Below are 144,179 nucleotides of genomic sequence, written 5' to 3'. Positions count from 1 at the left end.
TAGCCATTGAATTCCATGGCGACATCTTGAATACACCTGTCGGTTGTTTGTATCTCCAAACCGGCTGTGAATCTATTGCACCACTAAGGCATATCAACCAAGTACTGGCTTTGAATCCCGTGTTGACACTAATCAAACCCTTGTAGCCACAAATATACCAAAGCTGCTGAACTACAGTGCCACCCAAGCAATTAATACTGTATGGGGACTCTCATCCCTCCTTGACTCCCTCCGTGAGGATCAGGCAGTTCTGAGTGTCTCTGTGAAGCCGAGATGGAGGGTTAACGCTGTACGCCCAGATGACTGGCCTCGCCTCCCCTCCCTTCCATCTCTCCCTCCTTCCTTTCAGAAGATGTTTCTCACTCTCCATTCCCCTGCCTTAATTTAGTGCTCCTGTCGTTTTGTGTTCCCTACGTGGAACTCACCCAGATAGGAAGGCAATCTGCTTCCATGTGCTTTTAGTCATCTGTCCATTCTCTCCTATCTTCCATCGTGTTGTTCATTCTGTCGCTCATTTCATCACTGCGTGCCTCAGTTTGTCATTTTCTTCCTTTCCTCCCTCCGTTTAATGCAGTCCCGCTCGTCTTCAACTAATTCGCCCATGTCATCTGAAGGTACAGCATGCCCGCTTTCATGTTTCGCTGCTCTTTACCATGCAATCAAGGCCCTGCTCCCTCTGTCCCATCGACGCACCCTATTACAGTATAATAATAGCGAAACCCGAAGGCCTTTGAGTCTCCGCAGCCTTTGAGTCTCCGCAGCCTTTGAGTCTCCGCAGCCTTTGAGTCTCCGCAGCCTTTGAGTCTCCGCAGCCTTTGAGTCTCCGCAGCCTTTGAGTCTCCGCAGCCTTTGAGTCTCCGCAGCCTTTGAGTCTCCGCAGCCTTTGAGTCTCCGCAGCCTTTGAGTCTCCGCAGCCTTTGAGTCTCCGCAGCCTTTGAGTCTCCGCAGCCTTTGAGTCTCCGCAGCCTTTGAGTCTCCGCAGCCTTTGAGTCTCCGCAGCCTTTGAGTCTCCGCAGCCTTTGAGTCTCCGCAGCCTTTGAGTCTCCGCAGCCTTTGAGTCTCCGCAGCCTTTGAGTCTCCGCAGCCTTTGAGTCTCCGCAGCCTTTGAGTCTCCGCAGCCTTTGAGTCTCCGCAGCCTTTGAGTCTCCGCAGCCTTTGAGTCTCCGCAGCCTTTGAGTCTCCGCAGCCTTTGAGTCTCCGCAGCCTTTGAGTCTCCGCAGCCTTTGAGTCTCCGCAGCCTTTGAGTCTCCGCAGCCTTTGAGTCTCCGCAGCCTTTGAGTCTCCGCAGCCTTTGTTTTGATCCTGCTAACAAATGGAAACAAATGGCCATTATTGGGCTGAGTCGCTGTGGGAGAGGCGTTTGTGTGGCCAGGCATGTACGGCCGGACCACTTCCGTAAGTTTGTCATTGTGAGTTAATCTATGTTGTCGGCTGTGTCCAAACCATGGCGAACCAATCAGAAGAACAGCAGAACAGCATGACGGATATTGGTGTAATTGACTGAATCGCAACAATGTCACAAAGCGGTCAGCTCCTCTGACGTTTCCTATCCCTTTTTTGTTTTGGACGCTGTGTACGTATGAATCTGTTCTATAGAAACGATATGCAAAGCATCGATTTTGCACAAATACAGTGCTGCCCTTGTTTCATTACACCTGGTTCTTAAGCAACTGTTTTGAATGTAGGCTACTGTAGCGCTTTGGAGCATGGGCTACAATTCATTGCACAAGCCTGTCAATGTAAACGCCTCACACCAGTCTGTACATGTAGATTGCACACACCAGTATCACACACGCGTATCCAAGCATAGCTCTGTAGATGTTACTATTCCCTGCTCCGCTGTTGCATAGCCTAAGGATAATCGGTCAAGTGTGCTCATGAATGCAAGGGCACTAGGGCATACAAACACGCACACTTGACATTCTGTCCACTCAGCAGTATGCAGGGGGATGGGCACTGCCTTGCTCTGGAAAAGGTCACGTCTGGATCCTGTGGCTTTTCCACAGCTGTCTGGCACCTGTTTTTAAAGTGAACGAATGGCAGATCTAGGATCAGTTTACCCTCTCCAAATCCATAACCTCAGCCAGGAGAGGGGTAATTTCGAAACTGGCCTCGAATCTGTTAGGGGCTGATTAAGCATATGGCTATACAGTCACCTGCCACAACAAGACCACTTGGCTCTTCAGGTCAGGAGGTCAAACAGTAGACTAGAGGGATAAAGGAAGAGGGCAAGAGATTAAGTATTGCCCAGGGTATGTTCATTACATGTTCGCAATGGAAAAGGTTTTGCAACAAAAGGAAAATGTGTTTTATTAGACAACTTACTATTAGACAAGTATATTGCCTACTGTTCAGTTTTGTACCTACTGAATACGACCCAGGAGTCTTGGGAAGGTTGAGTTCCACTGTTAAGAAGAGGGAGTGTTTAATGGATCAGGGGCTCATGTCCGCTGCCTCTAACCCCCTAACATTTGCCTGGGTGCTTAATAGCCCATCGATTAGTCTCCTCTCTGTCCTTGGAGTAGTACTACTCTCAACCCTCAGTGAGTGCGACCCTCACCCACATCCTGTTCGTTTTCCACAATCACGATTTCCAACTCCATCCTTTCCTCTTCCCCCACTTGGCTGGGATTAGAAAATGACTAAGCGATGCGTTACAGGCAGACAGAATGGTTTTCTGTTACCTCTTGAAATTGCTTTTATGTAGTGTAGGACGGCCCTTGACTCTTCGAGCATACTGTGTGGGGAGCACTGAGCAGGTGAATAACTACTACTGACTGTTTAGAGTTAATTTATCATAAAGTCCCAAGCCTATTACCCTACATTAGGCAGCTGATCAAATGGTACTGAACCAAAGTTATACACCAAACATTAGGAACACCTGCTCTTTCCAAAAAATAAAGGGAACACTTAAACAACACAATGTAACTCCAAGTCAATCACACTTCTGTGAAATCAAACTGTCCACTTAGGAAGCAACCCTGATTGACAATACATTTCACATGCTGTTGTGCAAATGGAATAGACAATAGGTGGAAATTATAGGCAATTAGCAAGACACTCCCAATAAAGGAGTGGTTCTGCAGGTGGTGACCACAGACCACTTCTCAGTTCCTATGCTTCCTGGCTGATGTTTTGGTCACTTTTGAATGCTGGCGGTGCTTTCACTCTAGTGGTAGCATGAGACGGAGTCTACAACCCACACACGTGGCTCAGGTAGTGCAGCTCATCCAGGATGGAACATCAATGCGAGCTGTGGAAAGAAGGTTTGCTGTGTCTGTCAGCGTAGTGTCCAGAGCACGGAGGCGCTACCAGGAGACAGGCCAGTACATCAGGAGACGTGGAGGAGGCCGTAGGAGGGCAACAACCCAGCAACAGGACCGCTACCTCCGCCTTTGTGCAAGGAGGAGCACTGCCAGAGCCCTGCAAAATGACCTCCAGCAGGCCACAAATGTGCATGTGTCTGCTCAAACGGTCAGAAACAGACTCCATGAGGGTGGTATGAGGGCCCGACGTCCACAGGTGAGGGTTGTGCTTACAGCCCAACACCGTGCAGGACGTTTGGCATTTGCCAGAGAACACCAAGATTGGGAAATTCGCCACTGGCACCCTGTGTTGGTCACAGATGAAAGCAGGTTCACACTGAGCACATGTGACAGTCTGGAGACGCCGTGGAGAACGTTCTGCTGCCTGCAACATCCTCCAGCATGACCGGTTTGGCGGTGGGTCAGTCATGGTGTGGGGTGGCATTTCTTTGGGGGACCGCACAGCCCTCCATGTGCTCGCCAGAGGTAGCCTGACTGCCATTAGGTTCCGAGATGAGATCCTTAGACCCCTTGTGAGAACATATGCTGGTGCGGTTGGCCCTGGATTCCTCCTAATGTAAGACAATGCTAGACCTCATGTGTCTGGAGTGTCAGCAGTTCCTGCAAGAGGAAGGTTTTCCACTTTAATTATGAGTGTGACTCCAAATCCAGACCTCCATGGGTTGATGAATTTGATTTCCATTGATATTTTTGGTGTGATTTAGTTGAATGTGCTGACAACAATGTAAAGAAAAGTATTTGATAATATTTCATTTGTTCAGATCTAGGATGTGTTATTTTAGTGTTCCCTTTATTTTTTTGAGCAGTGTACTATCCCCTATTGATGTCACTTGTTAAATCAACTACAGTCAGTCAGTTAATTCTGATGGCCTGGAGATGGAAGCTGTTATTAGTGTATTGTTAGTTTTTTAAACTAGGCTGTGGATCGTGTGGCTGAGGTCCTTCATGTTACCTTGGCCTCCATGTGACATCAGGTGCTGTAGATGTCCTGGAGGGTAGGCAGTGTGCCCCCGGTGATGCGTTGGGCGGATCCCACAACCCTCTGGAGAGCCCTGCAGTTGCGGACGGTGCAGTTGCCGTACCGGGCAATGATACAGCCCGACAGGATGCTCTCAATGGTGCATCAGATGTTCGTGAGGGTCTTAGGGGCCAAGCCAAATTTCTGTTGTGCCTTCTTCAGCACTATGTGTGGCTGGACCATTTCAGGTTGTCAGTGATGTTCACACAGAGGAACTTTAAGATTTTCACCATCCACTGCGGCCCCTTCATTTTGTTGAGAGGTTATTTTCCTGACACCACTCCGCCAGGGCCCTAATCTCACTGTAGACTCATCGCTGTTGGTAATCAGGCTTACCACTGTTTGCAAACTTGATGGTGTGTGTGTGGCCACAGTCATGGGTGAACAAGGGAGTACAGGAGGGGGCTGAGCACGCACACTTGTGGGGCCCCCGTTTGTGGAACAAGGTAGTGGAGGTGGTGTCACCACCTGGGGTCGACCTGTCACGATATCCAGGACCCAGTTGCACAGGGCTTGGTTCAGACCCAGGGCCACAAACTTAGTGATGAGCTTGGAGGGCACTATGGTGTTGAAGATTGAGCTGTAGTCAATGAATAGCATTCTTACATAGGTGTTCCTCTCGTCCAGATGGGATAGGGCAGTGCGAATGATTGCTTTATCCATGGATCTGTTGGGGCGGTATGCAAGTTAGAGTGGTTGTAGGGTAAGATGGAAATGATATGATTCTTGATTAGTCGAAGCACTTCATGATGACAAAGTGACCGCTACGAGGCGATAGTCATTTAGTTCAGTTACCTTGGGTACAAGGAACCATGGTGGCCATCTTGAAACTTGTGGGGACAGCAGATTGGGATAGAGAGCGATTGAATATGTCCGTAAACACACCAGCCAGCTGGTCTGCACATGCGCTGAGGACGCGGCTAGAGATACCGTCTGGGCCGGCAGCTTTGCGAGGGTTAACGCGCTTAAATGTCTTACTCGCGTCGACCACGGAGAAGGAGAGCCTGCAGTCCTTGGTAGTGGGCCTCGTCGGTGGCACTGTGTTCTCCTCAAAGCGAACGAAGGTGTTTAGCTTGTCCGGGAGCAAGACGTCGGGTGTCCGCGACGTGACAGGTTTTCCTTTTGTAGTCCGTGATTTGTCTGTAGACCCTGCCACATACGTCTCGCCATTGAATTGCGACTCCACTTTCTCTATACTGACATTTTGCCTGTTTGATTGCCTTGCGGCGGGAATAACTACACTGTTTGTATTCTTCCATATTTCAAGTCACCTTTCCATGGTTAAATGCAGCAGTTTGCACTTTCAGTTTTGTGCGAATGCTGCCATCTATTCACTGTTTCTGGTTAGGGTAGGTTTTAATAGTCACAGTGGGTACAACATCTCCTATACACTTCCTGATAAACCCAGTCACTGTATATTTGTCTATTATTCTCGGAAGCTACCTGGAACATATCCCAGTCTGCGTGATCGAAGCAATCTTGAAGCGTGGGTTCCGATTGGTCAGACCAGCGTTGAAGAATAGTCCTTAGCACCGATACTTCCTGTTTGAGTTTCTGCCTATAGGAAGGGAGGCGCAAAATGGAGTCGTGGTCAGATTTGCCAAAAGGAGGGCCTTGTAGACATCCTGGATGTTGGAGTAACTGTGGATGAGTTTTTTAGCAGCGTACTACAGTCTACATATTCATAGAACTTCTGCAGACTTTTTATAAAAAATGGGCGTTAATATCCCAGCTTCAATAAATGCAGCCTCAGGATATGTGGTTTCCAATTTGCATAAAGTTAATTTGAAGTTCTTTTGAGGGCCGTCCTGGTATCAGCTTGAGGGGGGATATACACGGCCGTGACTCAACCGAATAAATTTATCTTGGGAGATAATACAGTCGGCATTTGATTGATTGAGGTATTCTAGGTCGGGTGAACAAAAGAACTTGAGTTCCTGTATGTTATCACAATTACACCATGAGTCATTAATCATGACACACTCCCCTGACCTTGTTCCTGAAGAGATGTATTCCTGTCTGCGCGATGAACTGAGAACCCAACTGGCTGGACTGACTGTCAAGTGTCTGTCAAATTTAAGGAAGTGTCTGTGTTAATTGTGCAAACATCAGTGTAATAGGACATTCCATCATACAGTGTAGAGTCTGTCCAGCCAGTTGGGTTCTCAGTTCAAGAGAGCCATGTTAGTCCCTGATGTCTCTCTGGAAAGAAAGCCTCGCCCTGAGCTCGTCAACTTTATTATCCAGAGACTGAACATTAGCTAGTAATACACTCGGAAGAGGTGGGTGGTGTGCGTGCCTCCTAAGTCAGACTAGAAGACGGCTTCGAGTACACCTCCGCCAATGTCGTTTTGGGTCAGCCTCTGGAATCATTTCAATTGCCCTTGGGGGTGTGAACAAAGGTTCCGCTTCAGGGAAGTCGTATTCCTGGTCATAATGCTGGTGGTGTTGGTGAGTTACCACCTCTGATATCCAATAGTTCTTCCCGGCTGTATGTAAGACACATTTTTCTGGGCTAACAATGTAAAAATAATACATAAAATAAACTAAATACTGCAAAGTTTCCTAGGAGCTAGAAGCGAGCCAGCCCTCTGTCGGTGTTATTTTATCATTTTAATTAAAACATTTATTTGACCTTCATTTAACAAGGCAAGTTGGTTAAGAATAAATCTTACTTACAATGACGGCCTACCCTGACCAAACGCGACGCTGGGCCAATTGTGCGCTGACCTATGGTACTCCCAAACACGGCCGGTTGTGAAACAGCCTGGAATCGAATCAGGGTCTGTAGTGACTCCTCTAAGCACTGAGATGCAGTGCCTTAGACTGCTGCGCCACTCGGGAGCCCATCATTGTGCCCTCTTGGTCAGGTTATTGTGACATGAATGTGTTCCCCATAACTTACCTGGTTTAAATAAAATGTTTTCTTCCCCAGGCCTGCCACTGGTCACACTGGCCTGTTGATGGGCACATCCAAGCCAGCCGCTGCCGGCTCCAGCAGACCTGCAGCTTCCAGAGTCGGCACCACAGCCCCCTCTACTGGCAGGACTACCACAGTGCAGGCACCCAAACCTACAGGCCCTGCCAAGAAAGGTGCACATGCCTTACAAGTTGTTTTGTACCATGAATGTAACCCACTTGATTCTATTAGGATTGGTCTTGAGCATCACCTGTATGTATCTCAAAATCAACTTGCGAAGGTACCATTTTATATTTTTAGTTGAGAAGAGATGCGTGTTTAAATTATTCCTGTTCATTTACAGATGTCAGCAGACCAGCAACCACTGCCGCAGCCAGAAAGCCGGCAACATCCGCCACTACCAAAACGACCAAACCTGACCCCCCTAAAGCGACTGCAGCCTCCAGACCCGAGCCTGCCTCCAAAAGGGCCCATCCCACCAAGGCGACAGACACCAAGCCAGCCCGCCCTATATCACAGGACCCCAAGCCCCTGCCCACACGTAAAGCCCCTCCCACCACACGGCCCCCTGCCACCCGACAGCCCCAGGGCAAGACCCCCCCTGCCTCCCCCAGCAACAAGCCCGTGGGCAGCACCATCCCCCAGTCAGTCAAACAAGCCTCCAAACCAACCCAGTCTGTCCTGCCCTTCACTGCCAGACCTGGAGCTCCCAAGTCTGCAGCTGCAGCAGTGGCTGCTGCAGCTGCTGTGGCGACAGTTGCCGTGATAGCCGCAGCAGAGCCAGAAGTGGCCGCTTCAGAAGTCCCAGCACCAGTGTCGGCGTTTTCACCAGCAGTGGCCCTGGAGCCCAGAGAAGCGGTTTCAGCCCCATCTCCTCAGGATACTACTTCTCCATCTCCACCACAGAGCCCACTCAGGCTGGCTCCTGCTCCACCACAGGGCTCACTAGTCACTGTTGCCAGGGATGAGATGTCTGAACGACCAGAGACCGTCCCAGCAGCCCCGACACAGCCAGCACCAGACCAGACCTTACCCCAGGACATCCCCACAGCAGTTGCTAGGGCTACACCCAGCCCTCCAGATGCCTCAGAGAAAGCCCAGCTCAACATGGATGAAGAAGAGGATGAGGAGAGGGAGGGCAGCCAGCAGGTGTCCGTGTCAGAAATGAGTGGCACCCAGCCCACAGAAGAGTCCAGGCCTGGTTCAGCCGGCCCTGCGGGCTCGGGGTGGCGTGCAGGCGGTGCCCTGCTATCGGAGCTGGACTCTGAGGAGGTGAGCTGTAGCCAGCAGGGGGTGTCGGAGCTGAGCGCCCCGGGCGTCCTGGAGGGCACGGAGAGCATGGATGACTTAGGAGACGCCAGTCTGAAGGGTGCCATCGACATGGAGGGCATGTCTGCCTCGGCCGGCTCGCCTGACTTTGAGAAGGTGTCCGACATCCCGACCAATGATTTTGATGACTACGATGAAGACGGAGACCGGGTGTGCGACATGGAGGTGGGTTCGGAACGGGCGGATGACCCGAGAAGAGTGAGGCATGACGAGGATGAGGATGATGATGTGGAGATGGCTAGTGAGGGGGTGACTGAGAGCGGGCTGGAGAGCTACGGGAATGCAGATGAGGATGACTTTGCGGAGGATGAGAGACTGGACAACCTGAACCGAGCCCCGCCTGCCCCACTCCTGCCCTCTGCCCTGGCCGCCCAGTGGGACCAACCCAACCCCAGCTCCTTTTGTGACCCATGGGCCCAGCCGCACCCCCAGGCTGCCTCAGCTACCCCCCTGAAGACCCCTACCAGCCCCTCTTCAGACCCCTGGCAGGCTGATAAGGAGACACCCACCCTGTACTCCACTCAGCCCTGGCTGCAGCTGGCTGCCACACCATTTGTTCCAGCCCTGCATGAGCCCTCACACCAGCCTGCCCCTGCATCTCCACTTGAAAGAGAGACCCTAGCCCCGTTGCAGTCCCTGTCCCTCACAGCTGCCTCTGGACGCGGCATGTCACACTCCAGCACCCTAAGCCCTACGGAGCTGGCTGTCCACAGCAGCAGCGAGACCAGCACCGCAGAGGAGCTCTGTGACTACAACAGCAGCTCTGGGGTGGAGTCCCGCTCTGAGGGGGGGAAACTCCACACCCTGCCTGCCGCCGTGCTCTCCCTTCAGCCTGAATTGGAGAACCAGGACCTGGGAATCCACCTGGAGAGAGAGGACGGTGAGGGGGAGGAGGCAGAGACCCTGCCAGCCGACGAGGTCCCAGGGGACCCCGCCACAGCACCTACGTCCAACCCCTCGTCCTCCACCACAGAGGATGAGGCCAGTGACACGGAGGGCGAGGCCCAGCTGGGCCAGGACATCCACAACGACAGCAAGCCCGGCACCCAGCGCTGCCTGTCTGCCCTGGAGGAAGGGGAGGAGACCAGCGGCGGTGCAGAAGAGGGTGGAGACACCCCCCAGTCTGCCAACTCGGCGGCATCCTACGCCTACGACATGACAGCGTCCAACTCCAATACCCACTCCACGGCTGAGAGCTGCGCCAAGAGCCCCGGCATCTTCTCTCTGGAGGAGCTGCCTGAGGAGGCCAAGGACCCGTCACTCATCCAGGAGCTGACCCTGCCGCCGCCCCAGCAACAGGGTGCCTCGGCAGACTCCCTCCTCATCTCCAACCCAGAGGAGCAGCAGTATATGTTGTGTGGGACACTTGAGGCAGAGCTGGGGGACACGGGGGATCTGAAACCCCTGGACCCCACGCTGTTTGCGGCCCCCCAGCAGCTCGGGGAGGGCCCCCGTGTCACCCAACCGCCCTACTACTCCACTATCTGTGAAAACACTGAGAACTCTCTCACAGGTAACGTATAGTCCGTCCCCCCCCCCCACACTTCCCTACATACCCAGTAACGCAGTCCCCCCCCCCCCACACACACCTTTCACCCCACCCCAGAACCCTCTTTGCTGTGTTAGTCGTCATCATTGTATGTCCCAAACCTCTCCAACTGGGGTGGATGTGATCCAAATGTAAAAATAGGGAAGGGAAGAAATAAAGACTTTAAATACAGCAGTGCCACTTCCCTCGTATGATATTACCTTATGAGTATATGGCTTAACTCCTGTATGTGCAATAGCTACAACTATTAGAATGTTTTTTCTTCACTTTTTAATTAACATGAACTGGCATGGTGTGATTTGGATTGACTGGGCTGTTGTGAAGCAGCGCTTAAGAAAAAAACCAAGAAGAAACAAAAGAAAATGTGGAATGAAATGTTAAACTATGTATTTATCTGACCCTTTTTACTGAACATAAAATGCTGGTGAATATTGATTTGTATTGTCTTGCTGTTTCCCATCATTAAGAAACAGACATCTGTCCTCGTCCCCCGAGCACTCCCCCTTCCCTCCTGCACTTTAAGGTTAGACTGCCCCCCCCCCCCCCCCCCCCCCCCTTCTTACATTTGTCCTTTTTGAGTATTTACCATTACCAAGCTTTAAATAAAGATTAGATATTTAACATGACTACTCTCTCCAGGACAGTTTTATTCAAGTGGGGATTGGGGAGTTGGATGGCACACTGTACTTATCAGCGATTATTCAGTCCTATAACATGGGAGTCAAGGTTGTGTCTAAACCTTATGTGGGAGACATTATATACCTGTGGGTCATATGGATTGAAAACACATATGGTCTCCCAGCAAGGAAGCATTCATACCTACATCCTCACATGCACTACTCCCACCATCCAGAATAGGGCTCAACAGAGACATTATGGAGGATGTTAAACTCCCACCCCTCAGCTGCTCCTCCCACCCCTCAGCTGCTCCTCCCCCTCCTGTACTGTGAACCCCCCGGTGCCCCTCCCTGGTCCGCTGGAATCCTCCTCCTCCACCAGACAAACTGAGAAACAACATCAAGAAGGTTCCACATCATCCAAACAGTAGAGGACATCCACCAGTGTTTATTTTCTTCGAGTAATGTGTGTGTTGCCTTTTCGTTACCGTTCTGCCTGGCCTCTGCATTGTTTGAGATATCTCTGTTATATCTACAAGTGCATGTTCACTGTACACCATTTTTAACCGCACTGTTTAACTACTTTACCCTTGGGACGCCTTGTTTGCATGTCACTGACTGACACTCATTGGCTTTGGTTTGAGGGCTTGGTCCGAAATGGCACCCTATTCTCTAAATAATGCACGGGCCCTGGTCAAAAGTAGTGCAATATATGCGCAATATGGTGGCATTTCAGACTCAGTCCAGGTTGACGTGGCGCTGCTGTCTATGTACTGATGCATGGTTGAAAGGTCTTGTCTTGCATGTTTCACTTACTCACCAGCTCCCCACAGGGACTGAAGGAAATGGCTTTTCTTCGTTTTTATTTCACAAGACTATCGTTGGTAGTTACTGCATATACAGGAAGCCGCTTTTATTGCACAACTTTTGCACCCCCAAAAAAAATACTATCAGCATATTTTGTTTGGGAAGTCACATTTTGAAAAGGTTAACGAAATGGATTGCTATATTTTCTCTCTGCTTTAACCCCCCCCCCCCCCAGCCAATGCCCCGCCCCTCCCACCATCTCCCTGCTGTCACCATTTCTCCTGGGCACCATCACTTCACCCCTGTCCCCACCTCTTTTTAAACGCTTTGCTTTTCAGGCTGTCAATGTTGCACATCTTGCCGACCGATATCATGTGAATGAGGAGGTAGTTCCTGGGTTCAGTAGTCATATATATTGAGACACTTTGGCTATCCTAAACCATTAGGCCCAGCTACAATTGTCAATTTGGCATTCAAACAGCCACTATGCCAGAAATGTATGAAAATCTACAGGTAACTGCCAAAATAATGGAAACGCTTGAGTAAATGAGGGTTGCAAAGTATATTAAAGCAGGTGCTTACACACAAGTGTGGTTCCTGAGTTAATTAAACAATTAGTTAATTAAACAATCAACATCCCATCATGCTTAGGCCATGCTTAAATATGCTGGGTTGGCCAATTATTTTGGCTACCACGGCTATGCCCCCATAGGAGGGCACTGACCCCCACAGGACACGAGTGGTCACTGAATGGTTTGATGAGCATGAAAATGTCAACCGTATGCCATGTCTGTCACCAGATCTCAACCCAGTTGAACACTTACGGGAGGTTCTGGAGTGGCGCCTGAGATGTTCCACCGCCATCAACGAAACACCCAAAATGTTATTTATCGTTGAAGAATGATGTTGCATTCCTCCAATGGAGTTGCAGATGTTTGTAGAATCTATGACAAGTTGCATTGAAGCTGTTCTGGCTCGTGATGCCCCAACACCCTATTAAGACATTGTCGTTTCCTTTATTTTGGCAGTTACCTGTACAATTATATTAGTTGTAAGTTGCCTGTGATGAATTATGCATCCCTTTTCAAGCCACCAACCCACAAATTACAATCTCTCAAAGCTACATTTTTACTGGGTGTAGAATACCAGGACATTACATCACTGTCTTAAACTCCTCCCACTAACGTCTCCTTGGTAGACTACAATACCCACAGTCTCGGTTATCTGCTCTGACCTGCACTGCTACCTCTCACTTGTCTGTCTTTCTCTCTTTCTAACACACGCTTCCCACCGGGTGATCTCCACTTCTTCCTCGCAGGGATCAACGCGCTCCCCCAGCCACACTACCGCCGCGACCACCACCCCAACCCCCACTGTGACCTCTTGACCCCACCCAGGCTGACCTGTGCTGACCTACCCCCCCGGAGCCCTCGCCTGCAGGCCAGCCCCCAGCTCCACCGACTGGAACAGCACAAGCAACAACTACTAGAACTGCAGCAACGCAGAGAACAGCAGGGCAAACCCAAAGAAGAAAACGACAAAGAGGCGAGGAAGAAGAGCGAGCAGGAGAAGGAAATGAAGAAAAAGGAGGCAGAGGAGGAGACGCTGAGGAGGGAGGAGGTGGAGCAGAGACAGCAGATCATGCAGTGGCAGCAGGAGCTGGAGGAGCAGACACAGCAGATGTCACCGCAACAACAGCCTCAAAAAGGTCAGGCAACAGTGCTGCTTTCACCTTCCTCTGGTCTCCATACCATTTATGAAGCCCTGGAGAGTGATGAAGAGGAGGGGAAGGAAATTGAGGTTAATGTCCAGCTCAAACAACGCGAAGAAGCCCCGCTGGAGAAAGAGGTTGACAGTAACAGTGACCGCCGAGAGGTATTGGACGAAGCCAATAGCAACTCCACTTCCAGTCCCTCTCCAGACTCCCCCGAGCAGGAAGAGTCCCGGGACGCCTCCCCACCCCCCGTCTCCCAAGAATGCCCCCCTCCCCTGGACCTGGACTGGGGGAAGAAAGTTGACATTGTCCAGCAGCTGATCAACCAGACCCTGCTGCTGACGGGCGATGGCTGCTCCTCCCTGCTCTTGCTGCCCGGGGGCAGAGGAGGCACCTTAAGCCCCCTGGAGGCCAGCCTGTGGCCCAACCTGCTGCCCCCCCTCACCCCTCCCTCAGCCACGGTCACGGCGGTCAGCAGCTTCTCCCCGGAGGCCCCCGGCCAGTCCCCCCAGGGCGAGTGGACAGTGGTGGAGCTGGAGACACACCACTGAGGGGGGGGGGGTGTGTGTGTGTGTGTGTGTGTGCACACAGTGAAGACTCGCCACTAAGGGTCACACACAATGTTATTCAAGGTCTGTCAGTCACATCACTGCTGTACACACCACCTCTCTTACCTCTCCTTGCCATTCAACACCACTGCAAATACAACACTACTGTTTGATACACTGAACTTATACCACTGTATCCTCAAACATGATACCTTTTGAATGGGTGGCAAAGGACACTGACACCCCAGTCATATCAATCACAGACTGACTCACACTGGAATTTTACACCTCTCTCATGCCAAAACAATCATGTTAGGTTACACACCAACAGTCCCAGAAGGCTACTACCTTGATTAGGCTGGTTGACTGAAGCTTCTGGACCAGCTATTTGGGTAGAATAGTGGCCGCTTGTTAGCCATGGTCTATTTTACTGAAGCCGAAACGACTGGATTCATCACACACATGCAATATGTTCAGGTTGGGGTCCTTGGTGGTTTAGTTTCCACTGAAGATGTTGATTAGTATAGATGTTTAACTGACTATTGGTCTGAATTACTGATGACAAACTGCACTTGACTAGACCAGCATCCTATAATGATTACCCTGAACCTGTCACTCACTCAATGCCTGCTTTGCTTTGTGCTTCAAACCGTTTTGATTTACTCTAGAGCAACAAATCATAGAAATAGAATCCCTAGAACGGTCATGGGATCCTCATTCAAATTGCTGAGGGCCTTTATCCTGTCTAGGGGTTCTACTTCTATGGGCCAAGTAACTGTTTCTCTGACATCAAACCAGAGGCCTTCCACCAGCTCAGGTAAAACACTGGTTGGCCGTGTGTGTTAGAATAAGGTTATTTATCGACTCTGATGAATGCCACCATTTTTCAGGGTGGTATTTTGGGATCCAGCTTAGTGAAATACACCTGGGTGCTAATAAAATGGACTGTTTCTGTTGCATGCTACTGCTGACTCTGATGGTCACTGGAAATATCGTTTTATTTTTGTTTGTTTTCAGAACCACCGTCATGTCTTTGTTCTGAAGACTTGGCCCCGTATCCTGGGCGGTTTTCCTCACGTTTGGTCTTGTTTCTGTGGCTACAGATGATGTCATAATGGGGGTGGGAGTGGTCATGACATTGATATGAGGTAATGGAGGAATGAATAGGTGATTGAAGAGGGTCAGAGTGTAAGACGACACTCTTGAGTAGATTACTCTGGGGATATAACCGGTTCTTCTGTGAGGCTGCTGGGTCCTAGCCTGGTCCCAGATCTGTTTGTGCCGACCATCTGCCCAACTCCTATGGTCGTCTGGTGTGACGAAAACCATAGGAGTTGCCAAGACGACACAAACAGATTTGGGACCAGTCATGGGTTTTTTGGGGGTTTAGTCATTAACTATATTTGACTGATGGTGGTACAGAGTTAACGTTGTGGATGTGGACATGTATGTTATGTGTGTCTGGATGGAAAGGTACTGCATATGAAGAAAACAATTTGAATTACCTCAGTGGATTGTGAATATAGTAAATGAGTATGTCCGTTTAAGCCTATAATATGGAATATAGAGCCTTTGAAAATAGTTGTTCTTTGCTCCATGTCAGATCAGGTTTCAAACTGAAGGTACGTGAGTCAAACACCGTCTTTACTACTAGGCTACTTGTGTTCAAATATGAACTTGCATTGCGCCTCACTGAAGTTGACTTTTCCAACAGGAGTGTCATCTATTCAGCAGAAACAAATCCAACAGGATTTGTGGTTGAACTTCGAGCCCTAAGGACCGTCCACTGTGTGTGGGGACAATGACCATGGGTGGACAGAAACAGGTGGTTGTCCCAACAGGGTTTGAGATGATCTGTGAACGCTGAGACACACTCCTTCATGTACCATAGGGGATGGACTCGACAATTGATACAACCACACTCTGCTGTGAGGCCAGGGCTAGTAGATACTATATGTATCTGGAAATCAAACTCTTTTCCACCGTAGGCACAGCAAGCAAGGGCCCTTTTTTTATATAAATGGTAGCTAGGTTCTCCAGTCTTTTTCAAGCTGTTTCTATGTGTAGCCAAGTGGCTGCCATTTTCTAAGGCAGTTTGGTACATTCCAATTTGAGGGCTCTGCCACTTCTACTCCACAATCCCAAAGGGACGCGCAGAATGCATCGGTCAAAGCAGGACTTTATCTTGTGTATTTTAAATGTCTCCTCGCTGTAGTGTTTTGTATACCGTTAGTGTATATTATTACTGAAAGGGGAGACTCAGACCATTTATTACAATGAAGGGAACCCACTGGATTTTTATTTTGTACTGTAGAGAATATAAAGTATGGTAAATGAAAAATAGGTGACATTATTTATAGATTTAAAGCAGATATTGTTTTAGATAATGAAGGTTAATGGTTGTAGATGTAATGGTTTATTTAAATTCCCCCAAGATGTGACAGTTGAACTTCTGTGGGCACTATACTTGTAGACGTTTTGCCTGACGTTTTGCCTGCATTTCTTAAAGATCTTTTCAATAGTTATCAGGGGATATGAAGTGAATAGACTGTGTTCAGTGCCAGCGCTTCCATGAACACGCTTGGTACATTTACGTAACTGATCAAACATTCACATCGAGCTGGTGTAGAAATGACACTAGCAAATGACAATATCATGCAAAGTTACAGAACTCGCACCCAATGGAGCATGTCTGGGAATCACTAGTACTGAAAGATGTGGGATCTTACCCCTCTTTTGTAAAGTTCTGTCATTTATTTTAAAATGGACACCCCCTTGTAATGTCAACACTTTTGTTGAAATGGGGTTGGGCATTTTGACATTGTGGAGTTCAAATTACGGCAGCTTGTTTTAATACGTAATAATTCCTTGAGGTTCTGTGACTTTGTGAAGGACTAATGTGTTTGTCAATGTTTCAATGCATTTTATTTCGAGAAAATAAAAATGATTCTCTTAAGCAATAAATCGTTTTTTATTATTCCAACTTCCAACTCATTGCCTGCTGCCCTCCCATGGTAAGTGCTGCCCTCTCAGGATCAGTTTCAGGATCGGTTTACCCTCCACTGGCTCCACAAATCCTACTCATAACCATGAGGGGAACCACATTTGACCATAGATCAGGTTTATAGATTTGGAAAAAAATCTGACGAATGCAAGGACAATTTCTTGGGACTATTCGAGACATTCCAAAACAAACTACAAGGAATTCCTGTCTATAATGACGTGAATACATCAAGAGACTTTGAACAGCAGACCATGAATGTAATTACTCTATTGTTGGATCAAATCAAACCTTTACATATGTTGTGCAAAAGTAAATTCATGACATTGATTTATCTGAAACCCACAGAATGAAGTAGCCAGAGTTGCTTTGCTTTTCCAAAGAGTGTCGTCCATCTGACAAGATGTCTTTGTCCGAATTACTTTGTTTCTTTGGGAACTTTCTTTCCTGTGTAACTCAGTATGTGCAAGTCCGTATGTGTTCAGTTAGGTTTCCCTTCCGATTGAAACTTTTCCCACAGTCTTTACAGCTAAATGGTTTCTCTCCTGTGTGAGTAAGTATGTGTCTCATTAAGTCCCCCTTCTGAATGAAGCTTTTCCCACAGTCACCACAGCCAAATGGTTTCTCTCCTGTGTGAATCCTCATATGCCTGGAAAGATGTCCTTTGAGTTTGAAGGTCTTTCCACAAAAGGGGCAGGTGCAGGGTCTCTCCACATGACAGAATCTGACATGAGCCTTCAATTTACAGGTGGAGTTGTAGCGTTTTTTGCAGAGGTGGCATTCGCTGGGTCTCTTGGTGAGAGTCACATGCTCCTGCAGGTCAGCTGTCAGAGCAAACGTTTCACCACAGTCACAGCAGCGGAGAGTTTTTCTAGACGTGGTGCTGGGTTTGGGACAGTGTTCCCCCATTGATAGGTTGGGATCCAGTGGTGGGCTGTGATGGAATGGTGACAGCAGCCTAAATCCTACTAGGTCACTGCTTACAGATGAGCTGTGGCTATAGTTTTGATTATCTGGAGGGTCACAGGGAATGTCGAGACCCTCTAGATGGGTAACAGTGACAAAATGTGGGAGGTCCACTGGTTTAGAGTTACTGTCTCTGTTCTCCACTGTCTGGGTTTGGGGAAGAGAAAAGGACTGAGGGTTTTCCTGATCACATTTACTTTTCACACGAGGTAATTTGAACACACTGAAATCTTCCTCCTGACAGGTCCAGAGTTCCTCCTGTTCCTCTTTAATCTGTGTGGGTTCTAGGTCCTCCTGCTGCAGACTGGTTCTCCACTCCTGCTCAGAGTGCTGCTGCTTAGGGGGAACCTCGTCTTCAGTGACAGCAACAGATAACTGAAGGGACGCTGGAGGGAAGGTGAGGAGGAGCAGAGGTCATCTATACCATATAAATAAAAACCCTTCATCTCTGTAGAAGATCTACAGTACTAGTCAAATGTTTGGGGACCTACTCATTCATTGGTTTTTATTTTTACTATTTTCTACATTGTAGAATAATAGTGAAGACAAAACTATGAAATAACACATGGAATCATATAACCAAAAAAGTATTAAACAAATCAAAATATTTTATTTGAGATTCTTCAAAATAGCCACCCTTTGCCTTGACAGCTTTGCACACATGGCATTCTCTGAAACCAACTTCATGAGGTAGTCACCTGGAATGCATTTCAATTAACAGGTGTGCCTTGTTAAAAGTTCATTTGTGGAATTTCTTTCCTTAATGTGTTTGAGCCAATCAGTTGTGTTGTGACAAGGAAGGGGTGGTATACAGAAGATGTCCATATTATGGCAAGAACAGCTGGAATAAGCAAAGAGAAACGACAGTCCATAATTACTTTAAGACATGAAGGTCAGGTCCAATATGGAACATTTCAAGAACTTTTAAAGTTTCTTCAAGTGTCATGATGAAACTGTCTCTCATGAGGAACGCTACAGGAAAGGAAGACCCAGAGTTAGCTCTGCTGCAGAGGATAAATTCAGTAGTTATCATCCTCAGAAATTGCAGCCCAAATAAATGCTTCAGAGTTCAAGTAACAGAAATATCTCAATGTCAACTGTTCAGAGGAGACTGTGTGAATCAGGCCTTCATGATCGAATTGCTTCAAAGAAACCACCACTAAAGGCCACCAATAAGAAGAAAAGACTGGCTTGGGCCAAGAAACACGAGCAATGGACATTAGACCGGTGGAAATCTGTCCTTTGGTCTAGAGGTCGACTGATTATGATTTTTCAACGCCGATACCGATTATTGGAGGACCAAAAAAGCCGATACCGATTAATCGACTGATTAAAAAAGATTTGTTTTAAAGAATTTATAATAATGACAATTACAACAATACTGAATTAACACTTATTTTAACTTAATATAATACATCAAAGTCAATTTAGCCTCAAGTAGATAATGAAACATGTTCAATTTGGTTTAAATAATGCAAAAACAAAGTGTTGGAGAAGAACGTAAAAGTGCAATATGTGCTATGTAAGAAAGCTAACGTTTCAGTTCCTTGCTCAGAACATGAGAACATATGAAAGCTGGTGGTTCCTTTTAACATGAGTCTTCAATATTCCCAGGTAAGAAGTTTTAGGTTGAAGTTATTATAGGACTATTTCCCTCTAACGACAACAGTCACGGCATCGAAGCGTTACCCATGCAGAGCAAGGGAAACAACCACCCCAAGGCTCAGAGCGAGTGAAGTTTGATATGCTATTAGCGTGCGCTAACTAGCCAACCATTTCACTTTGGTCACACCAGCCTCATCTCGGGAGTTGATAGGTTTGAAGTCATAAACAGCGCAATGCTTGACGCACAACGAAGAGCTGCTGGCAAAACGCACGAAAGTGCTGTTTGAAAGAATGTTTACGCGCCTACCAGTCAGATTAAATGCAACACAGAACACGCTAGATAATATCTAGTAATATCATCAACCATGTGTAGTTAACTGGTGATTATGATTGTTTGTTATAAGATAAGTTTAATGCTAGCTAGCAACTTACCTTGGCTTACTGCATTTGCGTAACAGGCAGTCCTTGTGGAGTGCAACGAGAGAGAGGCCGGTCGTTATTGCGTTGGACTAGTTAACTGTAGGGTTGCAAGATTGGATCCCCCGAGCTGACAAGATAAATCTGTCTTTCTGCCCCTGAACGAGGCAGTTAACCCACCGTTCCTAGGCCGTCATTTAAAATAAGAATGTGTTCTTAACTGACTTGCCTAGTTAAATAAAGATGTAAAAATTTGGCAAATTGGTACCCAAAAATACCGATTTACGATTGTTATGAAAACTTGAAATCGGCCCCTAATTAATCGGCCATTCCGATTAATCGGTCGACCTCTACTTTGGTCTAATGAGTCCAAATGTTAGACTTTTGGTTCCAACAGCCATGTCTTCGTGAGTCACATATAATAGGTGGACGGATGATCTCTGCATGTGTGGTTCCCACCATGAAGCATGGAGGAGGAGGTGTGATGGTGCTTTGCTGGTGACACTGATTTATTTAGAATTCAAGGCACACTTAACCACCATGGCTACCACAGCATTCTGAAGAGATACACCATCCCATCTGCTTTGCACTTAGTGGAATTATAATTTGTTTTTCAACAGGACAATGACCCAACACCCCTTCAGGCCGTCTAAGGACAATATGACCAAGAAGGAGAGTGATGGAGTGCTGCATCAGATGACCTGGCCTCCACAATCCCCCGACCTCAGCCCAATTGAGATGGTTTGGGATGAGTTGGAGCGCAGATTTTTATTTTACCTTTATTTAACTATGCAAGTTAGTTAAAAACAAATTATTATTTTCAATGACATCCAATGAACAGTGGGTTAACTGCCTTGTTCAGGGGCAGAACGACAGCTTGTCAGCTCGGGGATTTGATCTTCCAACCTTCCGGTTACTAGTCCAACGCTCTCACCACTAGGCTATCTGCCACCCAGATTGAAGGAAAAGCAGCCAACAAGTGCCCAGCATATGTGTGAACTCCTTCAAGACTATTGGAAAAACATTCCAGGTGAAGCTGGTTGAGAGAATGCCAAGAGTGCAAAGCTGTCATCAAAGCAAAGGGTGGCTACTTTGAAGAATCTCAAATATATTTTTGGTTACTACATGATTCCATATGTGCTATTTCATAGTTTTGACGTCTTCACTATTATTCTACAATGTAGAAAATAGTAAACATACATTAAAACCCTTGAATGAGTAGGTGTGTTCAAACTTTTGACTGGTACTGTATATAGATAGATATACACAGCTTTTAGACATGCCTGAGTGATATTCTATTTCAAGAAAATGTTTGTGAAACTTCAACATGCACGGTAAGTTTAGGTGTGCGAAGTTGTTAATATAGGCTAACAGTGATCATATATATATATATATATATATATATATATATATATATATATATATGATCACTGTTAGCCTATATTAACAACTTCGCTGTTAATAAAACATTATTGTAGCTAGATATTTATAGACCTTTTCTACATTGGTTTATGTCCGGGGTTATCCGCAGCAGTCTCCGCAGATTATCATTCTCCTCCTGGTACTCGGTTACCGTTTTCTCAACTGCCCCGAAAATCTCCACAGCAGCCGCTGTTAAACGCTCATTTAAGAACACGCGCAACATCTGTAATGTAGACATTTTCAGGCGACTGAAAGGTGGGTATTAAGCTAGTATGGCCAAATATACTAATAACTAACCCCTTTTGCCTGTGGTATGGCTTCGTCCACGAGGAAAAATGGTAGCCACTAGCCACAAACAAAACAAACCCTCTCCCAGTTTTACGTCAGTATTGTCGTCTTCAGTTTGTGTCAGTCATTGGTGAGCCCGTAAATGCATCACAGCACCCCCATGTGGATGGATGATTACTAGAGAATATCATGTTTCTAAACCAGCCAGGTCATCTGTGATACAAGTCAATATCGGCGTCAACCCATGTCTGAGGACGTAGGGAGATGACGTGGAACCCGACCACGAGGGGCAACAGTGAGCTGTTACCTTCAAGTTGGTTTCGGTTCTGCTAGGGTGTTGTGAACGGGGATGGCAGATGGGTGTAAGCAACTGCCTCTGGTGCCAATTGTTCCATTAACTCTGAGCTCTTAAGGTTATGCATTAACTCTAAATGGTTAACGATTGGAATAGGCTTAAAACAAAAATCTCAAATAATTTAGCTGGATTCCAACATGCAACTTTTGGCACCAGTGGCAGACTCTTCGGTAAGGTTTTCTGCTTCTGGTGCCAAAGGTTTCTGGTTCAAATCCAGCAAAATTGTTTTTGAGATTTTCATTTTAAGTCTATCCCAAACCTTAACCCATATATACTATGATACCACCCCACAGTATCAGATATACTATGATACCACCCCATAGTATCAGATATACTATGGTACCACCCCATAGTATCAGATATACTATGATACCACCCCATAGTATCAGATATACTATGATACCACCCCACAGTATCAGACATACTGTAGTACCACCCCACAGTATCAGACATACTGTAGTACCACCCCACAGAAACAGATATACTGTAGTACCACCCCACAGAAACAGATATACGATGCATCCACCCCACAGTATCAGATATACTGTAGTACCACCCCACAGTATCAGATATACTGTAGTACCACCCCACAGTACCAGATATACTGTAGTACCACCCCACAGTAACTGATATACTATGCTACCACCCCACAGTATCAGACATACTGTAGTACCACCCCACAGAAACAGATATACGATGCATCCACCCCACAGTATCAGATATACTATGATACCACCCCACAGTACCAGATATACTGTAGTACCACCCCACAGTACCAGATATACTGTAGTACCACCCCACAGTAACTGGTATACTATGCTACCACCCCACAGTAACAGATATACTGTAGTACTACCCCACAGTATCAGATATACTGTAGTACTACCCACAGTATCAGATATACTGTAGTACCACCCCATAGTAACAGATATACTGTAGTACCACCCCACTGTATCAGATATACTGTAGTACCACCCCACAGTATCAGATATACTATGGTACCACCCCACAGTATCAGATATACTGTAGTACCACCCCACAGTACCAGGTATACTGTAGTACCACCCCACAGTATCAGATATACTGTAGTACCACCCCACAGTACCAGATATACTGTAGTACCACCCCACAGAAACAGATATACGATGCTACCACCCCACAGTTTCAGATATACTGTAGTACCACCCCACAGTATCAGATATACTGTAGTACCACCCCACAGTACCAGATATACTATGGTACCACCCCACAGTATCAGATATACTGTAGTACCACCCCACAGTATCAGATATACTATGGTACCACCCCACAGTATCAGATATACTGTAGTACCACCCCACAGTACCAGGTATACTGTAGTACCACCCCACAGTATCAGATATACTGTAGTACCACCCCACAGTACCAGATATACTGTAGTACCACCCCACAGAAACAGATATACGATGCTACCACCCCACAGTTTCAGATATACTGTAGTACCACCCCACAGTATCAGATATACTGTAGTACCACCCCACAGTACCAGATATACTGTAGTACCACCCCACAGAAACAGATATACGATGCTACCACCCCATAGTATCAGATATACTGTAGTACCACCCCACACTACCAGATATACTGTAGTACTACCCCACAGTATCAGATATACTGTAATACCACCCCACAGTATCAGATATACTGTAGTACCACCCCACAGTACCAGATATACTGTAGTACCACCCCACAGAAACAGATATACGATGCTACCACCCCATAGTATCAGATATACTGTAGTACCACCCCACAGTACCAGATATACTGTAGTACCACCCCACAGTAACTGGTATACTATGCTACCACCCCACAGTACCAGATATACTGTAGTACCACCCCACAGTAACAGATATACTGTAGTACTACCCCACAGTATCAGATATACTGTAGTACTACCCCACAGTATCAGATATACTGTAGTACCACCCCATAGTAACATATATATTCTGTAGTACCACCCCACTGTATCAGATATACTGTAGTACCACCCCATAGTAACAGATATACTGTAGTACCACCCCACAGTATCAGATATACTATGGTACCACCCCATAGTATCAGATATACTGTAGTACCACCCCACAGTACCAGATATACTGTAGTACCACCCCACAGTAACTGATATACTATGCTACCACCCCACAGTATCAGATATACTATGATACCACCCCACAGTATCAGATATACTATGCTACCACCCCACAGTATCATATATACTGTAGTACCACCCCACAGTACCAAATATACTGTAGTACCACCCCACAGTATCATATATACTGTAGTATCACCCCACAGTACCAGATATACTGTAGTACCACCCCACAGTATCAGATATACTGTTGTACCACCCCACAGTATCAGATATACTGTTGTACCACCCCACAGTACCAGATATACTGTAGTACCACCCCACAGAAACAGATATATGATGCTACCACCCCATAGTATCAGATATACTGTAGTACCACCCCACACTACCAGATATACTGTAGTACCACCCCACAGAAACAGATATACGATGCTACCACCCCACAGTATCAGATATACTGTAGTATCACCCCACAGTATCAGATATACTGTAGTACTACCCCACAGTATCAGATATACTGTAGTACCACCCCATAGTAACATATATACTATGGTACCACCCCATAGTATCAGATATACTATGGTACCACCCCATAGTATCAGATATACTATGATACCACCCCATAGTATCAGATATACTATGATACCACCCCATAATATCAGATATACTATGATACCACCCCATAGTATCAGATATACTATGATACCACCCCATAGTATCAGATATACTATGATACCACCCCACAGTATCAGACATACTGTAGTACCACCCCACAGAAACAGATATACTGTAGGACCACCCCACAGTAACTGATATACTATGCTACCACCCCACAGTATCAGATATACTGTAGTACCACCCCACAGTATCAGATATACTGTAGTACCACCCCACAGTACCATATATACTGTAGTACCACCCCACAGTATCAGATATACTGTAGTACCACCCCACAGTAACAGATATACTGTAGTACTACCCCACAGTATCAGATATACTGTAGTACCACCCCATAGTAACAGATATACTGTAGTACCACCCCACTGTATCAGATATACTGTAGTACCACCCCATAGTAACAGATATACTGTAGTACCACCCCACAGTATCAGATGTACATTCGGATTTAATGCCTAATCTTAAAGAATTGGAATAAATGTCTACGCTTAACCTTAAACACTATGACATTTGACGTTTGGAACCACTTCAAAATTTGACGTTTGAGAAACATGGATGAACATCTCATTCTAAAGTGAGACTGAGAACTTGTTGTTCTAAACACTTCTCCGTTCACGTGGATGCTACCATGATTAAGGATCATCCTGAATGAATCTGTGAATAATGTTACAGAAGTTACAGAAGCACAAATATCATACCCCCCAAATAAATGCTTACCTCCCCTGTTATTGTAATGGTGAGCGGTTAGTATGTCTTGGGGGTATGATATTTGTTCATCTAACTCACTCATCATTATTCAGGATTCATTCAGGACTATCCATAAGCATGGTAGCATCCACATTAATGTAGAAGTGTTTAGAAACGTATTATATTGTTATTTACAATATAAAGGTGACTCTAAAATGACACAATTCATTATTTACTATTCATTTCTATTGGGCATAAAATGTTCAGAAACACAACCAAAACAAACAGCAAATGCATCCAAATTCTTTGTAGAGTCTCAAGCTCAAATAATTTAGCTGGATTCCAACATGCAACTTTTGGCACCAGTGGCAGACTCTTCGGTAAGGTTTTCTGCTTCTGGTGCCAAAGGTTTCTGGTTCAAATCCAGCAAAATTGTTTTTGAGATTTTCATTTTAAGTCTATCCCAAACCTTAACCCATATACTTTTGAGGGGTGGTACTACAGTATATCTGATACTGTGGGGTGGTAGCATAGTATATCAGTTACTGTGGGGTGGTCCTACAGTATATCTGTTTCTGTGGGGTGGTACTACAGTATGTCTGATACTGTGGGGTGGTATCATAGTATATCTGATAAATTTTGAAGTGGTCCCAATACTTTTGGTCCCCTAAAATGGGGGGAACTGTGTACAACAAGTGCTGTAATTTCAAAACGGTTCACCTGATATGGATAAAAATACACTTAAATTAAAGCTGACAGTCTGCACGTTCTTCCCCTAGGCATAGTATCATTTCCAATCCAAAGTGCTGGAGTACAGATCCAAAACAATAAAGATTGTGTCACTGTCCCAATACTTTTGGAGCTCACTGTATGTCAGATCAGCCTTACAGCCTTATTCTAAAATTGATTAGATTGCTTTTCCCCCTCATCAATCAACATGCATTACCCCATAATGACAAAGCAAAACCAGATTTTTAGACATTTTTGATAATAAAAAAAATCAAATTTATGTAAGTATTCAGACCATTTACTCAGTACTTCGCTGATGCACCTTTGGCAGCGATTACAGAATCGAGTCTTCTAGGGAATTATGCTACAAGCTTGGCACAGCTGTATTTGGGGATTTTCTCCCATTCTTCTCTGCAGATCGTCTCAAGCTCTGTCAGGTTGGATGGGGAGCGTTGCTGACCATCTATTTTCAGGTCTCTCCAGAGATGTTCGATCGGGTTCAAGTCCGGGCTCTGGATAGGCCACTCAAGGACATTCAGACACTTGTCCCGAAGCCACTCCTGCGTTGTCCTGTTGGAAGGTGAACATTCGCCCCAGTCTGAGGACCTGCCGGCTCTGGATGAGGTTTTCTCTCCGTACTTTGCTCCGTTCATTTTTGCGTTGATCCTGACAAGTCTCCCAGTCCCTGCCGCTGAAAAATATCCCCACAGCATGATGCTGCCACCACCATGCTTCACCGTAGGGATGGTGCCAGGTTTCCTCCAGACGTGGCGCTTGGCATTCGAGGCCAAGGAGTTCAATCTTAGTTTCATCAGACCAGAGAATCTTGTTTCTCATGGTCTGAGAGTCTTTAGGTGCCTTTTGGCAAACTCCAAGCGGGCTGTTATGTGTCTTTTACTGAAGATGCACTTCCATCTGGCCACTATACCATAAAGGCATGATTGGTGGAGTGCTGCAGAGATGGTTGCCCTTCCCCAGATCTGTGCCTCGACACAATCCTGTCTCGGAACTCTAGGGACAATTCCTTCAACCTCATGGCTTGATTTTTACTCTGACATGCACTGTCAACTGTGGGACCTTATATAGACAGGTGTGTGCCTTTCCAAATCATGTCCAATCATTTGAAATTACCACAGGTGGACATGAATCAAGTTGTAGAAACATCTCAAGGATGGTCAATGGAAACAGGAGGCACCTAAGCTCAATTTCGAAACTGATAGCAAAGGGTCTGAATAATAATGTAAATAAGGTATTTCTGTATTGCAAAAATAAAATTAAAACTGTTTTCGCTTTGTCATTATGGGGTATTGTGCGTAGATTGCTGATTATAATTTTTTTTCAATCCATTTTAGAAAAAGACTAACGTAACAAAATGATGAAAAAGCCAAGGAGTTTGACATTGTATTGTATTGTAGGCATTGTACGTCAGTGCATTATGACTTATCTACCTACAACATATTTGGCTAGACAGTAACAACAAAAAACGTGAAAGACATTTTTCTCAGTTTCACTGTTTGCGTAGTTACTGCTCTTTGCCTTTGTAGGGCAGTATACATATCTAGCCAAAACTCGACTTGACGCTCAGTACCTTCTCAAGTTGAAACGCAGTTTGCCCATAATGTTTGCACCGCAGTGACGAACCAGGGAGTTAGCTTGAAAATATACCTCAATCCGGGGATGGTAGGTGATGCTGAGTGGAGGCTGCTGAGTGGAGAATGGCTCATAATAATGGCTGGAACAGAGCAAATGGAATGCATCAAACACACGGTTTCCAGACCATTGGATTCCACAACACTTACAGCAGCTACTCTCCCCAATGCTGGACGTTAATGGAATCCAATGTCCTGCTTTAGCATTAGCTAGCCTTTATAGAACAGTTTTTAATGTAACTTTTACTGTCATGAAAAGCTTATTGAAATAGCATATTGCTTGTAATGTGCACTCAGGCATGTCTAAAGGCTGTAGGTCTATATAACATAGATATCTATCATTCAGTTGTACCATTCAATTGTTCTATTTAATTCTGTGGTATACAGATAACCACTGCTCCTACTTGGCTTCTCTCCAGACTCCCTGTAGCTGTCTTTGAAGATAATGTTTCCCTTGAGCAGCAGCACCTTGCGCAGGAGTGGAGCCACAGTCTAGGGAAGGAGACCCCAGAGCCCACACAGATTCAACCGGAACTGGAGGAAGTCAGGACCAGTCAGGAGGAAGAGCAGAATCAAGGGCAGGAGGCTAGATGTCAGAGTTAATATTCCCTCATCCCTGGGTGAAAAATGAATATGATCAGGAGAACCCATTTCATAATTCCCAAACTCAGACTGTGGAGAACAAAGAGACCTCACGCCTTTTGTCACTGTTACCCACCCAAAGGGTCTTGACATTCCCTTGTGACCCGACAGATAATCAAAACAATGCCTCCAGCAACAGCTCGGCTGCAAGCAGCGACCCAGTAGGACTTGACAGCAGCCCACCATTGGATCCCAACCTATCAATGGGGGAATACTGTTCCAAACCCAGCATCACTTCTAGAAAAACTCACAGCTGCTGTTATTATCCTGAAACATTTGCTCTGAGAGCTGACTTGCAGGGGCTTTTTTTTATTTTACCTGGTAAGCTGACTGAGAACACATTCTCATTTACAGCAACAACCTGGGGAATAGTTACAGGGGAGAGGAGGGGGATGCATGAGCCAATTGTAAACTGGGGATGATTAGGTGGCCCAGATTGGGAATTTATCCAGGAAACCAGGGTTAACACTCCTACTCTTATGATAAGTGCCATGGGATCTTTAGTGACCACCGAGTCTCAGGACACCCATTTAACATCCCATCCAAAAGACTGCACCCTACACAGGGCAATGTCCCCAATCACTACCCTGGTGTATTGGTATATTATTTTAGACCAGAGTAAAGACTGCCTCCTACTGGCCCTCCACCACTTCCATTAGCATCTGGTCTCCCATCCAGGAAATGACCAGGACCCACCCGGCTTAGCTTCAGAAGTAAGCCAGCAGTGGGATGCAGGGTATGTTGAAATGGCATGTTACTCTCGCCAAGAAGAGACCCAGCGAATGCCGCCTCTGCAAAAAACACTACAACTCCACCTGTAAATTGAAGGCCCATGTCAGACTCTGTCACGTGGAGAAACCCTGCACCTGCGCCTTTTGTGGAAATACCTTCAAACACAAAGGAGATCTGTCCAGGCATATGAGGATTCACACAGGAGAAAAACCATTTGGCTGTGTTGACTGTGGGAAAGGCTTAAATCGGAAAGGGAACCTGAACTTACACATACTGACTCGTACAGGAGAGAAGAAAGAAACAAATGAAGAAAACACAATGGAAAAAACAAAGAAAAAACTAATTAGGACAAAGACATCTTGTTAGAAGATGTAAAACACTTTGGAAAAGCAAAGCAACTTTGGATCATTCATTGTCTGTGTTTCAGATAAATTGATGTCATGAATTTACTTTTGTAAAACGTTCTATGTAAATAAAGTTTCATTTGATCCAAGAGGACAGAGTAGTTAAACTCACAGGTCTGCTGTTCAGTCTCTTGATGTTTTCACGTCATTATAAACAGGAATTCCTGCTAGTTTGTCTCCAGAATAGTCTGACTGATGTTATTGATACATACAAATATATATTCTCTAAGAAAATGTGTCCTTGCATTTGTCCAATAATACTTTTTATACATTTTGTCTTAATGTTGCTCATTTATGATATTGACGTAATCTTGTATATTACATTTTACTGTTAATGTTCACATAATGTATTTGGTATGCAACTACAGACTGATCTATGGTCCATTTTGTGTTTCCCCTGCTCATGGTTTTGAGTAGGATTTGTGGAGCCAGTAAGCTGATCCTAGACCTGTATGTCTAAGGGCAATGTCTGGACCTCTATGGCCAAGGACTGTGGCCATAGCCCTCTTTGTTGTCTGTTCCCCCAGAACCACTACATCACCAAACATAGCACAATATGCAGCACTAACTGGAGATACTGTCCTCAGACATTGAAAATCGAGGGCTTGTTTCAATCCATATTGTAGAACGTCTACGGTAGAGCGCAATTGATATTTAAAGGTAATTTCCTATTTAGTCGACATACTGTACGCAATGTTTACTATGACTGCAATCGCCGCGAAGGCAGGAACAGTGCCTTTAAATTTCAATCTGACCATGCCACGAATCTCCCTCGATAAAGATGGAATCGAGACCCTAATTGCATAGGCCTATACCAAGATTCTGATAGTGCCTTTTTTAAACAGACCAAAATCCCACTAATTTACCTTGCCTGCTTATTTTTGCCTGCTTTTTCATATATCTGAAAGGGGTAGGTGGCAAAAAAACAAGGAAAAATAAAAACCCACCTAAAGACCTAGAGCTCTATTAAATCCGTATTACGGAAATCCAGCGTTACAACGTGATTGAACTTTAAAGGCAATGTCCCCGCGTTAGCAGAGACTCCATTCATGGTGAACGCTGCGTAAATGGGCTCAATCAGAAACAAGCTTCAAAGGTATACTTCGGGAATGTGGCAATGAGGCACTTTATCTATTTCCCCAGAGTTAGATTAACTATTAGATGATACCATTTTTATGTCTCTGTTAGAGGAAGTTTGAGGTAGTTTCGCGAACCAATGCTAACTAGCGTTAGCGCAATGACTGCAAGTCTATGGGTATCTGCTAGCATGCTAGTAACGCTTGAGCGATACACAGCACCTCCAAGTGGGTGGAGTTTTACTTCAAGCTCCAGAAATAGATAACCTCATGTGGGGAAACATGAACTGAATTGAAAGACAATACATTTTAACACAGGCGACTCCTGACAACTGCAACGGCTTGGGACTGCATTTAAAAACGAGAATGCGCTTATCAGAACAATTACAAAGAATGTCACTGAAATGGGACTGGACAAACATTGTTGTGCACATAGTTTTCACTTATACAAAGTGCACTTATCAGGAATTTACTTTAAATCATTACTTCCATAAAGACTCAAAGAATATCATGAATGAGCAGCATTAGGTCAAAATTTATGACAAAAATACATATGGAAGGAGATATTTTCGGGAAAGTGTAAAAATTTTTAATGCGTCACTAACATCAGCCAGACCATTGTCTCATCATCCGAAGAGACATTCCAAAACAAACAACCAGATATTCCTGTTGGTAATAATGTGAAAACATCAACAGACTTTCAACAGCAGACCTGTGAGATTCACATAATACTGCATACTACCGTTTGATCATTACCTCACATTTCAAATACAATGAAACCTTGTTTACATGGAATGTTCTGTAAAAGTACATTCATCACACATCCATTTATCTTAAGACAACGGCAGGAATGGTCCAGAGGTGCTTTGCTAAGACTTGTCCACATCCTGCTTTTTTATTCCCACCTGTTGATAGAATATATTTGTCCTAATTCACTTTCTTTCAGTTTTCATCCTGTTTTCTTTCTTCCTTTGTGGACCATATCCACATGCTTAGATAAGCCCTATGAGTGAATCTTTTACCACAGACTAAGCAACCATGTTGTTTCTCTCCTGTGCGAGTCTGTATGTGCACCTTCAGCTGCCCCCTCCGATTGAAGCTTTTCCCACAGTCACCACAGCTAAATTATTTCTCTCCTGTGTGAATCGTCATGTGCCTGAAAAGATGTCCTTTGAGTTTGAAGGAATTGCCACAAAAGGGAAGGTGCAGGGTTTCTCCATGTGACGGATTTGGACATGGACCTTCAATTTACAGGTGGAGTTGTAGCGTTTTTTGCAGAGGTGGCATTCGCTGGGTCTCTTGGTGAGAGTCATATGCTCCTGCAGGTCAGCTGTCAGAGCAAACGTTTTACCACAGTCACAGCAGTGGTGAGTTTTTCTAGACGTGGTGCTGGGTTTGGGACAGTGGTGGGCTACTATCAAGTCCTACTGGGTCGCTGCTTACAGCTGAGCTGTGGCTGAAGGTATTGTTTTGTTTATCTGGAGGGTCACAGGAAGTGTCTAGACTCTTCAGACGGGTCACAGTACCAAATGGTTCGGGTTCCATTGGTTTAGAATCACTCTCTGTTCTCCACTGTCTGGGTTTGGGGAAGAGTCCAGGACTGAAGTGGGTTCTCCTGATCGCATTCACTTTTCACACAGGGTCTTTGATAACAAAGAGCCCTTGAAGCTGATCTTCATCCTGACTGGTCTTAACTTCCTCCTCTTGCTCTTTAATCTGTGTGGGCTCTGTGTCCTCCTGCCCCAGACTGGGTCTCCACTTCTGCTCACAGTGCTGTTGCTCAGCAGAAACCTCCTTTTCAGAGACAGTGAGAGAGAGCTGCAGGGAGTCTGGAGGGAAGGAGCAGTCTTTAAACATCAGTGCCAATAAAAACTGAAGTCAGTGAATTGAAGAAGTAAGATGAAATTGTAATTCAAAAATGTTGAAATAGAATCTAAAAACTATTTTCAATAAACCAAACATAAAAAGCTATTTGTTTTCAAAGTTTTTCCATCATGAATTATACATTCAAATCACTTCCTGGTTTTCATGACGGGCAAGGTTTTTATTCATTCACAGTAAAAAAATGTAAAACAACTTCTTAAATTGGTTAGATGATGATCACTGTTAGCCTAAACAGTTTATTAATTGAGTATAACTGTATATAACTTTATATACAGTACCAGTCAAAGGTTTGGACACACCTACTAATTATTACTATCTTCTACATTGTAGAATAATAGTGAAGACATCAAACTATAAAATAACACATATGGAATCATTTAGTAACCAAAAGTGTTAAAGAAATACAAATATGCATATATTTTAGATTCTTAAAAGTAGCCATCCTTGATTACAGCTTTGCATACTCTTGGCACTCTCTCAATCAGCTTCATGAGGTAGTCACCTGGAATGCATTTCAATTAACAGGTGTGCCTGGTTAAAAGTTAATTTGTGAATTTTCTTTCCTTCTTAATGCATTTGAGCCAATCAGTTGTGTTGAGACAAGGTATGGGTGGTATACAGCAGATAACCCTATTTGGTAAATACCAAGTCCACAATATGGCAAGAACAGTTCAAATAAGCAAAGACAAATGACAGACCATCATTACTTTAAGACATGAAGGTCAGTCAATCTGGGAAATTTCAAGAACTTTGAAAGTTTCTTCAAGTGCCATGATGAAACTGTCTATGAGGAACGCTACAGGAAAGGAAGACCCAGAGTTACCTCTGCTTTCAGATGATAAGTTCATTAGAGTTACCAGCCTCAGAATTTGCTGCCCAAATAAATGCTTCACGGAGTTCAAGTAACAAACACATCTCAACATCAACAGTTCAGAGGAGACTGAGTGAATCAGGCCTTCATGGTCGAATTGCTGCAAAGAAACCACTACTAAAGAACACCAATAATAAGAAGAGACTTGCTTGTGCCAAGAAACACGAGCAATGGACATTAGACTGGGGGAAATCTGTCCTTTGGTCTGATGAGTCCAAATTTGAGATTATTGGTTCCAAACCATCGTGTCTTTGTGAGACACATAGTAGCTGAACGGATGATCTCTGCATGTGTGGTTCCCACCGTGAAGCATGGAGGAGATGTCGGGGTGCTTTGCTGGTGACCCTGTCTGTGTTTTTTATTTATTATGAGGCACACTTAACCAGCATGGCTACCACCGCATTCTGCAGCGATACGCCATCCCATCTGGTTTGCACTTAGTCCCACTGTCATTTGTTTGTCGACGACCATGACCCAACACCCCTCCAGGCTGTGTAAGGGCTATTTGACCAAGAAGGAGCACGACGGAATGCTGCATCAGATGACGTGGCCTCCACAATCCCCCGACCTCAGCCCAAATGAGATGGTTTGGGATGAATTGGACCGCAGAGTGAAGGAAAAGCAGTCAACAAGTGCTCAGCATATGTGGGAAATCCTTCAAGACTGTTGGAAAAGCATTCCAGGTGAAGCTGGTTGAGAGAATGCCAAGAGTGTGCAAAGCTGTCATCAAGGCAAAGGGTAGCTACTTTGAAGAATCTAAAATATATTTTGATTTATTTTAACACTTTTTTGGTTCCTACATGAATTCATATGTGTTATTTCATAGTTTTGATGTCTTCACTATTATTCTACAATGTGGAAAATAGTAAAATTGAAGAAAAACCCTTAAATGAGTAGGTGTGTCCAAACTTTTGACTGGTACTGTATCTGTGTATCAGTATATCTCATAGAGATAGTTAGAGGACTTAGCTTGGATATAGCCGTTTTTTTTATGGTAATTGCCATTTAGGGCTTCTCTCAGAGACATTACAGAAAGCGAGACATCTCATTGGCTCGTTTTTTTCTGGTCCGGGGAGTATGGGGGGGTATGGGGAGTATGGAGTATGGGGGGGGCTATGTAGACCAGAGCCAGCCATTACTGCATTGGTGCCTAAAGGAGAGCCAAAGGATTTGGCCATATATTACAGATTTCCCTCACACACAGTCACGGTAGTACATTTTTGCCTAAATTTGAAACAAACCAAACGTATTATGAGCACCAAACTGACATATTTTCAATTCGTAGATTAGGTGAAAAGCCATTGTTTGAGGTCTGTGCAATTTCTCAAATTTCTCACCTCTCTGGGAAGAAGAAGGGCTTTATGATTAATGACTCATGCTGTAATCATAACAACATACAGGAACATACAGGAACTCAAGTCCTGTTCACCTGACCTAAAATTCCTTACAATCAAATGCCGACCATATCTCCCAAGAGAATTCTTGTCAGTTATTGTCACAGCTGTGTATATCCCCCCTCAAGCAGATACCACAATGGCCTTTAAGAAACTTCACTGGACTCTTGAGTCCTGAGGCTGCATTTATTGTAGCTGGGGATTTTAACAAAGCAAATTTGAGAACAAGGCTACCTAAATTCTACCAGCATATTGATTGAAATGTCGATATAGGGACAAAGTGGAGTCGCAATTCAACGGCTCAGACACGAGACATATGTGGCAGGGTCTACAGGCAATCACAGACTACAAAAGGAAAACTAGCCACGTCACGGACGCCGATGTCTTGCTTCCAGACAAACTAAACACCTTCCCTTCCCGTTTTGAGGATAAAACAGTGCCACCGACGCGGCCCGCTACCAAGTACTGCGGACCCCCTCTGTTTTTTAAAAACGTGTTAACCCTTGCAAGGCTGCTGGGCCAGATGGCATTCCTAACCGCGTCCTCAGAGCATGCGCAAACCAGCTGGCTGGTGTGTTTACGGACATATTCAATCACTCCCTATCCCAGTCTGCTGTCCCCACGTGCTTCAAGATGGCCACCATTGTTCCTGTACCCAAGAAGGAAAAGATAACTGAACTAAATGACTACTACTAGTAGCACTCACTTCTGTCATCACGTAGTGCTTTGAGAGACTAGTCAAGGATCATATCACCTCCACCTCCACCTTACCTGCCACCCTCGTCCATACCACCCCAACAGGTCCACAGACGATGCAATCGCCATTACACTGCACACTGCCCTGGATAAGAGGAATACCTATGTAAGAATGCTGCTCATTGACTACAGCTCAGCATTCAACACCATAGTACCCTCCAAGCTCATCATTAAGCTTGAGGCCCTGGGTCTCAACTCCGCCCTGTGCAATTGGGCCCTGGACTTTCTGACAGGCCGCCCCCAGGTGGTGAAGGTAGGAAACACCATCTCCACTTCGCTGACACCTCAATCATCAAGTTTGCAGACGACACAACAGTAGTGGGCTTGATTACCAACAACGACGAGACAGCCTACAGGGAGGAGGTGAGGGGACTCAGCGTGTGGTGTCAGGAAAACAACCTCTCACTCAATGTCAACAAAACAAAGGAGATGATCGTGGACTTCAGAAAAAATCAGAGGGAGCACCCCCCTATCCACATCGACGGGACAGTCGTGGAGAAGGTGGAAAGTTTTAAGTTCCTCGGCTTACAAATCACAGACAAACTGAAATGGTCCACCCACACAGACAGTGTGGTGAAGAAGGCTCAACAGCGCCTCTTCAACCTCAGGAGGCTGAAGAAATTTGGCTTGTCACCTAAAACTCTGACAAACTTTTACAGATGCGCAGTTGAGAGCTTTCTGTCAGGCTGTGTCACCGCAAGGCACGGCAACTGCACCGCCCTCAACCGCAAGGCTCTCCAGAGGGTGGTGCGGTCTGCACAACACATCACCGGGGGAAAACTACCTGCCCTCCAGGACACTTACAGCCCCCGATGTCACAGGAAGGCCAAAAATATAATCAAAGACAACATCCACCTGAGCCACTGCCTGTTCACCCCGCTACCATCCAGAAGGTGAGGTCAGTACAGGTGCATCAACACTGGGACAGAGAGACTGAAGAACAGCTTCTATCTATCTCTGACTGTTAATTAAACAGCAATCACTAACTCAGAGAGGCTGCTGCCTACATACAGACTCAAACCATTGGCTACTTTAATAAATGGATCACTAGTCACTTTGAATAATGCCACTTTAATAATGTTTACATACAGTGCCTTGCGAAAGTATTCGGCCCCCTTGAACTTTGCGACCTTTTGCCACATTTCAGGCTTCAAACATAAAGATATAAAACTGTATTTTTTTGTGAAGAATCAACAACAAGTGGGACACAATCATGAAGTGGAACGACATTTATTGGATATTTCAAACTTTTTTAACAAATCAAAAACTGAAAAATTGGGCGTGCAAAATTATTCAGCCCCTTTACTTTCAGTGCAGCAAACTCTCTCCAGAAGTTCAGTGAGGATCTCTGAATGATCCAATGTTGACCTAAATGACTAATGATGATAAATACAATCCACCTGTGTGTAATCAAGTCTCCGTATAAATGCACCTGCACTGTGATAGTCTCAGAGGTCCGTTAAAAGCGCAGAGAGCATCACGAAGAACAAGGAACACACCAGGCAGGTCCGAGATACTGTTGTGAAGAAGTTTAAAGCCGGATTTGGATACAAAAAGTTTTCCCAAGCTTTAAACATCCCAATGAGCACTGTGCAAGCGATAATATTGAAATGGAAGGAGTATCAGACCACTGCAAATCTACCAATACCTGGCCGTCCCTCTAAACTTTCAGCTCATACAAGGAGAAGACTGATCAGAGATGCAGCCAAGAGGCCCATGATCACTCTGGATGAACTGCAGAGATCTACAGCTGAGGTGGGAGACTCTGTCCATAGGACAACAATCAGTTGTATATTGCACAAATCTGGCCTTTATGAAAGAGTGGCAAGAAGAAAGCCATTTCTTAAAGATATCCATAAAAAGTGTTGTTTAAAGTTTGCCACAAGCCACCTGGGAGACACACCAAACATGTGGAAGAAGGTGCTCTGGTCAGATGAAACCAAAATGTAACTTTTTGGCAACAATGCAAAACGTTATGTTTGGCGTAAAAGCAACACAGCTCACACCCTGAACACACCATCCCCACTGTCAAACATGGTGGTGGCAGCATCATGGTTTGGGCCTGCTTTTCTTCCGCAGGGACAGGGAAGATGGTTAAAATTGATGGGAAGATGGATGGAGCCAAATACAGGACCATTCTGGAAGAAAACGTGATGGAGTCTGCAAAAGACCTGAGACTGGGACGGAGATTTGTCTTCCAACAAGACAATGATCCAAAACATAAAGCAAAATCTACAATGGAATGGTTCAAAAATAAACATATCCAGGTGTTAGAATGGCCAAGTCAAAGTCCAGACCTGAATCCAATCGAGAATCTGTGGAAAGAACTGAAAACTGCTGTTCACAAATGCTCTCCATCCAACCTCACTGAGCTCGAGCTGTTTTGCAAGGAGGAATGGGAAAAAATGTCAGTCTCTCGATGTGCAAAACTGATAGACATACCCCAAGCAACTTACAGCTGTAATCGCAGCAAAAGGTGGCGCTACAAAGTATTAACTTAAGGGGGCTGAATAATTTTGCACGCCCAATTTTTCAGTTTTTGATTTGTTAAAAAAGTTTGAAATATCCAATAAATATCGTTCTACTTCATGATTGTGTCCCACTTGTTGTTGATTCTTCACAAAAAAATACAGTTGTATATCTTTATGTTTGAAGCCTGAAATGTGGCAAAAGGTCGCAAAGTTCAAGGGGGCCGAATACTTTCGCAAGGCACTGTATGTAAACTTCCGACTTAAACTGTGTGTGTGTGTGTGTGTGTGTGTATATATATATATATATATATATATATATATATATATATATATATATAAATACAAAATATATTAACAAAATGATATTGGACATGTGCAAGGACATATTTTCTGGAAGTATTCATTTTTTAAATTTTATGTATCAATAACATCCGTCAGACTATTCTGGAGACATTCCAAAACAAACTACCAGGAATTCCAGTTTATAATGACATGAAAACATAAAGAGACTGAACAGAAAGCCTGTATGTTTAACTACTGTACTCTGTACTGTTATATATAATTGAACTTTATTGTTCATAGAATGTTTTACAAAAGTAAATTCATGACATCTATTTATCTAAAATCCATAGAATGAATGATCCAGATTTGCTTTGCTTTTCCAAAGAGTTGTCCATCTCCTAACAATATGTCTTTGTCCTAATTCGCTTCCTCTGTGTTTTCATTCTGTTTTCTTTCTTTGTGGACGTTCACTCCTGTGTGAGTCAGTATGTGCAAGTTCAAGTTCCCTTTCCGATTGAAGCTTTTCCCACATTCACCACAGCTAAATGGTTTCTCTCCAGTGTGAGTCAGTGCATGCCTCCTTAGGTCCCCCTTCTGAATGAAGCTCTTCCCACAGTCACCACAGCCAAATGGTTTCTCTCCTGTGTGAATCCTCATATGTCTGGACAGATGTCCTTTGAGTTTGAAGGTCTTTCCACAAAAGGGGCAGGTGCAGGGTTTCTCCATGTGACAGAGTCTGACATGGGCCTTCAATTTACAGGTGGAGTTGTAGTGTATTTTGCAGAGGCGGCATTCGCTAGGTCTCTTCTTGGCGAGAGTCACATGCCCCTGTAGATCAACTGTCAAAGCAAATATTTCACCACAGTCACAGCAGTGGTGAGTTTTTCTAGACGTGGTGCTGGGTTTCCAACAGTGTTCCCTCATTGATGGGTTGGAATTCAATGGTGGGCTCCTGTCAAGTCCTACTGGGTCGCTGCTTACAGTTGAGCTCTAGCTGAAGGTATTGTTTTGATTTTCTGGAGGGTCACAGGGAATGTTGAGACCCTCTAGATGTGTAACAGTGACAAAATGTGGAAGTTCAACTGGTTTAGAGTTAATGTCTCTGTTCTCCACTGTCTGGGGTTGGGGAAGAGAAAAGGACTGAATTGTGTTCTCCTGATCACATTTACTTTTCACACAAATTGGAGGGAATTTGAAAACTATGATATCATCCTCCTGCTCTTGAAGCTGCTTTTCCTCTTGACAGGTCCAGAGTTCCTCCTGTTCCTCTTTAATCTGTGTGGGTTCTAGGTCCTCCTACTGCAGACTGGTTCTCCACTCCTGCTCAGAGTGCTGCTGCTTAGGGGGAACCTCGTCTTCAGTGACAGCAACAGATAACTGAAGGGACTCTGGAGGGAAGGCGAGGAGGAGCAGAGGTCATCTATACCATAATGTATACCATACATAAAAACCCTTCATCTCTATAAAATATATACAGTACCAGTCAAAAGTTTGGACACAGTCAATCAAGGGTTTTTCTTTATTTTGACAATTTTCTACATTTTAGAATAATAGTGAAGACATCAAACTATGAAATAACACATATGAAATCATGTAGTAACCAAAAAAAAGTGTTAACAGATTCTTCAAATAGCCACCCTTTGCCTTGACAGCTTTGCACACTCTTGGCATTCTCTCAACCAGCTTCATGAGGTAGTCACCTTGAATGCATTTCAATTAACAGGTTAACAGGTGTGCCTTTTAAATTTGTGGAATTTCTTTCCTTCTTAATGCGTTTGAGCCAATCAGTTGTGTTGAGACATGGTAAGGGTGGTATACAGAAGATAGCCCTATTTGGTAAAAGACCAAGTCCAAATTATGTCAAGAACAGGCCAAATAAGCAAAGAGAAACGACAGTCCATCACTACTTTAAGACATGAAAGTCAGTCAATCCAGAAAATGTCAAGAACTTTGAAAGTTTCTTCAAATGCAGTTGCAAAAACACTCAAGCGCTAGGATGAAACTGGCTCTCATGAGGACCGTCACTGGAAAGGAAGACCCAGAGTTACCTCTGCTGCTGAGGATAAGTTCATTCGAGTTAATTGAACCTCAGATTTCAGCCCAAATGCTTCAGAGTTCAAGTAACAGACACATCCCAAAATCAACTGTTTAGAGGAGACTGCGTGAATCAGGCCTTCATGGTCAAATTGCTACAAAGAAACCACTACTAAAGGACACCACAATAATAAGAAGAGACTTGCTTGGGCCATAGAAGTAGATTGCAACTCCACCCCCTTTGGCAGTTCTATCTTTTATTTTTTTACCCCTTTTTCTCCCCAATTTCGTGGTATCCAATTGTTTTAGTAGCTACTAACTTGTCTCATCGCTACAACTCCCGTACGGGCTCGGGAGAGACGAAGGTTGAAAGTCATGCATCCTCCGATACACAACCCAACCAAGCCGCACTGCTTTTTAACACAGCGCGCATCCAACCCGGAAGCCAGCCGCACCAATGTGTCAGAGGAAACACCGCGCACCTGGCAACCTTGGTTAGCGCGCACTGCCATGATGCTGACGTCACCATGCATCATGGTAGGATTGGTGTTAGACAGGTGATGAGGTGTGCCTGGTTTCCTCCAGACATAGTGCATTCAGGCCAAAGAGTAACAATTTTGTCTGATCAGACCACATAATCTTTTGCCTTATGCTATCAGGAGTGGCTTCCTTCTGGCCACCCTTCCATAAAGCCCAGATTTGCGAAGTGCAATAGAGACTGTTGTCCTTCTGGCAGGTTCTCCCATCTCTGCCAAGGAACTCTGTAGTTCTGTCAGGGTGGTCACTGGGTTCTTGGTCACCTCTCTGACCAAGGTCCTTCTTGCCCAGTTGTTCAGTTTGGTCGGACTGCCAGCTCTAGGCAGAGTCTGGTTAGTTCCATATTTTTTCAATTTCCCAATGATGGAGACCACTATGCTCTTGGTAGCATTCAACATCCTAGAAATTGTTTTATACCCTTCCCCAGCTATATGCCTCATCACAATCCTATCTCAGAGTTCTTCATACAGATCCTTGGACTTCATGGTAGTCTCTGCTCTGACATACACTGTCAACTGTGGTACCTTATATAGACAATCAAGTTGTAGTTATAGTTCAAGAATGATCAAAGGAAATTGGATGCACACAAGCTCCAATTTGGAGTTTCATAGCAAAGGGGTGTGAATACTTATGCAAATGAGATATTTCTGTCTTTAATTTTCAATAAATTTGCAAAAATGCCTAAAAACATGTTTTCACTTGATCATTGTGGGGTATTGTGTGTAGATGGGTGAGAATATATCAATACTTTCTGAAGGCACTGTGTGTTTGGGGCAATTCCATCTCATCACTGAGTACCACTCTTCATGCATTATTTTCAGGCATGGTGGTGGCTACATCATGTTATGGATATGCCCTTCTTCGGCAAAGACAATGAAGTTTTTTTTTAACGATAAAAATAAATGAAAAGCTAAGCACAGGCAAAATCCGAGAGGAAAACCTGGTTCAGTCTGCTTTCTAAAGACAAATTCACCTTTCAGCAGGACAATAACCTAAAACACAAGGCCAGATATACACTGGAGTTGCTTACCAAGATGACGTTGAATGTTCCTGAGTGGACTAGTTACAGTTTTGAGTTAAACCAGCTTGAAAATCCATGACAAGACTTGAAAATGGCTGTCTAGCGATGATCAACAACCAACTTGACAAAGCTTGAGAAGTTTAAAAAAGAATATTGTGCAAACAATATTGCACAATCCAGGTGTGTTTACCGAAAAAGACTCACGGTTGTAATCGCTGCTAAAGGTGACTCTAACATGTATTAACTCAGGTGGTTGAATAATTATCTAATGAAGATCTTTGTTTTATTTATTACAGTAGATCTTTGAAAAAGGACAAAATTCATTTTAGTCCCAATTTGTAACAACAAAATGTGGATAAAGTCAAGGGGTGTGTATACATTCTGAAGGCAATGTAAGTGGTAATGCATTGATGGATGATCTTATTATGAATATGTATTTTTTTATGCATATCAACCCTGACCACTGATCTGACCCCTGTGCTGCCTTTGTATAACCTTTAACAACTATATGGGTAATGCAAAAGCGGAGTTTGGAACATCCATGCATCACAACAGGTAAATGAAGGCTGGGTTTTGATTTGAAGATGTCCATTTGCCCACTAACATAGGTTGAACAACTGCAGTGATTGCTCTCTATCCAATAGTAGACAGTCCTACCCAGCTGCCAGACTTTGTTTACTTTCATAAGATATCACACTTTCTTTCTTTTTTACTTGAGACATACTGCACCAAACACCTTACTTATATGTAAAATTGCACAACATTTATTACAGATTTCTTTAGTTATCTTAGATTCATTCTGGGGATTTTGAGGACGTGAAATAGGCTTCAGCGTCTAGAGTGTCTCATGAGGGACAAACAACATTAACCAAATGCTTTCTTGGTTTTCTCAACTGCTCCGAAAATCTCCACAGCAGCCGCCGTTAAACGCTCATTTAAAAACGCATGCAACAACTGTAGTTTAGGCATTTTCAGTTAGTATTCGCTTCGTATTCGCTTCGTTCACAATGAAAGAATGGTTGCCACAAACTCCTCTGTATCAGTGGGTGGTGAGCCCATAAACACATCACAGCCCCACCCCCCATGTGTATGGAGTTTCACTACAGACCAGTGATGATGGAAATAGGTAACTTAATGTGGGGAAGTTATAATCAGTAAAAGGGTGATCTTGGATGATAATTTCTTGCATGAACTGAAAGACAACACTTTGTAATACAGGCGACTCCTGACAACTGCAACGGCTTGGGACTGATATGAGTGTGCACTAAATCAGAGAGTGCAGTTATTAAAATGCTATGACCTCGCTGACCCCTGTTTTCTATTCTAGGGACTTTAGTGAGTAGACTGGAACATGGTTTTATGGACATACAATCAATATTTGTACTGTATAGTGTCCATTGGGCCCACTCTAAGCTCTTTGACCACAGTAAAGGTCCAGAAACACTTGCTATGAGCTGGCTTTATTTTTTGTTAAAACTCACCTGTCAAGCCGTCAAGAGGAGTGTGACCTAGTGTGTGTGAGGTGGCAGGAAGCCTCTCAGCCTGCCTTGGTTTGTTTTGTATTACAGTTTTTGGCATGCCTTTTTGTACTGTTTTCCTTTTTGTATATTTTCATGTTTTGTCACCGTCTGAATAAATAATAATCTGCTTGGACTGGCCTACCATGGGAGTACTGACTGAGCTATCCCTGGACCTAAGGTAAGGTTGCTGGCTCCCGAGTACATACTGTGCATTCAACACCTAGTCGCATACGCTTTTAGAGAGATAGATATAACGAGTGGAGCCACATCATCAGTAGGCTAGATATTGGTTTCGTAACATCACATTCACTTTCACACAGGAAGCAGTGAATATGAACTCTGTGATAACCGCCTCCAGCCATTGAAGCTGCTCTTTCTCCTGACTGGTCCTGAGTTCCTCCTGTTCCTCTTTAATATGTGTGGGCTCTGGGTCCAAAGACAGAGTGGGGTGATCAGCTGTGGAGTCTGTGTGGAGATGCTGTTATAAAACAGGTTGCATTAGGACTCGGCAAGGACACCGACAGAGAAGATATGTACTGTTTTCTGTTTATTTATCACACGCAGAGACGGCAGAGACTAGAACTAAGAGGTGGAGAATTGTGATAGATGGAGAGCAGGGGATCAGTGCAGTGGAGCTACCAGTGGAGTTGACTCAGCTGCCTTCATGCACAGGGCTGCAGAGCTAGATAACCGTATGTCTGTCTGCTCCACAGGCGCCTCATTTGTAACTGTTACGTAAATGTCACACTCAATTCCTGTGTGTGCCATTTATGAAAAGTCTGCGCATGTACACAAATATTGAGATTTATACCGGTCCTAAAACTGTGCAGGCATGAACCAGCATTAAAATCCAGCCTGGAAAATGTATTCCAGTCACCTTTAAGGGTGTCAATAATGCGCTTTATTTGCTGTATAATTTGGAACTATTTGTAATTGGGCCAAGGCAGTTTTTAAAAGAAAGAGCTATGGCCATTTTGATCACATTTCTGTAGAGGTTTGCAGTAACCTTTTCTAAAACATGCATGCTGACTATAGCAAGTGCCTGTCTGCGCATTCTGCAAGATTTATTGTATATTCAAAATCATTTCAAAGTAGGCTAAAGGCTACAGCTCACACTTCTATGCAAAAGACGAATTGTTATTCAATATTTAGTTAATCAATCGATTTTTGGGTTTATATGTCCTACCTTGCTTTACTCTCTGAGATTAAATAGGCAATGATGTCACTCTCCTATCGCACAGTAATACTGTAGCCTATAGGCTACTGTAAAATATTTAACATAAGCTACTGGTCTATTTACTGGGTTGGCGGAATGCTTTAATCTTTTGCAGCAATTTATGCTGTATTTGGGTAAAAACTGTGTCCGTTTCTGAAAGAGAAAACAATGGCAAATTGTTGTGGACCTGTTATTCAGAACGTTTGAATTCAACAATGTTTTACATGACTTTTCCCCGGTAACTTAATTTGAGCCAGATCCGGTACCTCTCTCAGCATGCATTTTTTTCTTGCGCTTTTTGCAAAATACAAATTATAACAAAAGCTATCAAAGTTATTTAGAGTTGCCTCTTCCTTAATTCTCCTGGCCCCTCCAAGAAAAAGTCGATTTTCAGAGTTGATTGGGGTTGGGCCAGCTTGGGTTTATGGTTTGCACACTTTCTATTGTCTCTCTCCCTCAGCTCTGATAGACATGACTCTGCAACTCTCATCTCTCCAGCGTTGCACTTAATTTATTTCCTTATAGAATCATAGCCGTGCGAGGGGTTCTCACAGCTCGCATTGATGTGCCATCCTGGATGAGCTGCACTACCTGAGCCACTTGTGTGGGTTGTAGACTCCGTCTCATGCTACCACTAGAGTGAAAGCACCGCCAGCATTCAAAAGTGACCAAAACATCAGCCAGGAAGCATAGAAACTGAGAAGTGGTCTGTGGTCACCACCTGCAGAACCACTCCTTTATTGGGGGTGTCTTGCTAATTGCCTATAATTTCCACCTGTTGTCTATTCCATTTGTACAACAGCATGTGAAATTTATTGTCAATCAGTGTTGCTTCCTAAGTGGACAGTTTGATTTCACAGAAGTGTGATTGACTTGGAGTTACATTGTGTTGTTTAAGTGTTCCCTTTATGTTTTTGAGCAGTGTATAAAATGTATATTTTGTACATGTGTGGCTCTATTTTCAAGGCTTTTTAATCTTCCTTTGTCGATGTGGTGTATATGAAAGTCAGTACCCTATCTAGTGACGTGTTTGGTGGTGGCTCTATTCCTGTCGTTAGAGATTGTAGGAGAACGTTACTGTTGCAATGTCCTTATTCGTATGTGTGTCCAGCTTCATCCCTCAGTTTACCAAATAAAGTGATACTCAGGCTTTTGATATTACAGATTGCGCCTTTAACTAAATTCAATAAGTGTGAGTTTTTCATTAAAGTTCTATTAAAAAGTAAACTAAGATATAGCCTGTTGATGTTTATTTTGATGCCAAATTTGAAGGGCCCAGTGCAGTCAAAATTCTGTTTTTCATGTCTTTTATATCATATTGTACAACAGATGATGAAACTAACACTGATCAGTGTCATTTCCTGATAGTTGCTTGTTGAAAATACAATCTACATAGGACCTTCCAAACAGCAGGTTTGCATAGGCAGGAGTTTCAGCTTTCCATGGTGACATCACCATGCAGTAAATTGATTAATACATCAATAACAAAGACAGTTCCAAACCTCTGACAGCTAGTTTTCAGTTTTCCCCTCCCCACTCAGACCACTCCCAGACAGTCCAAGCAAAATTCTTGCTTGAGAAATATATTTTTGCCGAAAAGCTAATTTTGTCAATTTAAATGGAAATCTATTACAGTAAGGTACTTATTTGTTACCCATCATTTATTTGATATTGCTATAACAACATCTGCATCTGTCCTTTTAAACAATATTTTTTTTACCAATTTAAAGGGTCAATCTGAGATTAAAACAACAAAGTGAGCACCCAGACACTTTTTGGGGAAACAGCTGAGTGATGGGTCCTGAGAATTTTTTTTTATGCCAAACTTTCCCAATTCATTGAATCTTATAAATTCTGTGATATGGCTTCTAGCTTGTCTCATGCACTTCTGAAAGCAGCCAGTAGATGGAGAAATACGCCGCTAGCACTGAGATGCAGTGCCTTAGACCCCTGCACCACTTGGCAGCGCTAGACATGTAGACCAGTGGTTCTTTTTGGTTAATGTAAGCCTACCTCCAATCACATTATGTTCTGCCAGAAGCACCCCTTACGTGCAACCAATCATTAGGCCTATGTTCCTATGTCTCCCTAGTACCCCCTCCTGTGGATAGTCTATGATAGGAATGAGGTATAGTATGAGGGGTAGTTTACTATACCTGATTGAGAAACACTGATTTAAACTACTACATATCAGCCCCCTTCTCTCCAGTTAGTGCTGCATACTTGTGCTATGTTTGGTAATGTAGTGGTTCAAGGGAAACGGACAGAAAGTGGGGGATGTCCACAGTCCTGTGCCATAAAGGTCCAGACAATGCTTTAATGAACACACAAGTGTAGGATCAGCTTACCCTCCAATGGCTCCACAAAACCTATGCATAACCATGAGGACGGGTGAAACATAAAACTGACCTTAGATCAGTCTAGTGAGGCAGTCCTCAGTGACAGAGGCTGTGGGTGCCTACCAGTACCATATTGACGAACACAACATAAAAAAGGTTACATATGTCCAATAATTTCCTCTCATTTAAATTAACATTGTACATCAATTTAGTGCTTGTGCTTTAACCTTGTGAGTGATGTCACTAGAGGGGAGGGTCACTATCCAAAAATTGAGACCAGCAAGACATCTCTGCTTGGAAATTTCAGCTACCACCACTTCAAGCAGAAATGCCACCCCCAGCGGGAGAGGAGCTCACCCTTGGCTTTTGAAGCAGCCTTGGACGTCATATAGCACCGTTTCTTTCGGGAGGAGATCCTGGTTTATTGGAAATTAGCCTTTTATTTTAGGAGTTTCTTTAGGAGTATGTGCTCGGGACGGTGGTGTTTAGCACTAGAGCTGTGCTCATCCGGGCCACTGTGCCGTGACTCCATTCTTCTTCATTCACTGTGAAACTGCCATAGCCATAGGAGTTAAATAGGAATTCATTTTTGTGAAATAGCTAGACACATGTATTATACATATTTTTGATAACCCCACGTCAAGCTGGAACACAAACGGGCATGTCTAATCAAGGAGTTAGGAGAAATGGCCCAGTGAAACTGCGGTTGACAGGTAAGAATGTAAAACCCTCTCGCTGTCTCTAGCTTCAATTGCTTGTTAGCTAATGGCGCTATCAAGCTAACGTTACTAGCTAGCTATAGTAGTTGGCTAGTTTTCTGCGTGAATGTTTACACTCTTATTCACAACAACGCCATATTATATTTACTAACACACTGATCAAATGTCGTTAGCTACGCTTCGAATAAGCATACTGTTTTTCTAACAAGTAAATGTTTATTTTTTTCAGTTTGTAATACTAGCCAACGTTAGTTTACCTAGCTAGCCAGTTAGCTAGTTAACTGACATAGTCGTGAATAACGTTGATTTACTGTTAGCTAGCTAGCGAACTCTCCAATTAAAAAAAGCCAACACATTTGGGGTTATCACAATGGCTGCATTAATTAATTGTTACAACTTGCAACGGTTGTTTGCCCACCCTTCGTCACTTCTTGCATGTGTTGTCCTACAATCTGAATTAGTGTTATTAATTTATCAGGGACATTATTATACATAGTTACACATTTTAGTCATTCAGGAGCGATTTACATGATCAATTAGGGTTAAATGCCTTGCTCAAGGGCACATCGACATAGTTCGAATCACAGCGCAGATTGTTGAAAATAACGACTTTTCGGTTACTGGCCCAAAGCTCTTAACCGCTAGGCTACCTGCCGCCCGAGTGTGCAGAGACTGCCCATAGTAGCCAGAGCTCTGCAGACTGACGCACCATTACCAAATGTAGTATTTATTTAGACCAGCAAGCCTGTTCCAAATAGTTTGCATTTGTAGCTAATATTTCCATTGTTTACTGCACTAGTGTTTCAAGATTTTCCATCAGTACTTTGATTTGTGTTTGTAATGAACTTTCAGCACCTCTACATAGCCTCAGCTTGTAGTGCATCCCCCTTGTTTTAAGACACTATTCCTTAGGGAAAGAAGCCAGCATGAGCCCCTTTTACTTTCAGTCCCATTCAGTGTCTTACAACCCAAACATTTTCTGTTTACTTGAGAAAGCAGTGTTTTGACTGGGGAGAGGAGGCGATGGCATGCCCTGCGTTTCATGTTTCTTCATGATCAGATCGATTTCCAGACCCCTCTATCTTCTGGGACCAGCCAAATTAAATATTTAATATTGTAATGTACTAGCCGGATAAAAGCACTGAGTGAACAAGAGTTCCTCGCGGTCCGGCAAGAGTTGTCTGGTTGTTTGGAATATTCCATTACTTTGGAAGTGTTTACTTAGTACTTAGTTTGACCTTTTTAAAAGGCTGTACATTTATATTTTGCCCATGACCTTTATGATGCAGTAAGCCAAGGCTATTCTTCAATAATGAGGCGTCCTGCAATGATAATAAAAAATTATCTCTCTTAGTGCAGTGAAGGCCTGGGTCTCTGTTTTATTTCCATTTGGGAAATGGTTTTAAATGGGCTGCTGCAGTGGTCTTCACTTAGAATCCCAGGAATGTGAAACAGAGAGGAACTGTGAGTCTCTAGATCGAAGGAACATCCTCTGTCTCGTTCACACCACGGAGGAGGGGAAGAACGCTTCAAACCACTGCTCCTCTCAAACTGGGGAATACCACCACACATTTTGATGTTGCACATTGTGTGTGTTGTAGACTGGCCTCTGCCCTGGTCTGTGTGTCTGCTCTGTGGTCATTTAGGATAGGGGAACGGATGGGCTGCAGACAGTAGAGCTCGCTGGGTTACTCTTAAGCACTTATATCTTCCTTGGGTCTATAGAGTCTATTTAGAACTGAGCCGCCATTATTGTCTAATCGTAATGTAATCGTCAATAAACTACTGTGTCTGCTACCAGCAGTCTGGGAGACGCCTGAAGGTATTCTCAGGCCATTTGTCTGTACGTTTGCCATTTAGAGGCAACATTCAAACTGTCAGTAGTTGCAGCTTTGCCTTGCAATTTATTTACCATTTCCTCTCGTCTCAGATGCAATTTCGCTCAAGGAATAGCTAGGGCTAATCAAGGCCCTAGCGGTTAGGTCGCATTCCACAGACATCTAAGATCAGTGCTAGTCTGTGAGGGGAGACGCTGGGGTGTTTTTCTGCACTGTTTTCCACCAGCCACAGTCTTTGGCACCCGACTGCTGGTCCCAGATCAGGATTGATGGATTGTTTAGTGTGAACCGGTCCTGTTATTGTTTGCTCACAGGGCTTTTTCCGTCAGTCGCTGTCTGATGAAGTCACCTGCCGCTTTGAATGGAATGCCGTTGCCAAGCAGTAAATAGAACAGTCTGGCGCTAAGCCGCTATTCCCAACACTACGGGGAGGTGACAATTGCTTCTGTTCGCACTGCTAGCATCTAGTCTGTCTATAACACTGCCTGCTGCTGTGAGCTAACTACTAAACGGCTAGCTATTCTAACTCCATTTTCTCCTTCGCCTCCAGGTAGCACCGTGAGCATATAATACCAGCCTGGAAGAATTGTTTCAGATCCACTCTTATGCAGCACAGTCTGCAATCACAGCTGGTGCGTCTCAGCTGTCATAAGTGTATTTTTCTCACCATCTAGGCCTCTTTTCCTCCTGCACCGATGTGACACAAATTGTCTGGTGAAAGCTATTAGCCTAGCCCACTTAGATTCATGTAATATATTAGATACCTACTATCACATGACTGAAGGTCAGTGCAGACAAGGAAGCCACTTTAGACTGTTGAGTCTCTCTAGCATTAAGGGAAGAGACACTGGAGGAGCTGAGTGTGTGCAAGTAGGGAAAAGCCAGGAAGCTGGCGATTTTAAGATAAAGGCCCCGCCTCCATCCTTCCTAGGCTGATCATTAGCCGGTGGGGAGAGAGTGCATTTTTGAAAAGTTAGCAGGGGCCACTGTCTCAGCATTCACTGTCAGTGGTCAGGAAATCGAGCCTGTGTGTGTCCTCAAAGGGAACACACACACTCTTCTGCAGGATGTATCGTCCGCACGTGATGCCGAGCTAAATTAGGAGCCCTGTTGACTCCTGCCCCTAAAATGAAGGAAATGTATTTGATTGTGTTTTGTGAAGGATAACCTACATGTGGTAAAGGGACACCAACAAGACAATTGAAATGGCATTGGGAGCTGGTTTTACTGCCCTCAGTGCTGTCCTGTCCCACCCACCCTCCTAGCTGGATTAAGTTAATGCTGGTTTACACAGTCTAGCAGACTGGGCCAGATGTTTTGAATGAAAGCAGATTAGAGGCATTCGTTTGCTGTTAATCTAAATCGACACAGTGAGAAGAGACCACGCCCATGTGTTATTGTTGTCACTTGGTGTTGGCTTGTATACCGCCGCGTGAAACCCATTTTCCCAGGTCAAACTCGATTTGCGCGCAACGTGAAGGCCGCTGCAAATACGTTTTAGCCTAGCAGCCATATTGATTAGCAAATTAGATCTTTTTTTGGTGGGGATTCGCTAAAACATTTGTAAATAAGACAGCACCGCATCCGTCCAGACAGAGGCTTAATTTGGCCACGCGGATCTCTCCGCCCGCCCAGCTCTGCAGAGCGGTCTGACCCATTTTAAAGCGCAATCAATAGGCTTTGTCAGAAATCCATTGCAGCAATCTCCTCTAAGTTTCTGTGTTGGAATGAAAAGGCTTCTCAGTGTTGCCTTGCCTCTCCTGTTGAATATCAATGGGAGGAGAGTCAGGTGAATTGGCTGTATTGCGGTTCACTGCCTTGAAATGTGGGGCTTGATGCCTTTCTATAAGACACAAGGGTACTACCAGAAGGGTACCACAACCACAACACAAGGGTGCCTACATGCTCCTTTCCATACTGCATGCAGTTGGCTTTATTTTTCTCCCTCTCCTCTCGCTGTTCTTTTACATGTTTGTTCTATGAGCTGTCACTCAGTTTTCTGTACGTCAGTACAACATTCCCTCTATGACAACCCTTCTGTGTGATAAGTGTCTAGCGGAGGGGGGAGTGTGTGTGCCTGCTCAAACATTTCACACTCATTGTAGCTTACTGAAGCGAAGCCCATCTGGGATGGCCTGCCGTCTCTGTTCTGTTTTTTTCCTACCCTGGTCTTTCCTCAGTCAAGGTTGTCTTTTCATGTTGCCTCTGTCTGCTTCATACATACAAGCTACAGGAGTAACAGAGGAATGGAGAATCGGTAAGGTTTAATAGAGAATGACCTGACGGTCAACTTCAGTTTTCTGAAGGCTCCTGTCAAAAGCTCAGTCATCATCAATCTTGACTGTTTCCTTAAGGTAATCATCAGATGACTCACTCACTATTATGCCTGTATGATATTGTAGATCATGAAACCTCCTAGCTGCAGTGATTGACAACCCAGGATCTAGACTCCGGATGTCTAGGTCAGGGTGTCGAACATACGGCTGGCGGGCAGGATACGACCGGCGGGGGGTTGAGTAAGAAAGTACTAAATTGTCGGGGGGGAAACGAACTCGATATACTTTCAAATGACTTAAACCAAATCGAAACTGGGCAGAAATGATATTCAACCTATTTTCATACATTTTCTTGACTGTCCAGCTCTCTTAACAATCAGTAGACAGTCAGGGAGCATCGGAAATTCCAAAAGCGATGCATAGAGAACAATTATTTTGCCGATTTTTGCCGGCAAGGAAATATAATCACTTTTCAGTGCAGCCCTCCTGAACTCGTTCAAGACTGAATGTGGCCCCCGGGGGTAACGATGTGTTTGATGCCCCTGCTCTAGTTTATCAGTAACCCCAGGAATGTCAGTCAGACAGAGTAGGAGTGTGGGTGAGACCAGAGCCAGTCTTTCTAACCTGTGAATGAATGGCCATTGTGGGAGTGATATAGTGAGCAGGTCTGTTTGAGTGTGTGGGCTCCGGCTATTTGAGTGTGTGGGCTCCAGCTATGGTCAGTTAGCAGTAACTTAGAAGGTCCTGTGTTATCTGCATTGAATAAACCCCTGTCTGAACGGTGTAGTCTATAGCCGAATAGTGTAGTCTGTGTGCATGGCCCTTGTAATAGGCCATTTAGCAGACGCTGTTATCCAAAGCGACTTAGTCATGCATGCATACATTTTTCATATGGGTGGTCCTGGGAAGCGAACCCACTACCCTGCCGTTACAAACACCATTCTCTACCAACTGAGCTACAAAGGACCAAGAGCAGTTAGTGATATGTGTTGGCTGTGGTCAGTAAGTGGCTATGTTCGAGAGTCCTGTGTCATCTGCATTGAAGTCTGAATAGTGCAGTGTAGTCTGTGTGCATGGCCCTTGTCCAAGCCAGAGCTTTTTTTCAGTGATCTGTGGATAGAGAGAGAGAGGGGGCTTGTGTTGCGGCCAGGTGCTGCCACGCACATCCAGACTTCCTCGGCTCTGTTTAGTCTGCCCCGGCCACTCTCACACCACTCTAGATGACTGGGCTCCGACGCAGAGCTGCCCCAGAAGCCCCCCCCCACTCCACTCTTCACTCCAGATGACTGGGCTTCACGGCAGAGCTGCCCCAGAAGCCCCCCCCCACCCCCCAGAGCTGCCCCAGGGGTCCCTCCACACAGTCCACTGTTCTGTTCACGTGGTGGATGGCGCCTCTTACATGGAAACCTTCATATCCTGTCTCTATCTGGCAGGATGCCTACGCTGCCTGTCTGCTTTATATATGTTGCTCTGTGTGCCAGTGAGCCAACAAATAGAGCGAGTGATAACCCAGAGCAATAATAATGATTTAATGGTTTGGTTATCTTCATTACTAGTTGTTGTATGTACAGTCATTGGCTTTATCGTGTCTTAATTGTATGGTCAGGGGTTGCGTTACAGAATAGAAATCTGCATTTTCAAAACCCCTACACTCCAAAAATCTGTTTTAAACAATTTCATCTACGTTTTATATTGAAAGTAGTGTTTAAATATATATATATATTTATCTGTGACAATTCGTCTGATGCTGAGAAGAAATTACAATAAGAAACATTTCATATCTGTTTACAAAACACAGCAAGATACTCTATATGCGTATTTATTTTTTATTTTGTGTATTCTGCATTAACGCGAGCCCTGCTGCTACATAGTCTGTCTGGTGGGATTTAATGCATGCTGCCGGCTGGCACTGGCAGTTAGGCTAATCTGTTGCATGTGTTGGTTAGACATTTGTTTGAATTATGCACTTCAGGGAATTCACTTATCAATCACAGATAAGAGGGTTTTGTCTAAACTACTGCAGATCTTAAAATTACTAGAACTTCCTCACGTTATTCGTAAGTCTAATCATCACGAGTCCTCTAGACAGTTCAACTTTAATCTGGCCCTCTCTTAGCAGATGGGGTCTGTTTTTATCTGCCTAATGGATTTGCAATGCACAGCTGTCTGACTGGACCGTTTGGAAATTGGCACATCACTGGCAATTGGGCAATTGATTGCTTTATTGCCAAACTGTGTTTTCTGGATAGAAGATGACATGTCTTGTTCTCAGCTCAGTTAGCCGCTCTGGATCGACAGTGGTTTGACATTTTCTGTGGGGAATTGAAAGGCTCTGATGGAGCGTCAACGTGTATTAGAGGTCGACCGATTAATCGGAATTTCCGATTTAATTAGGGACGTTTTCATAACAATCGGCCAAATCGGTATTTTTGGACAACGATTTGGCCGATTTTATTTATTTATTATTATGATTTTTTTTTACACCTTTATTTAACTAGGCAAGCCAGTTAAGAACACATTCTTATTTTCAATGACGGCTAGGAATGGTGGGTTAACTGCCTTGTTCAGGGGCAGTTCGACAGATTTTTACCTTGTCAGCTCGGGAGATTCAATCTTGCAACCTTACAGTTAACTAGTCCAATGCTCTACCCACCTGCCTCTCATTGCACTCCACGAGGAGACTGCCTGTTACGCGAATGCAGTAAGCCAAGGTAAATTGCTAGCTAGCATTAAACTTATCTTATAACAAACAATCAATCATAATCACTAGTTAACTACACATGGTTGATGATATTAACAGTTTATCTAGCGTGTCCTGCATTGCATATAATCGATGCGGTGCGTATCGTTGCTCCAATGTGTACCTAACCATGAACATCAAGGCCTTTCTTAAAATCAATACACGGAAGTATATATTTTTAAACCTGCATATTTAGCTAAAAGAAATCCAGGTTAGCAGGCAATATTAACCAGGTGAAATTGTGTCACTTCTCTTGCGTTCATTGCACGCAGAGTCAGTGTATATGCAACAGTTTGAGCCACCTAATTTGCCAGAATTTTATGTAATTATGACATAACATTGAACGTTGTGCAATGTAACAGGAATATTTAGACTAATGGATGCCACTCCTTAGATAAAATACGGAACGGTCCCGTATTTCACTGAAAGAATAAACGTCTTGTTTTTGAGATGATAGTTTCCGGATTTGACCATATTAATGACCTAAGGCTCTTATTTCTGTGTGTTATTATGTTATAACTAAGTCTATGATTTGATAGAGCAGTCTGACTGAGTGGTGGTAGGCAGCAGCAGGCTCGTAAGCATTCATTCAAACAGCACTTTCGTGCGTTTTGCCAGCAGCTCTTCGTTGTGCGTCAAGTATTGCGCTGTTTATGACTTCAAGCCTATCAACCCCGAGATTAGGCTGGTGTAACCGACGTGAAATGGCTAGCTAGTTAGTGGGGTGCGCGCTAATAGCGTTTCAAACATAACTCTCTGAGACTTGGAGTGGTTATTCCCCTTGCTCTGCATGGGTAACGCTGCTTCGAGGGTGGCTGTTGTCGTTGTGTTCCTGGTTCGAGCCCAGGGAGGAGTGAGAAGAGGGACGGAAGCTATACTGTTACACTGGCAATACTAAAGTGCCTATAAGAACATCCAATAGTCAAAGGTTAATGAAATACAAATCGTATAGAGAGAAATAGTCCTATAATTCCTATAACTAAAAGCTAAAACTTCTTACCTGGGAATATTGAAGACTCATGTTAAAATGAACCCCCAGCTTTCATATGGTCTCATGTTCTGAGCAAGGAACTTAAACGTTAGCTTTCTTGCATGGCACATATTGCACTTTTACTTTCTTCTCCAACACTTTGTTTTTGCATTATTTAAACCAAATTGAACATGTTTCATTATTTATTTGAGGCTAAATTGATTTTATTGATGTCTTATATTAATTAGGTTAAAATAAGTCTTCATTCAGTATTGTTGTAATTGTCATTATTACAAATAAATTAAAAACCTCTGTGTACACATACGGTTATCCACGGTTCACCTGGCCAGACAAGACAGGAAAGGGAGGGAGGTTGGGGTAGACTAAATGTATTTTTGTCATGTTGATACCACACACAAAATACTTTTTCTCAGAGCCAGCAGGTGTAGGCGGTTTAGACAGAGTACATAGATTTAGGACCCTTTTTAGGAAGCTGTTTCCTTCAGCAATGGTTCTCTATTCAACTCCCCTTTGATTTTTCAGTTTAACAGATGAAGCGTTTCAGTCGTTAAAAGGGAGTGATTGTCTAAACGTCTGCTGAATGTTTTGCCATGTCATTGGAAAATGTAGTCTAGCCTAATGTGGCTGTTTTTAAACCATCGTTGTCTGAAATGGCAACCTATTCCCTAGATAGTGCACTTCTTTTGACCAGAGCCCTATGGGTTCTGGTCAAAAGAAGTGCACTAGAAAGGTGGTAGGGTGCCATTTGGGACGCAGACCAAGCATCTGTAAAACTACCTGCACCTTCAACCTCTCTGGTGCTGAGTTTCTACTCATTTTGATGATTCATGCAAGTTCTGCACTCTCAGAATTATGGCTTAAGAATTCTGGCAGACACTGAACTTTGATCTAGACAACAAGTAAATAATGTTATTGTTATTATAGCCCTGAATCCTAGGATTAAGTATAACCCCCAGAAGTGGGAGATTGGACAAGGTCTGTGTGTTTTTTGTTTTTGATTCTGGCATGTCCCATATTGCGGGCGGGGAACGGAGCACCATGCTGTTTGTGGCCATCTCAGTTTCATTCTCTTGGTTTTCATGCTGCGAGGGAGCCCCTGTATGGTGTGTAAGATTATGGCTTGTGTTTCATTGATACATTTGTTTTCAGTTTACATGGACATACGGTGCATTCGGAAAGTATTCAGACCTCGTGACTTTTTCCACATTTTGTTACGTTACAGCCTTAATCTAAAATGTAATACATTGTTTTTTCCCTCATCAATCTACACACAATACCCCATAATAACAAAGCAAAATCTTTTTTTGATGAACATTTTCCAAATGTATTACAAATAACTGAAATTTTACATTTACATAAGTATTCAGACCCTTTACTTAGTACTTTGTTGAAGCACCTTTGGCAACAATTACAACCTTCAGTCTTCTTGGGTATGGTGCTACAAGCTTGGCACACCTGTATTTGGGGAGTTTCTCCCATTCTTCTCTGCAGATCCTCTCAAGCTGTGTCAGGTTGGATGAGGAGCATTGCTGCCCAGCTATTTTCAGGTCTCTCCAGAGATGTTTGATTGGGTTCATCAAGGAACTCTCTGTACTTTGCTCTTTTCATCTTTCCCTCAGTCCTGACTAGTCTCCCAGTCCCTGCCGCTGAAAAACATCCCCACAGCATGATGCTGCCACCATGCTTCACCGTAGAGATGGTGCCAGGTTTCCTCCAGACGGGATGCTTGGCATTCAGGCCAACGAGTTCAATCTTGGTTTCATCAGACCAGAGAATCTTGTTTCTCATTGTCAGAGTCCTTTAGGTGCCTTTTTGCAAACTCCAAGTGGGCTGTTGTGCCTTTTACTGAGGAGTGGCTGCTGTCTGGCCACTACCATGAAGGCCTAATTAGTGGAGTGCCGCAGAGATGGTTGTCCTTCTGGAAGGTTCTCCATTTCCACAGAGGAAATCTGGAGCTCTGTCAGAGTGACCATTGGGTTCTTGGTCACATCCCTGACCAATACTTTCCAAATGGGCTGTATACTAGGTAATGATGCGCCGATATGACATTTTTGGACGATATCCAATATTTTCCTTGCCCAACATTTTTTTAGCTCCCTTTTTAACCATTCTAGTACAGTTAAATAGTTAGACAGCTGCGTCCGTGTATGTTAAGGCACTGCATCTCAGTGCAAGAGGTGTCACTACAGTCCCTGGTCCGAATCCAGGCTGGATAAATAGGAATTTGTTCTTAATTGACTTGCCTAGTTAAATAAAGGTTACATACACACACTGACCAAAAGGTAATTTTGTTGGCATTTGCGTATGTCCCCATTACCAGTAAAACATAATAAAAACCTATTTCTTTCATTTACTTGCTGTGCCGTTTAGTTGTTCATTTATTTAGTCATTTCATTTTCTATCAGGATTTCTATGGAATGCCGTTTGGGTCTTTGCGTGTCAAAAAATATACGATTTAACACTATTTGATGTGTCAAATAAGCTTGTTGACCAATCAGGACCTGAATATGACTGCACGTCAAATAATAATTTTACGCATTCATTCATTTTTTTATTACTCGTATTTCATATGTCAAAATTCATCTACATATGCTATGATGCTGGTAAAGTTGTCTCGCGCACCTACAGTGCTGGTGATAAAACATTTTTTAAAAGCTAGCTAGCTCATGGATCCAAACAATGTTCTTCCCCAAAAACTGTTTCAGTAGCTCTAGTTAGCTAGCTAACTAATTATATAGCTAGGTGTCATCTAAAATTAGCCTAATTTATAAGACCGTTCTTATTTGATTAATGGTGGTCGGACCCATCTGTGACGCTAGCCACAATAAGGATTGGCCACAACAGTGGACTTTGCGGTCAGCCTTCAAAATAAAAGTGTGGCACGATTCTCCTATTTGTATTCATTTGCATCACTGTCAATGACATACTTTTATTTTGAAGGCAAACCGCACATTCATCTAAATTCCTAATTCTTGTTGTGGCTAGCTTCACAACACAATCCGGTCCGGTCGAGCCTCACTAGCCAGATGAAGCTAGCTGGCTGCTTATAATGTTAGCTTTGGGCAACAGGGTTAAGTAGCCGGCTAGCTATTTATTTTCATGAACTAAAGTTCAATTTCAATAGCTGAACAACAAGTGGCAACCTAGCTAATACTTACTCACAAGGATTCCTAAATCATTGCTAAGAATAATGAAAATGACTGCAGTTTTTACTGGTCGTTGTTTTTTTAGGCTGGTTGTATTGGTGCTAGCTAGGTACCAAGCGAAAGCTAGCTACTCCAGAAGTTGCGGTCGAACAAATTATGCTTTATTGTAAACATATCGTTCGTGGCCGGTGTTTGCTTATTTTTATTTTGTACAGCTTTGACAGTGCTACTGTATCTTTTTTTGACACGCAAAGACCCAAACGGGGTTCCATAGTATGTATGTTGTGAAGCTAATAGCAGTGACACTATTACTGTGTAACTCCGGTAGGGCAACATCTGAAAAATAGCGCACTTGATAGTGTGTACCGGTGTTCGACCAGTCGGCGAAAGCGAACATCACCCATGACAGAGTGGTTGATTGTCAAGGACAATGAATTCCATTATCGACTTTGAGTTGTCTCGCTGACATTTTCTTTCTCTTTCAAATGACTGCTCGACTTGTTGACTGCGCGATCCACACAGCAGACATTGTGGGCTAGTTTAGGAATGCTGTGTTGCATGTATAGCACAACATTTTACGTGGTGTCTTTATGTCATGTACCTTCGTTATATAGGTATGCCCGTCAGATTTGACATCGGTTTTGCACGTCGGGCATTAAACTAGACATCGGACGATACTGATGTTGGCATTTTTTGTGCTGATGTTGGCATATATTGTGCGTCCCTAATACTAGGTATAAAGTAGATGCGTTTGTGTGGAACACTGCTCTGCAGTGAAGTCTGCTGCTGGCAAGTAGGGGATTTGCATGTGATTTAGCCCTAGATGGATGCTCTTGATATTCGGTAGGGTTTTGATGATATGATTTAAAGCATCATTTGAACCAAGGCTGACCCATGAAGTCTCAAGGAAATGTAAATTGTGCCTTGGTCTCAATAATACAGATATTCTGTAATAGAATATTGTCTCACAGTGGGTTTTGCATTCAAAGTTAAAAAACCTTGGTCTGTATCTTTTGCTAGGCTCTTTAGAGGCGGTTGCCATGGCTGGTTCTCAGCTCGACATTCTCACCATATTAAAACGGATTCCGCTATTGGTCCAACTAACAGTAGTACCTGGTCACCGAACCAGAAGCAGTCGAATGTTCGTTCTCCTTCAAATAAGGGTTCCTATGGGCAAAGCCCAGGTTTGGCAAGCAGAAGAGCAGCACAGCGTGCATCAAGTTGGGTTGAAGTGTCTGGTGCTTCAGGGCCCACCAGCTACAAAGCACTTTTTACAGTGCTATATCACGGTTGGTTAAATCCTCTTTTCGTCTAGGTCTGCACAAAGGAGAGCAAGAGGGAGCTTCATCTGTTATTCAAATTATGCTTGAACTTTGTGGCATTTGTGTGCTTTACAGTATGACAGTGGAAAGAGTCATGATGAGTCACACCTCATGACTTGCATAACAATATTATGGGTGGGAGCGGAGGCTTGGAGGAGAGTTTTAGAGTTGGGCTGAAATACCACACTCAATATGCAAAATACATTCAACTTTCTGAAAGTGCATTCTTGGGCTTATGTCTTAGTGTAAGCTAGTATCATCTGGTAGAAGGACCACCTTAATGTGTCTTAGAATATTAAAAAGGCATATAGTATCTTGCTGTGAATTCCCCCAAATGTATCTCAATGCACGTGGTCACATTGTCAAGATGCAGCCAAGTCAGTTTGCAGGAGCTGATGCTGTTCCACTTTGAGCTATTTTTACACTCTGACCTCAGTGCCCTGTAAGATGACAAGCGATACTGTATCCTGTCTTTTCTCTCTCACTCTCTGCTGTTAGCGATCGCTAGCCGGATCTGGCCCAGACGGCGTACAGACAGCGCTGCCGATGGCTTCTCTCTTCCTGTCTCTAGCCCGTGCACCGCCGCCACCGCATCACGACAGATACCTCGCCGCCGCGACCTAGCATGGCTTCTTAGAAAGAACTGTTGACATAGCTGACGTCATGCATGCAGGTGTAAGTTTTGTGGCCAACTTGCCAAGAGACTGTTCCGCTGCTGCTTCTAAGAACTGCTGGTGCCATGACATGAGAGACCGTTATTGATAACATCTTTGCATGAAGGTGTTGGAACAGTTTGGCTTCAGTTCAGCTTCAAATGTCACTCAACTTAACTGACTAGCCATTTGGGTATTCAAGCACAGAGGGGTTTTTGAGGATCTGTAGAGCCTTTGTCGACTAAAGACTAGAGTGCATTGGCTGTCCTCCGTCACTTGACTTTCCCAGTCATTCTATGGTCAGGTTGTTGGATGTTGCAGACAGGCTTGACTCTGGGGAGGCGGGGGGAGGGGTGTGTCTCTAAACCCTTGAGGAAGTGGTGAAGGTAAGGCTGTCGAACACTCAATGTTTTTGTTTAGCGGTCTGCCTTTACTGTCCACCAAATCAAATGTATTTTTCACATGCGCCGAATACAACAGGTGTAGTAGACCTTACCGTGAAATGCTTACCACCACACCAGTGTACACAGACTGTCAGGAACTGCAGCCTGAGTAACCTTTCTCTCTCTAGGGGAGTTACACAGATGGCTAGAGAACATGACAGGCTGTGCTGTTTTTCTCTTTCCTTCTCTCTCTCTCTGTCTGTCTGTGTGTGTGTGTCTCGCTCGCGTGTTCTGTGTGTGTCTCTCTCTCGCGCTCTGTGTGTCTGTGTCTGCGAGTTCTCTGTGTCTGCGAGTTCTCTGTGTCTGCGAGTTCTCTGTGTCTGCGAGTTCTCTGTGTCTGCGAGTTCTCTGTGTCTGCGAGTTCTCTGTGTCTGCGAGTTCTCTGTGTCTGCGAGTTCTCTGTGTCTGCGAGTTCTCTGTGTCTGCGAGTTCTCTGTGTCTGCGAGTTCTCTGTGTCTGCGAGTTCTCTGTGTCTGCGAGTTCTCTGTGTCTGCGAGTTCTCTGTGTCTGCGAGTTCTCTGTGTCTGCGAGTTCTCTGTGTCTGCGAGTTCTCTGTCTCTCTCGTGTGTGTGTGTGTGTGTGTGTGTGTGTGTGTGTGTGTGTGTGTGTGTGTGGGGGGCTCTCGCGCGCGTTGTGTGGGGCTCTCGCGCGCGTTGTGTGGGGCTCTCGCGCGCGTTGTGTGGGGCTCTCGCGCGCGCGTTGTGCGGGGCTCTCGCGCGCGCGTTGTGCGGGGCTCTCGCGCGCGCGTTGCGGGGCTCTCGCGCGCGCGTTGCGGGGCTCTCGCGCGCGCGTTGCGGGGCTCTCGCGCGCGCGTTGCGGGGCTCTCGCGCGCGCGTTGCGGGGCTCTCGCGCGCGCGTTGCGGGGCTCTCGCGCGCGCGTTGCGGGGCTCTCGCGCGCGCGTTGCGGGGCTCTCGCGCGCGCGTTGCGGGGCTCTCGCGCGCGCGTTGTGTGCGTGTGTGGCTCTCGCGCGCTGTGTGCGTGTGTGGCTCTCGCGTGTGCGTGTGTGGCTCTCGCGCGCGCTGTGTGCGTTGCGGGGCTCTCGCGCGCGCGTTGCGGGGCTCTCGCGCGCGCGTTGCGGGGCTCTCGCGCGCGCGTTGCGGGGCTCTCGCGCGCGCGTTGCGGGGCTCTCGCGCGCGCGTTGCGGGGCTCTCGCGCGCGCGTTGCGGGGCTCTCGCGCGCGCGTTGCGGGGCTCTCGCGCGCGCGTTGCGGGGCTCTCGCGCGCGCGTTGCGGGGCTCTCGCGCGCGCGTTGCGGGGCTCTCGCGCGCGCGTTGCGGGGCTCTCGCGCGCGCGTTGCGGGGCTCTCGCGCGCGCGTTGCGGGGCTCTCGCGCGCGCGTTGCGGGGCTCTCGCGCGCGCGTTGCGGGGCTCTCGCGCGCGCGTTGCGGGGCTCTCTCGCGCGCGCGTTGCGGGGCTCTCGCGCGCGCGTTGCGGGGCTCTCGCGCGCGCGTTGCGGGGCTCTCGCGCGCGCGTTGTGTGCGTGTGTGGCTCTCGCGCGCTGTGTGCGTGTGTGGCTCTCGCGTGTGCGTGTGTGGCTCTCGCGCGCGCTGTGTGCGTTGCGGGGCTCTCATATAAACTAACTCTTCTCGCACTCTCATGGCTCACCCATTCCCCTCGTCTCAGCTCAATCTAGTATATAGGCTTAGTTGATACAGTATGTGTCCACAGATTCCTCCCCAGCCACATTTTCACTAAGTGCATTTATTAACACACTAAGTCCCCTTAACGGAGCTCCCGCTTCAGCGGTCTTCCTCCAACCCCAAAGTGGCTCATCCCTGTCGTAGGGGTTTTGAATTGAAATACTGGCACATCCATTTCCCAGGGCGAGGTCCTCCTCTTCTCCTCCTCTTCTTTCTTCCTCTTCCCTAATTCCTTGGGCAGATCCGCAGTGCCAGATGGGAAATTATTCATCGTCTCTGTATGGGCCGCTGTGTGTGCGGGTGTGTATGGGCCTGTGTGTGCGGGTGTGTATGGGCCTGTGTGTGTGTGCACGCCTGGGGATTGATGAACAGTCAGACTGTTTGGTTTGGAAAGGCCCAAACGAGATGAAATGTATATAAGCCGACATTTAATGCGACCGGCGCTATTCCCGAACCTCCCCAGCCGCTCCTGCTTTAGGGGTTATGTTGATATCATGGGAAAAATAGGAAGTCAAGTGGATGCAGGGAGACGGCGTCTGCATGTACAACACGTATGGTGTTCTTACAGCCGACACGCGCACACGTCCACTCGCTTCCTGTCCACTCTCTTCCTGTCCACTCTCTTCCTGTCCACTCTCTTTCTGACACAGTTCCAGGTCAAGGAAGAATAGCAGGGTTGGTCAAACCTTGAGTCATGCATCTGTGAGGCTCTCCCTCCCGTAGCTTCAGCCAGGCAGAGCCTCAACCAGAGAGGCCCCGCAGGAAATGACTTTGTCATTGGTCACAGGTAGAGCAGCATTCCAAAGAGCGTCATATCCGCTTCATTTTTAGACAACCACAAAGCGCTCTTGTTGGCACGTGATTGATACATTTCTAGTTAGGCTAGACCATATTATTCATCAGGCGTGAAACCTTCATTTGGAAAGTACAAATGATGGAGCTCTAATTTAGCATCTATTATTTGACCTCAGCTAGCATACTTCTCCTACTGAGCATATTCCGTAATACTCTGTATTTACACTAGTCTAGCTCCCTCCCTTTCTCCTCTACACTCCCAATGAACTAACCCTCCCTCCCTCTGTTCTCCCCTGTTTGTCAGGCAGCGTGCCAGCTTGTTGTGAGTGGCAGCGCTGCTCTGCGTTCCTCTCCAGATTTCAGGTTAGCGTCTGGGCGCTGATGAGGGGAGTGTCAGCTGGAGTAGCTCTAGAGCCAAGGCTATTTAATGGATGACATAATTGGCATCCAGAGCATTCGTAGAGCTGGGAGGCAGAGGGATGGAGGGAATAATGCCTGGCCAAAGGAAGTGTGCTGTAGATAAGAACTCTTGTTTGATGTCCTCCGCATCAGTTTGCGTGTAGACGTTCCGGATTGTTCTAGCGGCTGGGTCAGTTTACTACCCTAAACTCCATACGTACATGCCATACTTTTCTCCACTGAAAGCAGACAGGCCAGGGAGGGAGCCGTGGTGGAGGGGGAAGGGGAAGCCTTTTGTTTGTACTGGAACAATGCTGTGAATGAGACGGTGTGGGGGGGGGGACAGGAGTCCAAACAGGACTGAGGTGACTGATGGGCGTCTACAGACCCTGTCTGTCTGTAATGAGGTTTGCAACGTGGGCGGTGTGTTGGGGGGAGAGTCTTGTTCGAACGCATGGCCTGGGTCATAATACAGAGCCCATTGCAGGGAGGTGGGTGAGGTGTGTCTGTCTCTTGGCAACTGCGTACACGCACTCATTTTGACTTATGACCTAAACCTAGCTGGGAATCGATCCGTTGACACTTCTCTCACTTGTTTTCACCCCCGTCCCCCGTCTTCCTCAAACGCAGCCCGTCTTTCCCCCTTCTCAGTAGTTTTCCATCCCAGCCCACGTTGTCATAGTCTTTTCACACTGTGGTCAGTGTCGCCAAAGCTCTCCAGACTAGAAGTCTAGAACATTCAGCTTATCCTATCCCAATCCACTGGAGGTCAATGGCTGAACTAACGTTGGATCAGTGTTCTGCTGTCTCATTAGGCTAATATACAGTTGAGTTGACAGGGTAATGTCTGACTGTATAGATGGCTGTAAAGATTCCACATACAGTGCCTTCAGAAAGTATTCTTACGTCTTGACTTATTCCACATTATGTTACAGCCTGAATTCAAAATGGATGAAATAATTGTCTCTTGCCCATCTACACACAATACCCCATAATGACAAAATTAAAATGTTTTTAGAAATGTGTGCAAATGATTGAAAAGAAATTCAGAAATATCTAATTAACCTCTCTGGGGTAGGCGGGACGCTTGCGTCCCACATGGCCAATAGCCAGGGAAAATGCAGAGCGCCAAATTCAAATACATTTCTATAAAAATCTAACTTTCATTAAATTACACATGCAAGATAGCAAATTAAAGCTATACTCGTTGTGAATCCAGCCAACATATCAGATTTCAAAAAGGCTTTTCGGCGAAAGCATAAGATGCTATCTGATGATAGCACAACAGTAAACAATGAGAGTAGCATATTACAAAACGCAGAAATAAAATATAAATCATGCCTTACCTTTGAAGAGCTTCTTTTGTTGCCACTCCTATATGTCCCATAAACATCACAAATGGTCCTTTTGTTCGATTAATTCCGTCGATATATATCCAAAATGTCCATTTATTTGGCGCGTTTGATCCAGAAAAACACAGCTTCCAATTTACGCAACGTCGCTACAAAATATCTCAAAAGTTACCTGTAAACTTTGCCAAAACATTTCAAACTACTTTTGTAATACAACTTTAGGTATTTCTAAACTTAGATAATAGATCAAATTGAAGACGGGATGATCTGTGTTCAATACAGGAGCAAAACAAACTGACGCTACTTTTCTGGTTACGCGCCTCTATCAAAAGGTACACATGAAGTGACGTTCGTTCTGAGCTATGGTACTTCTTCATTACACAAAGGAAAAACCTCAACCAATTTCTACAAACTGGTGACATCCAGTGGAAGCGGTGGGAACTGCAGGAAAGTCGATTAGAATTCTGGATTATATATTGAAAAGACAGTGACTTAAAAAAAAAATCTGAATGGTTTGTCCTCGTGGTTTCGCCTGCTAAATAAGTTCTGTTAGACTCACAGACATGATTCAAACAGTTTTAGAAACTTCAGAGTGTTTTCTATCCAATACTAATACTAACTAATACTAATATGCATATATTAGGATCTGGGACAGAGTAGGAGGCAGTTTAGTTTGGGAACGCTATTTATCTAAAAGTGAAAATGCTGCCCCCTACCCCAAACAGGTTAACATAAGTATTCACACCCCTGATTCAACACTTTGCTGAAGCACCTTTGGCATCGATTACAGCTGTTAGTATTTCTGGGTAAGTCTAAGAGCTTTCCACACCTGGATTGTGCAACATTTGCCCATTTTTATTTTCTAAATTCTTCAAGCTCTGTCATAGTTTTCATCATTGCTAGTGCCATAGATTTTCAAGTAGAATTAAGTCAAAACTAACTTGGCCACTCGGGAACATTTACTGTCCTCTTGGTAAGCCATTCCAGTGTAGATTTGGCCTTGTTTTAGGTTATTGTCCTGCTGAAAGGTGAGTTCATCTCCCAGTGTCTGGTGGAAAGCAGACTGAACCAGGTTTTCCTCTAGGATTCTACCTGTGCTTAGCTCCATTATGTTTCTTTTTATCCTGAAAAACTCCCCAGTCCTTAACAAATACAAGCATGCCCTTAACCTTTCTGATCTCCCCATCCCGGATCCGGGATCGTGAATACAGACTCAAGCTCATTACCATAACGCAACGTTAACTATTCATAAAAATCGCAAATGAAATGAAATAAATATGCTAGCTCTCAAGCTTAGCCTTTTGTTAACAACACTGTCATCTCAGATTTTCAAAATATGCTTCTCAACCATTGCAAAACAAGCATTTGTGTAACAGTATTGATGGCTAACGTAGCATTTAGCGTAGCATTTAGCATTAGCATTCAGCTGGCAACATTTACACAAAAAAACAGAAAAGCATTCAAATAAAATCATTTACCTTTGAAGAACTTCAGATGTTTTCAATGAGGAGACTCTCAGATAGCAAATGTTCAGTTTTTCCTTAAAGATTATTTGTTTAGGACAAATCGCTCCGTTTTCTGCGTCACGTTTAGCTATGAAAAAACCCCTGTATCCAGGATTGTGTAAATCTATCAGCAAGCTCATTAGCATAACACAACGTTAACTATTCATGAAAATCGCAAATGAAATGAAATAAATATGCCATCTCTCAAGCTTAGCCTTTTGTAAACAACACTGTCATCTCAGATTTTCAAAATATGCTTCTCAACCATAGGAAAACAATAATTTGTGTAAAAGTAGCTAGCTAGCGTTAGCATTTAGCGTTAGCATTTAGCATTAGCGTTAGCATCCAGCACGCAACATTTCAACAAAAACATAAAAGCCTTCAAATAAAATCATTTACCTTTGAAGAACTTCAGATGTTTTCAATGAGGAGACTCTCAGTTAGATAGCAGATGCTCAGTTTTTCCAAAAAGATTCTTTGTGTATTAGAAATAGCTCCGTTTTGTACATCACATTTGGCTACCAAAAAAACCCGAAAATTCAGTCCTCAAAACGCGAACTTTTTTCCAAATTAACTCCATAATATCGACTGAAAACATGGCAAACGTTGTTTAGAATCAATCCTCAAGGTGTTTTTCACATATCTCTTCGATGATATGTCGTTCGTGGAAGTGTGCTTTCTCTCCTGAATCCCAGGAGAAAATGCCCGCACCTGAAGATTACGCACAAATTTAGACAAAGGACACCGGGCGGACCCCTGGAAAATGTAGTCTCTTATGGCCAATCTTCCAATGATATGCCTACAAATACGTCACAATGCTGCCGAAATCTTGGGGAAACGGCAGAAGGTCTAAGCTTATTCCTGTCGCATTCACAGCCATATAAGGAGACATTAGAAAACAGAGCTTCAGAAATTCTGCTCATTTCCTGTTTAACGTATCATCTTGGTTTCGCCTGTAGAATGAGTTCTGGGGCACTTACAGACAAAATCTTTGCAGATTCTGAAACTTCAGAGTGTTTTCTTTCCAAAAAAAATAATATGCATAGTCGAGCATCTTTTCGTGACAAAATATCGCGCTTAAAACGGGAACGTTTTTTATCCAAAAATGAAATAGCGCCCCTAGAGATGCAACTGGTTAACATGATGCAGCCACCACTATGTTTGAAAATATGGGGCAAATACAATAACACTTTGTATTCAGGACAAAAAGTGAATTACTTGTTTGCAGTATTACTTTAGTGCCTTGTTGCAAACAGGATGCATGTTTTGGAATATTTTTTTCTACACAGGCTTCCTTCCTTTCACTCTGTCAATTAGGTTAGTATTGTGGAGTAACTACAATGTTGATCCATCCTCAGTTTTCTCATAGCACAGCCATTAAACTCTGCACCCGTTTTAAAGTCACCATTGGCTTCATGGTGAAATCCCTGAGATGTTTCCGTTCTCTCCGGCAACTGAGTTAGGAAGGACACCTATATCTTTGTAGTGACTTGGTGTATTAATACACCATCCAAAGTCTAATTAATAACTTCACCATGCTCAAAGGGATAATCAGTGTCTGCTTTTGACATTTTTACCCATCTACCAGTAGGTGCCCTTCTTTGCGAGGCATTGGAAGACCTCCTTGGACTTTGGTTGACTGAGCGACTTTACAGATAATTATATGTGTGGGGTACAGAGAAGGTAGTCATTCAAAAATCATGTCAAACACTATTATTGCACACAGAGTGAGTCCATGCAATTTATTATTAGACTTGTTAAGCACATTTTTACACCTTAACGTATTTAGGCTTGCCATAACAAAGGGGTTGATTCAAGACATTTCATATAGAAATAAAATAACATTCTAATGTAATTTGAATTGTTACTTTACCTTTCATTAAGCTAGGCTACATTTTACTGCACTTAGCTTAGTTTATAGGCTATTCATGTTGCTGGCAATTCCTGCAATGCTTCATGCTATAAAACCGCTAAATCCGCACCCCAAAGTAGAAAACTTCCTTCTAAACAGCTTCTTAGCTGCAGTGTATTGACCGTGCTAATATTTAGTACCGCCACAACATTTACAGAAGCTAATGTGCGAATTTATGTAATTTAGCATGGCAGTAGAGAGCTGAGGGATGGAAACGCAAGTTTGCGATTCACGTGGGAAACAATGTTGTGTTCACTGTCCTTTTTTAATTTATTTTTTTCCCTTTGTGGGTAGATCAGCTTTAATATTGCATGTTGTGGCTTCATCAATGCAATCTACTATATATATATTTTTTGGTGTGAATTTCTTAACAACTTTAATGGGTTTGAGCCAAAGAGTTGTGTTGTGACAAGGTAGTTGTGGTATACAGAAGAAAGAAAATACCAAGTCCATATTAAAGGAAATATATTCCACAAATGAACTTTTAACAAGACACACCTGTTAATTGAAATGCATGAAGCTGGTTGAGAGAATGCCAAGAGTGTGCAAAGCTGTCAAGGCAAAAGGTGTCTCCTTTGAAGAATCTAAAGTATAAAATATATTTTGATATAACACTTTTTTTGGTTACTACATGATTCCATATGTGTTATTACATCATTTTGATGTCTTCACTATTATTCTACAATGTAGAAATAGCAAAAAATGAAGAAAAACCCTTGAATGAGTAGGTGTTCAAATTTACTGTATATTTTCCAGCTGTGTGGTTTCACAAAAGTTCTATACCTATATACATTTTACGTTCACAGTATATTTTACATTTAGTTTTCTTATTTTTAGACCCACCCTTCAGCACCACTTAACCCCTCCAATCTATCTCTGAACACCATCGTTTTAGTTTCTATTTGCCATATATTTTTCAACTGTGCTGTGATGTTTCACAAAAGTTCTGAACCTTTCTATTCTGATAGTTTCTACAGATTGTAAATTAAAGATAGTTTTTTTTGCTAAGAGTATTATTATATTATCGATCGGTTGACTATGACTTTTCTAATCACCCAGCAGTGCTATTAGCTCTAGGTAAATGTTACAATTTTTCAGCCATTCCTGAACCTGCGACCAAAAACAAGCTACATATGAACAGTACCAAAACAAATGATTTCTTCGCCGCAAAATCTGCAGAGCTGGGATGTTTGTATCCCCCATATACATTTGAAGTCAGAAGTTTACATACACCTTAGCCAAATACATTTAAACTCAGTTTTTCACAAATTCTGACATTTAATCCTAGTAAAAATTCCCTGTCTTAGGTCAGTTAGGATCACCACTTTATTTTAAGAATGTGAATAATAGGAGAGAGTGATTTATTTCAGCTTTTGCTTCTTTCATCACATTCCCAGTGGGTCAGAAGTTTACATACACTCAATTAGTATTTGGTAGCATTGCATTTAAATTGTTGAACTTGGGTCAAGTTTTTGGGTAGCCTTCCGCAAGCTTCCCACAATAAGTTGGGTGAATTTTGGCCCATTCCTCCTGACAGAGCTGGTGTAACTGAGTCAGGTTTGTAGGCCTCCTTGCTCGCACACACTTTTTCAGTTCTCCCCACAAATTTTCTATGGGATTGAGGTCAGGGCTTTGTGATGGCCACTCCAATACCCTGACTTGTTGTCCTTAAGCCATTTTGCCACAACTTTGGAAGTATGCTTGGTGGGTGTTGTCCATTTGGAAGACCCATTTGCGACCAAGCTTTAACTTCCTGACTGATGTCTTGAGATGTTGCTTCAATATATCCATGTAATTTTACTCCCTTATGATGCCATCTATTTTGTGAAGTGCACCAGTCCCTCCTGCAGCAAAGCACCCCCACAACATGATGCTGCCACCCCGTGCTTCACGGTTAGGATGGATGGTGTTCTTCGGCTTGCAAGCCTCCCCCTTTTTCCTCCAAACATAACGATGGTCATTATGGCCAACCAATTCTATTTTTGTTTCATCAGACCAGAGGACATTTCTCCAAAAAGTACAACCTTTGTCCCCATGTGCAGTTGCAAACTGTAGTCTGGCTATTTTATGGCAGTTTTGGAGCAGTGACTTATGCCTTGCGGAGCGGCCTTTCAGGTTATGTCGATATAGGACTCATTTTACTGTGGATATAGATACTTTTGTACCTGTTTCCTTAAGGCACCAAAGTACGTTCATTTCTAGGAGACAGAACACGTCTCCTTCCTGGGCGGTATGACGGCTGCGTGGTCCCATGGTGTTTATACTTGTACAGATGAACGTGGTACCTTCAGGCGTTTGGAAATTGCTCCCAAGGATGAACCAGATTTATGGAGGTCTACCATTTTTTTCTGAGGTCTTGGCTGATTTCTTTTGATTTTCCCATGATGTCAAGCAAAGAGGCACTGAGTTTGAAGGCAGGCCTTGAAATACATCCACAGGTACACCTCCAATTGACTCAAATTATATCAATTAGCCTATCAGAAGCTTCTAAAGCCATGACATAATTTTCTGGAATTTTCCAAGCTGTTTAAAGGCACAGTCAACTTAGTGTATGTAAACTTCTGACCCACTGGAATTGTGATACAGGGAATTATAAGTGAAACAATCTGTCTATAAACAATAGTTGGAAAAATGACTTGTGTCATGCACAAAGTAGGTGTCCTAACCGACTTGCCAAAACTATAGTTTGTTAACAAGAAATTTGTGGAGTGGTTGAAAAACTAGTTTTAATGACTCCAACCTAAGTGTATGTAAACTTCCGACTTCAACTGTATATAACATTCTATTGGTTGTAATAATTTTGTATAATTGAAATTTAAAAAAGCATGTTGACAGTATTTCTTACACCTTTTACTTTTCTTTGGTAGTTTGAATAGACATACTCTAAAATCTTCCCTAAAACACATTTTACTTGTCCATACAGATGCAGACTACGTCAATATGGTGCAATTTTCTATCAATGTCAGCCCTCTATGGACAGACACTGTATGGGATTACATTTGACAGTATCTAGTCACACCAAGAGCTAGAGGATGTAAAATGGCAAAGCCAATAGGCCTACTTGAACTGGACTGAAATTGAAATAGCCTACAAGCAGAGTTTTGTTAGCATAAATCATTTAGAAAGCATGCATTAGGCATACAAATAACTTGTATGCTGTTGCTCCTCAACTGGATGATGGGATTTTTAGAATGCTGACTGCAGGGATGAAGTCACTTCAATACTATAAGCAGTCCTCTCATGGTTTGAGGCTCTACCAACAATAAGGCATCTTTGGAGGCTGATCGGCCCTTTAGGCTACAATCGCTTCACTGCAATCCCTTTTCAGCCCGCCAGCATTTGTATTCTAATGTGAACAAATGGACCAGAAAATGGCCTAGTTGACTGTGGGAGACTTGCCCAGTCACGCAATCTCCCCCAGCTACCAGGCAGCCACAAACCTTTAGCTCAGGGTGGTTTAGCACGGTATGGTTTCATCATACCATAATCAGAATTTAAGAGGCCTGGGGTGGTTGTAGTTAGTTCCCTCATTGGACTCACTTATTCAAATTTCATCATGTTGGACAACACAGATGTCCTTCAAGGCTGTTTGAACATTATTCCACTGTGCAGTGTGGATGTGTCCTTTTTTTAGAATCGGCTTATTGCAACATATGTTCCCCACTCGACTTCACAAAGCTTATAGTGAGGTACACTGTCAGCATAGAGACAGAGTGAGAATTTCTGTCCTGTGTCTGCCAGAGGGACAGAGCTTTTTGTGGTCAGGCTGTTCAGGAAACACTCCTGCCCCTATAATGACCCTTGAGCCCTCATCCAGAGCTAACGTCCACATCCACCATCCACAATGGCTATTGTTTCAGACGGTGAGATCAATGCCCTTGGCTACTTCAATACTCTGAGTAAGTAGTCGGATGACGGTCTGCCTGCAGTGACGTGGCCCTCCGGTATAACTCATAATGGAGGGGAGAGGAGCTCTAGGTTGACCTCTGTGATGGATGGTGATGTCTCAGTGTCTGGACAGTGCATTGAGTGGCCACTGTCTCTTGCCTCCTCACCCTCAGTTGGAAGATAAAGTTGTTAACCCTCTCTTTACTGGTTTGGCCAGGAGGTAGGCCTATTCAAGCATGTGCAAACGTTATGGTGGTTGTCTTTTATTTATTTTTTTATTTATCCATTATTTTACCAGGTAAGTTGACTGAGAACACATTCTCATTTTCAGCAACGACCTGGGGAATAGTTACAGGGGAGAGGAGGGGGATGAATGAGCCAATTGTAAACTGGGGATTATTAGCCGTGATGGTTTCAGGGTCAGATTGGGAATTGACCCTCCGTACGGAGCCTCCGCACTGCATTTCCGGATCAAGCCTAAATCACGTTTTTAGGAGTGACCATCTACAGCAGGGTTTCCAAACCCTCTCCTTGGGCACCGCCCCCAGACGTTTCAAATGTTTGCTTTAACCCTAAACTGGCACACCTGTTTCACACCTGTTAGTCAAAGGCTTGATGATTAGTTGACTAATTGAATCAGGGGTGCTAGTTTAGGTTTAAAACTAAATATGTGAAGGAGAGGGTTGGGGAATCGTGATCTTCAGGGTATCCCCTTCAGAAAAGGCTTATAAAGAGGATTCCTGCTAGTTTGACATGGGCTGTCAGCAGGTTCTGTGTTTGCAAGAGGCTCCACTGACCCCTGTTTCCCAGGTCAACATCTGAGAACGCTTGGTCCTCAGGCTGGGCTGAGAAGTGGTCACCTCAGTTTCCCAAACTCGGTCCTTGGGACCCCAAGGGTTGCATGTTTTTTTTTGTTGCCATAGCACTACACATCTGATTCAAATAATAAACTTAATCATCAAGCTTTGATTTGAGTCAGCTGTGTAGTGCTAGGGCAAAAACCAAAACGAGAACGGAGTTTGGGAAACGCTGCTTTAACCCATGGAAGCTGCAGCCTATTCTGTTTTGTAAAATACATAGCTGCCTACCTAATGCTCAAATCAAATCAACGTTTATTTGTCACGTTCGCCGAATACAACATTTCACCTTACAGTGCAAAAAAGGTATTAGGTGAACAATAGGTAGGTTAAAACCTGTTGGGGCAAGGTTCCCCTCAGGGAACTCCCTGATAATATGCATTTTTATATCCACAAATCTCGGTTTACATTGACGCCATGTTCAGAAATTCCTCAAATATCCGGAGGAATTCTAGAAAGCTACGTCAGATAACAGAAATACTCCTCATAAACTTTGACTAAAGATACATGTTCTACATATAATTAAAGATACACTGGTTCTTAATGCAACCGCTGTGTCAGATTTTTTTTAAACGTTACGGAAAAAGCCTAACATTGCAATAATCTGAGACGGCGCTCAGACGTAACCGCCATGTTGGAGTCAACAGAAATACGAAATTACAACATAAATATTCCCTTACCTTCGATGATCTTTCATCAGAATGTAGTGCAAGGAGTCCTAGTTCCACAATAAATCGTTGTTTTGTTCCATAATGTCCAATACTAGTGTCCAAGTAGATGCATTTGCTATCACTTTCAGCTCACGTGCCCAAAAACTGACTGCTGGTCCAAGAAAACTTGCACGAAAACTTCCAAAAGATATATTCCATGTCGAATAAACTGGTCAAACTAAGTAGAGAATCAATCTTCAGGATGTTATTATCATATATATCCAATAACGTTCCAACCGGATCATACGTTTTCATCTGGAGCCGAATGGAACAGCGGTAGCACCCACAGAGAAATGCGCCACAGGAAAATGGCATTCTGTCTGGACACTGACTATTTTCCCTCCCATTAGGTCAAAGTTCACAGCAAATGCTCCATTACACTTTCTACTGAATGAGGACATCTAGTGGAAGGCGTAGGAAGTGCTTCCAGATCCATATCTTGTTGGGAAAGGAGGGGGCGATGACGTTGCCCCAACTTTCAGAATTTCACTTCTTGTTTGGAAGATTGCCTGCCCTATGAGTTCTGTTATACTCACAGACATAATTCAAACAGTTTTAGAAACTTTGGAGTGTTTTCTATCCAATAGTAATAATACTATGCATATATTAGCAATCTAGGACAGAGTTTGATGCAGTTCACTATGGGCACGCAATTCATCCAAAGTGAAAATACTGCCCCCTATCCTCAACAAGTTTTAAGAAATAAAACAACAGTAAAAAGACAGGCTATATTCAGTAGCGAGGCTATAAAAGTAGCGAGGCTACATACCGACACCGGTTAGCAAGGCTGATTTGAGGTAATGTGTACATGTAGATATGGTTAAAGTGACTATGCATATATGATAAACAGAGTAGCTGCAGTGTAAAAAGAGGGGTTGGGGGGGAGGCACACAATGCAAATAGTCCGGGTAACCATTTGATTACCTGTTCGGGAGTCTTATGGCTTGGGGGTAAAAACTGTTGAGAAGCCTTTTTGTCCTAGACTTGGCACTCCGGTACCGCTTGCCATGCGGTAGTAGAGAGAACAGTCTATGACTGGGTTGGCTGGGGTCTTTGACAATTTTTAGGTCCTTCCTCTGACATCGCCTGGTGTAGAGGTCCTGGATGGCAGGCAGCTTAGCCCCAGTGATGTACTCGGCCGTACGCACTACCCTCTGTAGTGCCTTGCGGTCAGAGGCCGAGCAATTGCCGTACCAGGCAGTGATGCAGGATGCTCTCGATGTTGCAGCTCTAGAACCTTTTGAGGATCTCCAGACCCATGCCAAATCTTTTTAGTTTCCTGAGGGGGAATAGGCTTTGTCGTGCGCTCTTCACGGCTGTCTTGGTGTGTTTTGACCATTCTAGTTTGTTTTTGATGTGGACACCAAGCAACTTGAAGCTCTCAACCTGCTCCACTACAGCCCCGTTGATGAGAATGGGGGCGTGCTCGGTCCTCCTTTTCCTGTAGTCCACAATCATCTCCTTAGTCTTGGTTATGTTGAGGGATAGGTTGTTATTCTGGCACCACCCAGGCCAGGTCTCTGACCACCTCCCTATAGGCTGTCTCGTCGTTGTCAGTGATCAGGCCTACCACTGTTGTGTCGTCTGCAAACTTAATGATGCTGTTGGAGTCGTGCCTGGCCATGCAGTCGTGGGTGAACAGGGAGTACAGGAGGGGATTGAGCACGCACCCCTGGGGAGCTCCAGTGTTCAGAATCAGCGTGGCCGATGTGTTGCTACCTACCCTCACCACCTGGGGGCGGCCCGTCAGGAAGTTTAGGATCCAGTTGCAGAGGGAGGTGTTTAGTCCCAGGATCCTTAGCTTAGTGATGAGCTTTGAGGGTACTATGGTGTTGATCGCTGCGCTGTAGTCAATGAATAGCATTGTCACGTAAGTGTTCCTTTTGTCCAGGTGGGAAAGGGCAGTGTGGAGTGCAATAGAGTGTGCACCATCTGTGGATCTGTTTGGGCGGTATGCAAATTGGGGTGGGTCTAGGGTTTCTGGGATAATGTTGTAATGAATGCCATTACCAACCTTTCAAAGCAATTCATGGCTATGGGCGCGAGTGCTACGGGTCTGTAGTCATTTTGGCAGGTTGCCTTTGTGTTCTTGGGCACAGGGACTGTGGTGGCCTGCTTGAAACATGTTGATATTACAGACTCAATCAGGGACATGTTGAAAATGTCAGTGAAGACACCTACCAGTTGGTCAGCACATGCCCAGAGAACACGTCCTGGTAATCCATCTGGCCCCGCAGTCTTGTGTATGTTGATCTGTTTAAAGGTCTTACTCACGTCGGCTACGGAGAGTGTGATTACACAGTCGTCCGGAACAGCTGATGCTCTCATGCATGCCTCAGTGTTGCTTGTCTCGAAGCGATTTAGCTCGTCTGGTAGGCTCGTGTCACTGGGCAGCTTATGGCTGTGCTTCCCTTTGTAGTCTGTAATAGTTTGCAAGCCCTGCCACATAAGACGAGCGTCGGAGCCGGTGTGTATTATTCAATCTTAGCCCTGTATTGACGCTTTGCCTGTTTGATGGTTTGTCGTAGGGCGTAGCAGGATTTCTTATAAGCTTCCGGGTTAAAGTCCCGCACCTTGAAAGCGGCAGCTCACTCTACCCTTTAGCTCCGTGTGAATGTTGCCTGTAATCCATGGCTTCTGGTTGGGGTATGTACGTACAGTCACTGTGGGGACAACGTCCTCGATGCACTTATTGATAAAGCCAGTGACTGATGTGGTGTACTCCTCAATGCCATCGGAAGAATCCCAGAACATGTTCCAGTCTGTGATAGCAAAACAGTCCTGTAGTTTAGCATCTGCTTCATCTGACCACTTTTTTATAGACCGAGTCACTAGTGCTTTCTGCTTTAATTTTAGCTTGTAAGCAGGAATCAGGAGGATAGAATTGCGTTCGGATTTACCAAATGGAGGGTGAGGGAAAGCTTTGTACGCGTCTCTGTGTGTGGAGTACAGGTGATCTAGAATTTTTTTCCCCCCCTGGTTACACATTTAACATGTTGATAGAAATTTGGTAGAACTGATTTAAGTTTCCCTGCATTAAAGTCTCCGGCCACTAGGTGTGCCACCTCTGGGTGAGTGGTTTCCTGTTTGCTTATTTCCATATACCTCTTACTGAGTGCGGTCTTAGTGCCAGCATCTGTCTGTGGTGGTAAATAAACAGCCACGAAATGTATAGCTGAAAACTCTCTCTAGGCAGGTAGTGTGGCCTGCACTTTATCACAATATACTCTACTACAGGTGAGCAAAATCTAGGGACTTCCTTGGATTTCATGCACCAGCTATTTACAAATATGCACAGACCGCCGCCCCCTCGTCTTACCGGAGTGTGCTGTTCTATCTTGCCGGTGCAGCATATATACCGCTAGCTGAATATCCATGTCGTCATTCAGCCATGATTCCATGAAACATAGTATATTACAGTTTTTGATGTCCCGTTGGTAGGATATTCGTGATCGTACCTCGTCTAGTTTATTGTCCAGTGATTGCACGTTGGCGAGTAGTATTGACGGTAACGGCAGCTTTCCCACTCGCCTTTTCCGACTCCTGACCAGGCATCCAGCTCTTTGTCCTCTGTACCAGCGTAGGTTCCTCTTGCAAATAACGGGGATGTTGGGTGTTTGGAGAATGTCCTGTGCGTCTTGCTTGTTGAAGAAAAAACATTTGTTTTTCACTCCGAGGTGAGTGATCGCTGTTCTGATATCCAGAAGCTCTTTTTTGCCATAAGATACTGTTGCAGAAACATTATGTACAAAATAAGTTACAAATAACGCAAAAACCCTCACATAATAGCACAATTGTTTGGGTGCCCTTAAAACTGCTGCCATTTCTTCCGCCGCCATTTTTGAAATAGATGTTGATTCATTTCTTCAAATAAAATCGAATGTATTAGGCAATAGACCTGTAGGCTAATGTACTGGAAGGTTGTCATCTTGACATTTCCCACCCCCAATCACGCCATTTAATTCTGTATCCCCACTCATTATCCAAAAGTGTTGCCTATGAAGTCAATCGCTGAGATTACTTTCCAGGAAACGTAAACCATCCCGGGTTGAAAAGTTCAACTGAACTGAGAAATTGAGGATGGCTTAGTTTCGGGGGTGAAAAGTTCACCCGTTTATTAATAATGCAGCATGTTGGTGTGAAGGAGACGCAACAGACAGCTGTCTAGTGTTAAAGACAGTGTGAGTGCTACTTCCTCTCCTATCTAGATGCTTCCATAACATCTTTGCATGTTAGATATGTATTCTGTCTGAGTGTAGCTTCACCCAGAGAGGTGAAATGGAGTTTAAAAGGCTTGAAGTCTCTCACAGCACGGCTCTCATGAGGGTGGTCCATATGTTATCTAGGCCTTCACACTATTAGCAAAGCTGTGTGTGTGTGGGTGGAGTGGACACACACTTACACAATCAAGATATCCCCTTGGCATGCACAGTTGCTTTCAGAGGCATGGAAGTACACGCCTTGGCACCCTATGATTGCTCTATTCGGCAGGGTGCCACAAAAACTGGAAGATGATGGGGAGGTACAGGCCTCTTCAAAGGCAGAACATCAGCATTCATCTGAATTAATGTTCTCGACAAGAATCGTGTCTGCTGTCTCCCGTTTAGAATGGCTAGAATTTGAAATGGTATCCATATTTGACGAGAAGCCGCTCACATAAGAGAAATCCTTGAGTCTTGGCGTTCCCTTTCACTTCTCACAACATCCCCTTCATCCAGCTTTGTGGTCAATTCTGCCCAGTAACAGTGCATCTGGGAGGTCAATGATGTGGTGATTGGTGAAAATAGGCTTTTATTTTAGCATGGTCAGACATTGGAGCAGGGCGCAGGTAATCCCTTTTTCTCCATTAGCATTAGGGTAACAGGAGATATACTGGTATCGACTTTATTATGGTGTGGTGAATGGAAGGGCGCAGGGTTGATCAGGTCTCCATGGGTTACGACCTCCCGAGTTCCAACTCCATGGGTTATGACCTCCCCTGGAGGTTACTGTGACATGTCCCACTGAGATTTCACTCAGAGTAATCCTAACCTTAACCAGGTCATAATCCTAACCTTAACATTACGAGAATTAACACATTTCTTACCCTGTATCAGTGGTTAGGGGCACCCTAAGGATCAGGCTATCCAGCCTGTCACTAACCTTTACAGTGACTGATTAATTCACTAAAGCTAAGCTTTTTTTTTTTTTTTTTAGCAATTCGACTGAAATTCGTGTGATTTTGACAGCATGTTGCTAGCGTTTTAAAATCACAAATCCATTTTCAGTATATACGCCTACACTTGCTTTAGCCAAGACTGTGACCTCTTATGATACTCGTTTTCTCCTCATTTCATCCTGACATCATGTCCATTTGATCCCTGCACAATCAGTTTAGTCTGTCTTGTGTTCTTGGCTCACAGCCAAACTGTCGGCTCTCGCTGTGTAATTTCCCCTGACGAGCTGATTGTTAGTCTTCGCTGTGTAATTTGGTTTGTGTTGTGATTGTCTGTGTCATGATGTTGTGATTCTGTTCGATTGGCTGTGTAATTTTGGTCGCTGTCCTGGTCTCCGGATTAAACTTGCGTTATTTGAGCCGTAACTTCCTTGCTTCGTGCTTCCCTGTGTCATTTTCGTGGTATTTTGGTGGCTGTCTTTTCCTCTCTCGACATTCTTAAGTGTGTAATCAATTTTCACGTTGTCTCCGGGATGTGTGTGTGTGTTGTCTGGCCCAGCAGTCTGTCTGTTGAGGACTGGTAAGCGTGACAGTGTGTGTGACAGACTGGCTTTTCCTGGAAGTATCATGCCTCTGTCAGTGCTTAGTGCGCTTCTCCCCAGCCTCCATACATAACTCCATGGTGAGACTGGTTCGTTCCACTACCCACCCTGCTATCACTTTTCTTCTTTCCCAAAACAGACAGAATTACACAAACCACCAACTCTCTGACCTCATCCAGAACTAGTGTGTGTGTCTGTGTGTTGCGGTATGGGAATGGAAAATGCCCCATCACCTGCTCCCTACTCTTCACCCTGCATAAATAATGACCGTTGAGTCTGGGACGTTGAAATGAGTGTGTGTCGTGACAGACACTGCGGACATTGAGAGTGAGTGCATACCACAGCTTTGAGTAATGAGGTGGGCTTTGAGAGCAGTGCATTCCCCAGGACCGCCTGTGTAAAGAATACCCCCCCCCCCCAGTCTGTCCTCCCAGCGCCTACAAGAGAAAATACCTTTCCTGTCTCTTGTCAGTATGGGGATCATTTTAGTTACGCTAATTTAGGTAGGCAAATGTTGTACGTGTGTAGTCTAGTCATGTGTTTCTGAGTCAATCGTTTTTTGTGGTGTTGGATACCAGACAGGTTGGATACCATGACGATCATTTCCCCTTGGCGATTAATAAAGTACTATCTCTCATCTCGACTGTTACATTTCACCTGTCACTTTGTGGGCATAGGAAAGTAGCCTAGACACTGAGACACAGCAGTGACATGATGGATGGAAACCCCTCCTCGCCTCCTCCATTTTGTGTCCTCACATTCTCCAGGGTCATCCATCTATCTGTCTGGGTCATACTCTGGCCCAGACTCCTCCAGGCTCGTGGTGAGCTAAGAAATCATGGAGGTCAGACTCCTAGACTATACTGGGGCTGCTACACACTTACCTCAACAATCCCTTCCCCCCCCTCCATTGCTCCACTGTTCCACCCCTAATATCCCCCAATCAGCACCCGTGGTCTTGATGAGACCGGCCAACTGGGTACCTCCAGGGTTCAGAAACATCTCCTTGGAATGGATTTCCACTCCTCTGGCTAATCTCTAGGGGCCTGGCTGGGTAGTAGCCTGCTATCTGGCTGCTGGGAGGGGATGGGGGGGTAGAACTAAGAGTAGCCTGTGTGTGTGTCATGTAGTTTTAGGCTTGGGCCGTATCCAGATTGTCATACCTTCATACCGACTTTGTGCCATACCGGGATATTCTGTAATATTGGCACTGAACACAAGGGGTGCTGTTTTCAAACCCCACTGATACTCTGTAATCCAGAGATGTAAAATCCCATAGAGAATGCTAACTAAATGCTAATGAGCGCATTGCAAACATTTTTACAGTTTCTGACCTAAACTATACAAGTAACTAAATATTATCCAGCAAGACTCTGATCCAGGAGGGGATTCTCTGCTGTTAGCAAGTGAATGCTTGATTTTGGAAGAAATGAACAACTTGGCTAACTTGCTACTAAATTAGCAAACCAAATGCACAACTGCAGAGTATTTGGCACATTTTAGACCGTTAACTTAATAGTTATAAGATATCTATCTGGCAAACATTTAGTTGTGAATTCCATACTGTAATTAGATCACCTGGCGCATGTTGCAGAGCAGTGAGTGACACAGAAGGCTCCGGTCTTTTGTCATTGTGTGCTTGTAAACAAACACCATGTGATTGGGGACTACCGTAAGCTTAATGTTATTTTTCTCTTAACATATTGCACAAGTTGACTGCAGGTATTTACTTAAGTAGCTACAAATATTCAAATTTATTAAAAACAATTAAAATAAATAGTTTTGACGGTATTGGAAAAACATCCGGTGGCTTTTTCCAAATACCCCAGTGTATGGTATATACGGTATACTGCTCAAACCTACGGAGTTTCTATTGCTCCCAATAAGAACTTGGCAGTACTAGGAAGACATTCCATGACTTTGGCCCACTTTGGCTCACCTGGACCCTATTACACCAGGAGAGAGAGATTTACAGAGATGGAGAGATGGTGAAGAGAACTGTATACGTGAGCGAGAGAGCTAGGCATAGTGCTCCTGCAACTCATCTTAGCTTCTCTTCTGGAAGCCATTGTGTGTTGGCTCTTGGCTGTGATGCTTACCTCAGGGATTCGCTCCATATTGGAAAGAATGCTTGTCTGCTCAATATTTTACAAGGGAAGCCTCTTTAACTGCTCTCTCTGCTAGCTCGTAATGGGGGGACAGGCTGACAGACAACAGCGGTTACCCACGGCAACCATGAAGACGAAGTAGAGCCAAGCCAGAAATCCTCCAATAATTGAGCTGTTGAACATTCCGAGGGAGCACCACCCAAAAGTGAGGTTATCGCAAAAGGGGTCTGGGATTCAGAGCAGGAATCCAAGGTACTGGCAGGGGTCAGATTCCAAGCTAAAGTTGGTTCTCATTTCATAATATCTGTCAGACTCCAAATACCTGGAGTGAAGGATTGAAATGGAGTGTAGCTTAGACTATTTGTGTAGGCCTAAACCGGACTTTGCCTTGTCATATAGAGGTCTAACAGTGCCCCTATGCCGTCTGTTGTGCTTTTGGTTTTATTTAATATATAAGCTCACAGGTTTTTGTTTTTTCCCCCACAGCTGCTTTGCGTTGTATTTAGAGCTCCAGAATATTGCTCTTCCATTGTACCACACGGATCATTTTTTGCTCATCTAATGTTTCTTCTTCTCTTCTCTTCCAGTGCTGTGTGCGAAGAACTTGTCAAAGAAAGACTTCTTCCGTGAGTAGTAACCCATTTTTTTGTATCAGTCCTATTTCTGTCCTCCCCCCGTGCATTGGGATGGGATTGTCAGCTAGCTGGCTGGCTTTGAAGCTTTCAGTAGATGGAGTCCCGTAGGAGCTCAGTCTGCCTGAAGTATTGGCTGATGAATACAGATTAAAGATAGAACTCATGATGCACATCGACGCTAGTCCCCGATGATATCCAATGAAGAAGAAGAGCGTCGGTGATGAGCTAGTAATGCCTGACGACACAGATGAGCAACCATTAATGTAGTTTTAATAGTATTTTAATGTTACTCGGTCATTAGGCTGACTGTGAAAGGCTAACCGGTCGTTAACTGTGGGGTTTCTGTATCTTACTATCTTCACATTCGCTTTATTTATTTGTATTTCTTTTTTCTTTATTTAACTAGGCAAGTCAGTTAAGAACAAATTCTTATTTTCAATGAACAGTGGGTTAACTGCCTGTTCAGAGGCAGAACGACAGATTTGTACCTTGTCAGCTCGGGGGTTTGAACTTGCAACCTTCCGATTACTAGTCCAACGCTCTAACCACTAGGCTACCCTGCTACCAGAGGCTCTGGTGTAGTTTTATATAATGGCGAGACGGAGATACCCATCACAAATAAATACCTCTGATGGAACACAAAGCACAGGCACGTCCTCTTCGTAGGCTAATTATTATAGTGTAGGATTTTGGTAAAGCGAGTGAATATGAACATTCTTTAGGCTTTACAGTTGCACATCTCCTTTGAATGTATTGGATTACTGTGGGCTTCTAAGGCACAGTTTCCTGTAAATGACGCATTCTCCCCCCCCCCCCCCCCCCCCCACACACACACACACACACACACCTGCAGAGGGAAGTCCCTGCTTCCTCTGCCAGTATGGCATAGGGTTGAATGTGACTCAACAAGTTTGACCTGTGGGAGGTATCATTGCCTGGAGCAACACGTACTCCTAACTATAGTCACACACAGTATGTCATTTCTATGGAGCACAGTCTCTGTGTGTGTGTGTGTGTGTGTGTGTGTGTGTGTGTGTGCGTGTGCATACCAAGTTTCCGTTAGGAAAATTTGGTGCAGAACAACGTGACCGGCAAGATTTTAATTTCCCGGACATCCATATGCGTAACTCATTAGGGCATCCACCCACGGGGCTCAAAATCACATTTTACATTATTGTAATTAATCTTAACAGAATATAAAAGAGCCTGTAAATAAACTAGAACATTGTTCTTGTACCAACGTGACAGGTTTTATTGAAAAGCAAAACATTTACCCGTTGCGTATTCATCCCTGCTATAAATCATCAATGAATATTATTTTTTAAATATTAAAACATTTAGCGTAGGAAAAACAAGTCTCCTACACAGTAAAACACAACTTAAAATATCATATTTGTATATTTACGAACGACCTGACCTATAGGCTATTTGTATGAACATTTTCATTAATAAATAGCAAAACACAACTGTTTTCAAATACAATCTATCCTTTCTAATTTAATTTAGCCTAGGCACAAACATTTTTAAGTAAGCCTAAAAACGAACTAAACATGGCTGTGTACGATAACCAGGGCCGGCCGGTCATGGCAGCTTTTGTCAAATTAACTTCAGATTTGACTTTTGGTAGCAAGTTAGGAAAATTAGGTTATTGTTAGGGAAAGAGTTAGCTAAAATACAAAACAATTCAACTTTTGACGTTCATTTGACAAAAGCTGGATCTCTTCTAGTCATGACTGGGCCGGCCCGCACCACTCCCCATTCCCACTGTAATTCAGCACCACAGCAGTGGAAAGAGGACACGCTAGGTGGCCTCAAAATGAGAAATCGTCAAACGGATGTTGAACAATCAAATTCGATATGTAAATTAACTAAATGTCTTAAGGCTGGTTCATTGCGAGAAAGCTTATTACAATGCTAATGTGAAACGAGGCCCGCGCCATGCATTTATGAAAGCACTTGTTTCCAAAGCCCAAATGATATCGCACTCTATACAGCTCTCCTGGATGATGTTAATAAATGTTATGTTTATTGTCATTTGAACTATCGTGAGGTCGTGTCACGTGTGATATACGTGGATCCATTGAGAACTCTGTTTCCTATATGCAGTTGGCTGCCTAGTGATTGCAACATTGCAACTCACCGATGTGAATAGTTGGCAACAACGTCTTGTTTACAAATACTGCTGAATAAGCTCAACTGAAATACACATCATTACTCTCGTCTAGCAATCTATTCCAGGTCTTTCTACTATACATGACACGGGCGGGACACGTTGATCTGGCGTAGGTCGGTAGCAGTGTGTGTGTACCGTCCATTATCATATTTCTAAAGAGTCTAATAGACTGGCGTGGAAAGACATGCTTCTGAGCTGCTTGCTCAACTACAACTACATATACACACAGTATTTCCTATGTATGTTATCTGAATGAGTCACAGTGTAAATAAAGGTCCGTTGACAATGAATGTTTTGTATGCCGTCTTATGACTCAGCCATTGTATTTGAATGCAGTTCAATAGAAACTATCATTTTGACGTGCACATACATGTCCTGCATTTTGACTCCAATTTCAGCTATAAGCTATAAAAAGAGAGTTTGCACACACTATATAAAACTCCCAGTAATTTATTGGGTAAATCCGATTTACCCAGTAAATTACTGGGAGTTTATATATAGAGTTTGCGACTCTTTATTTTTTTATAGCTTATAGTTTATTTGCCGTTTAGTCAGCACCTTTTACAGAAAAATAATTTTCTCTGGGTGTGCGCCAGCTCATGTTTTCTATCCAATTTCAGCTATAACATATCTTCATGTTAGATAATTAAAATTATGTGAATTTAGGTCTGTTCATAGTCATTGTTTCTATGCCATCAGCCTGTGAATACAGTTACCTAGAAACGTATTCAAGCACACATCCTCCATTTAATATCAACACTTTTTCCATGCTAGATAAATGAACCATACTGTGAAAATAGTTCCATTGACTCCATTGTTTCTATGCCATCCACAGTTGTGAATACAATCCTCCATTTTGGCTCCTCCTCCACAGGGCTGCCTGACCCCTTTGCCAAAGTGGTGGTGGACGGCTCGGGGCAATGCCACTCCACGGACACCGTGAGGAACACGCTGGACCCCAAGTGGAACCAACATTATGACCTGTAAGTCACCAGGGAAGACTCTAAACTGGGGGACCACCTTAGACCTATAAACCCTTGTTTCACCATGTCTTCCTAGTTCCAGCTTGTCTCAGCAAGGTGGAATTTATCCTTTCAGAGCTTCAAAAGTGCCTAGTAGGAAGTAATAGTATAACCTCATCCCATAACCTCGTCCCCAGGAGAAACGTCTGGCGTGTGTAGGAACTAGGGTCTGGATTTGGTGGAACTATAATGGATGCCAAAGAACTACAGACAACTACTAACGCAACCTCCCATGTTGACTATGGTTTTCAATGTTATCACGCTGTTCTGGTTCCATTGACTAAGCTGTGGCGTCTCCATGTGCTGCTATGATAAGCGTGCGAGGAATGCAGCAGGTTACCCTCCCTTCCCGTGCTAATGTGCAGGAACACCCACCATAAACCATTTGAGGCCTTTTGACTGGGCTGCTGCACGCTCACTCTAAGGCTAGTCTGAAATGGCACCCTATTCCCTATGTAGTGCACTACTTTTGACTAAAGTCCTGGTCAAAAGTAGTGCACTTTATAGTGAATAGGGTGCCATTTCAGACGCAACTCTAGTCTAACCATTGCGACTGTCCGACTGAATATTTGCACTGAAATGAGCCATGTGTTGTGAATGTTGCGCAGCAAGCTTTACATGCTCTTCTAGGGAGTAATCGCCACTGGACTCAAAGGACCTACTGGCGTTACAGGAGAGGGATGTAGCGGGAGGGAGCGGGTGAAGAGGAGAGAAAGCTAGAAATGGGGAGAGAGGGGTGTGTGAGGGGTGTGTGTGTTACAAAAGCATTGGGGAACTATGCAGAGATGTGGGTGTCTTGGCACCAAACCACTATGCACAGATTGAATAATACAGAGAATGTAGTTACATCATCAATTAGGTCCCCAAGAAAGAAAAGAACAAAAAAAACATACGTTTGGCACTGCAGCAGGAAGACATATTTGCTAGCTTTGCGCACACATGTAGATGTCTCTGTCTGTCTCTCTCGCTGTGTCTATTTTTCCGTGTGTGCCCCCCCCCCCCCACCATGCTTGTCTTCAAACACTTGCCTCTCCACTGGTCCTAGGGGAGTCGCCCCTGCCAGTGACCCCTGACCCCAGGGCTCTGTCACAGGAAATGGCTGACATGCCAAGGAGCACAGCCACAGATGGAGCCTTCAGCCTCAGCCTGTTGGCTGGCAGGTTGCCACTGCTCTCCACACCTCCCTCCACACCAGGCCAAGCTAATTGCTCAGCACACAGCCTACCCAGCAGCCCCCTCTCCGTGGGTCTGCTACTGTAGTGTAGCCTTCTGGACTACAGGTCATTACAGTTACTGCAGAATACATCCTTCATCCGCCCTATGTGCACATTCATGGAAGGTACTGGTGTGCGAAATACACCAATCCAATGCTTTTAGTTTGAAATGCATGGGGTTGAGTGTATGAGTGTACACATTGAAGAAATAGGGCACAGTCAAGGAGTGTGTGACACACACCCATTGACTGGTGCTTGTGTACTGCAAAACAGGCTGAGTTTTGTCGTTGCAGTTTTCACTAATAGTCATTGATTTTGCAATTACAGCGTAACTTATCTAGTTATACGTTTGCAGACAGAGGCCATTAAACCAGAAAAGAGAGAGCTGTCAAAACATGTATTAGTTCAGACTGTGTTTGCAGCTTGAGGAGCATACATTCTGCCCCGCTCTGTTTTCATATTCGGTGCGTTAGCGCCTGCAGCAGGGCAGGCAGCATTAGAGATGATGGTGATGGAGCTCCCAATGGGATGCTAATGCACTGTATATCCCTTAGGCAAGCTAGAGACGTCATGAATAGTAAAGGGGTTGTTTTAGAGCACAAGGCCCGTAAGCGCTGTCGCTGCCCTCTGTAGGATCCAATCTGGGTGAATATGTGACCCATTTTAGCTTCATACTGTATGTTAGAGCCCTTGATCAATTTATACGGTAAAAGGCGGTATTTCATATTTCCATAGAGAAGTTAATTGATGCGATTCACGGTTGTACTTTTCAGAGGCCTTGATTGGTGAAAACCCATTCACACTCCTCCTCTCACTGCACCGACCACGCTATCCTCCTCACCAGCCGCCTCCTCTCTCTCCCTCCCCGGTTCCCTAATCGCTCGTCCCTCTCGGCACAGGAAACCCAGAGCAGGTGGCTGCCGTGCTGTCATCCCAGAAGGCAGAGCTGGTCTCGCCAGCCGCCAGGGGAGGATGTGTGACGGTGTCGTCTGCCAGTCTGTCTAGGCCGTCGATTAGTCTAGACATCTATATCTAGCCTCATTACCTTTAACCCTATCTGAGCTGGCAGACTGGCGTGACTGGGCACCAAGTGGCATGACTAGATGTCTCCCATTGTGCCACCCCAGCTCACCAGTCACCATCAGTCACAAACCAGTGAATTGGCGAACTTGTTTAATTATCAGCTTAGAAACTGATCGAAGGCCAGTTAAGTGTTCCACCCTAATGAGGTAAGGGATTTGGAAGAGTAAACTGATCCGAGATCTGATTGGCATGCTTACACCCACTTGAAATGAAAAGCTCTTCAGACTAGCTAGACTGAGGCTCTGTAAGTAATACTTACCATACTGTGGAATTATCATATAGCTATACTTAGCCGTATGCTCGGACAAGAGGGTTTCCTTCTCTCTCTCTCTCTGTTTTTCTTTCTCCTCCTTAATTTGCTGTGGTAAGCACTCTTCTAATCACGGGCTCTACCTGCAAAGCCAGACTGCACATGGTTTCACAAATGTGTGTGTACACGTGTGTCTTCCTCAAGTCATTATGACTGAGGAAATTGTGTTTACCTGTCCTCTTTTTCAAAGCCCCAGACGCTAGGTCACTGTCTGGTCTGCTCTCTCATTTCCCCTTAAACGCAGCCTGGGTTTGCAACACACACACACTCCAAATCATGTTGTTGGCCCATGCATTACCACCACAGTGTAGAGGTGGAGTAACTTGGCTTAGTTTTGAAGCCTTTATCCAAATCTAGATCAGACAGCAGGTGGAAATTTCAACCCACAATGCAAGCAAGGCTTTTAATATGAAAAGAAAAACCAGCTTAGATTTAATGTGCTTAGATTAAAGTTTCATTTAATTTCTGTCCATCGCTCCTTTAAAGACGGAACTATGCAAAAAGTCATACTCCTCAATGGAAGCATTTATATCGTCCACAGACATCAGTTGCCAGTGATATTAGTATCAGATATTTGAGCTGACTTGTCTATTGACAAAAGGAGACGCTGTGAGTGAGCAAATTTGAAAACTGACTAGACAACCTCTCCCCACTCCCTTTAACAGTATGGGCCATGTGCATCTTCTATGTGCGCTCTGGGAAACTCTTCTCCAGGAAACCCTTCATGATATATACGTACCCATGGAGGAGGGCTGAGTTGGCAGCAGTGTTGGGAAAGCTGTAATTAGACCAGTCAGTGTGTGTTACTGTAAGTGCTGTCTGTCTGGGAGACTGTGGTGCAGAGGAGAGAGGGGAGACAAGGGGTTCTCCTCTCTCTGATTCATGATGACTAGGCTGACCTTATAGCCAGACAAGCAGCTTCATCGTCGTCATCGTGGACAGTTGGCACACTGTAATCAGAGTCATTTAGACATCAGAACCCCTCCATACGTTCTGTGATGTGACTTTGTGTACACACTTGTTTCTTTAGTAGGTCATCCTCTTCGGTATGTATGTGCAGGTGTGTGTGTGTGTATGAGATGTACATCTCTCCTTATTAGCTTCGCTGTTACCCTGAGATAATGACTCGGCACTCCAAAAGCACACTGATGAGACACAGACCCACTCAGTGTTATAAGTGATGCATTTAAAGATATTAAAAGATGCATATTAAAACGACTACCTCGCTCACATTCTCTCTCTCTTCTCTTTCTCTCTCTCTCTCTCTCTCACTCACTCACTCACTCACTCACTCACTCACTCACTCACTCACTCACATCGGTTGGTCTGTTATGTATTTAGTGACTCATATTAAAGGGACTGTCTCTATCATCCACAGGTACATTGGGAAGTCTGACTCCATCACCATCAGTGTGTGGAACCACAAGAAGATTCACAAGAAGCAGGGGGCCGGCTTCTTGGGCTGTGTACGCCTTCTCTCCAACGCCATCAACCGCCTCAAAGACACCGGCTGTAAGTGTGTGTGTGCGTTCAAGCATGTATTAGAGCAACAATTCATTTGGGACCGTGCACATTTGAGCAAAAATGTGTGTGAGCGTGCTTTACACAGTGTGCGTCTGTCTAGCGGTGGTCTGTCTAGTGTGAGACAGCAAAAAACCTCCCAATGATGACTCAAACCCAGACACACATTCCCCCCTCTATTCATCATTATTCCACTCCTAGTACGCAACGCATGATCTGATTTATAGACCACATCAAAGACAAGACAGGCTTCTGTCCTGCCCCACTGCCTAGAAGGCCCTACTACACACACACACACACACACACACCTGCCATTAAACCCTATTGATTGACGTCCATCTGGGAGTCTGGCACTGTCGCTGCGCCGCTCTGCCCGCTCCCTCCCTGGGTATCAGGTGCCAGTCTGGCTGGCTAGGGCACGGAGCTTGTTGGCGCTGCCTGGCCTGGTGAGACGGATGCCATTGAGAGCGGGATAGGGGGCTCCTGGGAGTTGGGAGTCTCGACCACGCCTGGCGGTGCCAGCTCAAACACACTCCCTGGGGTTTCCATCTCTAGCGTGAAGGGTAACACACACACACACACACCCAGCCTGCTGTCTCTTCAGACACAGACTAACTGTGTGTGAAGTAGACGTGCTGTCTCCCTTTTCTACTCTTTCAGTGACTGCTTCTTAATGAGTACTTACTGGAAAGTCTATTTCTTTGTTTTACCTAGCTTGTTAGCCGTTAGCTGCTGCATTCAGACTGGGTCCCACCCCGACTGCTAGCATTAGCAGTGAACAACCATAGGTATAGAGCATCGCTCTTTTCAGCCAAGCTATAACATTTAACGGTTAAAGATGCTAGCTAGGCTGTTAAACTAGCTCCACTTACAGTATATTGCTATGCTGTGATGTAGTCCTAATTGTACATCTAACTGCCCTACTTTCCTCACCCTCCATCTATAGTATATCTGTATAACTATCTATACCACTCAGCGGTTTTCTCCCTAAGTGGTGAGAGTCCTCTAGAAATTGTCAGTCAGACAGTGTGGCACTGAAGCCAGTCAGTATGGGTAAATGCTGCTGATGTGGACAACAAGGGAGACAGGCTGTCGCAAAGCACCAGTCCTCACATAACCCGCCCCCGCCCGCCTGTCTGTCTGTGGTCCAGCCACCACAGTCTCTAGGGGCCTCTTCTGCTGCCGCGCCGTTTCCTAACAGTCTGGCCCGGTACAGCTCTACAACTTCCTGTACTGCAACTTACTGTAGCATCACACACACACACGCACTGGACACTAACCTCTGAGCTCTTTGTCCTTGTTACAAATGGCAGGCCTCAGGATTCTCTCCTTTTTGTTGTTGTCTTATTTTACCATAGTTTATTTAAACTGGTTTTGGTGCGTCTGTGATGGCGGACGGTATGTATAGAATCTATACATGGGTCAGTCATTTTAGTGTTATATAGTCTATGCACTGTCTGGGTGGCAAGACTTGTATACAGAGAGATGTATACTGTTGATACACTGGTAATTAAGCCTACATTTGTGCCGTGTTTTTTTTGTGTGGTATTTTTGGTTCCCGTACCCTTTGTATTCTCCTGCTCTTTCCTTTCATCTGAGCTTGTCCCCCCCCCCCCCCCGCCCTTTGCTTTATTTTTTTTTCAATGCACCTCAGATGTTTGCAGGGCCAGGATACAGTTTCACTTAGTCTCTTTTTTTACTCCTCTGAAAGCTGCTTACTATTCCAGCCTTGTAACCCCTAGGCCGTCCCTGTTTAGTCTAGACACGTATCCGGAACAGATCCCCAATCCACAGTACAGTGCTGTCTGTCAGGAAGACCCCCCCCCCCACCACCACCACCACCACCACCACCACCACCCCCCACCACCACCACCTGTCTCCCGTAGCCTAGGGTGTGCTCTCACTTTCTGCTCCCCCTGACCCAGACCAAAGAGTTAGTTAATAGGAGCTGACATGTCTAGGATGTTTTGGGATGAGTAGAGGGAGAGCAGCTATGGCTGATTTGGGATCAGGGCTTAGCCTGCACTGTGAAATGGAGACCCCTTTATTAGTGTAGGCCTCCTTCCATTGGCTGACGGTCTTGTTCATAGGCAGATTTGATGTCGTGTTCTGACTATCTTAGTCGTCATCTGTTCATATTTCTCTTGTTGTCCAAGGTATTAAAGTTTTCTTCACCTCTTGTTTTGAAGGGAAAATGGTTTGTTGTATGAGGATTGTGTTTTAACCATTATTTTACCAGGTAAGTTGACTGAGAATGCATTCTTATTGACAGCAACAACCTGGGGAATAGTTACAAGGGAGAAGAGGGGGGATGCATGAGCCAATTGTAAGCTGAGGATGATTAGGTGGCCAAGATGGCATGAGGGCCAGCTTTGGAATTTAGCCAGAACACCGGGGTTAACACCCCTACTCTTACGATAAGTGTCATGGGATCTTTAGTGACCACATGGAGTCAGGACACCAGTTTAACGTCCCATCTGAAAGACGGCACCCTACACAGGGCAATGTCCCCAATCACTGCCCTGGGATCTTTTTTAATACCAGAGGTAAAGAGTGCCTCCTACTGTCCCTCCAACACCACTTCCAGCAGCATCTGGTCTCCCGTCCAGGGACCGATCAGGACCAACCCTACTTAGCTTCAGAGGCAAGCCTGCAGTGGGATGCTGCTGGCTGGTATGATGTTGCTCTTGTGGTGATGACATGGCAGTATTGTAATAGCAGTGTTTGTCTTGTCCTTACTCAATGCTAAGGCCAGACAGATATAATTCCATTAAGCTTTAGAAATTCCCTTGGGGAATAATAAGTAATTTTTTGCTCATTAATATTGTTTTTCTTCTAACCCCACAGATCAGAGACTGGACCTGAACAAGCTGGGCCCCAATGACAACGACACAGTGAGAGGCCAGATAGTTGGTGAGTAGATCTGTGCAGTGCTATGGACCGCATACAAGAACACACACACACACACACACACACACACACACACACACACACAAAAACACACTTTGGCCCAACCTGTGGTTGTCTGACACAACCACAGGTCTGGTGGATGTTTCGCCACTATCATCGGACTGTCTGAAAGGAAAGCCATGACTGTCTGAGTAGCTCGTCGTCTCGTTTCTAAGTAAAACCACCTTTGACCTCTTAGGTTTCCACGGAGTCTGTTTGCACAACGCAGACGGGGCTCTCTGGATCCGGTGTCTCAGTACTCTGGGTTTACCTCACCACACACTGCTTTTAGTGTTGGAGTTCTTTTCCAGACTGTGACCTGACCAGGAAGAACACTAAGCCCCAGTTCAACTAGGGTCGAGAGTTTCCCTTGGTCAGGTTACGGTTAGGATAATCTCATTCTCATGGCCTTAGTTATACAGCATTGCATGATATTGTTCTAACTGCTGCTGTTGTCGTCACCTGTCTCCAGTGAGTCTACAGTCCAGAGACCGTATCGGAACAGGAGGCCCCGTGGTGGACTGCAGCCGTCTGTTTGATAATGATTTACCTGATGGGTAAGGCCTCTGGATGTTTCTTAAGACTAAAGCTACATTATGTACCAGTTTGCGTGTTTCCAATGAGAGGCGCTGCATGGCCAATCTGGCGTTAGCCGTACAGCATTTTAAGTCAGGGCATTCATACTTATTTCACTTTGTGTAGCAGAGCTGTTGAGCAGAACTGTTGTCAAGGAAGTGAGTTTGTGTTTATACAGGACTTCCTGCCCCCACCTACCATCAACCAGTCATGTCGATGTTATACGGAACCCTCTTAGTTGTTACAAAATTTGTGAGGGGCTCGATTTCGCCTCTGCAAACCGGATTGCCGGATCAAGCATAAATCCGCTATTAGATTTACATTGTTTTCTACGTAGAGATAGTTGTTTGTTATTGTATAAGGTTTAGCTTGAAAGTTGATCTGAATCTGGTTGGAATAGGGGCATATTGAATCTGGTTGGATAAAAACAATTCTAATGCATATGGAAATACTTGTTCCTTGGTCTGTTGCTCACTGTGTCTGTCTTCATGTGTGTCTGTCCGTCTGTATCAGCTGGGAGGAGCGGAGAACAGCCTCTGGTCGGATCCAGTACCTTAACCACATCACACGCACCACGCAATGGGAGAGGCCCACCCGGTACGTCAACACACACACACACACACCCTACCTACCTACCTTTGCACCAGATGGAAGCTACTGACCCTGGAGTGCTGCCAACATCCAGCAGACCGTTTCTTCACACACTGAGTACCAAAGGTCAAATCCATCATCTGTAATTTACATAAATAGTCCAGACATTCTTTATAATACAACACAGCATCAACCTCCCTCTTCACCTCTGGCCTGTTTATTAGTCTATCTTCCTTACGTTTCCCTTAAAAAGGGCACTCAACCTCTCCCATCTAAGTCCTAAGGGAAACCGTTGCTTATATGCCACAACAACCCCAAGCTTGTCTGGTAGTATATTGTGCCTGGCTGACCCAGAAAATAGGCAATCCATGCACTATTGTAAAAGGAAAACAAACCAGTCACAGGGCAGCCTAATGAGTGAGTTCCTATCAATTTCCTGAAAGGCTCAGTCCCACAAATAGGGCCAGCTAGGTTTGGCTTGGCCCACCTTTCTCCTGGAACAACGGTTGCCTTCCTTACTTGGCCCCCGTATCAGTGGAGCCAATAAGGAAGTAAGCAAACAAATAAATTACCCCTCTGGAGCTGGCCTTCCTATTTTTCTTTAAGCGGGAGGGGTGGGATTGGGTTAGGGGAGAGGAGGTGGGCGAGGCAGGGGTTAAGGCGTGGGGCGGGGTTGTCGAAGGGGAACCAAGGCGTCAGCGGCCCTGGATGGCCAGACAAAGTGGTCTAGGGGAGTGGAGGGGGGGCTCTCTCCTCTCCTTTTCTCGCTCCCTTTGACCAGTCATCTTATCAGTTGCTTTCCTGCCACTCTCATGGACTAGACTGCCACTGAGACACACACACACACACACACACACAGAGGCAGGGGGACAAACAGTCTGACGCCGTCACACGGTTACACACACACACACACACACACACACACACACACACACACACACACACAAACAAACAATACCCCATCAAATGTGCACACTTTCTTAGATATTATCTCATTATTTGTGTTTGTCCACCTCCCCCTTTTCCAGGCCGGCGTCTGAGTACTCCAGCCCCTCCGGGCGGCCCCTCAGCTGCGTGGTGGATGAGAACACGCCGATCCTGACACCCAACGGGGCAGCCATCGGTGTGCTGCCTAGCAGTGGCAGTGACCCGCGGGTCCAGGAGAGACGCGTCCGCTCCCAGAGACACAGGAACTACATGAGCAGGACCCACCTCCACACCCCGCCGGACCTGCCAGAGGGATACGGTGAGACCCACACACACAAAAAAAAACGTACAGGCATACAAAGACCTGCACACAAACATGTACACTAACACACACACACACGTTCACATAACTAATGTATACACACTAATTTTCACACTGCCTGACCTGCCTAGGGGATATGGTGGTCAGGTGATGTGGTTACAGACACACACACAAACCCGCATGACCTACCTAAGGGATATGGAGAGGGCAGAGGACAGGGGTGCAGTCAGAGACACACAACACCCTCTGCCTGACCTACCTAAGGGATATGTGTACAGTTACTCATTATCGAGGAGAGAGAGACACGCTCGCTCACTCAGCCAGCATGATGTGCCAAAGGCTTCTGTAAGCACAGTCACATGCTTACATAAACACACCTCAACTGGCCTGACTCAGAGCTACAGTGTCACATGAACACACACACACGTACGCACACATGTAGGCACACACTGTAATTATCAGTGAAAGGAAGTCATGGACCCTGCAGTGTCCACGTACAGTTGAAGTCGGAAGTTTACATACACTTAGGTTGGAGTCATTAAAACTCGCTTTTCAACCACTCCACAAATTTCTTGTTAACAAACTATAGTTTTGGCAAGTCGGTTAGGACATCTACTTTGTGCACGACACAAGTCATTTTTCCAATAATTGTTTACAGACAGATTATTTCACTTATAATTCACTGTATCACAATTACAGTGGGTCAGAAGTTTGCATACACTAAGTTGACTGCCTGTAACCAGCTTGGAAAATTCCAGATAATGATGTCATGGCTTTAGAAGCTTCTGATAGGCTAATTGACATAATTTGTGTCAATTAGAGGTGTATTTCAAGGCCTACCTTCGAACTCAGTGCGTCTTTGCTTGCCATCATGGGAAAATCAAAAGAAATCAGCCAAGACCTCAGGGGAAAAAAAATGGTAGACCTCCACAAATCTGGTTCATCCTTGGGAGCAATTTCCAAACGCCTGAAGGTACCACGTTCATCTGTACAAACAATAGTACGCAAGTATAAACACCATGGGACCACGCAGCCGTCATACCGCTCAGGAAGGAGATGTGTTCTGTCTCCTAGAGTCCTATATTGACATAACCTGAAAGGCCGCTCAGCAAGGAAGAAGCCACTGCTCCAAAACCGCCATAAAAAATCCCGACTACGGTTTGCAGCTACACATGGGGACAAGATCGTATTTTTTGGGAGAATTTCTTTTTTAGCTTTCAAGCCGAAGAACACCATCCCAACTGTGGTTATGGGGGGGGGGGTGCTTTGCTGTATGAGGGACTGGTGAACTTAATAGATGGATGGCATCATGAGGAGGAAAATTGTGTGGATATATTGAAGCAACATCTCAAGACATCAGTCAGGAAGTTAAAGCTTGGTTGCAAATGGGTGTTCCAAATGGACAATGGCCCCAAGCATACTTCCAAAGTTGTGGCAACATGGCTTAAGGACAACAAAATCAAGGTATTGGAGTGACCATCACAAAGCCCTGACCTCAATCCTATAGAACATTTGTGGGCAGAACTGAAAAAGCGTGTGCGAGCAAGGAGGCCTACAAACCTGACTGTTGCACCAGCTCTGTCAGGAGGAATGGGCCAAAATTCACCCAACTTATTGTGGGAAGCTTGTGGAACGCTACCCGAAATGTTTGACCCAAGTTAAACCATTTAAAGGTAACGCTAGCAAATACAAATTGAGTGTGTATGTAAACTTCTGACCCACTAGGAATGCTTAAATAGCTTAAATAAATCGTTCTCTCTATTATTCTGATATTTCACATTCTTAAAATAAAGTGGTGATCCTAACTGACCTAAGACAGGGAATTTTTACTAGGATTAAATGTCAGGAATTGTGAAAAACTGAATTTATCTGTATTTGGCTAAGGTGTATGTAAACCTCCGACTTCTACTGTAGCAGCGTAATACCAGGGCAAACATGGCTTTGTTGTCAGCCTTTGAGAGGGTAGTACAACAATCTCCCTGCTGCTGCAACCACAGCCGTCATCCCTCCTTCCCTCTCTCCCCCTCCCTGTCTCTCTAGATCCCTCTGTCCCTCCCTATGTTTCTCAGCTCCCTCCCCCTCTCTCCTTCCTTTCCTCCCTCTCTCAGCTTCCCTCTTCCCACAGCACCACATCATGACAGCTGCAATCAGCGCAGGCTGTGTTTTCAAGGCCCCTCTTCTCTCCTCACCCCTCTTCTCCTCGCTTCCCCGTGTTTGCGAACACTTCCCAGCGCTCCAAAGTGTTCTCGCAGTGCGGAGTGATATTCCCACAAAGGAGAGATGGAGAGGGGGAGCGAGCCAAAGAGGAGGAGAGCGATTGAAGGGAAGGGAGAGAAAGAACATTTCCCCCATGTGTTTGACTCTCACAGGTTTACGTGAAAGGGTGCATTCGAGGGGAACTGGTTTTCATTTGGGTGTTTTTGGTCAACATCTGCCCTTGTCAAGCGTCAGATATTATTGTTCCCTCTGTACAGCCTCAGTCTTGTATACATTATACATGCAGATGGAACGTATTACATACATTATGCAATATGATTTAAGTACTACAGGCTGGTGGTTGCTAGGCTGTTGCTATGGATTGCAGCTATTTTGAGCACCCCATGCACACAGTGCTGGACCAATTTGACTTTCACAGCCAGAGACCAACACACAATTAAATTATGTATTTAATGGCTTATTTGCTTGTAATCACGTCCGCCAGCCAGTTCTTTCTCTCTCTGTATATATGGTAGCGGTTAGCCTGAGGACCAGATTCATTTGATATGGACAGATACAACTAAAAACATTGACACGTCGGATGTCAACAGTCGAGTGTATTGCACCATTATTTAATATGCTGTAGCGAAACACTGATTTACAACGCCAGCCCACCAGTCACCACAATCTCCCTGTTCTGTGGAAGTTCCCCATCCTCTATTTCTACCTCCTATTTTAATATACGACACAACTTAGCCAGTTCATAAATGATGAGTATGTACGGTGTATACCAAACATTCGTCGGGGCAGGGACTCTACAAGGTGTCGAAAGCTTTCCACAGGGATGCTGGCCCATGGTGACTCCAATGCTTCCCACAGTTGTGTCAAGTTGGCTGGATGTCCTTTGGGTGGTGGACCATTCTTGATACACACAGGAAACTGTTGAGCGTGAAAGACTCGGAGCTGCGTTGTAGTTCTTGACACAAACCGGTGCGCCTGGCACCTGCTACCATACTTCGACATTTTTCATCTTGCCCAGTCACCCTCTGTATGGTATACACATACACAGTCCATGTCTGAAGGCTTAACAAATCCTCCTTTAACCTGACTCCTCCCCTTCATCTACACTGTTTTGAAGTGGATTTAACAAGTGACATCAATAAGGGATCATAGCCTATCATTTCACCTGGTCGGTCTATGTCCCGGAATGTTTTGTACACTCAGTGTATATCTCCTGCAGAGCTCTTGGGCCTCTGTGTTGAACTGCATAAACTCCAGGCTCAACACAGAGCTCTGTAGAAGAACTGAACCAGAGAGTCTGTGAAGGAAATGATAAGGGTGGTGATGAATGCCATTCAGTTAGAATGGCGGTGATCCATGCCCCTGAAAATGCCCAATGTTCTTGGCAGAGGTTGGCAGAGGTGACTCACTTAAGGCCAGGGGGCGTTTTTCTCCTTCAACTCAGTCAGTGACTCTTGACCAGTTGGGTGGAACTGAGGGAGTGAGCGGTGAGCTGGGTGGAATATGTGGTGCCGGAAGGAAATCAGGGTTAATGGGGATGAATGAGGGACTACATGTGCATGCACGAGGCGCGCTCGCGCGCGCACACACACTGGTGCCCTGTCACCGTCAGTGCACTCATACTGGGTGGTTCACGCTGGTGTCCTGTCCAGATTTTTGGAACATAAATACTGATTTGTGTGCCGTTTAAGTTGAAAGAATTGAAGAACAAAAGGGTGTGCCATTTAAGATTGCCTCCGCTTTTCTCACGGCGTTGTCTTTTTGTGCCCCCCCCTCCCCCCACAGAGCAAAGAACCACGCAGCAGGGCCAGGTGTACTTCCTCCACACCCAGACGGGCGTCAGCACATGGCACGACCCTCGAGTGCCCAGGTACACACTGCTATGAACACACACACTCACCTCCATCTCTCTCGGTCTCTCTCTCAATTCAATTTGCTTTATTGACATGAGGTAATAATGTACATTTGCCAAAGCTTACTTTGGAGATTTACAATATTAACATAATTAAAATAATAAAATAAAATAATAATCAATATTGTCAACGGGACAACAACAATAATGAAGGGTCAAAATAGCCATATGTAAAGCAATCTGTCGCTGTCACTCGCTCTCTCTCCTTCACACTGACTAGAAACTTTGACAAGTCTTTTTGGTCTGTCTCCCGGGTCATAAAATGTCTCTTAAGTCCAGGTAGACCTCCATATTTCAGTCTGTTTTCTTCTTGTCCAACTGAATGTATTTCAACTGAAATGTGTCAACTGAAATGTGCATTTAACCCAACCCCTCTGAATCAGAGAGGTGCAGGGGGCTGCCAAACGACATCCATAGCGCCCGAGGAACAAGGGCGGGGGGCTGCCTTGCTCATGGGCAGAACGAAAGATTTTACCTTGTCGGCTCGGGTATTCGATCCAGCAACCTTCCGGTTACTGGCCCAACGCTCTAACCACTAGGCTACCTACCGCCCTGGTTGTGAACCCTGAACCACCTCCACTGAGTATTTCTTGTTCATTGATGCGCTAATACGCACACACACACACACAAGCACACCGATTTATCCCAAATAATGAACTTATCAATGTCTTGGTCTTCAGAGATTCAATATCCTTAAGATTCAACCTTGAATCATGGTCATTTCGCCCAGAACGAGTTACAAACACCCATTATGTAATGAAACAGCTTAGCCAGGCATGTGCAGACTGCTTTAGTGATGAGTCCTTAGTGGACAGTTAATACATCCCACTTCAGGGTTTTAGGTTTCAACAGCAAAGAATGTAGGTCTATGGGGGAGTAGAGACCGATAGGGAGTTTTTGGAATTTATTCAAGTGTTTTCTCAGATGTTTTGCGATCGATCCAACTCTGTTGAGTTGAATTTAGGCATGCCTCTGGGATGTCCTTTTTATACTTGGAAGAAAAGATTTGTTGTGTACTTAGAAAATACAAATTGCACTCAATAATCCTACCTAACTGGTAGAATAAAGACTGCTAACAGTAGTGACTGTGTTTACGATTTGTACTATAATAGCCTGGTTCTTACACTATAAAAGATAATATACTCTCATTAACCTAGATTAATACTCAATAAAGTATAATGATAATAGTAGTAAATACTGTATTATTATGCTCATTGTGTTATACCCTTGTTGTTTTAGCACCCTAGGTTGAGTGAGCGATGGGTTTACGTGGTTATGGTTTAGTTCTCTTCACGGTCTCCTGTGGTCCTATTTTCATGCCCAGGGATCTGAGCAACGTCAACTGTGAGGAGCTGGGTCCTCTGCCGTCGGGCTGGGAGATCCGCAACACGGCCACGGGACGCGTCTACTTTGTGGACCACAACAACCGAACCACGCAGTTCACCGACCCGCGCCTCTCCGCCAACCTCCACCTGGTCCTGAAGTGAGTGCAAACACTGTCACTGTTCAGGCTGTGACCTTTGACTCGAGCTGGGGTCTTTACTTTTTATCTAGTGGTCTACTCAGGGGTCATGCCTTTAGCTGAAAACACTGCGTTTGCTTATTTTCTAGATTACAGTAAATTGGTAGCAAAAATGTTGAGGAAGCGTTCTGCCTGCTGTTAGTGAATCCATCTGCTGTGTGATGGCGTCAGATCTTTTTGTCCCATTTTATATCACTGTTGGTTTGTTGCTCTCTCCCTCTTTTCCTCCCTAGTCCAAACGGCCCTGGTCCAAACGGTTCCCGCGTGGCCATGGAGAGCCAGAGCCAGAACACTAACCTCAGGTAACCCTCCTCCCTATACATACATACATACACGCACGCACACACACACACACACACACACACACACACACACACACACCACACTTCAGGGGTGACAAATAACAACACTGACACACCACTCAACCAGACACGTGTGTGTGTGCAAACTCAGCAACCTTTCACCATACTTATATTCACAAACAGACATCACGACAGCAGCGTAAGACTCAGACTGAAAAAAATGCTAACAACGTGTGACCCTACCAGTGGGCCGTCTGTGTGTGTAGCTTCGCCACTGTTGATTTTCACAGATGCCATTCAGGTTCACTAAACACACTCCTGGCTGTCTGTGCGCAAACAGTCTGTCAGCGCGCTGCCTCAGCTGAACCTCAGGTATGCCATGAAAGGCCTCTGGGCTGGATCTGGGGTTAGGGCTGGAGCCATTCCACTACTGAGGAAACTCAATGTAATGTGGATCAGATGCTGCTAGGCTAGTCCTCACTCTGCAGTAAGCCAGCAGGTGTGTGTGTGTTGTGCGGGCATGCCGGTACTCCCCCCCCCCCCGAGCAGCTGATCAAACACCAGCCGTGCGCCCCAGTGGAACAGTCCAGTTACCACGCTATTACCCACGCTGCTTTGCACATAGTAAGGTGGACACAGAGGGAGCTGGTGAAGGGCAGTAGCTAAACCCAGTTGGGAACGAGGTAAATCTAAGCTATGATATAGGGAGCTTGAATTTCTTGTCTTGCATAAAGAATGTGTCATTTTTATTTTAGTAAGAAAACATTTTTTTCATAAGAATTCTCAGTTGAAACCTTGCAATAACAGCGACTGGCACGAGACGCATGTTTGTGAAATCAACATCTGGTCATTCGGCACAAATAGTATCCATATGTGTCAAAATGGCCCCCGGTAGTGGAGCTAGCTTTGTGAGTTTGGTGTTTGGTATTTTATTAGGATCCCCATTAGCTGTTGCAAAAGCAGCAGCTAATCTTCCTGGGGTCCACACCAAACATGAAACATAATACAGATTGACATAATACAGAACATCATTAGACAAGAACAACTCAAGGACAGAACTACATACATTTTTAAAAAGGCACATGTAGCCTACATATCAATGCATACACACAAACTATCTAGGTCAAATAGGGGAGAGGCATTGTGCCACAAGGGTTGCTTTATCTGTTTTTTGAAACCAGGTTTGCTGTTTATTTGAGCAATATGAGATGGAAGGAAGTTCTATGCAATAAGGACTCTATATAATTATGTAAGTTTCCTTGAATTTGCTCTGGATTTGGGGACTATGAAAAGACCCCTGGTGGCATGTCTGGTGGGATAAGTGTGTGTGTCAGAGCTGTGTGTAAGTTGACTATGTAAACAATTTGGGATTTTCAACACAATGTTTCTTATAAAAAGAAGTGATGCAGTCCGTCTCTCCTCAACTCATAGCCAAGAGAGACTGGCATGCATAGTATTAATATTAGCCCTCAGATTACAATTTAAGAGCAAAATGTGCCGTTCTGTTCTGGGCCAGCTGCGGCTTAACTAGGTCTGTCCTTGCAGCACTGGACCACACGACTGGACAATAATCAAGATTAGACAAAACTAGAACTTGCTTTTTGGAGTGTGGTGTCAAAAAAGCAGAGCATCTCTTTATTATGGCTAGACCTCTCCCCATCTTTGCAACCATTGAATCTGTATGTTTTGACCATGACAGTTTACAATCTAAGGCAATGCCAAGTAATTTAGTCTCAACTTGTTCAACAGCCACATACCAGATTCTGCTGAGGTCTAGCAGTTAAAGAATGATTTGTACCAAATACAATGCTCTTAGTTTTTAGAGATGTTCAGGGCCAGTTTATTACTGGCCACCCATTCTAAAACAGACTGCAATTGTTTAAGGGTTTCAGTGACTTCATTAGCTGTGGTTGCTGATGTGTGTATGGTTTTATCATCAGAATACATGGACACACATGCTTTGTTTAATGCCAGTGGTAGGTCATTGGTAAAAATAGAAAAGAGTAGAGGGCCTAGAGAGCTGCCCTGCAGCACACCACACTTTACATGTTTGAGAGACGCTTCCATTAAAGAAAACCCTTTGAGTTCTATTAGATAGATGGCTCTGAATCCACGATATGGCAGAGGTTGAAAAGCCATAGCACTTAAGTTTTCTCAACAACAGGTTATGGTCAATAATATCAAAGGCTGCACTGAAATCTAAGAGTACAGCTCCCACAATCTTCTTATCAATTTCTTTCAACCAATCATCAGTCATTTGTGTCAGTGCAGTACATGTTGAGTGCCCTTCTCTATAAGCATGCTGAAAGTCTGTTGTTAATTTGTTTACTGAGAAATAGCATTGTATTTGGTCAAACACAATTTTTCCCCAACAGTTTGCTAAAAGCTGGCAGCAAGCTTATAGGTCTGCTGTTACGCTGGTGCACAACACAGTCTTATTCCCTTTTGAGGGCAAGATTTGCAACACTCTGAAAGAAGCTGCTTTTGAACACTTGGAATGTGGGTTTTTTTCCACAGATGAGGGAAAAGTAAAGCAATGCAAACCAAAGTAATATACTCACACACTGTTGACTTGCATAATATACATTTGGTGGCAGCAGTCGGATCCAATAGTGTCTTATTTAATTGGCTGTGTATAGGCCTTTCTTGTACCTAGAAGTGTGTTACACCACTAGCCACTACTATATCGTATTCTAGTGTTTTAGTGCTGTTTAGTATTTTTACAAAAGACTGTTAGAGAGCGGTCTGTATAGCTGTGTAAGTAGATACGAGTATGGTTTTAAGCACCTGTGTGCGTGTTAGTGTGTGTGTGTGTTTGTGCTGAGCACAGGTGTGTGTGTTACTATTCTCCTCAGATGGCAGTTAGTCAAGAGCCAATTGTGTGTCTCCCTGGAATTTAACCCCCAGACTACTTGTGTACACTCCATTTAAACAAGGCTACAATTCGGCAACATTTCTTCCACCACCTCAGTCAGCACACTTCTATGAAGACAACATTTTCTTTATTTTATTGCTTTGTTGTCACTCGCACAATCATGTTTTATTGGGTATTAAAGGCACTTAAAGGCACTTAAAGGCACAGAACACGGACATCTTGTTTGATTGCTGACTGGTTCTCAGCCGGAACTATAAACAGTCCGTACTGACTGACGACAGGCAAGTAAACAGGCAAAGTGAGACCAGATGATGCAGCTGATGTGTCTGATGGAGATGTTCACACTGTCTGGGGAGGAGAGTGAGCTATCTGGGGCTGGGAGGGTGGACAAAGTGTGTGTGTGAATCATGTTTATGAATTGAGTGTGTGTGTTTGCACAATTATGTGTTTATGATTGTGTGTGCGTGTGTCACCCCCTCCAAACATTGAGGGCTCCCCTGGCTCCAGTAACACCCCTACTGGCCCATCCCAGAAAGCTCTGCTCGAAGCTGCTGGAAAACATATTAGCTAGCTAGCCTAGCGGTGCTGCAGCCAGGCCTGGCCTGCCATCAGCATCACATCTGTCTTCGATCAGCCCCAGGATTTCAGAATATTTCACCCAACAACCGCCATGGCCCACGCTTGATAAATGTTTTTTGCCGGGATTCCTCAGGCCATTTAAGTTTGTCAGAGAGGACATGCTGTTGATGATGAGCTCACGATAAGTGTTACCTCGCTGTAAGAGACAGTGTGGTGACAGTATGCTGTGTTGCATTGTGTGACCTTTAGATAAAAAGAACGGTACGGAGCCCATACTTAATGGTGCTTTGGTAGGAAAAAAGTTGTCACACTTTACAGGGTTGAAAATAAGATGGAAAAGGAATTCAATGCATAGTTGTATACCAGAGCGAGGTAGAGATTTAGAGAATGAGAGAGCGAAAGACAAAGGAGGATGTGGAAGGAGAGGAATGTGAGATATCCGCCAAAGTGCAGACTACTGTTCTGCAATGAGGTTCCTCTCTTCTCACTCTTCTTCTCCTCTCTTCTCTCTCCCGCCCTCCTTCTCTCTGCTTCGCTCTCTCTTGCTCTCTCTCTCTTGCTCTCTCTCTTGCGCTCTCTCTCTTGCGCTCTCTCTCTTGCGCTCTCTCTCTTGCGCTCTCCCTCGCATGCTCTCTCCTGCGCTCTCCCTCGCGTGCTCTCTCCTGCTCGCTCTCTCCTTCGATCTCGCTCTCTCCTTTGCGCTCTCTCGCCCTCTCCTTTGCGCTCTCTCGCTCTCTCTTTTGCGCTCTCTAGCTGTCTCTTTTGCGCTCTCTCACTCTCTCCTTCGCGCTCTCTCGCTCACTCCTTCGCTCTCTCCTTCGCGCTCTCTCGCTCTCTCCTTTGCGCTCTCTCCTTCGCGCTCTCTCCTTCGCGCTCTCTCCTTCGCGCTCTCTCGCTCTCTCCTTCGCGCTCTCTCGCTCTCTCCTTCGCGCTCTCTCGCTCTCCTTCACGCTCTCTCGCTCTCCTTCACGCTCTCTCGCTCTCCTTCACGCTCTCTCGCTCTCCTTCTCGCTCTCTCCTTCACTCTCCTTTTTGCTCTCTCCTTCACTCTCCTTCTCGCTCTCTCCTTCACTCTCCTTCTCGCTCTCTCCTTCACTCTCCTTCGCGCTCTCTCCTTCGCGCTCTCTCGCTCTCTCCTTCGCGCTCTCTCGCTCTCTCCTTCGCGCTCTCTCGCTCTCTCCTTCGCGCTCTCTCGCTCTCTCCTTCGCGCTCTCTCCTTCGCGCTCTCTCGCTCTCTCCTTCGCTCTCTCGCTCTCTCCTTCGCTCTCGCTCTCTCCTTCGCTCTCGCTCTCTCCTTCGCGCTCTCTCCTTCGCTCTCGCTCTCTTCTTCGCTCTCTCCTTCGCTCTTGCTCTCTCCTTCGCTCTCTCGCTCTCTTCTTCGCGCTCTCTCGCTCTCTCCTTCGCGCTCTCTCGCTCTCTCCTTCGCGCTCTCTCGCTCTCTCCTTCGCGCTCTCTCGCTCTCTCCTTCGCGCTCTCTCGCTCTCCTTCGCGCTCTCTCCTTCGCTCTCTCGCTCTCCTTCGCGCTCTCGCTCTCTCCTTCGCTCTCACTCTTTCCTTCGCTCTCGCTCTCTCCTTCGCTCTCGCTCTCTCGCTCTCTCCTTCGCGCTCTCTCTCTCTCTCGCTCTCCTTCGCTCTCTCCTTCGCGCTCTCTCGCTCTCTCCTTCGCGCTCTCTCGCTTTCTCCTTCGCGCTCTCTCGCTCTCTCCTTCGCGCTCTCTCGCTCTCTCCTTCGCGCTCTTTCGCTCTCTCCTTCGCGCTCTCTCGCTCTCTCCTTCTCGCTCTCTCCTTCTCGCTCTCTCCTTCGCGCTCTTTCGCTCTCTCCTTCGCTCTCTTGCTCTCTCCTTCGCGCTCTCTCGCTCTCTCCTTCGACCTCTCTCGCTCTCTCCTTCGACCTCTCTCGCTCTCTCCTTCGCGCTCTCTCGCTCTCTCCTTCGCGCTCTCTCGCTCTCTCCTTCGACCTCTCTCTCGCTCTCTCCTTCGCGCTCTCTCGCTCTCTACTTCGCGCTCTCTCGCTCTCTACTTCGCGCTCTCTCGCTCTCTACTTCGCGCTCTCTCCTTCACGTTCTCTCACTCTCTCCTTCGCGCTCTCTCCTTTGCGCTCTCTCCTTCGCGCTCTCTCGCTCTCTCCTTTGCGCTCTCTCCTTTGCGCTCTCTCGCTCTCTCCTTCGCGCTCTCTCTCCTGTAGTGGAGAGAGAAGGAGAGGAGTAGAATAGTAAGGGGAAGAATTACATGTGATTTGTGAGAGAGGTGTGATTGGATGTGGAGGAAAGAGAGAGGAAGTAAATGAAAGAGTAATGGAGAAGAGTAGAAAGATGGAGAGATGAATTCATTTGAATCCGATAATCATAGAGACTGTGAGAAGACAGACTAGCCCACTGCTAGTGGTTTGGTGGTCGGCGGGATAGAAAAATAATCGCTAGAATAGAGAGAAAATGAATGAATTTGTATGATCGGGTAGAGTGGCATTTACCTGCTGTTCTGTCAACGCAGCACCGACCGGTTTATATTTGACTGGCTGGTAGCTGGTTCCAAGACTGCTAGACATGTCTCTCACATCCACATTACTGTGGTATGCACTCAGCCACACGGTCTGTCTCACATGTATGTTCCTGACTAAACTTCTATATTTCTGCAGCATTACGTCAATGCCTGCGTTATATTTATCAAGCGAGTCGTTTATATTTGGTGTGCAATGGGGAGTCGAACTTACCTGGTGAAATGAAGGTCAGCAAATGAATAAAATAACTGTCTTTGTAAGCGATCTTTTATATGTTTTAAGTTTTGTGTTTTGTTTGTATCACAGTGTGTGGCATATAGACACCTTTTTATGTCACTTAAATTCTGTAAACGTCATATCTGTAAACAGAGCGCAATGTTGTCAAGGCCTTTGGATGGGTCTTTATGTATTTTTAGTCTGTCATGTTTTGTTTGTGTCTTTGTGGCTTATAGGCATATTTTATGTAGCCTAAATACTATAAACATCCTGTCTGTAAGCAGAGTGTTATTGTCAGTGTCTATGGGGGCTCTGTGTGAGTGTGAGTGTGAGACAGGGAGGCAGCCCCAGGCTTGTGAAAGCTACCTTTGTGGTGCTAGGGTAGTGATTGGCTGACATCCTATTCCCTATATAGTGCAATACTTCCCTTGTCTTCCCTTAGGGAGAACTTGGCCATCCCTTCCCATCCACTGCCAATGGGAATGTCTCCCCTCCTTTCCGGAGCCAGGGGAGATGATTGGTGATTGAGGGTTGAGCTCCAGCGCCACAAACACACACTCCTTTGTGGGAAGTAGTCAGCACGGCAGTGCCGCTCGGACGACCCTTGGCGGGCCTTCTCCCCACAGTTCAGGCGAAGTGTAAAGGGCCAGGGAGAGGGAGGTTCTACCTAGGTAGTACTTCCAGCGCCCGGCTCAATAAAGGAGCTTTTGATTCGCTGGGACCTCGGTACCAAACCTGTGCCAACTTCATGATAGTGACCGCTTTAGTCCAGTGAATCCTGTTCTGGCGTCGCTCGCTCTCTCCTCGCCTTGTTCTTCTAGCTTGGAATAACAATAATACTCCTAGATTGAATTTGAAAGTTTGTCTTTCTACCCGGATAGTCGTATTTCATGGAGGCTCGTCACAGAAAGGAACCCTCGACTCTTTCCCCTTGTGTGTCTCCGCGCCAGAGTGACTTTCGACTGAGCCGCACTTGTACTTCTATATTTACAGTTAGAAATATGCCGAGGTCATTCCGAATCGGGAACCCGAGACTGCTAACTGTACCGAAATTTATTTTTAATTACCCTGCGCGCCCTCGACGAAAACGCTCAAATTATGTTTTATTATATGGTTCAAGGGCTTCCCAACCCGAGCCAAGAGAAACTCATTCTATTTTGTTTAAGGACCTCTTTTCCGTGTGTGTGTGTGTTCCTAGTGGTTTTCAGCCCTGCGAGCCGAGCCTTACCCTCACTTTGACATGGAAGGGCCTCGACACTGCCAATAAAATAAATACCAGCTGACTTGATTATACAGGGATACGGACTGGCGGAACACTGGGCCTGTTTTACTTTGGAGAACGCCAAATATAACACGCTTTTTCTTTTTTCCACCCCTGAAGAATGAGGGTGTGTGTGTGAGAGTGTGGGTGTTTGGGTGGCTATGTTCTGTTCTGCCTGTGGCCTCCCCTCTCAGACACAGGTTTAAAGAACTTCCTCTCTGTGAACCACCATTGTTTGGCCGCAACTGTACTGCTACTGCACAGTAGGTTCTTTTATTAGGGACTCCGTCTTCTGTACAGTACTGTCCTGTTGGAAACTCTGGCCCTTTTTTTTGGGGGGGGGGGGTGAATTGTGTTTTTACGAGGCCCACCCAGGCATGTAACCATCCCATACGGGCATAGATTGACGTGGGTACAGAGCCAGGGCTGCGGTGGCCCCAGCCGCGGTTAGCCAGGGGCAGGGTGGCAGAGGGCACCGACGAAGGCGCCAGTTTCACTTTGAAGGCACTATGAGGCTTTAAAGGAGAAGCAGAGGTGTCTTACAAAGCGAAGGCTGCCTATTTAATTAGTCTGCCAGCACCTAAAATGAGAAGGAAGGAGAGAATGAGGTGGTGGAGGGCAAAAGGCACAGACAGACCACAACTCCCTCTCTACCATGAGCTGAGATTTATGTACTTTTAACCCCGTATTCTCCACAAACAATACTCAAGCGAGAGAAAGATGGTGTTAATCATTTCATTCCATGTGTTACAATTGTCTTGTTTGATTTCATATTGCAGTCTTGTACTGTTTAACATTGAGCATTTCTGCTGGTCTCCCTCCCCAGTAGTCGTCAGTCGAACCAGTTGAAGGAGCAGCAGCCCCCACCGCAGGTCCCGGCGTTGTCCCCGGCCCAGCTCCCCGAGGAGGCCGAGTGCCTCACCGTGCCCAAGTACAAGAGGGACCTGGTCCAGAAGCTCAAGATCCTCCGACAGGAGCTGTCCAATCAGCAGCCCCAGGCAGGACACTGTCGCATCGAGGTCTGCCGTGAGGAGATCTTTGAGGTAAACTGAGGGACCCTGTGTGAAAACTCTGTCCAAGTGTGTGTGATTGATGGCTTCATTTATACTGTATCGTAATGGATTGCATTTGCATGTATATAGGTAGTGCTTTACGTTGAGAGGCGTAACTCACTATCCACCACAAATCAAGTGTACATTTTAAAGTAGGCTACACACACCTTCCTAATATTGATGTGCAGACTTTGTCATGGAAAGAGCAGGTGCTCTTAATGTTTTGTACAACACTAATGCATACATGGAAAAATGACACATGCAATAGTACTGTGCATGCTCATAAAACCCAAACAAGCGCTTTATACTGAAAATATATACAGTGGGGAGAACAAGTATTTGATACACTGCCGATTTTGCAGGTTTTGCAAAAATCCAGAAAATCACATTGTATGACTTTTAAGTAATGAATTTGCATTTTATTGTATGACATAAGTATTTGATACATCAGAAAAGCAGAACTTAATATTTGGTACAGAAACCTTTGTTTGCAATTACATAGATCATACGTTTCCTGTAGTTCACACTGCAGCAGGGATTTTGGCCCACTCCTCCATACAGATCTTCTCCAGATCCTTCAGGTTTCGGGGCTGTCGCTGGGCAATACGGACTTTCAGCTCCCTCCAAAGATTTTCTATTGGGTTCAGGTCTGGAAACTGGCTAGGCCACTCCAGGACCTTGAGATGCTTCTTTACAGAGCCACTCCTTAGTTTCCCTGGCTGTGTGTTTCGGGTCGTTGTCATGCTGGAAGACCCAGCCACAACCCATCTTCAATGCTCTTACTGAGGGAAGTAGGTTGTTTGCCAAGATCTCGCGATACATGGCCCCATCCATCCTCCCCTCAATACGGTGCAGTCGTCCTGTCCCCTTTGCAGAAAAGCATCCCCAAATAATGATGTTTCCACCTCCATGCTTCACGGTTGGGATGGTGTTCTTGGGATTGTACTCATCCTTCTTCTTCCTCCAAACATGGCGAGTGGAGTTTAGACCAAAAAGCTCTATTTTTGTCTCATCAGTCCACATGACCTTCTCCTATTCCTCCTCTGGATCATCCAGATGGTCAATGGCAAACTTCAGACGGGCCTGGACATGCGCTGGCTTGAGCAGGGGGACCTTGTGTGCGCTGCAGGATTTTAATCCATGACGGCGTAGTGTGTTACTAATGGTTTTCTTTGAGACTGTGGTCCCAGCTCTCTTCAGGTCATTGACCAGGTCCTGCCATGTAGTTCTGGGCTGATCCCTCACCTTCCTCATGATCATTGATGCCCCACGAGGTGAGATCTTGCATGGAGCCCCAGACTGAGGGTGATTGACCGTCATCTTGAACTTCTTCCATTTTCTAATAATTGTTGCCTTCTCACCAAGCTGCTTGCCTATTGTCCTGTAGCCCATCCCAGCCTTGTGCAGGTCTACAATTTTATCCCTGATGGCCTTACACAGCTCTCTGGTCTTGGCCATTGTGGAGAGGTTGGAGTCTGTTTGATTGAGTGTGTGGACAGGTGTCTTTTATACAGGTAACGAGTAGAGAACAGGAGGAATTCCTAAAGAAAAACTAACATGTCTGTGAGAGCTGGAATTCTTACTGGTTGGTAGGTGATCAAATACTTATGTCATGCAATAAAATGCAAATTAATTACTTAAAAATCATACAATGTGATTTTTCTGGATTTTTGTTTTAGATTCCGTCTCTCACAGTTGAAGGGTACCTATGATAAAAAATTACAGACCTCTACATGCTTTGTAAATAGGAAAACCTTCAAAATCGTCAGTGTATCAAATACTTGTTCTCCCCACTGTATAAACATACTTTAACACACTCTGTTACAAGTTTACAAATATGCACACCCGTACGATTTATAGGTGGCTTTGCATCCATTTACAGTCTGCAATAAAATGCCTACGAGAACTGAGCGGTAATACCCCCAAATTCGTTACGATTCGCCGTAAAAACCAAAGTGAAAAAGGCCCCTTCAAACACCACAGTTTCCTCTTTCCTTCTCCTCCTCCAATCATCTGTTCTTCCACGGCAAGGCATTCTTTCAGGATGATTTCAGCAGCTAAAAGTAGGGGGAAGGAGGAGAGAGGGGGGGGGGCGGAGGACATCTTTCGGCGGTACAATTTGAGCAAAGAAAAAAAGATGACTTCATCCTCGGTACGTGACAGCAAGGGGGGAAACGATCTGCGAGAAAGCAGAGCGAGCGCGTGTGTGTGTGTGTGCCTGTGATTGACTCTAGTTTTCAACAGGGACTGATGGCACTGTTCGCCGCTGACCAGTGCACTGTAATTTCCTAACTAATAACCCTTGCTTCACTCTCCTGCTTCTCCTCGAGCCTGCTTCCCGTGCTTTGCTGCGTTCATATTTGCAACACTCCTCACAAGCTCTGTGCTGTGGTGGCAGGAGTTTGTTTTTGATGGCAGCCCTCCTGAGTTACTCTGGACCCTGATAGAGAAAATAGGGAGCGAGAGAAAAGGCCCTTACGTAATGTAAAGGGAGCTAGTGCACATGAAGCCCACTCACACATACACTCTCTTGCCCAGGCACAGATGTCATGGTGTTGGTGCTGCTGGTTTCTCCCAGGCACCACTAGGTCCTAGTCTACCAGGAGAGTGAGAGACCGAGAAAGAGGAGAGGTGTGCAGCGCTGTCAAACAGTTCTGGATGGTGAATTGACTAATCTGAGGGAGTATTATGACAATGGTAAATTGTTGACCGCATATTGTTGTACTCTCTGCCCCACTTTAAAAAAACAGACTTTACGTGATCAGTGGTGGAATTCGGATCCGGAACATTGTAATCCACTGTTGCTCTTATTGCTGCATAAAACAACAAGCGCTGTTTAGAACAGAAAGTGTGATTGAGGGTCAAGTTGAATGGCCTGCAGGTTGGCACATCTTAAGATTAGGGGTGTATTCCTTAATGCAAAGCGTAGCAATGTTTTGCAACAAAAACAAGAGTTTCTATTGGACTGGCTCAGGTAGGTTCCTCGCCGTTTGGTTCCTAGTGAATACACCCAAGGTTAACATACCCCATGCTCTTGTTTGTTGTGTTGCAGGAGTCGTACCGCCAGGTGATGAAGATGCGTCCCAAGGACCTGTGGAAGAGACTGATGGTCAAGTTCAGAGGAGAGGAGGGCCTGGACTACGGAGGAGTGGCCAGGTACTGCAGTCATCCACACCTCCAGGCTTAAACACTGTTTAATAAAACCATGAGGTCAACCAAAAAGATGCCTTTTCAAAATATTTTATTTTCCTCATAGGACAGAAGTCCAGAAAGAAACAACCACTGTGGAAATTCACATTCAAAAAGCTTGATACATCAAACAGAATATTTTGGTGGGCATGTGGCCACATGCAACCCCCCAAAAATGTTGTTTTTATTATGCCGGTGTCACGTGACTAACAAGATGTCTGTCTGTCATATAGGGAGTGGCTGTACCTGCTGTCCCATGAGATGTTGAACCCCTACTACGGCCTGTTCCAGTACTCCAGAGACGACATCTACACCCTGCAGATCAACCCAGACAGCGCCGTCAACCCGGTGAGAGAGAGAAATAGAGGAATCAATAGATACATAGAGAGACACATAATAACAGAGTGGAGGAAGGAGAACGAACCACAAACAGAATTCCTAAGAGATGGAGGTTCTTGTAAACTGAAGGTGGAGAAGTAGACATGGGGAGAATCTCAATTACGTTTTCTTGATTCCTTGTGTCCTCTCACCACCACCTCAAGCCCATTGGATGAGAAAGTCAAAGGGGGGGGGACTTCAGTATAATAATGATGATAAGCTACATTTATATCATGCTTTTTTCTACAACCCAATAGTGACCACACTCGCACATGTCAATAACCAAAAAATATGCATCGATGGCCAACCTCAAAACTCATCTCTCTTTTCCTTTCCTCCAGGAGCACCTGTCCTACTTCCACTTTGTGGGCCGTATCATGGGCATGGCTGTGTTCCACGGCCACTATATAGACGGGGGCTTCACCCTGCCCTTCTACAAACAGCTGCTGGGGAAACCCATCACCCTGGACGACATGGAGTCAGTGGACCCGGACCTCCACAACAGCCTGGTCTGGATCCTGTGAGTAGGAGACACCGACACGTACAGGGGCTCTAACGCGTGACCACTTTGGTCGCATATGCTCCTAAATATTATGCTGTGCGACTTTGGATTTTAAATTTGGGAGCACCAGTTTGCCTTGAAGGGAAAAAAAACACTGGCAGATGATAATTGTTGTAATGATTAGGCTTCACTGTACCACTGTTTCCGAGTGCCCTGGAGAAAATAAATGGTTATTGTCTCTAGCGCAAACTGTTCAAAAGCTGTGACCCACATTACCAGCTCTCTGTTTTTCCATCTATTGCTCATTTGGTGCTGCAGATGGAAGCATCTCCAGTGACGGGACGTGTTTTCCGGCTCATAAACCGTGGGTCGTTCTAAAACGACTTGTTCAGTCATGTTACCTCATTAGCTAGCTAGTTAACTTTACCAGTATGTCCAAACATTTGGGGGCACAGAAAGAATGGGAAAGGGATAGCTTCTTCTGGGGATCAATGATCGTAGCAATGAATGAATGAATGATTTGCATGCTGTCACTCAGAACGTCACTGACATTCTTAGAGAGACAGTGTACAGTTTTCCATGTAATGCATCTGTTAGAAACGGTCCTTTTTTACGCAATATAAAAACCTGATATTCTACACATTACTTTATCATTTCAATGACTGGGATTTATATCAACATTTTAGCTTTGATAATAAACAAATAGCTTTACGGGGTTACATGTTAGTTTCAAGGGCACAACGTGCTTCAAAACTAGCCAGAATTCATATAGGTCCAATACAGGCTGCACCAGAGTCCAAAAGTGGCGAGCTACAACACTCCAGCCGACTCTTGGCATTGCGCATGGTGATCTTAGGCTTGTGTGTGGCTGCTCTGCCGTGGAAACCCGTTTCACGAAGCTCCCGACGAACAGTGCTGACGTTGACGTTGCTTCCAGAGGCAGTTTGGAACTCGGTAGTGACAGACGATTGTTACACTCTGTGTGCTTCAGCACTCTTTGGTCCTGCACTGTGAGCTTGTTGCTCCTAGACGTTTCCACTTCACAATAACAGCACTTACAGTTGACCCAGGCAGCTCTAGCAGGGCAGAAATTTGACAAACTGACTTGTTGGAAAGGTGGCATCCATTACGGTGCCACGTTGAATGTCACTGAGCTCTTCAGTAATGCCATTCTACTGCCAATGTCTGTCTATGGAGATTGCACGGCTGTTTGCTCGATTTTATACACCTGTCAGCAACTGGTGTGGCTGAATCCACAATTTGAATGGGTGTCCTTATACTTTTGTATATATAGTGTATAGCCCTGGACACGTACAGTGTTGATACACACACAGATGCATACATATACAGATGCTTGTACACAGACACAATTATACACAATTGAACACCCGGAGACATACATACTGTACAAGCACAGCCACACATATTAATACACACAGGATAGCATGTGTAATGTTGGCCTTTGCACGTGTGGATGCTGTATACAAAATACAAACACCAACCTTGAGCTGACATGTTGGCTGTTCTGTATCCATGAAATGCGACTAAAACAACAACCCCCATGAACCAACTACTCTCCCGTCAACACTAGGCGCCCTCTGTTGACAAGGTAGCCTAAAACGTCCGACTACTAACTAACATTTCCGTCTTCTCCCCGTTCCAGGGACAATGACATCACGGGGGTGCTGGACCATACGTTCTGTGTGGAGCACAATGCCTACGGAGAGATCATCCAGCACGAACTGAAGCCCAATGGCAAGACTGTCTCTGTCTCCGAGGACACCAAGAAGGAGTATGTCAGGTACGGAGGAGGAGACCGCCGCCTGGGTCCCACGCACGCGCATACACACCCAGCCAACACGATACACACACCCGGCCGACACGATACACACACCCAGCCAACACGATACACACACCCGGCCGACACGATACACACACCCGGCCGACACGATACACACACCCGGCCGACACAATACACACACCCGGCCGACACGATACACACACTCGGCCGACACGATACACACACCTGGCCGACACGATACACACACCCAACCGACACAATACACACACCCGGCCGACACGATACACACACCCGGCCGACACGATACACCCGGCCGACACGATACACACACCCGGCCGACACGATACGCACACACACCCGGCCGACACGATACGCACACACACGCGGCCGACACGATACGCACACACACGCGGCCGACACGATACGCACACACACGCGGCCGACACGATACGCACACACACGCGGCCGACACGATACGCACACACACACAGGGCCGACACGATACGCACACACACACACACACACACACACACACAGGGCCGACACGATACACACACACGGCCGACACGATACACACACACACGGCCGACACGATACACACACACACACACGGCCGACACGATACACACACACATACACACGTACGATACACACACACACGTCCGACACGATACGCACACACAGGGCCGATACGCACACACACACACACACACAGGGCCGACACGATATGCACACACACACACACACACACAGGGCCGACACGATACGCACACACACACACACACAGGTCCGACACAATACATGCACACACACACAGGTCCGACACGATACGCACAAACACACACACAGGTCCGACACGATACACACACACACAGGACCGACACGATCCACACACACACGGCCGACACAATCCACACACACACAGGTCCGACACGATACACACACACAGGTCCGACACGATACACACACCCGGCCGACACGATACACACACCCGGCCGACACGATACGCACACACACCCGGCCGACACGATACGCACACACACCCGGCCGACACGATACGCACACACACCCGGCCGACACGATACGCACACACACCCGGCCAACACGATACGCACACACACCCGGCCGACACGATACGCACACACACCCGGCCGACACGATACGCACACACACCCGGCCGACACGATACGCACACACACCCGGCCGACACGATACGCACACACACGTGGCCGACACGATACACACACGCACACACACGCGGCCGACACGATACGCGCACACATGCGGCCGACACGATACGCGCACACACCCGGCCGACACGATACGCGCACACACGCGGCCGACACGATACGCACACACACGCGGCCGACACGATACGCACACACACGCGGCCGACACGATACGCACACACACGCGGCCGACACGATACGCACACACACGCGGCCGACACGATACGCACACACACACAGGGCCGACACGATACGCACACACACACACACACACACACACAGGGCCGACACGATACACACACACACACACGGCCGACACGATACACACACACACGGCCGACACGATACACACACACACACACGGCCGACACGATACACACACACATACACACGTACGATACACACACACACGTCCGACACGATACGCACACACAGGGCCGATACGCACACACACACACACACACAGGGCCGACACGATACGCACACACACACACACACAGAGGGCCGACACGATACGCACACACACACACACAGGTCCGACACAATACATGCACACACACACAGGTCCGACACGATACGCACAAACACACACACAGGTCCGACACGATACACACACACACAGGACCGACACGATCCACACACACACGGCCGACACAATCCACACACACACAGGTCCGACACGATACACACACACAGGTCCGACACGATACACACACCCGGCCGACACGATACACACACCCGGCCGACACGATACACACACCCGGCCGACACGATACGCACACACACCCGGCCGACACGATACGCGCACACACCCGGCCGACACGATACGCACACACACCCGGCCGACACGATACGCACACACACCCGGCCGACACGATACGCACACACACCCGGCCGACACGATACGCACACACACGTGGCCGACACGATACGCACACACACGTGGCCGACACGATACACACACGCACACACACGCGGCCGACACGATACGCACACACACGCGGCCGACACAATACGCACACACACGCGGCCGACACGATACGCGCACACACGCGGCCGACACAATACGCACACACACGCGGCCGACACGATACGCACACACACGCGGCCGACACGATATGCATACACACACACACACAGGGCCAACACAATACACACACACACGGCCGACACGATACACACACACATACACACGTACGATACACACACGTCCGACACGATACACACACACACAGCCGACACGATACACACACACATACACACGTACGATACACACACGTCCGACACGATACACACACACAGGGCCGATACGCACACACACACACACACAGGGCCGACACGATACGCACACACACAGGTCCGACACGATACGCACAAACACACACACAGGTCCGACACGATACACACACACAGGTCCGACACGATACACACACACACGGCCGACACGATACACACACACACGACCGACACGATACACACACACACGCGGCCGACACGATACACACACACACGGCCGACACGATACACACACACACACACACGTACGATACACACACACACACACGTCCGACACGGTACACACAAACACACACGTCCGACACGATACACACACGTCCAACACGATACACGGCCGACACGATACACACACACTCGGCCGACACGATACACACGTCTCAAGTATACACCTGAAGCATACCTTGTGACGTCGTTCCTCTGACAACCAATGGGGTTCATTTTTTAAATTTGATTTGATTGAACCTTCACTTATCCAGGTTGTTCTCATTGTGATACAATCTATTTTTCAAGAGCGACCTGGTCCAACCAAGACAGCAGCTGCATGCCAGCCAGTTAGCAGCACAGGAGTCTCTTCCCCCATCCGTAACGGAAGTTACATCTGTCTGGGACGTAGGGGATATGAGGAACCAAATCTGAATTTGGTTCTGTCTACCCAAGATTACCAGCACAGCAAAAGGACTTATCCCCCAGTCCTGGTTTTGGTTGAACTGCTGTGGGGGTTTCACATGTTGCAATGTTGTATGGACTTATACTGACTTAAGTCTACCTTCTCTCTCTCTATAGGCTGTATGTGAACTGGAGGTTCCTCCACGGCATCGAGGCTCAGTTCCTGGCCCTGCAGAAGGGCTTCAACGAGGTCATCCCACAGCACCTGCTCAAGTCCTTTGACGAGAAGGAACTAGAGGTATGTAGACAGTGGCATATAACATGGTTTGGGAAAGAAATGATTCACTTACTGGAAACATGACATTTCTCAAGAGCATACATATTTGTGTTGGTATGGGGGGTGGGAGGTTCCCAAGATGAATCTGAGACCTTGTGATGTACTTTTTAAATGAAATGAAAGGTGACAGCTACCATACTATTTCCCATGAATATGCACCCCTTCAAACCATCTAATCAACTATTTTCTTCCCTCTCCTCCCTACCCCAGTTGATAGTGTGTGGCCTGGGGAAGATCGACATAGCAGACTGGAAGAGCAACACGCGCCTGAAGCACTGCACCACGGACAGCAACGTGGTCAAGTGGTTCTGGAAGGCCGTGGAGTCCTACGACGAGGAGAGGAGGGCCAGACTGCTGCAGTTTGTTACCGGGTCATCTAGAGTCCCACTGCAGGGATTCAAGGCTTTACAAGGTAAAGAGATGGAGGTGGGGGCTGGAGAAAGGGTGGTGTGTTTACAGTGCTTTCAGAAAGTGTTCATACCCCTTGACGTATTCCGCATTTTGTTGCTACAGCTTGAATTCAAAATTGATTAAATTACATTTTTCTTCACACCCATCTACACACAATACCCCATAATGACAAAGTGAAAAGATGTTTTTAGAAATGTTTGCTAAGTTATGGAAAAGGAAATAGCTCATTTACTTAAGTATTCACACCCCTGAGTCAATACTTTTTGGAGGCATCTTTGGCAGCAATTATAGCTGTGAGTCTTTCTGGGTATGTCTCTAAGAGTTTTACACACCTGGATTGTACAATACTTTTTACATTATTATTTTTTCAATCCTTCAAGCTCTGTGAAGTTGGTTTTTGATCATTGCTAGACAGTCATTTTCAGGTCTTGCCATTAGATTTTAAAGCCGATTTAAGTAAGAACTGTTTCTAGGCCACTCAGGAACATTCAATGTCTTCTTGGTAAGCCACTCCAGTGTAGATTTGGCCTTGTTTTAGGTTATTGTCCAGCTGAAAGGTGAGTTCATCTCCCGGTATCTGGTAGGAAGCAAACTGAACCAGGTTTTCCTCTAGCATCTTGCCTGTGCATCGGCAAGACTCCCTAGTCCTTGCTGATTACAAGTATACCCATAACATGATGCAGCCACCACCATTCTTGAAAATGTGAAGTGGTATTCAGAGATGTTGGATTTGCCCCAAACATAACGCTATGTAATCAGGACATAAAGTTAATTTCTTTGCCACATTTTTTGCAGTTTTACTTTAGTGCCTTATTGAAAACAGGATGCATGTTTTGGAATATTTTTATTCTATACAGGCTTCTTCCTTTTCACTCTGTCAATTAGGTTAGTATTGTGGAGTAGCTGCAATGTTGTTGATCCATCCTCAGTTTTCTCCATTGGCCTCATGGTGAAATCCCTGAGCGGTTTCCTTCCTCCTCGGCAACTGAGTTAGGAAGAACGCCTGTATCTTTGTAATGACTGGGCCATTGTGGAGAGGTTGGAGTCTGTTTGATTGAGTGTGTGGACAGGTGTCTTTTATACAGATAACGAGTTCAAACAGGTGCAGTTAATACAGGTAATGAGTGGAGAACAGGAGGGCTTCTTAAAGAAAAACTAACAGGTCTGTGAGAGCCGGAATTCTTACTGGTTGGTAGGTGATCAAATACTTATGTCATGCAATAAAATGCTAATTAATTTCTTAAAAATCATACAATGTGATTTTCTGGATTTTTGTTTTAGATTCCGTCTCTCAAAGTTGAAGTGTACCCATGATAAAAATTACAGACCTCTACATGCTTTGTAAGTAGGAAAACCTGCAAAATCGGCAGTGTATCAAATAATTGTTCTCCCCACTGTATGTGTGGGGTACAGAGATGAGGTAGTCATTCAAACATCATCCATGCAACATATTATGTATGACTTAAGCACATTTTTACACCTGAACTTATTTAGGCTTGCCATAACAAAGGGGCTGAATACTTATTGAATCAAGATATTTCAGCTTCAATATTTTATTAATTAATGTTAAAAAATCCTCTGACATTATGGGGTATTGTGTGTAGGCCAGTTACACAAAGTTCAGGCTGTAACAACAAAATGTGTCAAAAGTCAAGGGGTGTGAATTCTTTCTGAAGTCACTGGAAGTGTCATTAGCTTTTAAAACAATTCAATCTCTTTTCTTTTATTATATTTTGGAGCAGAGTGAGACTATCGCTCCACTACCCTACCAATTGTACCTGCAGTGAATAGGATTCTTCATCGATTGTTTTCATAATTTATCTGCAGATTATCGCCATAAAGGCTACTGCTATGCAAGTTAGGAAGCCAAATGAACGGCTCAGTAAGCCTGTGCTCTAGCACTTGGTGGCTGCATATGAAACACACGAAAGAAAATAAATGAATGTGCCCAGAAACAATAGGCTAAGTGGGTTTCGACTCATCGTTACCACATTTATATGGGACGTGCAAATTGACTCATAGACGATGAGAGCATCAGGCGCGCTCCCTCTGTGTAAAGAAATGTGACTGCAACCACAGTGTACACAACACAGACACCCAGGTACCGGGAGGCGGAACAGACAGCAGATTATCAAACGAGCAGGCTTTCTTGTCATTGCTCACTTTGTGACTGACAGGCACTTGTCCTATCAATAGATTGCTAGAATATCTTTTTAATACATTTTCTGTCTTGCGAATTGTAAACAACAAAAATAAGTAGCTTAAATCATTTAAGTGGGAAAAAGTACCGGGCTGAAAGTGAGTTTAACTGGTTATATAGTCTCTCAGACTGCCTGAGTTGACCCCGCGTTCATGACAGTGTCGTGGTCGACCAGTGGGTTTAGTTAAATCCAGACAGACAGGAAGCCCTGGGGGAACAGAAGACCTCAGAGTGCAGCTGTGTGTGTTTCTGAGTGTGCGTGTTGGAGAGTTGATCTTTCTGTTCAAGCCGTGCGTGTGCCCGTGAGTGTCTGTCTGTGTATGTGTGCGCCTGCCTGTGTCTGAGGCCAACCCAGCTGGCTTTCTGAACGAAAATATACAGTATATAAAATATACACCCAGTGTTGCGTTAAAACAGCAGCCATGTTTGTTCACGTTCTAAACACTGAGTTCAACTGTCCTGAACTGTCTGTCTGTGTGTAGAGAAATATAATGATGGACAGCCTGAGAATTTATGCTGACTCTTTTTCTCTCTCTCTGTGTGTGTGTGTGTGTGTGTGTGTGTGTGTGTGACCCTCCAGGTGCCGCGGGGCCCAGGCTGTTCACCATCCACCAGATCGATGCCAACACCAACAATCTACCCAAAGCCCACACCTGGTGAGTACAATTAAAGTACCACTGCTCCACTTCGACACACAGATACACACTGCTACAAGACTGCTTCTCCACACATTTAACCTTTTTATACAGGTTAGTCAATTAACAACATATTCTTAATTACAATGACCTGTCAATGAGGCGAAGACATGCTGTGAAAAGGGTTACCAATCCCCCAACTCATATGATATTACCGGTTTTAAATGCATGTCCAAATCCAATGTTTTGTATGGAGAACAGTTTAAAGATAGAATTATTGTAATGTTTGTTGGCGTCAATTCATCCCGTGAGGGATGGCTCGCTAACTGGTGATTTGACACGAGAATGAAATGTCATTCATTCATCGATAGGGACAGTTATAAAGGTGCTTCAAAACTGTCCACTCAAGCAAAAAATGTACTCCTCTCTCTTCCAAACTCTTTCTCTGCCCTTTCCCTCTCTGTCCCCCTTTCCCTCTGTCCAGCTTTAACCGGATTGACGTTCCCGCCTACGAGCACTATGACAAGCTGTACGACAAGCTGCTGACAGCCATCGAGGAGACATGTGGCTTTGCGGTGGAATGAGTGACACATCAGTGGGGAAGTGTGTGTGTGTGTGTGTCAGCGTGTGTGTATTTTGTAAGGTCAGCTCAGCAAGACTATAGACTCTGCTGTCACCACGGGAACCCTGCAACATTCAGGCACGCCCATGAGGATTGTGACCACACCCCTTTCTGCCCAGTCCCCCAGGACAATATGGAGACCGACTGAGAGGCAGACCACACGGGAACACTCCTCTCTCACCGCATTCTTTTTTAGAAATATCACTTCCTTTTTCAGCTGCTACAGACGAGTGACGATTACTTACCTTGAAACCCTGCGAGAATGCCAGCTTTTATTTTGTTTTTTTGTTTTCTTTTTGTAAGTTTGTATGTCATAACGGTGAAATCCACAGAACAACCAGTTTTGTGTTGGACCAGGAGTTTTTCCTAACCGAAGAAAACTCTGGTCCCTAGTATGTGCGTTCCGTGAAAGCACATTTCTTTTGTTGTGGGTCGTCTGGTGCGATCGAATACCAAGGTCCAGACTGCAACGAGAGTCTTTTAAAGAAGTTATTGTTGGCTTTGGTCTGGGAGAGAGAAATATGAAGGTCCACGCTGAGTAGATGACTAGGGCCGGTGACTAGGGGGGGGGGGGGGGGGTTCCTGACCATGAGCTAACCAGAAGAAACTAGGTCTTACTGATGACCAATACCGTCCCACACAGCTAACTTGCCACCTCTTGACATCAAAATGGTGCTAACCTGAACACCTAACCCCGTCCAGCTACACAGAGTAGACCTGTTGCGCTTTGGTGAGTTGAACTTAATGCTAAACACCACTATAGCACACTGTACCTAATAAATCACAACATTGAAATTCCTTATCAAACCCTCAAAGTGCGTCGTTGTCTAGAGAGTGGGAACTCTGTCCCAGGGACCAGGCTAGTTGAAAGCAATTCAAGGAAGATGTCGGTGTTTTCAAAGTGACATCCAACCTAAGATGGCAGGATGTTTTTTCCCCCCGTTGCCACTCTAGAGCACTTTACAAACTGAAGGGCGACAAAGGACGTGCTTTCTTCATATTAAGTTAAAATGAATATTCCACATTTTATTCCAACCATACAGCATTCAACGGAAATATACAGATACAAAAAAAGTATATCAACCTGTAATTTTGAGTATATATGTGTACAAATACATACCTATTTTGTATATGGCTTGTTCCTCTTTCTATTAATTTACTTGCTAGCATGTTGGTGTTATCACAGACCTCTGTATTCTCAGGTGAAGTCATCTTTCTTTGTGAGGCTGACCTGTGAAAGGGGGGGGAGTATCTTCTGGTTATGGAAGCCGTTGTCAGGTCAAACCCGTGACCCTCTCCTTGAATGAGAGCTGAGTGCATAACCTTTTGGCCACTAAGAGACTGAGGTTGGGACTAGAGCGCTCTCCCTACTAGAGGTTTTTGTCTAAAAGGGATACAGCTTTTGTCAAAATGGACGTTTCGTAGGTTTAGGAGAATTAACGTAGCAGGTTATGAGAATTAGGTTAAGGTTAGGGTTTGCTGAAATGCATAGAAAAATCACCGTTTGACATGCTGTATACCATCTAGACATGACCCTAATAGAGCCTCTACCACAACCCTTGCATGAATGGACTTTTTTTTAAACAATATTTATTTGCTATTATTTTGTCCCTTCTGAGCAAAATGTGTGTTGACATGAGAAAAAATTCTGTTGAATGTTTTTTTGATTTTATGCTGCCTGTTTAATAGCAATGGACGTGGACTATGACCATGGACTGTATTCACCTGCGTACATGCAAAATAAAATAGACCCAGTCCAGTGTGTTCAAAGGTAAAGCAGATTCTCTTCAGATAGACAATGATCAAGTATCCTGAAATTGTGCTTTTGTACAGTATAAGATATTGTTAATGTGGTGGATCACAAGCAACCTTTTTTTAATTTTACAGAAAATGAATAAAATGCATAAAACAACCAGACATTTTTGCACACGCAGACTTGTGATTTTCGTTATAATCAGCAACTTCCATCTATTTACTAAATAGTTAATGGACTGATTGACTTTTTATGTAGATATATACGCGTATAGATATGCACACATAAAGCTCATATGTCATATGCACACATACAGTACTGTTTTCTGCTATCTACGTCTAACCATAATTGACTTTCACTCAGTCTTATGAGGTGGAGTTGTTTCTGGATAATAGATGGGACAATATGGACGGTTGCTTCTCGTAGCATGCTTTGCCAGCCGTTGCCCTGTGACTCTTAGTCGCTGACCGGTGCAATTTCTCACATGGTGTAAAACCCACTTTCCTTTATTCTATGTGTATGGAAGTATTGTGTGTGTAAATTAGTTTTCTTCTGATTAAATTTGCTAAACTTTTGTCTGAAATGTTAACATGTTTTTATTTCTCATTTTTCAGTCTGTTGTATTTATTAGTGTGTTCATAGTTTTTTCACATCAGCTGCTCTGTGAGCTTCAACTGACACTGTAAATAAGAAAAATAAAAGCGGAAATTATAAACCTCTTGTACCCTTGCAGAAAACAAGCAATAAACTCTGCTGTTTGAAACTCACAGCATAATGTTTTATAGAATGAAGTATGTTTTTTTTCTTTCCTAGGTCTCATAAAATGGGAATTGGTAAGACAAGTTGCACACAATTTGAGCGTCAGTTATTTACCATGTAGGCTCTCAATTTCAAAATCATTCTCATCTCCCATGATTTGAAAATACTTGACAGATGAAAACAATGGAGTGGAAGGTCTTTAAGATGGCTTTCACTAGGGCTCATTTCCCAAAAGCATCATGAACTTCACATGCTTTTGGGAAACTGGGCCCTGTCAGTTCAGACCGGTGCACTGTACCAGGGACCGATCAGCTACCAGTGTGGTCCCTGGAACAAGTGGCCTTGACAAGTGATGTTCTCACACCGACAAATCTGTTCATATAGGGGAAACTTAGACTTGAGTAAAATGAACTTTATTCCTATTTTAATGCACTTTTCTTTCTAATCTTGAACTTAAGCATGGGGGAAATGCCAGTGACAGCAAGGTAGGTGATTTTTTTAAAATGGAGGTGTGACTGCTTATGTCTAGACACTCCATATTCTGACCTTGACCTAATTCCACCACCTTTATACGCAACCATGAATAAGGTCAAGAGAACCTGCCAGTTTCAAGTGGAAAAACCTACTTATTTTGCTGATATAAATGACAATCCTCATGTCCTAATTAAATCAACTGATAAGACCTATAGATACAAGCTAGGTCAATGAGTAATCCGTTTGGATAAGGGGATTGTAAATATAGGATGAATGACAGTTATAGATCTATTTTACTTGGCGATTAATGTGAATCTAGTCATGACAGGCAGGGCTATTTATGCCCCTTTCCTACAGCAAAGTATGAAATGCAGAATCTTTATACGCAAACCAAATTGGATGACAAGGAAAGTTGCGTCAAATGTAACCTTTGTGCTCCCTAGAATGTTTTAATCATATGGCCTGACTTTTCCTGTTACCTTCAATTTATTTTGTAGCATATGTTACATATTTAACAGCCAGTTTCGTGTTCGTATCATTCCATTTGATTTAACAAATGCAAATTGTAGTAAAAATCAAATCGGGACCTATAGGCTTATTAATCATTATGGAGCTCAAACTGTTACTTTGCACTTGCCATCACAGTTTCATGATTAGGGTAGATGTATTATATAGGCATTAGACTTCCAACATTCAGAATGAATCAAACCACCTTTTGTGCTCTAAGGCTATTTTTCCATGAAATAAATAATGGGTACTGAAGAAAAATATGCATAGGTTTTCATGGCCGTCTTTCTATATCCTGAACAATTCTCCATTCAAGGCTTGCGCTGATACACCTTAAAGGGATTGTTTTAGAGAAATTAGAAAATCAAATTGAACAAAAACTCCCTGATCAAATTGGTAGGCCACCCCATGGGTGTTTTCTGGGGTTTAATTCAAATGTATTCAGTGTGTGCAATGGAAGCACCCCCAAAACCCTCCATAAGGTACTACTGAGAAGTGCATAGGAATCGGCTACTTGGCCCTTTTAACAGGTCTGATTCGTTTATTAGTATGGTAGTTTACTGGCAAAGGGAACTTTCAGCGCTCTCTGGTGTTAAAAAAGCATAACAAGTTAACCTAAAAACCAGACTAATAGGTCATTTACAGTACAATTAAATAAATCATTCATCAACGCTGTTAAAACCGCTACAGGAGACATATCCTGCATAGCATTAAAAGGAAGAGGGGAAAAAATCTTGTCCTGGCATGACATTCATAATTAGTGTTGCATCCAATTTTCACAATGGTCCCGTTTGGCTGTGAAAGACAATTTACTAAACTACTCATCTTTACCACATGACAAAATCAAAATGACAGCACACAAAATACACAGTGAGGGAGTCTTTTTTTTTTTTTACATTCTTAAATAATCAAGTATTTAAAACAATCGAGGAGTAGGACTCAGATCCGTGGGTTTTAGAGACTTTAAAGTTTGTTTTTAGCAGCCGAAGGAAAGTTAGCGGTAGGTATAGATTGCTAGCTCATTAGCGGGGTCAGTGCTGACAGCTGGTGTTGTACTGGAAGGAAGCCATCTGCACGCGACCCCGTAACCTTTGGACCTCCAGGCCGTGGAAGTAGTCGTCGTCGTCGTCCTGGACGATAATCTTCTGCAGCTCGCCTATCTCCCTCTCCATCTTGGAGCGCAGCTCTCGCTTCATCTTCTGAAGGGCCTGCAGAGAGAAACACTTTAATATCCTGACCCCAATACCGTAGGATGTAGTAGTCACATGCTGAACCCTGAATAAGTTCACTTGTCAAGTATCTCAAATCTCCCCAAAAAGTACAGGCATATGTAGTAAATTGTGTGTTCATTAGCGGGCATTTACCTTTTCTTGGGCCTTCTTCCGTACTTGGATATCCTGTCGCTCTATAGCGAGAGTTTCAGCCAACAATGAAAACTGAAAGAGTGCAGAACAGCGTGGAATTAGCTTTCAGCTGTCCCGTTCTTTCACATCAGTGCAGATGTAGGAACAGAGAAGATCAGGAAGCCGTTTCTTGGTCTTACTCTCCTACCACATCTGTAAGGTACGCGTGTGGTCCTACCTGGTCCTTGTAATAGTTCTCCATAGACTGGATCTGGTCTCGGTGTTTGTTCTGGTGCTCCTGGCGCTGCTCCTTGGCGTAGGCCCTCTGCTCTCGGAGACGAGCCTTCTGCACCTCCAAGCCCTCCTCAAAGACCTGCTTAAACATCTGGAACACAACACACACAGTTATACAACCCTTTAATAACCACTAAACAAACCACCATATCGTTACATGTGTTTGTATAGTCACAGTGTTCATGACCTGTTTACATTTTACAATAGAGCTTAATAGATGACAATTGTGTAAAATCTTCCCTTCACAAAATACATGGATGGAGAATGGAATGGAAAGTACTGTTTGAAGCGTTGAAACATGAAATTCTAGGAGCATCTAAACCGTGTTGGGTATTGAGGCGTAGCATGGCGTCACTAACTGACCCTCTCCTCTTTCGTGCGGGCCCTCATCATGCGCGCGCGGAGCTGGACGTGGTAGTCACTGTGGTACTTCTTGGCCCGGGCGATCTGCTGCCTCTGCTCCTTCAGACGGTTCTGAGTCGACTTCTGTTGCTGGATACGCTCCTTAAAATCCCTCTGGAGGGGGAGAGGAGCGAGACGGCTGTACAGTTAGAGGGGCTGTATTGTATTATTGCTTGCTGTGTGTGTTTGAGAAATAAGACTGGTAATATGTGTGTGTATGTATGTGTGTGTATGTGTGTGTGTGTGTCTGTGTGTGTGTGTCTAGCCTACATACTGAACCTCATGCATGCTTTGACTGGCTCACCAGGCGTCTGTTGTGTTCTTGCTCTTTGCGGATGATCTCCACCAGCAGGTTGTGTCTCCTCTGAACCTCCTCCACCTGGGGAGAGAGAACATGACGAGTTAACGGGAGGAGATCGATGTGGAAAAGTTGCACGGGTGGACCCTGGTCTCATTATGGGGTCTTCGCCCAATCACAGGCTCCGCACTTAGACATCTGTGTTAAGATTACAGAAAGGTAGGAGACTTGCAGAGATCCATCTGGCAAGCCAAGCTAAGCTCAAACCTCCCAGCTCTCCCTGTGGTTTATATGGTGGATAGTGTTATAGCGCCCCCACCTGGCTGGTGAGTTTAGTGCGTGGCCCCTGCCTCTGGTTGTCCAGGGAGAGGGAGGCGTTGAGGCGGTCCACCTGGCCCAGCTGCTGCTGCCACATCCTGCCCAGGGCGTGGGGCGAGAGGTGCAGGTGGGGGAACTCCTCCAGGAGCAGGGGGAGCAGGTCGTTGTCCTTCACCTTCACTGGAAAATGGAGAGAGAGAAGCACAAACGGTTAATATAGAGGGCCAAATCCATACCGTGCACTTAGACTAATGCGCAAATCCATATCAAGCTCTTTCTCCTAAGGCATATGTAGTTCTGAAAGGATTGAATAGATAGCCAGGTAGGCATCCTCCATATTAGTTTGAGGCCAATGCTGCGTTTTTAGTTCAGGGCAAACGAAGGAGAGGAAGCCACTTTGTACAGTACTTAGACTAGATTGAGTTGATACTGTCTCCATCTCACTGGCAGAGACTCCAGCTTGGGGGTCTTACTTGGTGGGGCTCTCCTGGTTTTGTCCTGTCGTCTGCGGCCCGGAGTTGGTTGTCTGGTCCTGGGGGAGCGGTGTTGGGCTGCTGTGGTGTACACTTGGGACGGTTTAGGGGTTCGGGGAACATCTCTCAGTATGGCCTCTCTGTATTCCCTCTCCTACAGGGCAGAACCACACATAGAACGTCTGCTGTAGATAATATTGGGACACAGTCTTTCTGCCAGAGGGCTACTGTATACACAGTCACATGGTGTCTAATGCACACACCTCCCCAGGGCTAAAATGAGTAGGTCTGATACTGTTTACACACCACACTCTCTCCTCACCCCCCCCCCCCCCCCCCCCCTCGCTCTCACCGCCTCCTGTGCTCTGGTTCGTTCCTTGGCCATAGCAGCCCGTTCTCTGTCCTCGTACACTTTCAGCTCCTCCTCATAGGCTTTTTCCAGCTAGAGAGAGATGTGTACACACCAATTTTGTTAGACAGTTCAACTGGTCTCTTTTAAAAGGTGACAATATTTCATCTTTATACTGAATATGGCATTGGTTAATGTGATATGGCAATTCCCTCTGACCTGGCTGTGTTTGTGTTGGGGCGGTAGATGGTGGAGTTCCCGTCGGCCCTTACGGGCGGCGTGTCTCTGTGTGACCTCTCCGCGCACCGCCTCTCTCATGGCGCCCTCTAGCTGACCTGAGAGAGAGCGACGGGCCCGGGGAGGTGAGGGGGACAGGGAGCGGGTACAGGGGGCTGTGGGGGCTCGCGGAGTACCTGGGAGAAGGGTCAGAGGTTAAAGGTTAAAGCCGAGGAAATGTTAAATCATAGAGTTGGTCAATAATGACTTATTATTGTTCTACATTCAGGCGAGTCAACTGTGCTTTTGTTGGAGAAGTGCGGTGCATCTCAGAGTAGGAGTGCTGATCTAGGATCTGCCCATACAAATCGTATTCCTTATGATCTAAAAGGCTAAACTGATCCTAGATCTGAGATGCTGTATGAACACGGGCCCTGATGTGATTGAAGAGGTGGAGGATGTACCTGTTGGCCTCCTTGGGGGCCTGCGACACTCCATGACACTGTCACTGTGGTGGGACAGTTTGTCTTCCTCTTTGACCTCGTCGGGCTCTCCGCTCTCTCCTAGCGCTCTCTTTAACATCTGACGAGTGGAAACACACATTAAATCTAGATGTACATTGCTGAGATGCCAGGGGTGACACCTTAGTTTTCCCCCCACACACTATTTACCGGTGCAATTAATGGTCAGCTGTGGCGCATGCCAAGTGAAAGCATGTCGGGTGGGAAGGTTCTCCTGGTGAATGGGATTGTAAGGCATCCGACACGCGGTTAGACTGCTCCGAACGCATCCCAGCAATATAAATATAGCTTGACACACACAGTCCACATAATGACAAGCCCGTCACTCACACACACGTGTACCACTCACCAGGTCCAGCTCCTCTAGTCGTCGGGACAGCTTCTCAGACATGTGGTGCAGCTCCTGTTCTGCCTTCCTGTTTCTCTGTCTACGCCAGGAGAGAGGCTCCTCACAATCCTCCTCCTCTAGTACCCTGCTACTACTGGCAGGAGAGAGGGAGGGAGAAAGGGGGACAAAAGGTAGAAAGAGAGGAAAAGCAGAGACAAAAAGGGCAAGGCAGGGAGGTGAATGTTAGATTGAGTGGCATTGTGTAGGACATCTGTGTGTAACTAACTTATGTTCATGTACATTGATTTTCTCGCTATGCATCTACAATGCTATTCTAACCACCTCCCATTGTGTTGTTCTTACCTGATCCCCGTCCGCCCCCTGTGAGCCCGGCTGTCCTGCTGCGTGTAGGTCTCTTCCTCCTCTTCCTCAGTGTCCAGTGGTGCCCTGTCCTCCAGCTCTTCCTGCAGGGTGAGGAAATGAATGTCTGGCTGTGTCCGGAATAGAACCCTCCTGGGCCCCACACTGGTAGGCTATAGAGAAGATTAGAGAGATTTGCGAAATATTCAACAATTTAGTTATGAATTAGCTGTAAATTGGACATGCATTAGCAAATAATTAGATTGGAATTAGGCATGAGGTAGACTTGAATTATTGAATTAGTCCTAATTTGAGGCATTGTAACTACAACAGTGTAGAGTGCGAGTGGTTTGTTATGCCTTACCTCTGGCTGCTCCTTGGCCTCCTCTAGCCTGACCTTGGTTTGACTGGACACAGACTTCTCACTCTCGACTACAAATGAAAAGCATGGAGGAGTAAGATCAATCAATCAAATTGATACATGGTTTGAGGTGCTACACTTTTATTTCTGATAAACTGAACGCTGTGCAAAAATACTTCAATTCAATGGCTACAGCCGTGCTATTCAGAGCAGTCCGTTCTGTGTACTAACCAGGTGAGTGGTTGTGGGCTGGCGAGCGCACTCCATTGGTAACTGTGTCAGCCACTGGCCTTGGGGACTGCGAGAGGGAGAGAGAGATGATCATTCATTAGTCAGAGAGAAGGGGACAGAGACAAAGGGGTGGATGCATTTCCACTCAGTGGGGGAGGGGGGGGGAGAATTCACACTCAAATCAAACTGTGATAAAAGAGAACCCAGCGAGAGGAGTCTCAGTGGCTAGCTAGCGGATGCTAACGTCATATCACACAAGAGATGCATGACGTGAACTACCGCTACCAGTACAAAGCATTGAAATACCAGTGTCACGGGTAGTCTAGCGGTTCGCTGGTTCGAATCCCCAATCTGTCAATGTGCCTTTGAGAAAGACACTTTACCCTAATTGACCCTGTAAGTCTGCTAACTGACTAAACTGTAAAACAATGCTAAATGAATACAGTAGTTGTAGTACACTGCCTTATTGCAGTGAATTAGAACGAGACACAGAAAGAATAGCAGTAGTGTGTGCAGGTCAATTTAGGTAAATACTTGATTTTATTTCATCTACACCACAGCTCCTTACCGTCACCCATAATGGTATGTGAGATCATGGGGTATGGAGAGATATATATATATATATATATATATATATATATATATACATACATACACACACACACACACACACACAGCAAAACGTCCCTTTTGCAGGACCCTGTCATTCAAAGTTAATTTGTAAAAATCCAAATAGATCTTAATTGTAAAGGGTTTAAACACTGTTTCCCATGCTTGTTCAATGCTTGTTAAATTAATTAACCATAATTAATAAACACGCACCTGTGGAATGGTCGTTAAGACACTAACAGCTTACAGACGGTAGGCAATTAAGGTCACAGTTCTGAAAACTTTGGACGCTAAAGAGGCCTTTCTACTGACTCTGAAAAACACCAAAAGAAAGATGCCCAGGGTCCCTGCTCATCTGCGTGAACGTGCCTTAGGCCTGCTGCAAGGAGGCATGAGGACTGCAGATGTGGCCAGGGCAATAAATTGCAAAGTCCGTACTGTGAGACGCCTAAGACAGCGCTTAGGAGTGGAGAGACTATAAGGTGGAAACATTGCATTCCTTCTAGGGTGGAAACTTGTGCTGGGTGGGGACATATGGCCCTGGGTCATATTGTAAATGACATGGGAATGTAGAACTGTTTCTCAGTCAGGTCTCTCCAACTCTAGATCCAATGATGTCCAATTTCTCAGTGATAGTATTGGCTATTCTTCAGACATAGCGAGTACCAGTTGGTAATGGAATAACAAGTGGAAAGTATTTGCCCCTGCTAGCGTGTCTGGACTTGCCAGAGGCATGCAGGTGGGATGTGACGTGATTCCCAGGTGTTGCCGCCCATAAACAGAGAGGAGGAACATATTGGAAAAGTGATTCCTGTGATGAGTCTCGTGGCCATTTTGGATGAGTCGGCATGAGTCAGCAACAGCTCATCCTTTGTCAGAGGAGGAAGGAAGCTACAGTTCTATAAACTGTAAGTGGCTGAGGTCACTTCAGAATGTGTTTCAGAACACAGTCGTTTTCTGAGAGCTTTGAAATACTGGTTAAAACGTGTCTTCAGAAAGTTGATACTGTATTACAAAGCGTAATTTGAAGAGACTCAGCATGGATATATATGACTAGACAGACATACCTCTGAGGTGCCAGTGGGTGCCTCCTGCGCCACTGCAGCCCCGCTGCTGAGACCGTTGGCTGGGGGAGACTGGCTGCCCGAGTGGGGAGCTCTGTCGGGCCTGTGGGGGGTGGTCTGGTATGGGGGTTGCAGGGGGATGGCCGAGCGCAGGGGCTCCCTCAGTAGAGTGGCCTGGGTGCCTGGGGTTCCCGGGGCACACGTGGTGCTGGGGCCCGGAGCTTGGGAAGAGGCTTCCACTGTTAGGGAGGGGTAAAATAGAAGCTGTTAGAGGTGTAGATTTTGTAGGCAATGTATTGTAGGCGTATGTGTACACTGTTCAGTACTGTAGTTCCCAACAGATGCTATGGCTAGTCGTGTCATGTTATAATAGTGTTATGCAGGTTGTTTGAACAAAGGTTCAAGTAAAATATTATTTATGTTCCTATACAATCAGATTTGCCTCAACTGGTTCACTGTTCTTTAAGTAGCCCACAGTTCTGAACTCCTAGCTATCGATGCCTTGCCAATTACCCTGGCATTGTCTTGCGAATATACACAAGATCCATACAATGGAGCAAAGACAAGTACACGGGCCATTCATATTCTAACTAACTAAACCGTTGTTGAAGACTATCATTAAAACCAAACATAGGGACTCAGTGGAAACTAATGAGAGGACAGGGGCTTGTAAAAAGGAAACGGTGACATAATCCTCGTTTTTTTTATTTTTTTTACTTCCACTTGAGGAAAAACGAACCCCCTGACCACATAACATTCCGCACTGTCTCCATAAAGAATTCCATAGGAAGGACAGCAAAAAAAGACTGGAAAAACTGGATACCTCATCAGCATCATGTGCTGTTTGATAAGCAAAAGGTGGATGAAGTTTGCTGACGACAACGGTGGTAGGACTGCTCACCGACATAGAGGCAGCCTATTTTATTTAACCAGGTAAGCCAGTTGAGAACAAGTTCTCATTTACAACTGCGACCTGGCCAAGATAAAGCAAAGCAGTGCGACAACAACACAGAGTTACACATAAACAAACGTACAGTCAATAACATAATAGAAAAACCAATGTACAAAATCTATAGGGAGGAGACCTGGCGGTGTGGTGCAAGGCCAACCACCTCTGTGAAAAGATTTGGCACGGGCCCTCAGATCCTCAAAAAGTTATACAGCTGCACCATTGAGAGCAGCTTGACTTGCTGCACCACCGCTTGTTACACCAACTGCAAGACACCAGACCGCAAGGCGCTACAGAGGGTGGCGAGTCCTACCCAGTACATCACTGGGGCTGAGCTCCCTGCCATCCAGGACCTGTATACCAGGCGGTGTCGGACGAAGACCCCAAAAAATAGCTAATCGCATATCTACCAGGACTTCCTGCATTAACCATTTTTGCACCAACTCTCTTGCACCGACTATGCACACACACTGGACTCTACCCACACACTCACACATACTTTACACTGACACCCCAACACTCTGCATAAGGGCGTCTGAATGTTATGTAAATGTAATTACCTCGTACCCCTACACATCAACTCGGTACAGGTACTCCCTGTATATAGCCATGTTCTTTTTAATCATTAATTGTTTTTCACTGGATATGTATTCCTTCTGTTACTATTTCTATCTTTAACTCTGCATTGTTGGAAAAGGACCCGTCAGTAAGCATTTCATTGTTACTCTACACCGGTTGTGTACGAAACATGGGACAAATAAAATGGGATTTGATTCCAAATGTAAATACAGAAAGACAGAGGAAAGCTTTTCCTTTTTCAGCATTCTATGTCATGGGCCAGGAACCAGCTTTTGGTCCCGCCTACCTTCTTGTTTGGCCGTGAACGTGCGGGCGGAGTCTCCCAGGAGGATAAGCTCATTGGTCGAGCCCGTCTCCTCTGCATTCCAAGAGTGAAGGGAATGTTTGCTGCTAGACTGGACGGCAGAGCTGGAAGATAAAAGAAACCTCGTAAAGTTACCGATGTATCACTATCAAAGTAAACCAAAGGAAAGACCACCCAAAGAGTTCAATGGAAGTGCATCGGTGTGTCTGGTTTGTGTGATACCAGTTAGTTAGAACAAGTACAACCTGCACTTATTCAAAACAATGCATCGAGTTTCCTGGTTTAGGAACAGAGGTTTACCTCACCCACAATGACTCATTCAGCTTTGTTGACTTTCCAGCCAGCCTTTCTGTGCGACAGCCAACGGAACAGGCTGAGTAGACATAGTGATGTCATAGATGTTTGTGTTCCGTGTCCAACCTTAGCATTCGCCGTTACGGTTGACATTTGTATCGTGCTCCCTGACTGGCTGTTGTGTCAATAGGATGTACCGACTTGACTTACACGATGATGGCATTTGAAGTGGTCCTGTCTGGTGCAGTTGCTAGAGCATGGCATTTGCAATGCCAGGTTAGTGGGTTCGATTCCCGGGACCACCCATATGAAAAATGTATGCATGCATGACTAAGTCGCTTTGGATAACAGCGTCTGCAAAATGGCATATATACATGTATTGTCTCGTGATGTAGTGTCTTTGGTTGTATCAACAGAATTGGAACCCTGCTCGAAGACGGAACTGAATCTGAAACCATGGAAATGTACAAAGAACCTGTAGCATAGAATATCTTGAAAACACTCACTGCACACTAGAATACTGGGAGGCTCTCTCCATTAGGGCCTCCTGTTCCTCTGTCTGGGGGACCACTGTCCCTGTAGGAAGGGGGGCATCCTCAACAGGAACACAGCTTGGTTCCTTGTCTGGAGGGAGGAAAGGGGGAGGATTGTAGAAGGGTGATTACAGCGTGGCGCAATGTGGTGAAGTTGACAGGCTCCTGCTGTGATGCAATGACGAAACGAACAAGCTACCAGTCGACTTTCAGACCACCAATCAGTCCGTAATTATACAAATATTTAAGTCACATTAACAGACTCAGTCAGAGTAGTAGAATAAGCACTCGGAACATAGCAATCCATAGACATTGGAGCACATAGACACACTAATGATCCAACCCCATTTCCGAAAGCTGAAGTGAAACAAGCAACTGTTCTAGCCATGTCATTGTGAAAGTGCATCGACAGAGTTCATTGAGTGTGACAGTAACATTATCTGTAGCGACTCATGCATAGCCTATCCCAGATATTTCCTAATTGGAAATATCAAGCGGTTTAAACTAGAGCCCGGGCGATATGTTATTCTTGGCCCGATGGCGGTTTGGATTTTTTTTGGGGGGGGGGGGTACAAAACTTACTGATACCGATGTATCTGCCGATATACTGTTTTATGCCGGGAAAATTTCAAAGTGTAATTTTCCCACACTGTATTCGCATAAAATTATATTCAAAAGAACAACTGTCCAAGAAATATGGTTCAAATGTTGATTTCTTACATTGTGAAATGAATGACAATGAGAATGGCTGCAAGTGTTAAGGTAAGCATGAGTCCCTTTTTTTCATCCTATATATTGAAAAATCGGTTATCGGTGGATTATCAACCAATACTTCACAGCTCCTTTTGGACTCTCGCAAAGTCACCACCCCTATCCATTTTGATAAACCAGTCATTTTCCCCAGAGCCTTCTGAACATTTAAATGTCCAGACAGATAGTCTGGTCATTAAAAGTCTAATTGGTGTTTTGCGATGGGAGAGAGGGCCAGCAGACCACCATTCCACCATAGATGGACACAAAGACATGCAGAGCGCTGCCAACCGCTTCCCAGTAATCCCAGAGCTAGCCGTCTCTAAAACGGGTTTAGAAAGGCCATTATGTCCACTTCATGTGTGTGGGTGATCTCACCCAAACAGGGTTGTGCCTCACTCAGTGACACAGATAAAGTTTGAGGGAAATGGTGTGATATGAGATCAGGAAGAACAGGGGTGATATCAGGTCAGGAAGAACAGCTGTATGTTTAGGTATGTTTCCAGGCAGGTCTTCTGACCTCAATAGGACTTCCTGGTTAAATAAATGTTAGCCTAAATATAACAGTTGAGAGGGTAATGGAGTAAAATAAGATTTTTTTTGTCTACCTCCATTTTGCGACTCCTCTTCACTGATCTGTTCGGTGAGATACTCAAGCAGCCCGTCAAAGATCTCCAACAGGTTCTTGATGGACTCCTTGTCCCCTCGTACAATGTTCTCGCCTAGAGCCGGGGGAAAAACCCATTAGGACAAGCGATGAATCAGTGGAACCATAATAAACACCACATTGTTGTCCTTTTAATAGAACCAACGAGTCTGCATGTTTTTACGGTGAATTTTCCTAAACAAAGAGGGTTGTGTTTGCTCTGAACAAGGCTGTGCTTTGAAATCTAAACAGCAATTTAGCCAGAGACCCTCTGGTTGTAGCTAAATAGATCACTTGATTTTCTTTCAGCATTCATCATCGGTTCTCTCTGATACCGCACGGCAAGCAGTACCGATGCACCAAGTCTGGAACCAACAGGACCCTGAACAGCTTCTACCCCCATGCTATAAGACAGGGGCTGGGCAATATGGCCAAAATATTATATCACGCTATTAAAAAAAATGGACGATATGTTTTTTTAATAATAAAAGTTATACATTTCTTTATGAGGAGTGTGTGACCCTAGGGTGGCAACACATACATTCTAAGTAATTTCAAAGGGTCTTTCTCCATTCTGATTGTTTTATACTGTTCAATTCAACTTCAACCCCCCAAAAATGATAATTTTCATACATTTCTGCATTTGAGATCATTTCCACGCTGCCACGTAGGGCTGCACGATATGGGCAAGTAATCTGGGCCTTATTTTTAACCAAATGTTGCAATTTGACTTGCGATTTAGCGCAAAACACTTGGGTTAACTGTTGGAATCATGGGAATAGAAAGTATATTCTAATTATATAGTTGGAATATAATATAGTGGGCACTTTCAATACAATGTTGCTTGACATTACAATGAATGAAAATGCCAGGGAGGAGTTATTGTGACAGGGTAAGAACTAATGTGTTAGGTGTTTCCTAGGGGACCCTATAATGTTTGGCTACATTGAATGTAGAGGTCGACCGATTAATCGGAATGGCCGATTAATTAGGGCTGATTTCAAGTTTTCATTACAATCAGAAATCTGTATTTTTGGATGCCGATTTGGCCCCCAATTTTTTTTTACACCTTTATTTAATCTTGTTCAGGGGCAGAACCACAGATTTTTACCTTGTCAGCTCAGGGGATTCAATCTTGCAACCTTACAGTTAACTAGTCCAACGCTCTAACCACCTGCCTCTCATTGCACTCCACAAGGAGACTGCCTGTTACACGAATGCAGTAAGCCAAGGTATGTTGCTAGCTAGCATTAAACTTATCTTATAAAAATCAATCATAATCACTAGTTAACTACACATGGTTGATGATATTACTAGTTTATCTAGCGTGTCCTGCTTTGCATATAATCTGACTGAGCATACAAGTATCTAAGTATCTGACTGAGCGGTGGTAGGCAGAAGCAGGCACGTAAACATTCATTCAAACAGCACTTTTGTGCGTTTTGCCAGCAGCTCTTCGTTGTGCGTCAAGCATTGCGCTGTTTATGACTTCAAGCCTATCAACTCCTGAGATGAGGCTGGTGTAACCGAAGTGAAATGGCTAGCTAGTTAGCGCGCGTTAATAGCGTTTCAAACGTCACTCGCTCTGAGTCTTCAGTCTTCAGGTTCTATAGCAAATCACGCTTGCTTTTACTCAGTACGTGTATTAGCTAGATAACAAACAGCAGCTACCAAGATGTCGGAACAACTTGATAAGAAAAGACAAACTAGCTGTTTTCATATGTAAGAAACACAAGTTAATTGTGTAATTACAGAATGCTAGTAGGTTTATATTAAGAAGCAAAGTGCCAACTGCATCGTTGTCATCAACAGTGTTGCACATGCTGCATTGACCATTCAGACTGAACCAAGTGTCTCGTGCTTGACGAACATCAAATGCGCTCCTTGAGTGACAGGGAGCGTGGCTAGGTCTGGGTGGAACGCGGTATAGAGAGTGGAGAGAGATGACTCAAGTAGCGAAGTAGACTATAAAAATGGACGTTACACGCTGCGTGCCACATTTAACAAACCAAACATTCAAATACCGGTATAGAAGGTAAAGTAAAAACCCAAACCGGTCTGTGCATCAATATATGTCTATCGCAAAACACAGTACACTGCCCAGCCCTACATAAGAATGCTAAATAGTTAGCTATTGGTTACTATTTAGCTATCTGCATTTACCCATTTTGCACTAACTCTTTTGACTCATCACATAAAACAGTAACAGCAGTGTATCTATCCTGTTGCCTAGTCACTTTATCTCTACCTATATGTACACATCTACATCAATTACCTCGTATCCCTGCACAACGACTCAGTACTGGTACCCTGTGTATATAGCCAAGTTATCATAACTTGTGTATTTATTCCTCATTTTTATTTCTCTCTGCATTGTTTGGAAGTAAGCATTTTACTGTTAGCCTACACCTGTTTACGAAGCATGTGACAAATAACATTTGACTTGATCAGATGATGAATGACTGAATATCTAGGGAATAAGGAGTAGTTACTAGTTAATTAACTAGTGAATAGTGAGTCAAGCGTAAGAGCTGCTCACCTGTGATGTGTGAAAGGCTGATCTGAAGGTAATCCAGAGCCAGGGAGTCGATCACAGACTGGATGTTGTGGACATCATCCTCCTGACTGCCCGGGTTGGCGATGTAGTCTACACATACACACACGATTCCAAATCACAGCCTCTTGTGCACTTTGGCCACTTACTAGCCCATTGACAAACACAGCCTTGTGTTGGCAGGTTTGACGATCATAAGTAGCCCTGTGTGGCATTCTTGAAATTCTAAGAATACTCTCCTCTAAAGCACTCAGTTGGCCTTAACAGCATGCGTTAAAAAAAAACAATCTAAACATGAACTAACATGGGACAGTTGATAGGTCTCAAAAAATACATATTGCTCTTTTGGTGGGCATGTTTATTGTGTCATGTTTGGTGTAAACTTACCTGGGACTTTCTCCCCCAAGATGGCCTCATACAAGGCGGCAAAAACATTGGCATTACAGTCCGTCACCTTCTTCAGTCTTAGGTTAATGTGACACTTGCTAAGGATATCATTCGCCACGTCCACCCAATCTGTAAAAAGGGACATTACAAACTAAATGCAGACCTTGAATTTATGAATAAAGTGAATAGTGTAGATCATACTTCTTGGAGCAGTTATGAACTAGGCTACGTTAAAACTAAAAATGGCAGTAATAAAGCCTCTCCTGAAAAAGCCAAACCGTGACCCGGAAAAATGTAAAAACTACCGGCCTATTCCTCTCAAAGCGTTTTGACAAAGCTGTTCAGCAGAAACTCGCTGCCTTCCCGAAGCCAGATAATGTATTCAAAACGCTCCAGTCTGGTTGAAGACCCCATCATAGTACTGAGACTGCATTGTGAAGGTGGTAAATTACCTTTTAATGGCGTAGTGCCGCTTTTGACACCACCAATCACCACATTATTTTGGAGAGATTGGAAACCCCAATTGGTCTACACGGACAAGTTTGTGTCTGGTTTAGATCTAATCTGTTGGAAAGATATCAGTTTGTCTCTGTGAATGGTTTGTCCTCTGACAAATCAATGTAAGTTTCGGTGTTCCTCAAGATTCTGTTTTAGGACCATCATTGTTTTCATTATACTGTATATTCTATACTCTGTGTTTCAGACATAAGGAAGTGGAAGGCAGCAAATGTTTTACTTTTAAACTCGGAAAAAACAGATGTTAGTTCTAGGACCCAAGACATCTGCTGTTTGATTTTACAATTAATCCTGATGGTTGTACAGTCATCTCAAATAAAACTGTGAAGGACCTCTGCGTTACTCTGGACACCGATCTCTCTTTTGATGAACATATCAATAATATTTTGTCACTTCCAGTTTAAGACTACTGTAATGCTCTACTCTTCGGCTAACCGGATGAAGCACCAGATAAACTTCAGTTAGAGTTAAATACAGCTGCTAGAATCTTGACTAGAACCAAAAAATGTGATCATATTACTCCAATTCTAGCCTCTCTACACTGGCTTCCTGTTAACGCTAGGGCTGATTTCAAGGTTTTACTGCTAGCATTACATGGACTTGCTACATGGACCTGCTCCTGCCTACAGTCAAAAGTCACAGGCCTTCTTATTGTCCCTAGAATTTCGAAGCAAACAGCTGGAGGCAGGGGCTTTCTCCTATAGAGCTAAATTTGTATGGAATGGTCTGCCTATCATTGTGAGAGACGCAGACTGTCTCGACCTTTAAGTCTTTACTTAAGACTCATCTCTTCAGTTGGCCCTATGATTGAGTGTAGTCTGGCCCAGGGGTGTGAAGGTGAAGGGCAAGGCACTGGAGTGACAAACCGCCTTGCTGTCCATGCCTGGCCGGCTCCCCTCTCTCCACTGGGATTCTCTGCCTCTGAAACTATTGGGGCTGTGTCACTGGCTTACTAGTGCTCTTCCATGCCGTCCCTAGGAGGGGTGCGTCACGTCGTGCAAGGCTTTTTTCGCTTTACTCAACTTAAGTGGGTTGAGTCACTAACGTGACCTTTCTGTCCAGTTTTGTGCCCCCCTCGGGCTTGTGCCGTGGAGATCTTCGTGGGATATACTCGCCTTGGCTCAGGGTAGTAAGTTAGTGGTCTGTTGATATCCCTCTAGTGGTGTGGGGTCTGTGCTTTGGCAAAGTAGGTGGGATTATATCCTGACTGGTTGGCTCTGTCCGGGGGTATCATCTATGTGCCGGGGGACTAGGGTCAGTCTGTCCTGTCTGGTGAAATTCTCCTATCTTATCTGGTGTTCTGTGTGAATTTAAGTAAATCTCCCATCTCGCTCTCTCCCCTCAGACGACCTGAGCCCTAGGACACTGCCTGAGGACTACCTGGCCAAATGACTCCTGGCTGTCACCGTCCTCAGTCCACGTGGTAGTGCTGCTGCTCCAGTTTCAACTGTTCTGCCTGTGGCTATGGATCCCTGATCTGTTCACTTGACGTGCTACCTTGTCCCAGACCTGCTATTTTTTTTACCCTTTCTCTCGCACCTGCTGTCTCGACCTCTGAATACTTAGCTATGAAAAGCCAACTTACATTTACTCCTGACCTGTTGCACCCTCTACAACCCCTGTGATTATTATTTGACCCTGCTGGTCATCTATGAACATCTTGTAGAACGATCTGGCCTTAATGGCCATGTACTCTTATAATCTCCACCCGGCACAGCCATAAGAAGACTGGCCACCCCTTTGAGCCTGGTTCCTCTCTAGGTTTCTGCCTTTCTATGGTGTTTTTTCCTTGCCACCGTGCTTCTACATCTGCAATGCTTACTGTTTGGGGTTTTAGGCTGGGTTTCTGTATAAGCACTGTGTGACAACTGCTAATGTAAAAAGGACTTTATAAATAAATGTGATTTGATTTGATTCAGTTTGTTTACAGACGTTGACAAAAATGCACAACAAAACTGCTCAGTTGGTGGCAACCATCCCAAAATGATTGTTGACATACTGGCGGCTAATTTGGGGGCATGCGCGGGCAGAAGGCAGGCACAGTATGTTAGCTAACGTTAGAAATGTTAGCAACACCAACTACAATGTGGTAAGCCAGCTAACGTTAATACTAACGCAAAGAACACTACTGTAGTTAGCAAACTGGCTATGTATGTTGGAGTAGTTAGATAGCTAGGTTCACGAAAAGTACTGAATAACTCCTTAAATAGCCTACTATGTAGTTATTATCCTGATTGGTATCGCTAGCTACCAAACACAGTAACCACCAAGTTAGGTGCTATTTCTTCTTAATTAATTTACTAACTAACAGTCGTTAGCTTACCTCGCTCATCTTCTTGGGTTCCCATTCGGCATTAACTAGCAAGCTAGCCAGCTTGCTTGCTGTGTGGTAGTCAGCCGAGCTGGCAACAACGAAAGTGAAGCAATTGTCAACAATACTGTCTCTCTTGACCTCTGAAAAGAAGAACTAGCATTGCTAGCTAGTAGCAGTACGTTTTCCAAATTTCGAGGTTCGTCACTCACTGATTAACATTCATAATGAGAACAGAAATTAAAAGGGTGCCGGCTGCCAAGCAGAAAGTAATCGACATTTTAAAATGCAAGTGTTTTCTGATTGGGTGGAAAACGGTTTTCACTAGTTACCCTAGACACAAAGTCCAAATGTATATATTGTAAAAATTCATGAAACTAAAATGTGCTTTTTGGTCTTAATTTGAGGTTTGAGTTGGACATGAGCTCAGCAGTGTGGTCAATGTTAGGGTTAGGTTTAAAATCACATTTTAAGAAAATGCATTGTAGAAACAGGCGGGATTTATGACTTTGTGGATGTGGTAACTAGTGACGACCATGGTAAACTGGCACTTTGTTTCCGGAAGTAGTTTATGAATGTTCGGGAAAAATGGTTCCTTGTACTCTTTTCTCTTTGTTCTGGTTAGTCCAGTTGACTCTTCAGTTATTTTACAATATATCACAGACAGACATTTAATAAATTAACCATATTTGTTATTAAAATATCACATGGTAGACAGGGTGTTCTTCCGAGTATCTGTCTTAAAGTAGTTCC

At 45.0% G+C, this 144,179-nt stretch overlaps 4 protein-coding genes across 9 annotated transcripts in view; 2 read left to right on the top strand and 2 right to left on the bottom strand.

Moving 5' to 3' along the window:
• LOC110493682 (nascent polypeptide-associated complex subunit alpha, muscle-specific form) overlaps positions 1 to 16,788 on the top strand; it is a 46,878-nt gene extending 30,090 nt beyond the window's left edge. The window contains exons 4-6 of one of the 2 annotated variants that reach the window (XM_036949676.1): positions 7,280 to 7,437; positions 7,608 to 10,106; positions 12,885 to 16,788. In XM_036949676.1, coding sequence (XP_036805571.1) covers positions 7,280 to 7,437; positions 7,608 to 10,106; positions 12,885 to 13,831 — 3,604 coding nt within the window. In that variant the 3' untranslated portion in view covers positions 13,832 to 16,788. The other variant, XM_036949677.1, reaches the window with a different exon arrangement.
• Positions 14,176 to 21,628, bottom strand: LOC110493681 (zinc finger protein 23). Its single transcript, XM_021568088.2, has 2 exons — positions 21,312 to 21,628; positions 14,176 to 18,181 (listed from the first exon to the last, which is right to left on the bottom strand). The coding sequence occupies exons 1-2, from the start codon at positions 21,475 to 21,477 to the stop codon at positions 17,286 to 17,288; spliced, it is 1,062 nt and encodes a 353-aa protein (XP_021423763.2). The 5' UTR covers positions 21,478 to 21,628; the 3' UTR covers positions 14,176 to 17,285.
• A 25,454-nt stretch (positions 21,629 to 47,082) lies between these two features.
• LOC110493680 (E3 ubiquitin-protein ligase SMURF2) lies at positions 47,083 to 125,480 on the top strand. 4 transcript variants are annotated; one of them, XM_021568085.2, is made up of 20 exons: positions 47,083 to 47,645; positions 82,570 to 82,608; positions 85,626 to 85,773; positions 89,798 to 89,931; positions 92,788 to 92,853; positions 93,362 to 93,446; positions 93,979 to 94,062; positions 95,085 to 95,302; positions 99,308 to 99,392; positions 100,759 to 100,917; positions 101,190 to 101,258; positions 109,515 to 109,728; positions 112,790 to 112,893; positions 113,160 to 113,274; positions 113,646 to 113,824; positions 115,470 to 115,607; positions 118,916 to 119,036; positions 119,286 to 119,487; positions 122,267 to 122,342; positions 122,806 to 125,480. In XM_021568085.2, the coding sequence occupies exons 1-20, from the start codon at positions 47,594 to 47,596 to the stop codon at positions 122,903 to 122,905; spliced, it is 2,388 nt and encodes a 795-aa protein (XP_021423760.2). In that variant the 5' UTR covers positions 47,083 to 47,593; the 3' UTR covers positions 122,906 to 125,480. The 4 variants fall into 4 exon arrangements, with proteins under 4 accessions (XP_021423760.2, XP_021423759.2, XP_021423762.2 ...); XM_021568084.2 differs by having other exon boundaries at positions 47,086 to 47,645; positions 109,512 to 109,728; XM_021568087.2 differs by having other exon boundaries at positions 47,087 to 47,645; positions 85,665 to 85,773.
• A 1,356-nt stretch (positions 125,481 to 126,836) lies between these two features.
• LOC110493676 (centrosomal protein of 95 kDa) lies at positions 126,837 to 143,886 on the bottom strand. Of its 2 annotated transcripts, none has more exons than XM_021568075.2 (21): positions 143,439 to 143,886; positions 140,600 to 140,728; positions 140,198 to 140,305; positions 137,621 to 137,734; positions 136,236 to 136,353; positions 135,418 to 135,539; positions 133,607 to 133,842; positions 131,931 to 131,997; positions 131,703 to 131,770; positions 131,342 to 131,511; positions 131,000 to 131,132; positions 130,594 to 130,711; positions 130,133 to 130,326; positions 129,917 to 130,006; positions 129,565 to 129,718; positions 129,093 to 129,271; positions 128,780 to 128,854; positions 128,437 to 128,589; positions 128,018 to 128,164; positions 127,801 to 127,872; positions 126,837 to 127,644 (listed from the first exon to the last, which is right to left on the bottom strand). In XM_021568075.2, the coding sequence occupies exons 1-21, from the start codon at positions 143,461 to 143,463 to the stop codon at positions 127,468 to 127,470; spliced, it is 2,649 nt and encodes an 882-aa protein (XP_021423750.1). In that variant the 5' UTR covers positions 143,464 to 143,886; the 3' UTR covers positions 126,837 to 127,467. The 2 variants fall into 2 exon arrangements, with proteins under 2 accessions (XP_021423750.1, XP_021423751.1); XM_021568076.2 differs by having other exon boundaries at positions 131,000 to 131,129.
• Positions 143,887 to 144,179: the final 293 nt, after the last annotated feature.

Source organism: Oncorhynchus mykiss, chromosome 17 (genome assembly GCF_013265735.2).
Source record: "Oncorhynchus mykiss isolate Arlee chromosome 17, USDA_OmykA_1.1, whole genome shotgun sequence".
NCBI lineage: Eukaryota > Metazoa > Chordata > Actinopteri > Salmoniformes > Salmonidae > Oncorhynchus > Oncorhynchus mykiss.
The sequence above is the reverse complement of the archived record's forward strand: the minus strand, read 5'-3'. Positions and strand labels throughout refer to the sequence as shown.

Bases quoted from the DNA above. Each gene is read 5' to 3' on its own strand.
- LOC110493681 (XM_021568088.2), bottom strand. From the start codon at position 21,477: ATGTCTACATTACAGATGTTGCGCGTGTTCTTAAATGAGCGTTTAACA. The intron at 18,182-21,311 runs GTCTATAAATAT...CCTTCCCTCCAG, and splicing joins CATAAACCAATGTAGAAAAG to CGTCCCTTCAGTTATCTGTT.
- LOC110493680 (XM_021568084.2), top strand. From the start codon at position 47,594: ATGTCTAATCAAGGAGTTAGGAGAAATGGCCCAGTGAAACTGCGGTTG. The intron at 89,932-92,787 runs GTAAGTGTGTGT...CTAACCCCACAG, and splicing joins CCGCCTCAAAGACACCGGCT to ATCAGAGACTGGACCTGAAC. The intron at 119,037-119,285 runs GTATGTAGACAG...TCCCTACCCCAG, and splicing joins TTGACGAGAAGGAACTAGAG to TTGATAGTGTGTGGCCTGGG.
- LOC110493676 (XM_021568075.2), bottom strand. From the start codon at position 143,463: ATGGGAACCCAAGAAGATGAGCGAG. The intron at 135,540-136,235 runs GTGAGTGTTTTC...TTTATCTTCCAG, and splicing joins TCCCAGTATTCTAGTGTGCA to CTCTGCCGTCCAGTCTAGCA. The intron at 127,645-127,800 runs GTAAATGCCCGC...TTCTCTCTGCAG, and splicing joins GGAAGAAGGCCCAAGAAAAG to GCCCTTCAGAAGATGAAGCG.